Source organism: Leptidea sinapis, chromosome 2 (assembly GCF_905404315.1).
Source record: "Leptidea sinapis chromosome 2, ilLepSina1.1, whole genome shotgun sequence".
NCBI classification, from domain to species: domain Eukaryota; kingdom Metazoa; phylum Arthropoda; class Insecta; order Lepidoptera; family Pieridae; genus Leptidea; species Leptidea sinapis.
Genome location: NC_066266.1, coordinates 20,460,459 through 20,581,902, shown reverse-complemented (window position 1 = coordinate 20,581,902; position 121,444 = coordinate 20,460,459). Strand labels below are relative to the sequence as shown.

Below are 121,444 nucleotides of genomic sequence, written 5' to 3'. Positions count from 1 at the left end.
AAGTAAGGAATAAAGCGTATAATTAATCGAAAATAATAATAAAATATCATTCGTACCGAGCATTTGTTTATTTTTTATAGCCATGTACTTCATATGGAACTAATAATATTAACGATATTAAAATAGTTCTATTTTATTCTGTTCTTCCTACTGTGGCTTCTGCGGAAAGTATACCTAAAGTTTCCCAATGTCACGTTAAAGTAGATCACCAAGCTAAGAGTATTTGTTTTCTAATTTCAATGGTAGTGATCGGTGCTAAAAAATGAAACAAGTTTTAAGTTCTTATTTTATATAACTCAAAAAATATACATGCTGTTAGACTTTGGTTGGAACGCATTACAGCGGCGCTGCGCTGAGCGTAGCTTTACGTCGCTAGATGGTACCTATCGCACTAAAACTGCAGTAAGCGGCAGCTCGCGTCATTTCTGTAGCACTTCGCGTGCTAGCAACATTACAAGATGAGCGATAGTGATGAGAATTTGGTCTTTATTTCTTTATTGTGTGCAGAAGAAGAATTAATGAAAGACAAAAAAATGTTTAACGTCAAATAAACTTTATTCAATAAGGGCTAAGCGCTTTTGAAACGTCACTATAAATTGTTCTTTTAAATTAATTCCGGCCTCTATAGGACATATACAAATATAAGTACTTAGTGATATTTACAAGAAAATCTTATTTTTTTAAATCTATTTAAACAAAATATTTACAAAAGGAGTGAAAACTGGAGAGGAGACATTTTATGGAATTTGGGCGGGGCATTTCAGGATATATAAAATTGTATAAAGAAGGTTGCATTAAAGGGCAGTTGAATAATAAATGATCCACGTTTCCCTCACCTTGACCGCATTCACAAACGGAATTGTCTCTAATTCTTAGTCAAGCTAAAAAAACCTGGAGTTCAAGCATGATTAACACGTAATCGACAAATAATTGATATCACTGTTTTATTGGGAATTTTAAATTTGGAATACCAAACTTTTTGAGTTTTGATTACAGGTTGTAAACCTCCATAAAATTTGCCTTTTGGAAATTTGCCATAAGTTGGGCCAACTCTAATGCATCTTGGGTTTCAGGATGGTAGCACAAGTCATGAGAAAAATTTAAAATATTGCAGGGGACCTGTTAAAGTAGCTGACCTCGCACAGTCAGCCGCATTTTCATTACCAAGGACGGCTGAATGACCTGGAATCCATGCTAAAACTAAGTTAATATTGAAGTCGTAGCACTCTTTCAACAATTCTCTTATTTTGAGTAAAATTGGAAACTTACGTTTTCACCCAATTGGATTTGCTAGTATTGATTGAAGGGAGCTTTTAGAGTCTGAAAGAATAATAGAATTATTCATACCATGAGACTTAACAAATAAAATTTCTTCGAGTGTGGCAATCCATTCCCCAGTAAAAACAGTGACAGATGGGCAGCTATAACTCAGTACACAGAACTCTTGTTGAAGGAATCCATACTACAGCACCAACCAGACTCGTCTGTTTTTGAAACATCAGTATAGATCATATACCAATTTAGAAAATCTGAATCCATTATCTAAGAAAAAGTTAAATTGGCTTCTATTTTTTCCATCTTCTTATATTCTTCTTCTAACTTATCTATGCCCAAGTTTAAAATTACCGATGGTTGGCAAGTGAGTGCATTGAAAGGCTTTGTATTGATGCGATGTTGAATATTGGAAGAGGGGGTTAGAGAGGTGAGAAAATAATAAGTAACTGTGGTGAAAGCAAGATTTTTGTATTCTGAAATACTACTATTATTATACAAAGAAACTAGTTGGTCTAATTTTCGATAAATTATTTGCAAGAAATAGGCGGCGAAGTGGAACCTTCCCCACACACTACTTGCATGGCATTATGAGGGCTAGATTTCATGGCTCCCAACATTAAACTGAAAACTGAATTTTGTCCAATTTGTTCAGGCCTGCCTTATTTCCTGGGATCAAGAAAATAGTGCCTTAATCCATATGGCTGTGAACGATTTCATTATACAATAATTTTTGGGTGAAGGGGTGAGCTCCCCACCAGACACCAAATACAGAGCGCTTTTAGGTTTAAGGTTGGGTGTTAATTGCGTTCGGGTCTTTACAATGATACTACTGAGCAATATACAATATTATGTACCATAAGAATAACCACAAATAAAGTCAATCCATCTACTTATTAACTAAAGCCAAACAGTCAGACTTCCTAACAAATATAAATGTTTATAAAAATAATAATTATTAAGATTTTAGATTTAAACAGTATTGAGTTTGTTATAATATGTTTTAATTCTTTTTTCCTAATACGTTGTATGGGAAATATTTTTAAACCGTGCTGGAAATCTAATACTGAAAAAGATAAGATTCGCCATCTCATTAGAGTAAAAGTGTTCTGTGTTCGCCATTTTGTTCACACGCGCGTATACACAACGAATATGAGAGACGAGCGAAGGCGAGCGCTTGCAATATTTGTTTGTGGGCACTGGCCTATTTATTGTCATTTTGTAGATACCTGCCTAAATTTAAGTTTGCGCGCCAGTAGTTCTCATTTTTAAGATTTTAAAACTCTTATCCATTTTTTGCATGCGATTCAATTTATCATATACAAGAAAATGAAACCCGGGCAATATCCGTGGTCAACTGAGGAGACATTTAAGTTCCTAAATCTTTATCGCAACGAATCCGTTATATGGGACATCAATAAGATGGAGCATAAAGATAAAAGTCGAGTAAGTATTAGGTTCCTTTGTAAAACCTACTACAAAATGCTAACTCAGAACTGCTTAACTGTGGACATTAAATGATTCAAATACAATTTAAAGGTGTCATCAAAATACGTATTAATTCATGCGAAAACGGTTACCATACCATTATATTTTAAGCTTTATCTTGTGCTCATCATTGTTATATTAAGTTTCAAATGGATTTCAGTTTTCAGGCAGACACCACATTTTTTCTTACATATTTCAAACAATTTTTACAAATCTCACCTAATAATAATTATTTTTATGATTCAAAGAGAGAAAATTATTAAAAAAAAATCTTTTTCTTTTAGTATTTCTTATACATGTAATATATTTATTAATAATACACAAATTCAAAATTACATACAAATTTAACTATGATTCAAATGTTTGTTTTCAAAACTGAGCTATTTTAGTTTTGATGCCAATATATCCACAATAAGGTTTCTTACCTACTTGATGTTATAAATCTCCTTTAACTTAATTTTAAACATAGAACATTGGAAGTTTTTTTTTTTAATTAAGCAGTATTTGAGGTAGAGCTGTTATTTTTTTTTATTAGGAAAATAACTTAATGAAGCTTAAGATAATTATGGAGAGCAAATGATAAGTTTCCACAATTAATTGTTATGTATTTGTGTGTTGAAGCAATTATATCTGTTGAAAAAATATGCAATCTATATTATCCATTTTCAATTCAATAAGCTTATATCTATATATATAAAAATGAATTGCTGTTCGTTAGTCTCACTAAAACTCGAGAACGGCTGGACCGATTTGGCAAATTTAGGTCTTGAATTATTTGTGGAAGTCCAGAGAGGGTTTAAAAGGTGAATAAATAGGAAAATGCTGTTTTTACTTTGATGTGTCCATACATAATTTCTATGAGAGAATTTTTTGACGCACGGTTTGACTGTTCTGCTGTGAAACAATTTCATTACAGCAGCAGGGTGCATATTTTACGAAGTAATTTTTGATGTTATGATATATTATTGACAAATTCATATAAAAACATTATTTTATTTATTACATACAGAACAACATCTTTCGGGTCAGCTAGTTGCTAGATAATAATAAAAAAATCAAGACCAAAAAGTACACTCAGTGTAGTTATGATGATGTACAGTCTGGAATCACAATATTGTGTTGTAAATTCAGAGAGTAAATTTTGTTACCCAGTATTGGGGTGGTATGCATCTCCTTGTGCTGTAGTGTTTTCTCTAGGTCTCCAATCTCCATTCGGCAAAACGTTTATGCTTCAGTTAGAACTAGCGCACAGAACTACTAAAAACAATCTTTTTAGGTACCCAACCAAACAATTACATGAAGAGAGTAAACTTCTTAGTGTCGGTCAGCAATATATTTATGGAATAATTTCAAGATTTTATGTAAAAAGTAATATAAACTCTAATGATAATAACAGAATAACCACATTTAGTACCCCAATCACTAAAACACGCTTTGCTCAGTCACTTCAATAAATATAATAAATATATGAGAAAAATAAATAAATACTCTTTAACAAAATCTTTAAAATCATGGCTTGTAGTTTTAAAATACGACAATACAATTTATTTTTAATAATGTATAGCCTTTCGGAAGGACCTAGCCTTTGCAACTCAGGGTATCCTATCGCAGAGGGTAGGGCACAAAAAACATTTTGTACCACATATTATTAGTTGAATAAATGATTATTATTATTATTATTCATCAACTGGTCTGTGTTAACAACTGTAGTCCATTCTCATCTCATCTGTATCCACCAATGGACATCACTTTAAATGACAAATTTTCAATCACACATTTATAGATTAAAGAAGCATGGGATAGAATTGTTAAAGAAATGAACATCCCATTGGAAGAGTTAAAGCGTAAGAAGGAAGGTTTGATGGCAACATTCCGACAGCACTACAGAAAGAAGCAGAAGATTGGATACAAACCAATCTGGATGTACTATGACGTAATGGAGGAATTTCTAGAAACTATATACGAACCTAAAATAACTTATTATGAGGAAGAAAAAGACTCCGACCCACTGTCTGGTGTAAGTAGCATCTTTACGTGTCATTCCTCAACAGATAAGCATTTTTTTTTAATTTGTGGAACCCACAAAAAAGTTAAGTTTGTGATAAAAATACCAGAGTCGAAAACTCCCACCGGGTGTGAAACATTAGTATTATTAGGTACTTACCTATACTTATAAAAAAGGGTAAAGGTTTTTTCATTCATGTTCATAAATCGAAAACTATCTATATATTTATATATATATAAATGAAACCCTGTTTCCCTTGGTCACGTGTGAATAGCAGGGCCGATTGAAGTAAATTGGGGGGAAAATTTAAGAATACTTCATCTATATACTGGGTGGTCGAGAAGTTGATGTCCAAAGCTAAAATTTGAATTTGGCTCATTTTATTGGCCAATGTTCTGGGAAGTTTTTAAAAACAGTTAGAAGCCATAGGCTGCCGATTTTCTTTTTTCGAAAATTCGTAACAAAAATTGTTAACAGTCACTTTTATTTTGAATAAATGACATGTCACATGACAGTTGACATTCAAGCCATAACAAACAAGAGTCGAATATATGTTAGAGCGAGACAGCGTTTGCCGCCATTATTTTCAGCGCAATGCCATATTCGAGTTTACTAGAGAGTTGCGCCAGGCTGCTAAACATTTCTGATGGCTTTAGACTACATCATTCTCGAGTACATTATTATTTTTTTGTATTGACAGAACAGTGTCTATCGGGTCAGATAGTACATCATAAAAATAATTATCAAGGTTGTGACAATGAAGCCCTTTTCATACAATGGGGACATTACATAAGTTACTTAATTCAAAATTTGATCTGCCGTTCTTTGCATAATGACCCTGTATCTTATGATTTAATTACAAATGTATAGTTTTCAGACTTTCCCTATACCGTTAGTATAAGACGGAATTCAACGGAAAATAACCTTTAAATTTTGTTTCCCTTGAGAGTATCGAATTATAATTTTTTTGCGGCATAGACAATGTTTTTCACATCTTTTTTTTACGTTAACTTACAAGTTGATTTTTTCATAGCATCAACTGTTTGTAGGCTTGAGTATATCGTATTAATTTCAACTCGATTCCTCTTCGCATTCCTGAGATAAAAAGTCTTGACAGACAGACGGACGTACTAAACAGTGACCCTAAAAGTTATCCGTTTTTTCCTTTTGAGGTACGGAAACCTAGAAAATAAGTGAATTCTTGCAGAGTTCTATACACAGCCCACTAGAACTCGGGAAATCTGGGCTCAAGAAAGCTTGAAAATGCATTCTGTATTGCTTCTTGAAAAGATTTTTTTTATCTTTTATTATAAAGCTTTGTTCAAAGCCATTCAGAAACGTTGTGTTATAGAAACCCTGTTTAGATAAAACAGTTTAACGAGCCGTATTTCGCCATCATTTTTCGAAGTTCAGTACAGTAGACATAATAATAAAATAAAAATAATAATAGTAACTTTATTTTTTCTCACCAACAACCAAAATTACTGTACAGCGAAAGCTTAAAAAAAATACAGGGGATACAAAAGTTTGGTCGTGGATCACTATTGCCTCTCGGTCAAGAACTTCCCCCAGATATTTGATGGATGTTACTTACTGAACCTGCTGAGATTTGACCGTCATTTGGTAAAAAAGTGATTTGTAAGGAGTCTTCGTCTTTATAGTTGCGCATAGAGAAATGAATCATATTAGTTTTGGCTACGTTTAAGGTCAGGAGGTTTTCTTAAAGCATTTAGCAGCGTTAAATCCATCTTGAGCAACACCATACGTCCCAGACAGCGTTCCGGAAGAAAATACCAACGCTGTATCATATGCGTAAGAAAATATTTTTCCATTAAGTATATAAATTAAGATTGCATAGGTCGTTTTCGTATACTAAAACCAAGTTTGGGCCAAAAATGGTCCCCTGACGAACGCCATATTCGATGGTAGTTTCAGAACTTGTATAAGGGCCAAGCTTAACACACTGGGATCGACCGGTTAGATAGCTTTGAAACAGGGATAATTGGTTTCCTCTTATACCCAACGAGTCGAGCTTAGATAGCAATATAGAAATCGAAACCGTGTCGAACGCTTTCGCAAGGTCCACGAAAAGTGCCACACATTTCTGTTTATCGTCAAGCTTTCTGACTATGTGATCCTCTAAAATGTGTACAGCAATTCTTCCTAAAGCCATATTGGTTTGCAGAGAGGACATTATGTGACTCTAAACTGTGAGCGAGTGAGTCTAATATTAATTATTTTTTCCAGTACCTTAGACATCGCGGGAAATACAGATATTGGTCTATAATTTATAATTCATATCACCTGATTTGAAGATAGGGTGGATAATATTCCCGTTTTCAGGCTCATATTACGTAGTATATATGTAAGAGGTGAGATTATGATGCTATTGTGCTTCTTCGAGAACCCAGAAAAGATTCCGTCCCAGCCCGTAGTACATTTTCTTTTTAATGATATGACTACGCGCTCGACTTCGGATTCGTCGGTGCTGAACATGGCAAAAGAGTTCAGGCATAGAATGGACTTGTGGTTTCTTGCAGGATAAACACTATGGTGTATTTTATCTACCAGCTGCCAACCAATATTTGCATATTAAGAGATTACCTCTTCAACGCTAAGCTGTCTGTTCTCCTTTAGGCACAATAGGTCTTGAGCCGGGGACTTCGTTTTACCGGTAAATGTTAAAAGTTAACTGATTGTATGATCTTCCATACTCGCTTGGAATTGTTGCCAACAAGTTTTTCAAATGCAATTCTGGTTTTTCGTAATATTTCGTTTGCTGGTTCTTTCCTCACACGTTTGTATAGTTTGACTTTGTGACGCATACACCTCAGTAAACCTAGGGTAATCCAGGGTTTAATAAGGCCTTCGAGACAATCTGATAGTTTTACTGTTAGCAGAGATAGCATGGAGAATAGGGTTATATAAGTGCTTAAGCGCAATATTAGGATCATCTGAGATATAGACAGACCCAAAGTTTATGCCGATTAGATCCTCAGTCAGCTTATCTTCGTCAAACTTTATTACATCTAATATTATAACGACTAGATCTGAGGATGTTAAAGGAGTGATCTCGAATCGAAGGGATACGACAAAAGAAGAGTTTTAAGCGGTGAACGCACTAAAAGTTGTGTCTTCTTAGGGTTTAATTGGACTAAATTTTGTCTCCCCATTATATTACTATTATATAATTTATTTTTTGAAAAATTGTGAAGTTTTAATTTTTGGTTCTACACATAATTTAATCAAACTATTATTATTTTATATATTTAAGTTATAACTTCTTTCGGCAGTTAATTACTTTTTGTTTTTAAATTGCAATACTATTAGTATTGATCAGTTTAGACTCTAGTATATAGTTACCTATATATAGTAAAGTGCCTACTGTTAATTTCATTGTCATGCCCACGATTTATAGGGAAGACATTTATTTATTTATTGTCTACTTTTTTTTATATATGTATTGTGTTTGGCGATGTGTTTGGTTTGGTTTGTAATTGGTGGACAAAATAAACAGTCACCCCAAGCATTGCTCGTTTTTGATTATGACGCATGGACCAGCCACCACTTTCCATGTCACACCACGCCCACCACAGTTAAAAAAAATAATAAAAGGTAAAACAAAAAAAATCAAATGAATGTTTGTTTTGCAGTTTCCCGAAAAATTAGCTGATGATAATGACGAAGATGATGAAGGCGAAATTTATCTTTTAGAGGAGAAAACACCAAAAAAGCGAAGAATGTCACCAAATCATGAACTGCAACAGGCGACAAGCCAAATGTCTTACGCTTTCAATGTACTAAATGAAACACTTCAGGCCAAAGCAAGTTCCATCGTGAAAGAGTGTAAAGATGATGAGTCTGATTTGTATGGAAAATTGATTGCGAAGAAACTAAAACAGTTTCCTGATAGCGAACGGCAAGAAATAATGTATGAAATAGATGGACTTCTATTGAAGAGATTGAGGGAACGTCGAAATTTTGAGAGTTATATAGGAACACAGTGAAAAATAATGATCCTTAACAATCTGCAATAGCCGAACACTTGCTTAAAGCCGATACCAACCATTGGATCGAGCTGCACAACCCACGAGTGATTTCTGCTGAACACCGATACATCCCATGGCTTATTAGAGCAGCTATAGAAATTAAAAAGCATCCTAACAATTTTATAATGGGTGGTTTAAAGGCTAGCGCAAACATGGAATCCCGTGGTCTCTCTCTGCAGTACGAATGTAACAAAAAGATCCGAAAGTATGGACGTCATCAGTAGTGTGTGTCGTGAATTAGGGAATCAAAGACCAAAACAAACTAGGCGCCAAGTGGGCAGATTGATGTACTATTAGTGTCAAGTGTTTCTCGCCGTCTCCGCAGTTCCATCGTGACCACGATTCATGCAATTGGATCGAGATATCAGCACCAAATTAATAATATATATATAAAATTCTCGTGTCATGACATTGAACTCCTCCGAAACGGCTTGACCGATTTTCATCCCCCTAAATGTTAAGGGGTGGTCCAGACGATTTTTTTTTTAATTTTTTTTTAAATTTGTTTGATTATGAGTCGGCATTAAAAAATACATACAACTTCAAATTTTCACCCATCTACGTTCAACAGTTACTTTTGTATCGCGATTTTAATATCGGCAATACAACGTTTGCTGGGTCAGCTAGTTTTAATATAAGAATCAATGACATTGTATTGAATTATTATTAATTTCTTATGTAATATAATTTAAATAAAATACTTTTTTAACTGAATATTACATTAATTATTTGGTAACAATCTAAAAATTATGTTTCATTAACTTAGTGGTATGTTCGCGGCAGTTCCTTTTAAAACTTGTTCTAGGATTAGTAATATTACACGGATTTATTATTAATATAAGTTGGTAGTCACTGTTAATTTAATTGCTATTGTAAAAACGTTGTAAATTTAATTGTATATATTATACAAAATCTGTAGAATTTATTATGTTAAGTTTTTAAAGTATCAAATAAAATGTTGATTTATGAATTTGTTTTCAATGTACATCCTTTATGAAGGCTTGAAGTAGCTATATAAGTATAACCTACACTAAGGAAAATGCCTCTGACAATTCCGAGGACTGTTACATTAAACAAATCACAGAAGAGGTAATCTAGCTTTAATTACTATGTTTGTAAATATTATAACGATCGCAAAACAAATCAAAATATAGCTGCATTATTATAGCATTTGCTTACAAAAAATAAATGAAATTGGTTCATTAAATAAGTCAAAATGTAAACTTTCATTGAATCCTCGAACAATGAAAAGCGGCGTTGCCACTCAGTGCAAACGGCGTGACTCTTGTTTGCGACTCGCGACCAATCTTCAAATTAATTAGCCATTTAACTAAACGTACTCTGTGCCAATTAACTTGGTTAAAAGGAAAATATAACCGAAAAATAGTTGTTTCGTATGTACCAGGATATTACCACATTTGTATCCCAAATATTTGTCTCAACACGAGTCTTACCATAACTTCTACTACCGCAATAGCTTTTGATACTTGTTTAACTAATATATTAGAGCTAAGTTGACAACTATTATTTGTAGTGCACAAGGTAACAACGGTAAAAGGTAATAACGGATTTATGGAATAATATAGTTTTATAAGATAACTTTTCTCTAAGGTGGAGATCTGCCAAAAATTGTGCTAATTCTGAGCCCCCTGGATTAATGGGACTTATGTTTGAAGTTTGACACCAATTTTTCCATCGATTCCAGGTTTGTTTGTATTAAGAGTGGATTTCCACCATTCCTGCCTTCAATAAGGCCTTCTGTTGACTAGACCATGATTCTACTGCCTCACCCCCCCCCCCCGTTTTCAAAACTTCGAGCGTCAATTCTTCTACTTTCGGCGGGGGACGGGCCGTTGACAGATCTATCAATTTGGACTTTAGTTGGCTGGTTACAAATGGTGGTGCTATGGCACGAGTCTTTAAATCCGCTCTCCAAAATGCCTGGGGCCATCTCGGTGCTATTATTAGATATATGTCTACCGCTCGATTGAGATGCATAAGAACTGTAGGTATTAAGTTTGGAGGGAGAAATATACACGCTAGGCTGCACCTCCATTCCCAAGCAAACGCATTGTGTCTCCACGCTGCACGATCTGTTTGGTCTAGAGTGACATATTTTGGGTCGACATGAGCACGACAGGACGCAAAAAAATCCACCTCGGGCACACCCCAATTTCGGAAAATTACCTCTGTCAACGCAGGAAGAAGGTGCCACTCGGGAAGTATCGACTTTCGAGACACGCGATCGGTTACGCCATTGAGTTTCCCGGGAATGTAATGTGCAACTAAATGAATGTCAAAACGGTTTAGAATTATGAAAAATTTGTACGTTAGGCTCATTACTGGTACCGATCAACTTCTTTCTTCTTTTCTGAGATACGCCACAACTGACTTGTTGTCGCACTGAACCAGTAACGGTGAATGGCGTAGTAGGTGACAGAATTGGTAAAGACATTTCAGTATGCTCAATATTTCTTTTTGACTGGAATAAATAGAGTATTCGATTTTCGATCCACCGCCCCTCACTTGAACACCGTTCAGTTCTGCTCCCCACCCGGCATCGGTTGCCTCTCTTGTTAAGAAGTGAGTCAGAGGTGGAAGGTGAAGTCGAGACGAATTGTTGCAACTCAGCCTCGACCACTTGAGTTCTTTGAATACCTGTACTGGTAGTGGAATTTCTTCTCGACATTGTTTCGGAGCAGAGAGTTGCAATGTGCCAAGAGATAACGGAAGTGTAATCGACCCTGTGGAACACTCAGACGGGCAAAATTCAAGATCCCGACCAAACCTTGAATTTCTGGAAGTGTCGCTTTTTGTTGTGTCAGAAACTGCTATAAAGGTTTGTATGCCTTGAATTTTCTTCCTGGGCAAGCTTTTCTTAGTGTTCCACGTATCCCATATCAGACCTAGATACTCCAAAGACTTTTGGGGGACTAAGATTGACTTGGATGTGGTCACGATCCATCCTAACTCTCTTAGAGTCTTGAGAACCTGGGACTGCAACAATAAAATTTATACAATTTTAGAGTTGAACTTGAGGAAAATAGAATATTTTTTTAATTGGTAAGGTCATATTACGGTAATAATGTTTCATTGCTTTATTTAAATAATTATTAAATGATAAAAAAACGAAATATATAAAATTTACCACACCAAATATCATAAATGTAGATACAAATCATTTGTTAAACGGAGATGGGTAAAATCTGTGGAATCCTCTATATTTCTTAGCATTGCTCAGGACTACCCATATTCAATGATTTGCTAATTAGTTGTTTGATACTTAGGTCTGCAGAATTCGAGGTAAAAAGGATTCGACAATTAATTCACATGGATACGGCGTGACAAATAGTTTACTTTCAGAAATAGAAATATTTATTTACCATAGGAGGTGACAGTAATAAAATTTATTGCAACATCACTAGGTAAACCTCATGAAGCAGCATTAGTCCGTGGCAATTTTATATGTTTGTGTCAATTGGCACAAACATATAAAATAATATTAAAATATTTTATACGTCTGTAGTAAATGGGCTTTGACATGTGGAGAAGAATGATGAGAAAATCGTTGTTTAATTTTTTATTTTAATTTTTAACCAACTTCAAAAACCTCCTCCAGGTTCTCAATTCGTCGTTCTTTCATTTTTTTTTTATGTTTGTTACCTCAAAACTTTCGACTGGGTGAACCGATTTTGATAATTCTTTTTTTATTTGAAAGCTGGTGCTTCCTGAGTGGTTGTAATTGGTCATTGTAAATTGGTCCAGATCTGTGGAATCCATGAGAAAACAATAAAAGTCTTAAATTTTGCTATACATACGTATAGCAAAGTGGATGATAAATTTACGAATAGCTCAATATCGCGCCAACTGATTTCGGTGATTCTTTTTTATTGGAAAGCATATACTTCAAAGATAGTTTGGTGAGAGTTTGGTTAGGTTCTGATTACGGAATCCATGACAAAGTAACCGAGCACTGTCTGTAATCAAATTGCATAGTACTTACGTTCATTGCTGCATTGAAAAATTTAGTATATTTACATATATTTAGACAAATTGATAGTTAGTGTACTTCAAATTCACTAAAAATCATAAAATAAAAATAAATTTTAACACAAAAACACTATTCCAAAACAATAGATATGATGTGAACTAAAAGCATAAAAATAATTGCGTATTTTTATACAATATAATTAATTAATCTTGATTACTGTAAATTTTGCAGTCGGTGTCATCCAATATAGGTTTGTTACTACATACATAATTATAAGTGAGATGTGCTTGAGTCGTGAGGAGGTGAGAGGCGAGAGCTGGTTACGGCGGAAGGACTCCGATTCCAAAAATAACAATAATCGTAACTAGAATTAGATTAAATAATTAGATGGTATAAAAATACGCAATTATTTTTATACTTTTTAGTGCACATTATATCTATTGTTTTAGAATAGTGTTTTTGAAGGCGGTTGTTTTTTTGTTAAAAAAATTTACAACTATCAATTTCCTAAACAAGGCGTTAGGAGGAAATTGAAAATCAAGGAATACAAGTATTTTTGTATTATTCGGATGTTTTAATTTTTTGACAACTAATAAATTATTTTATTTAGACATTATGTAGTTAGTTTATTTGTATAGGATTGAACATACGAAACAACTATTTATCGGTTATATTCTCCTTTAAACGAAGTTATTTGGCACAGAGTACGTTTAGTTAAATGGCGTTTCGCTGACATACTGCCTTTGAAGGTTGGTCGCGAGTCGCAAACAAGAGTCACGCTGTTTGCGCTGAGTGGCATGATGAGTCTGATTTGTATGGAAAGTTGATTGCGATGGAACTAAAACAATTTCCTGATAGCGAACGGCAAGAAATAATGTATGAAATAGATGGACTCCTATTGAAGAGATTGAGGGAACGTCGAAATTTTGAGAGTTATATAGGAACAGAGTGTAAAATAATGATCCTTAAAAATCTGCAATAGCCGAACACTTGCTTAAAGCCAATACCAACCATTGGATCGAGCTGCACAATCCACGAGTGATTACTGCTGAACACCTATACATCCCATGGGTTAATAGAGAAGCTATAGAAATTAAAAGGCATCCTTACAATTTTATAATACGGGGGTGGTTTTAGGTTAGCGCAAACATGGAATCCCGTGGTCTCTCTCTGCAGTACGAATGCAACAAAAAGATCCGAAAGTATGGACGTCATCAGTAGTGTGTGTCGTGAATTAGGGAATCAAAGACCAAAACAAACTAGGCGCCAAGTGCTGTCCACTTTAATGTACAAGTACAGTGTCAAGTGTTTCTGCCGCCTCCGCAGAAATCTTTGATCTGATGTACCCCAATATCAGTTCTAACCATTAAATCGCATGGAGCGGAGAGCTGCTCGAATTGACGGAGATCCAGTACTCTCTCAAAATTTCTATCACTACTAAACAAAATAATACCTAATTACTTGACATAAGGTTTAGTAGAGTATGTACTGTTACCTATGCCGTTGCTATGGTAGCTAACATCAACAGTTTGTATTTGTTCTTGTAACTGCGAATATTTTGAAATATATCAATTATCATCACTAAAATGGACAAAAAAGGCACGATTCAGTCAAAAACAAAAAAAGCGAAGCGCTTCTCAGTTATGCCAGCTCCATCATCGTCAACCGCACGGACTATGAAAGAACCTCTACAACCCAAACCAAGATCGAAAACTGTGATGGAATTTGATTCGATGAGTAAATCTGAAACCACTGACTTCCACGCTACGTATCAACAGGTTGCTTTCGATCAGTTTCTAAGAACTATGCTAGAAGATTGTTTGATTGACGATAAGATTAAGCGGGAAGAGAATGAGATAGATATTCAGATGGCTCAATTGTCTGGCAGATTTATGGAGACTATACATCAGATGGAGAAAACTAATCGTCGCTTAAGGGATATATCATTTGTGGTGGAGCAACAGAGGTATTTATATTGATACTACAAGCATAAGATGTTTTTTTTTTGAAGCATAACATTTCATGTTTTTTATGACAATAAAAGACAAGACGAGCAGGACGCTCAGCTGATGGTATATCACTAGCTACGGCGCCCTTCAGACTGAAACAATAATGCTTACACATTACTGCTTCTCAACAGAAATAGGCGCTGTTGTGGTACCCATAATCTAGCCGGCATCCTGTGCAAAACAGCCTCCCACTGGTATGTATCACAATCTCTAGTTATTAATACCTTCTGTCTTGATATATTCAACTAAGTGTTCTGGTTTGCTGCTTCTTATATTTTGTGGTCACTCTACATAAGTGATAGTCGTACTCCTGACCAGAAGCACCATTAGTACCTCAGATTATATCTCAGAGGTCCCAAACTCAAATTGTCCTTATGCTGTCCTTGAAGGAAGAGTACTCTCTTAGCTTTTTCTTATGTAAGGGGAAAGTGTTCAAGAGGCTAATGGGATGGTGAGGTAACCACCCGTCAACATCCGCAACAGCAGGTGTAAAGAGATGGGTTGGCGGCCTTTAAGGTGAGAATAAGCTCATTTCTTGAAGATTCCTAAGTCATATCGATTATTGAATGAAGTATTGAATAATGATGATTCAGAGGGCTTGGTCTATTGATTCTGAAATTTTTGATTTTAGGCTATTGGATCTTAAAAGTCAAGATTGTTCAAAATTTTATGATCTAACTGAGCAATCCAATGTACAGAGTGTAATGAAGAACCTAGCTACCACAGAGCAAGCTTGCTCAGATAGAATAGAAACAAAAAATGTAGACTTTGGTTATAATAAGGAATCGGGTCACAAGCAGCTCCTGGATGCAGTTAATGATGCGATAGATGGATTGGAACAGATAAAAAAACACTCAGATCTGGACATGGACAAGTTTAAAGAATTTGAGAAGACACGAAAGTCTTTGGATGATCTAGGGAAAGATAGATTCGATTTATCAACGTTGAAAGATGAGTTTGATGAGAAATTTCCAGATTATAGTCAGAAGCTAATTAAAGAGGTGTCTGATAAAATTGAAGAGATGATGAACGATGATTTGTAACCTCAAAATTAACATCAAACATATCTACGACCGGAATTGTTTAATGTATCATATTACGAATTCTGACAACAACACATTTATGTTTTTTTTTTTATTATTTATCATTTTAAATATACCGATATAAAACTAGGTCAAATTAGCATCTAAAAAAACCACAAAGGTTACTAATGCTAATAACACTTAATAATACTTCACAACGCAACAACAACTTATGCTATAAATTAAATGAATATAATGAAAATGTTTTAAAAGACTTAAAAACGAATAAACATAACTTATAAATATGACTTAGCAGGTTCAAATTCTCTTAGCTGCTATAATTTATGTAATAGGTAATCCTTTATTCTATAATTAATGTTTTTAGTATTTAAATTTTGCAGCTCAATGAAGGACAGCTCATTTAGCAAGCGAGGTATTAGGTAATCGGCAGTTCGTTCGCCGTACACGTTGCAGGCCCGAAGAATCGACAACCGGTTCAGAGTTATGGCTCTTGTTTGTATAGGATGTTCTGCAATGATCTTTTGCAATCTTATTTTTTCATTAAAAAAGTATTGGCTCAATAGCATTTGCGTAACTTTATGATAAATGGGCAAGATATTGCAATGTTTAAATATTTCATTTTCGTGATTGTGAATTTAGGCCTATCATATTTAATATTGATTATCTAGCGAAGCGAAGCTGAGCGGAGCTCCCACCGGGTGACTCCAATTGATTACTGTGTTATATTGTTTCTCGGCCATTTCTGGACTGATTATAAAAAAAAATGAGTTCATAAAAACCCTTCGAAATGTTCTAGGTTATTGTCGAGACAGAATTTTGAATTTCGACTGGATTCAATTATTGTAATTAAAAACAAACATGATTTACAAATTTTTCACTGTGTAAAACTGCAGATTTGACTCGGGGTTAATACAAAATTTATCTCGTAAGTAGAACCTTACCAAACTATCACCAAACTACCTCTGAAGTATATCCTTTCCAATAAAAAAAGAATTATCTAAATCGGCTGGAGCGATATTCATTAATTTGTTGCGCACATACTTATAGCAAATTTAAGACTTTTATGGTTTTCTCATGGTTGCCATTGCCTCACCCAATTGCTATGGGACCACACGGGAAGCACCAGCTTTCAAAGAATTATCAACATCGGTTCACGCAGTCGAAAGTTCTGAGGTAACGAACAAAAAAAAACCGACGGGTTGAGAACCACCTCCGTTTGTGAAGTCGGTTAAAAATAGCGACTCTATTGTTTTCATTTCTGACCGTTTCCTTTCATCTGTCCCATTCTGACAAGCGGGACTTGTCGATAATATTGTACCATATTTTATGAAAAAATTTTGCTTTTTGCATATCAATCTTAAATAAATAAAATAATTTAAGTACTTTTTATAGCACACTTAGGCTTGTTGACTGACACACTGTTGACACACGACTAAGGAGAAAAGTGTGCTTACATTGTCTTATCTGTTATCAGATAGGATATGCCCTTATGTCATAACGTCATTTGTACACCACTAAAATGTCATCTTGTGCTGTGGGAAGATGCAGTAATTACGCAAGTAAAATAAAAATCATAGAATTACATACCACAGTTAAGAAATCATGAATTATAACAAGTTATTTGATTTCATTAATTCTCTAACAAAATAAATATGACGCCATGACATCGCCGATCGCCGCCAAGCCGAGCTAAGCTGAATGCCGCAACGTGACTCGAGTCTCTTACCGCACTCGAGACTTACAGATAGATTAACGTACAGAAATGACGAAATATTGATGCTGTTTGTTGCGGGATGATCGGGGTAGTATATTTTAGGAAATTATGTAAAAAAGGCGTTGATGCAGTGAAAATATAAATAGCGCGCGGTAATTTAGAATAATTTGTAAATCATGTTTGTTTTTAATTAAAATAATAATTGAATGCAGTCGAAATTCAAAATTCTGTCTCGACAATAACCTAGAACATTTCGAAAGATTTCTATGAACTCAATTTTTTTTATAATCAGTCCAGAAATGGCCGAGAAACAATATAACACAGTAATCAATTGGAGTCACCCGGTGGGAGCTCCGCTCAGCTTCGCTTCGCTAAATAATCAATATTAAATATGATAGGCCTAAATTCACAATCACGAAAAGACATAACTACAAATTTATTTACATCAATTTCGAACTTAATACGCTACTAATTAATTAATACGCATTACGCTAATCTCATATTCTTAGTGATAATGACAACCTCGGAACTTTTTCTTAAATTGCGAAAATAACATATAAAACCTTGAAGTTATTGGAACTTTGTAACCATCGATTTCACTTATGTTAAAATACCTAGTGTTGTACGAAAATTAATAAACATATCGATAAGTTAGTGAAAACTAGAAATGATGTAATCAGGGTTGATAAAGTATATTACTAATTCATGGTTTTTCGATCTATTTTTTACAATTCTATGACGCATTTCTACTCCATGATTTGATGAGGTTTTTCTTCTGATGTGGATTGGAAGACGACTCAGCCTTATCGGTGAAACCTCAATATATGCCAAATATTCAAATTTTGTTAAATAATAATTAGCTGTATTTACTAGACAATTAAAACTATACATTTGAATTTATCGTAGTGTCACTTGTACACAATTACCACAACCATATTATAACGAAAACGAAAAGAGCAATACTCGAATACAATTTATAAAGAAAAAAATTATTTCGATAAAATTATATCGATATGTACATGCATGCACTTTTTGAGTAGCAAGATATTTTTATTGATTACATTAATTATTCTATCATAAGTTACATCGATTAAACGTAACGGTAAATGATTCATACGTCGTAATATTATGGTTCATTTTTAATTGTATATTTTGCACTTCAAATAAAAAATATTTATTGCATTTAAATCGGAAAATAATGATTACCGATGATAGGAAATCCCTTCATTGGACACATTTTGCGGCTATGTTTTCTACAGTCCAATAAGGCATATTTGTTGTATTTTAGCATTAGCTTACAATTTAGCATTATTATTAGAAATGGCCGAAGTGAGTTCACAGAAGTGCAATGTTACAAGTGTGATTGCTATTCAAGACTTAACAAAGAATCAAACTTCAACAGCAGCAAATTCTTTAAAAAAGAAATGCTTTTTCTGTGAAGTACCTATTTATTTAAGGAAGATATGCCCAGCTTTCCACCCTATCTGCCAAATTTGTGCCAAAACTGGTGTCACTTCGCCAAAGTATGCCGTAGCAAGAAATATAGCACTTCTTTTTCTGCTGTTTTAAAGGTTGCAGACAGAAGCGACAATAGAACACCAATATTTTAGCAGTATCTCCAATTTATTTAAAGAAAGCTTCTGTAACAGCCTTTATTAAAGCAATTCGTGCTCAAGCATTGATTGATACCGGCAGCTCCATTAGTTTTATTGATGAAGATTTCTTCAATATGTGTCGTTTAAAGAAAATGCACTGCAGTCAAACTATTTCAATGGCGTCCACATCACTTACGTCTCAAGTAGAACGTCAAACTTATGTCTCTGCCAAAATCGGAGAACATTACTATGATAACATCAAATTGCTCATTGTGAAAAATCTATGTGCTGATCTTATTATTCGTCATGATATTCTTAACGAACATTATTCAGCTATCATTTGGTGGATCAAAGGATCCTATCAAAATATGCAGCGTCGCCGAAGCTTCTGTACCCGCTGTGACGTTATTTTCAAATGTCTCTCCTGATGGCAAGCCCATTGCAATAAAGTCTCGTTGATACAATGAAGACGATAAAAAATTTATAAAAGAAGTAATTAATAAACTTTTATTAGAAGGAATAATTGAATTGAGTGCTTCACCTTGGAGAGGTCAAGTTCTCATAACAAAGAATTCTAATCACAAGAAACGCATTTTAATCGATTATTCTCGGACAACGTCATTTTACAGCTTTTGAAGCCTCAGGATGTTTATATCAATTTCGAATCCCATTTGGCATCACCAATGGAGTCTCTAGTTTTCAAAGAACCATAGAATGGGTCATTCGAAAGGAGGAACTTAAAGGGGCATACGCGTATTTGGATGATGTCACTGTATGTGGAAAAACTGAGGAAGAACATGATGAAAATCTGCATAAATTTATGGCATCAGGTAAAAAATACGGTCTGACGTTAAAGAAACGAGTAAATTCTCTCAAAACTGAATAAACATTTTCGGATACAATGTGAAAGATCACATAATAAAGCCAGACTGTGATCGTCCATTATTGAACCTACGTGTGCGGGGACACATGTTTGCACACTACAGCAAATGGATACCAAAATTTTCAGAGAGGATCTATGACCTCGAACATACAATTTTTTTATATAACTAGGTATTTCCACTAAAACAAGAGTTACAACTTTTGAAAAACTTAAAGCTGACATCGCAAAAGCAGCTGTTCATGCCATTGATCACAACTCGCCATTCACTGTAGAAACTGACGCATCAGATCAATCCATTGCACCAACTTTGTCTCAAGCTGACAGACCTGTCGCATTTTTCACGAGAATGCTAAACAGTAGTGAACTCAACCACTCGGCTATAATAGAGAAAGAAGCTTACACCATAGTTGCGTCACTGCGACAAAATGGCGCCATTATCTCATTGGCAAAACATTTCGTATTACTACTGATCAGATATCAGTATCATTCATGTTCGATTATAAAATTACAAGCAAAATTAAGATCGAAAAAATACAACGTTGGCGTTTGGATTTAGCACCATTTAAATATGACATTGTGTATCGACCAGGAAAATAAAATGACACTGCCGACGCTCTATCACGAATTTGTGCATCCATACCAACGCGAGCTGATAAGCTCAAGTCTTTGCATAAAGCATTGTATCATCCTGGGATTATAAAAATGAACCACTGGGTAAAATCAAAGAATTTGCCTTATTCTACCTAAGAAATAAAAAATGTGACTAACTCATGTCGCATATGCTGTGAAATTAAACCAAGATTTTACAAGGCACAAGAAGACCGAACAATTATCAAAGCTACGTCGCCCATGGAAAGCATTAGTATCGATTACAATTTCAAAAAAATTCAATATTTCGGTCCAGTTCCTTCCAATACAAGAAATAAATATATTGTTACTGTAATCGATGAGTACTCTCGCTTTCCGTTTGCATTCCCTTGGGCTGATATGAGCTCTGCAACGGTCATAAGGCATTTAAATGAAATATTTATGCTATTCGGTGTACCATCTTACCTCCACTCATATCGCGGAACCTCTCATGTCAACTGAAGCCAAAAAAAAAATTGAACTCAAGAGGGATCGCTTTTAGTAGGAAAACGCCATATAATCCTAGAGAAAATGGCCAAGTAGAACGACTGAACGGCACTGTTTGGAAAACAATTCAGCTAGCACTTCGCTCGAGTAAATAAACCTATAGAAAATTGGGAGCAAGTACATCCTCAAGCGTTACACTCTTTTCGATCTTAGTTGTGCACGGCCACTTATTGCTCGCCGCACGAAAGGATGTTTACTCACACCAGAAGATCGACAATTGGAGTATCCATACCAACTTGGCTGTGAGAATCAGAACAAGTACTAATGCGTGAATTTAATCGCATCAATAAATATCAACCAATCGTTGATGAAGTGACAGTACTGCACGTGAATCCGGACTACTCCTACAATCGCCTTGCTGATGGACGAGAATCAACGGTCTCGAATCACCATTTAGCTGATGAGCTAAAAAACACCTGATGTATTAAATGAATCGACGCAGAAGCGTCGAAGCGAAGTAATGATAACTATCACGATACTATCGCTACAGAAGAGGCTAACCGTGAGACTGAACCACTCAATAGCCAGGAGAACGAGTCAAACGTAGCTTCTGATCAGCTGACTCGGCTTCGACAAGAACATCAAGAGTACGACGAATTCCGAGTCGGTTGCAGAACTACGTAATTGACTTATTATTATTAGATTGACTAGAATTCTCCAGCCCTGAATAATGATATATTAGTCTGAAACTCCTCGGAGTTTCATAATGTTTTAAACTAATTTGTCAATTATTGTCAATCAGTGTCTTAACAAATATCTTCATCATGTATTTTGCAATGATATTTAAAAGTATAGATAGGTTACGTAGACAACATTCGGTGTGTGAAAATGATAAACTAACCAATGATATTTAAAAGTATAGATAGGTTACGTAGACAACATTCGGTGTTTGAAAATGATACACTAACGCACACATGAATAATTTAACATTGCAATAGCACACTACATTATGATTACACGTCAAAGAAGGATAGTAAATACAATAATCGCAAGCGAAAAAGAGATAACTCTAATTTGCTAATTGCTTCGTATTTGTATGGAGAAAATACAGTTAATTCTTCAGATATGATTTTTTACCGTACACCATGATTTATGCCTAAATTACGATTCATTCCTGAGTTCATGTAGTAAAAGCTATTAAGCAGTAAAACAAAACAGTAAGGGTCCCATTTTTATAATTTTACTAACAACTGCTCCCAAAAAGTTTTAAGATTACAATTATTATTTTTTGTATCTTATATTATTTATGAATGTCTTTTTGTAGAGGGTTTATTACAATAAGGTAATGGGAGAAGAAGAAAATGATCCATTGATTCTTCTGCAGTTAGCAAGGGATATACTGAAAAAACTCCTACGTAAACAAATAGAACTCACTGTCTACATCCGCTACCTATCCTAAAACTTGTTTTAGTAGTTTGATAGTTCAGCTACCTATTTACGCACTTGTTTATTAAAAATTATTACATTCACTGCAACAATGACTTTTTTACAGCATCAACAGACAGCATCAATATTTTCTCATTTCTGTACGTTAATCTATGATCGGCATGGCAGCGATCGGCACACAAGACGGCATTTTAATGTTGTACCTATATCAAATTGTAAGCAATTCTGTCAACAACAAACGCGTGTGTACCGTTTTCGTATCGAGAGAGCGCCTACGACCAAATTAACCAATTGACTCAATATAGGCGATTTATTTTCGGCGCGCTACTGACATATCTACCTCTTTTAATACTATAATATCATTGGTATTTTGTTGTTTAAATGTTGTCTAAAAATCATAAAATAAAAATAAATTTTAACACAAAAACACTATTCCAAAACAATAGATATGATGTGAACTAAAAGCATAAAAATAATTGCGTATTTTTATACAATATAATTAATTAATCTTGATTACTGTAAATTTTGCAGTCGGTGTCATCCAATATAGGTTTGTTACTACATACATAATTATAAGTGAGATGTGCTTGAGTCGTGAGGAGGTGAGAGGCGAGAGCTGGTTACGGCGGAAGGACTCCGATTCCAAAAATAACAATAATCGTAACTAGAATTAGATTAAATAATTAGATGGTATAAAAATACGCAATTATTTTTATACTTTTTAGTGCACATTATATCTATTGTTTTAGAATAGTGTTTTTGAAGGCGGTTGTTTTTTTGTTAAAAAAATTTACAACTATCAATTTCCTAAACAAGGCGTTAGGAGGAAATTGAAAATCAAGGAATACAAGTATTTTTGTATTATTCGGATGTTTTAATTTTTTGACAACTAATAAATTATTTTATTTAGACATTATGTAGTTAGTTTATTTGTATAGGATTGAACATACGAAACAACTATTTATCGGTTATATTCTCCTTTAAACGAAGTTATTTGGCACAGAGTACGTTTAGTTAAATGGCGTTTCGCTGACATACTGCCTTTGAAGGTTGGTCGCGAGTCGCAAACAAGAGTCACGCTGTTTGCGCTGAGTGGCATGATGAGTCTGATTTGTATGGAAAGTTGATTGCGATGGAACTAAAACAATTTCCTGATAGCGAACGGCAAGAAATAATGTATGAAATAGATGGACTCCTATTGAAGAGATTGAGGGAACGTCGAAATTTTGAGAGTTATATAGGAACAGAGTGTAAAATAATGATCCTTAAAAATCTGCAATAGCCGAACACTTGCTTAAAGCCAATACCAACCATTGGATCGAGCTGCACAATCCACGAGTGATTACTGCTGAACACCTATACATCCCATGGGTTAATAGAGAAGCTATAGAAATTAAAAGGCATCCTTACAATTTTATAATACGGGGGTGGTTTTAGGTTAGCGCAAACATGGAATCCCGTGGTCTCTCTCTGCAGTACGAATGCAACAAAAAGATCCGAAAGTATGGACGTCATCAGTAGTGTGTGTCGTGAATTAGGGAATCAAAGACCAAAACAAACTAGGCGCCAAGTGCTGTCCACTTTAATGTACAAGTACAGTGTCAAGTGTTTCTGCCGCCTCCGCAGAAATCTTTGATCTGATGTACCCCAATATCAGTTCTAACCATTAAATCGCATGGAGCGGAGAGCTGCTCGAATTGACGGAGATCCAGTACTCTCTCAAAATTTCTATCACTACTAAACAAAATAATACCTAATTACTTGACATAAGGTTTAGTAGAGTATGTACTGTTACCTATGCCGTTGCTATGGTAGCTAACATCAACAGTTTGTATTTGTTCTTGTAACTGCGAATATTTTGAAATATATCAATTATCATCACTAAAATGGACAAAAAAGGCACGATTCAGTCAAAAACAAAAAAAGCGAAGCGCTTCTCAGTTATGCCAGCTCCATCATCGTCAACCGCACGGACTATGAAAGAACCTCTACAACCCAAACCAAGATCGAAAACTGTGATGGAATTTGATTCGATGAGTAAATCTGAAACCACTGACTTCCACGCTACGTATCAACAGGTTGCTTTCGATCAGTTTCTAAGAACTATGCTAGAAGATTGTTTGATTGACGATAAGATTAAGCGGGAAGAGAATGAGATAGATATTCAGATGGCTCAATTGTCTGGCAGATTTATGGAGACTATACATCAGATGGAGAAAACTAATCGTCGCTTAAGGGATATATCATTTGTGGTGGAGCAACAGAGGTATTTATATTGATACTACAAGCATAAGATGTTTTTTTTTTGAAGCATAACATTTCATGTTTTTTATGACAATAAAAGACAAGACGAGCAGGACGCTCAGCTGATGGTATATCACTAGCTACGGCGCCCTTCAGACTGAAACAATAATGCTTACACATTACTGCTTCTCAACAGAAATAGGCGCTGTTGTGGTACCCATAATCTAGCCGGCATCCTGTGCAAAACAGCCTCCCACTGGTATGTATCACAATCTCTAGTTATTAATACCTTCTGTCTTGATATATTCAACTAAGTGTTCTGGTTTGCTGCTTCTTATATTTTGTGGTCACTCTACATAAGTGATAGTCGTACTCCTGGCCAGAAGCACCATTAGTACCTCAGATTATATCTCAGAGGTCCCAAACTCAAATTGTCCTTATGCTGTCCTTGAAGGAAGAGTACTCTCTTAGCTTTTTCTTATGTAAGGGGAAAGTGTTCAAGAGGCTAATGGGATGGTGAGGTAACCACCCGTCAACATCCGCAACAGCAGGTGTAAAGAGATGGGTTGGCGGCCTTTAAGGTGAGAATAAGCTCATTTCTTGAAGATTCCTAAGTCATATCGATTATTGAATGAAGTATTGAATAATGATGATTCAGAGGGCTTGGTCTATTGATTCTGAAATTTTTGATTTTAGGCTATTGGATCTTAAAAGTCAAGATTGTTCAAAATTTTATGATCTAACTGAGCAATCCAATGTACAGAGTGTAATGAAGAACCTAGCTACCACAGAGCAAGCTTGCTCAGATAGAATAGAAACAAAAAATGTAGACTTTGGTTATAATAAGGAATCGGGTCACAAGCAGCTCCTGGATGCAGTTAATGATGCGATAGATGGATTGGAACAGATAAAAAAACACTCAGATCTGGACATGGACAAGTTTAAAGAATTTGAGAAGACACGAAAGTCTTTGGATGATCTAGGGAAAGATAGATTCGATTTATCAACGTTGAAAGATGAGTTTGATGAGAAATTTCCAGATTATAGTCAGAAGCTAATTAAAGAGGTGTCTGATAAAATTGAAGAGATGATGAACGATGATTTGTAACCTCAAAATTAACATCAAACATATCTACGACCGGAATTGTTTAATGTATCATATTACGAATTCTGACAACAACACATTTATGTTTTTTTTTTTATTATTTATCATTTTAAATATACCGATATAAAACTAGGTCAAATTAGCATCTAAAAAAACCACAAAGGTTACTAATGCTAATAACACTTAATAATACTTCACAACGCAACAACAACTTATGCTATAAATTAAATGAATATAATGAAAATGTTTTAAAAGACTTAAAAACGAATAAACATAACTTATAAATATGACTTAGCAGGTTCAAATTCTCTTAGCTGCTATAATTTATGTAATAGGTAATCCTTTATTCTATAATTAATGTTTTTAGTATTTAAATTTTGCAGCTCAATGAAGGACAGCTCATTTAGCAAGCGAGGTATTAGGTAATCGGCAGTTCGTTCGCCGTACACGTTGCAGGCCCGAAGAATCGACAACCGGTTCAGAGTTATGGCTCTTGTTTGTATAGGATGTTCTGCAATGATCTTTTGCAATCTTATTTTTTCATTAAAAAAGTATTGGCTCAATAGCATTTGCGTAACTTTATGATAAATGGGCAAGATATTGCAATGTTTAAATATTTCATTTTCGTGATTGTGAATTTAGGCCTATCATATTTAATATTGATTATCTAGCGAAGCGAAGCTGAGCGGAGCTCCCACCGGGTGACTCCAATTGATTACTGTGTTATATTGTTTCTCGGCCATTTCTGGACTGATTATAAAAAAAAATGAGTTCATAAAAACCCTTCGAAATGTTCTAGGTTATTGTCGAGACAGAATTTTGAATTTCGACTGGATTCAATTATTGTAATTAAAAACAAACATGATTTACAAATTTTTCACTGTGTAAAACTGCAGATTTGACTCGGGGTTAATACAAAATTTATCTCGTAAGTAGAACCTTACCAAACTATCACCAAACTACCTCTGAAGTATATCCTTTCCAATAAAAAAAGAATTATCTAAATCGGCTGGAGCGATATTCATTAATTTGTTGCGCACATACTTATAGCAAATTTAAGACTTTTATGGTTTTCTCATGGTTGCCATTGCCTCACCCAATTGCTATGGGACCACACGGGAAGCACCAGCTTTCAAAGAATTATCAACATCGGTTCACGCAGTCGAAAGTTCTGAGGTAACAAACAAAAAAAAACCGACGGGTTGAGAACCACCTCCGTTTGTGAAGTCGGTTAAAAATAGCGACTCTATTGTTTTCATTTCTGACCGTTTCCTTTCATCTGTCCCATTCTGACAAGCGGGACTTGTCGATAATATTGTACCATATTTTATGAAAAAATTTTGCTTTTTGCATATCAATCTTAAATAAATAAAATAATTTAAGTACTTTTTATAGCACACTTAGGCTTGTTGACTGACACACTGTTGACACACGACTAAGGAGAAAAGTGTGCTTACATTGTCTTATCTGTTATCAGATAGGATATGCCCTTATGTCATAACGTCATTTGTACACCACTAAAATGTCATCTTGTGCTGTGGGAAGATGCAGTAATTACGCAAGTAAAATAAAAATCATAGAATTACATACCACAGTTAAGAAATCATGAATTATAACAAGTTATTTGATTTCATTAATTCTCTAACAAAATAAATATGACGCCATGACATCGCCGATCGCCGCCAAGCCGAGCTAAGCTGAATGCCGCAACGTGACTCGAGTCTCTTACCGCACTCGAGACTTACAGATAGATTAACGTACAGAAATGACGAAATATTGATGCTGTTTGTTGCGGGATGATCGGGGTAGTATATTTTAGGAAATTATGTAAAAAAGGCGTTGATGCAGTGAAAATATAAATAGCGCGCGGTAATTTAGAATAATTTGTAAATCATGTTTGTTTTTAATTAAAATAATAATTGAATGCAGTCGAAATTCAAAATTCTGTCTCGACAATAACCTAGAACATTTCGAAAGATTTCTATGAACTCAATTTTTTTTATAATCAGTCCAGAAATGGCCGAGAAACAATATAACACAGTAATCAATTGGAGTCACCCGGTGGGAGCTCCGCTCAGCTTCGCTTCGCTAAATAATCAATATTAAATATGATAGGCCTAAATTCACAATCACGAAAAGACATAACTACAAATTTATTTACATCAATTTCGAACTTAATACGCTACTAATTAATTAATACGCATTACGCTAATCTCATATTCTTAGTGATAATGACAACCTCGGAACTTTTTCTTAAATTGCGAAAATAACATATAAAACCTTGAAGTTATTGGAACTTTGTAACCATCGATTTCACTTATGTTAAAATACCTAGTGTTGTACGAAAATTAATAAACATATCGATAAGTTAGTGAAAACTAGAAATGATGTAATCAGGGTTGATAAAGTATATTACTAATTCATGGTTTTTCGATCTATTTTTTACAATTCTATGACGCATTTCTACTCCATGATTTGATGAGGTTTTTCTTCTGATGTGGATTGGAAGACGACTCAGCCTTATCGGTGAAACCTCAATATATGCCAAATATTCAAATTTTGTTAAATAATAATTAGCTGTATTTACTAGACAATTAAAACTATACATTTGAATTTATCGTAGTGTCACTTGTACACAATTACCACAACCATATTATAACGAAAACGAAAAGAGCAATACTCGAATACAATTTATAAAGAAAAAAATTATTTCGATAAAATTATATCGATATGTACATGCATGCACTTTTTGAGTAGCAAGATATTTTTATTGATTACATTAATTATTCTATCATAAGTTACATCGATTAAACGTAACGGTAAATGATTCATACGTCGTAATATTATGGTTCATTTTTAATTGTATATTTTGCACTTCAAATAAAAAATATTTATTGCATTTAAATCGGAAAATAATGATTACCGATGATAGGAAATCCCTTCATTGGACACATTTTGCGGCTATGTTTTCTACAGTCCAATAAGGCATATTTGTTGTATTTTAGCATTAGCTTACAATTTAGCATTATTATTAGAAATGGCCGAAGTGAGTTCACAGAAGTGCAATGTTACAAGTGTGATTGCTATTCAAGACTTAACAAAGAATCAAACTTCAACAGCAGCAAATTCTTTAAAAAAGAAATGCTTTTTCTGTGAAGTACCTATTTATTTAAGGAAGATATGCCCAGCTTTCCACCCTATCTGCCAAATTTGTGCCAAAACTGGTGTCACTTCGCCAAAGTATGCCGTAGCAAGAAATATAGCACTTCTTTTTCTGCTGTTTTAAAGGTTGCAGACAGAAGCGACAATAGAACACCAATATTTTAGCAGTATCTCCAATTTATTTAAAGAAAGCTTCTGTAACAGCCTTTATTAAAGCAATTCGTGCTCAAGCATTGATTGATACCGGCAGCTCCATTAGTTTTATTGATGAAGATTTCTTCAATATGTGTCGTTTAAAGAAAATGCACTGCAGTCAAACTATTTCAATGGCGTCCACATCACTTACGTCTCAAGTAGAACGTCAAACTTATGTCTCTGCCAAAATCGGAGAACATTACTATGATAACATCAAATTGCTCATTGTGAAAAATCTATGTGCTGATCTTATTATTCGTCATGATATTCTTAACGAACATTATTCAGCTATCATTTGGTGGATCAAAGGATCCTATCAAAATATGCAGCGTCGCCGAAGCTTCTGTACCCGCTGTGACGTTATTTTCAAATGTCTCTCCTGATGGCAAGCCCATTGCAATAAAGTCTCGTTGATACAATGAAGACGATAAAAAATTTATAAAAGAAGTAATTAATAAACTTTTATTAGAAGGAATAATTGAATTGAGTGCTTCACCTTGGAGAGGTCAAGTTCTCATAACAAAGAATTCTAATCACAAGAAACGCATTTTAATCGATTATTCTCGGACAACGTCATTTTACAGCTTTTGAAGCCTCAGGATGTTTATATCAATTTCGAATCCCATTTGGCATCACCAATGGAGTCTCTAGTTTTCAAAGAACCATAGAATGGGTCATTCGAAAGGAGGAACTTAAAGGGGCATACGCGTATTTGGATGATGTCACTGTATGTGGAAAAACTGAGGAAGAACATGATGAAAATCTGCATAAATTTATGGCATCAGGTAAAAAATACGGTCTGACGTTAAAGAAACGAGTAAATTCTCTCAAAACTGAATAAACATTTTCGGATACAATGTGAAAGATCACATAATAAAGCCAGACTGTGATCGTCCATTATTGAACCTACGTGTGCGGGGACACATGTTTGCACACTACAGCAAATGGATACCAAAATTTTCAGAGAGGATCTATGACCTCGAACATACAATTTTTTTATATAACTAGGTATTTCCACTAAAACAAGAGTTACAACTTTTGAAAAACTTAAAGCTGACATCGCAAAAGCAGCTGTTCATGCCATTGATCACAACTCGCCATTCACTGTAGAAACTGACGCATCAGATCAATCCATTGCACCAACTTTGTCTCAAGCTGACAGACCTGTCGCATTTTTCACGAGAATGCTAAACAGTAGTGAACTCAACCACTCGGCTATAATAGAGAAAGAAGCTTACACCATAGTTGCGTCACTGCGACAAAATGGCGCCATTATCTCATTGGCAAAACATTTCGTATTACTACTGATCAGATATCAGTATCATTCATGTTCGATTATAAAATTACAAGCAAAATTAAGATCGAAAAAATACAACGTTGGCGTTTGGATTTAGCACCATTTAAATATGACATTGTGTATCGACCAGGAAAATAAAATGACACTGCCGACGCTCTATCACGAATTTGTGCATCCATACCAACGCGAGCTGATAAGCTCAAGTCTTTGCATAAAGCATTGTATCATCCTGGGATTATAAAAATGAACCACTGGGTAAAATCAAAGAATTTGCCTTATTCTACCTAAGAAATAAAAAATGTGACTAACTCATGTCGCATATGCTGTGAAATTAAACCAAGATTTTACAAGGCACAAGAAGACCGAACAATTATCAAAGCTACGTCGCCCATGGAAAGCATTAGTATCGATTACAATTTCAAAAAAATTCAATATTTCGGTCCAGTTCCTTCCAATACAAGAAATAAATATATTGTTACTGTAATCGATGAGTACTCTCGCTTTCCGTTTGCATTCCCTTGGGCTGATATGAGCTCTGCAACGGTCATAAGGCATTTAAATGAAATATTTATGCTATTCGGTGTACCATCTTACCTCCACTCATATCGCGGAACCTCTCATGTCAACTGAAGCCAAAAAAAAAATTGAACTCAAGAGGGATCGCTTTTAGTAGGAAAACGCCATATAATCCTAGAGAAAATGGCCAAGTAGAACGACTGAACGGCACTGTTTGGAAAACAATTCAGCTAGCACTTCGCTCGAGTAAATAAACCTATAGAAAATTGGGAGCAAGTACATCCTCAAGCGTTACACTCTTTTCGATCTTAGTTGTGCACGGCCACTTATTGCTCGCCGCACGAAAGGATGTTTACTCACACCAGAAGATCGACAATTGGAGTATCCATACCAACTTGGCTGTGAGAATCAGAACAAGTACTAATGCGTGAATTTAATCGCATCAATAAATATCAACCAATCGTTGATGAAGTGACAGTACTGCACGTGAATCCGGACTACTCCTACAATCGCCTTGCTGATGGACGAGAATCAACGGTCTCGAATCACCATTTAGCTGATGAGCTAAAAAACACCTGATGTATTAAATGAATCGACGCAGAAGCGTCGAAGCGAAGTAATGATAACTATCACGATACTATCGCTACAGAAGAGGCTAACCGTGAGACTGAACCACTCAATAGCCAGGAGAACGAGTCAAACGTAGCTTCTGATCAGCTGACTCGGCTTCGACAAGAACATCAAGAGTACGACGAATTCCGAGTCGGTTGCAGAACTACGTAATTGACTTATTATTATTAGATTGACTAGAATTCTCCAGCCCTGAATAATGATATATTAGTCTGAAACTCCTCGGAGTTTCATAATGTTTTAAACTAATTTGTCAATTATTGTCAATCAGTGTCTTAACAAATATCTTCATCATGTATTTTGCAATGATATTTAAAAGTATAGATAGGTTACGTAGACAACATTCGGTGTGTGAAAATGATAAACTAACCAATGATATTTAAAAGTATAGATAGGTTACGTAGACAACATTCGGTGTTTGAAAATGATACACTAACGCACACATGAATAATTTAACATTGCAATAGCACACTACATTATGATTACACGTCAAAGAAGGATAGTAAATACAATAATCGCAAGCGAAAAAGAGATAACTCTAATTTGCTAATTGCTTCGTATTTGTATGGAGAAAATACAGTTAATTCTTCAGATATGATTTTTTACCGTACACCATGATTTATGCCTAAATTACGATTCATTCCTGAGTTCATGTAGTAAAAGCTATTAAGCAGTAAAACAAAACAGTAAGGGTCCCATTTTTATAATTTTACTAACAACTGCTCCCAAAAAGTTTTAAGATTACAATTATTATTTTTTGTATCTTATATTATTTATGAATGTCTTTTTGTAGAGGGTTTATTACAATAAGGTAATGGGAGAAGAAGAAAATGATCCATTGATTCTTCTGCAGTTAGCAAGGGATATACTGAAAAAACTCCTACGTAAACAAATAGAACTCACTGTCTACATCCGCTACCTATCCTAAAACTTGTTTTAGTAGTTTGATAGTTCAGCTACCTATTTACGCACTTGTTTATTAAAAATTATTACATTCACTGCAACAATGACTTTTTTACAGCATCAACAGACAGCATCAATATTTTCTCATTTCTGTACGTTAATCTATGATCGGCATGGCAGCGATCGGCACACAAGACGGCATTTTAATGTTGTACCTATATCAAATTGTAAGCAATTCTGTCAACAACAAACGCGTGTGTACCGTTTTCGTATCGAGAGAGCGCCTACGACCAAATTAACCAATTGACTCAATATAGGCGATTTATTTTCGGCGCGCTACTGACATATCTACCTCTTTTAATACTATAATATCATTGGTATTTTGTTGTTTAAAACCATTATTTCAAAGGTTTATTAATATAAAATATACTATAGAAAATGGATGTACTAAAGGAAATATAGAAGATTCCACCGATTTTACCACGTCTCCATTTAACAAATGTTTTGTATCTACATTATTGACATGTGGTGTGGTAAATTTTATATATTTCGTTTTCTTATCATTTAACAATTATTTAAATAAAGCAAACAAACTCAAAGATTCTTCACGAATGAAACATTATTGACGTAATAGGATATCAGCGTATGTTACAAAATTAAAAAATAGCGGCATTCTGTTTTCCTCATAGCATGCCTAAACAAGTTCAACTCTAAAATAATGCCTTAGCTTAGTGAACAAAATATTATATTTCAGGAATGGTAAAGCAGACTGCTAATAGCAAAGTTATAGCCATACTACAGTACTGGTATTTGAGATGTGCATATAATGGAGGTCTTACCTTGGTTTAACTTTTCATTTCATCAATGTCTTTCTTTTTTCCCTAAAAACTAACGGTATTTTTTTGTAAGCGAGTGTATTGAAAAATAATTTAAATATTCTTCTTTTATGGTAATTTGGTTTTAGTTGATGATCTTGTTGTCAATGCCCTTAATAAATAAAGAGTACTAAGGTAAGTTGTCAATGTCATTTATTTACATTTGACATCTATATGAGAATTGAGTTTTAATTTTTTGTATTCTTGTAAATCGTAATAATAGATGCCTTTGTTAGCGTTTTCATAAATAATTAATTTTAAGGCTACTTGGTTGTTAATTAAAAAATATGTCTTGCCGCAACGCTTATCACGCCGGTAGCTGGTATACGGAAAATGGTAAGAATATATTGAATAAATAATTTTAAAAACATTATACGGAGTCATCAGTAAGTTTATAACAAACAAGTACATCACGAATTTCGCGATCATATCTCGTTCTTGCTATTTCCAAATATTCTAGATATATAAAAATATATTAGCTTTAATATAGATTTTATAGTCTTATTTTACGATCGAAATGGAAAGGTTAATGACCTTTTCATCTGACAAAAATTAGAATATTTTATGAGACTAGCTATTATTAAATTACAGAAAGGCGGTGTTTCATGATTATTCATAATTATAATTTCAACTTATAAATAATATTATCCTCATATACAGTGCAAATCCAAAAACGTAAATAAATAATGTAGTGAAATTTATACAAAATATTCAATCAATATCATTGACGTATCACCTATATTTCTGACATTGACAATTAGAATTTTTAAGACAGTGTCGGTACTCAGTAGGAGCTCACTGTTGACTGTTTATTCATTGCGTTTTTAGATTTTAAACAGTTTAGATACCTATATAATGTTATTTTAAAGTCATATAAGAAATTATTTTCAAAGGTTTAATAGGTATATACTCAATGTACTGCTATCTATATTCTATGCCGTTGTTACGATAGCTAAGCTAACATCAACAGACAACGGTAGTTTAAATTCTTGTCAATTGTATATTTTCTTGTAACTACGAATATTTTGAAATATATCATCACTAAAATGGACAAAAGACGCATGAATCTGCAAAGAACAAATAATGAGAAGAGCTTCTCAGTAATGTCTGCTCCATCATCGGCATCCGCACGGAATATGAAAATACCTCTACGTCCCATCAAGATCGACAACATTTATGAAATGTCATTCGGCGTCCAGTAAGTCTGAAACCAGTGTCTCCAACGCTAGTACTCCAGTAGAAACGCCTCAACAACAGGTTGTTTACGGTGGTGCGTCAAGTAAGTCTAAAACCAGTGTCTCCAATGCTAGTACTCTAGTAGAAACGCCTCAACAACAGGTTGTTTACGGTGGTGAGTCAAGTAAGTCTAAAACCAGTGTCTCCAACGCTAGTACTCCAGTAGAAACGCTTCAACAACAGGTTGTTTACAGTCAGTTTCTAAGAACTATGCTAGAAGATTGTTTGATAGACCAGAAGATTAAGCGGGAAGAGAACCAGTTGGATGTTCAGATGGCTCAATTGTCTAGTAGATTTATGGATCATATACAGCAGATAGAGAAAACTAATCGTCGTTTAAAGGATATATTATTTGTTGTGGAGCAACAGAGGTAAGTATTTATATTATATATTACTATAAGCACAACAAATATATCATGTTTTTTTATGACAATAAGGGACAAGACGAGCAATACATTGAGCTGATGGTAATTGATATGGCCTGCACATTACAATGTCGCTCAGGATTCTTGAAAAACTCCTCCTCGCTCGTCTCCTTGATACATATGTTAAGTATAGATGTTAAGTCTTGTTTGCCCAATAATTTCACTAGCATCTTTGCCCTACTTACTGAAACAATAATGCTTCACAGCAGAAATAGGCTCTGTTGTTGTACCCATAATCTAGCCGGCGTCCTGTGCAAAGGAGGCTCCCACTGCCCAGGCCTCCTCCAACCTTTTCCACTTCTTTATGTCCTTGGCAACCCGGCTCCATGTCACTCCTGCCAATTTTGCCAGGTCCTCCCATCTTTGGCGGGGTCTTACCCTGTTTCTTATGCCATTCCTAGGATAGCATTCTGAAACCTTTTTGTTTCACTTCTCCTTCCCTCTACTCATTTGCCGAGCTCATTCCATGATATTTGTTCCAGTGTCAAGACTCAGAATATCAGGAAACTGGAGGTTCAACAACCTTTGTTTTTTTTCTGATGTTTTCTAGCCTAACTCGATCTTTTTTTTCGATCCCCATCATGGTTTGCTCCATTGAGTGCTGGCATTTGTTTAATTTCTTAAAGTTCAATTTGGTAAGGGCCCATGATTGGCTTCCATACATAAATACAGGGAGAATGCATGTGTTGAACTCTTTAGATTTAATTGATATGTGCAGTTCTTTATCTTTCATTATATCTTTCATGCTCAAATATTTTTTTCTTCTCCTCTTTCCCATATAAAATAATTTGACCTAGACAGACATATTCATCCACATGATGTTGTAGAATCATCACTTTGGCCAACCCTCATGATTTCTTTCTTTGGTCAGTTGGTCGTAGCTTTCGTCTTCTCCACATTCATTTTTAATCCCATAGTGTGACTTTCTAATTCCAGTTCATTTGCCATGACATTCAGTTTGTGTGGGATTGGTTATTATAGCATAAACGATTTTCTTAATGACACCACCGACTGGGATTAAAGCGAACACCCTCAGGCTCTTTAATTATAAATGTTTATTGTACGATATTACATTGTAATCCATATTTTATATAAAAAAAAAGCCCGCTGATTTTCTTGCGCCCATTCTTCTCAGGTCTGAAGCAGTCTCTTTTGAATGAGTGGTAGATTTTGACGCTCAATAAGAGATTATAAATCCTATTTTGAATAAAAATATTTGAATTTAAATTTGTGGGATTTTTGCAACGAGAACTATGTCATCTGCAAAACTTAAATGTGTTAGCCATGTTCCATCAATGTCGATTCCATATCCGTCCCAATTTAGTCCCATTCTAAATATCATTTCAAGATCTGCTGGGAAGAGTGGGTCTCCTTGTCACACCTTTTTGTATGCTAAATGGTTCACCTGTCTTTTCTGACTGTATGCATGCTGTACTTTCGTTGTATATCTTCCTCAGTATTCTTATGTACTTGCTTTCAATACCTTTTTCTTTTAGGGCCTCCCATATCTTATTGTGACTTAACGAATTGAAAGCCTTGCTGTAGTAGTGTATATTAAATATAATTGGTTGTATTCATAGGATTTTTCTATAATCTGTTTCTATGATTCTTTTTTATGTAAGAGGGGGAAAATGGTCAAGAGGCTTATGGGATGGGGAGTGGTTAGGCAACCCCCCATCAACATCCGCAACAGGAGGTGTCAAGAGATGTGTTGGCAACCTTTAAGGTGGGAATGGGCTCATTTCTTGAAGGTTTCTAAGTCACATCTGTTCTTAAATTAAGTATTGAATAATGATGATACAGAAGGCTTGGACTATTGAATCAAATTTTTTCTATAAACGAAATCTATAGAAATTTTTGATTTTAGGCTATTGGATCTTAAGACTCAAGATTGTACAAAATTTCATGAACTAACCGAGCAATCCGATGTACAGAGTGTAATGAAGCACCTAGCTACCACAGAGCAAGCTTGCTTAGATAGATTAGAAGCAAAAAATGTAGACTTTGGTTATAATAAGGAATCGGGTCACAAGCAGCTCCTGGATGCAGTTAATGATGCGATAGATGGATTGGAACAGATAAAAAAACACTCAGATCTGGACATGGACAAGTTTAAAGAATTTGAAAAGACACTAAAGTGTTTGGATGATCTAGAGAAAGATAGATCAGATTTATCAATGTTGAAGAACGAGTTTGATGAGATGATGGATGGTGATGTTAATTTGTAGCCTCAAAATTGTCATAACATCAAACACACATAAAACTGCAGACTGGATTTGGTGTTAAAATACAAACTTTATGGAGTGCAACTAATATACTAAGACGGATGCTTTATCTCAGTGAGTGAGTCAGAAATCAAGGTGTGTCGGAGAATCAGCCTTTTTTTTAATATCTGCAAGCAGTCCACAATTTATTATTTCATTTAAAAATTATCGCTATGTAGATAATATCACCTTATTTTCTTTGATAACAATGAAACAGATATTGAGTGTCATATATTTTGTTTATGTGTGTTTAATGAATTTGTATTAATATAATATAATATTGACACACTTTTTACACAAATTATCTTGCCCCTAGTTAAGCATATATAGCCTGTGTTATGGGTTACAAGACAATGATATATTTAATACAATATACTTACTTAAACATACATAAATACATTTAAACATGCATAAATCGGAAACAAACTAAATAAATAATAAGTAAAGGGTTATTAATATATTCTGTGTCTCATTTAAATTCATATTTTCCTATTCATTCATTTGCCAATAAATAAAATGTGGTACAGATTTGGTGTTACAATAGGTTACAGTATCTTCTATTTAGCTATTACAAATAGCGCGTTACAACAAGTATGTAAGTCAAAAATGTAAATGAAAACGTAAAAAGTAAACAATTTGTTATGTTTTTAAAGTGATAACCCTCACTTCTAGGATTAATACACAAATAAAATTTAATGAAAGATCCGGGCTCGCACCCACTACCTTTGGCGTTCCGCGCCAGTGCTATGCCAACTGAGCTAACCGTTTGAGTGACGTATCTATATATATAAAAATGAATTGATGTTCGTTAGTCACGCTAAAACTCGAGAACAGCTGGACCGATTTGGCTAATTTTGGTCTTGAATTATTTGTGGAAGTCCAGAGAAGGTTTAAAAGGTGAATAAATAGGAAAATGCTGCTAAATTAAATAAAAACAACAAATTTGTTTTTCCTTTGATGTGTCCATACATAATTCCTATGAGAGAATTTATTGACGCACGGTTTGACAGTTCTGCTGTGAAACAATTTCATTACGACAGCAGGGTGCATATTTTACGAAGTAATTTTTAATGTTATGATATATTATTGACAAATTCATATAAAAACATTATTTTATTTATTATATACAGAACAACGTCTGTCGGGTCAGCTAGTCGTTGATAAAATATGATATATTTGAAAATATATAATATGATGTCACAAAATTTTGGACCCCTTGTCACAATGTCACACTTCGTTCATCCCCTCTCTCCCCCCTTAATGTGTGACGTAATTTATGGATGGCCCCTAATATAAGAAATCTCTGTGTTTTACCTAAAAATATTAGAAGCGAAACATCTCCGAGATCGTGTATTTATTTAAGGTAGCCCAAAATACCGTTGATATTCGTGAGCTATTTACCGAAATTAAACTTAATGTTCCTACTCGTTTTTTTTTTATGATAATAAGGGACGATACGAGCAGGACGTTCAGCTGATGCTAATTGATACGCCCTGCCCATTACAATGCAGTGCCGCTCAGGATTCTTGAAAAACTCAAAAATTCTGAGCGGCCCTACAATTGCGCTCGTCACCTTGAGACATAAGATGTTCAGTCTTATTTGCCCAGTAATTTCACTAGCTACGGTGCCCTTCAGACCGAAACACAGTAATGCTTACACATTACTGCTTCACGGCAGAAATAGGCGCCGTTGTGGTACCCATAATCTAGCCGGCATCCTGTGCAAAGGAATCTCCCACTGAGTCTTAAGGAACCGGCTTTAGTACACCAATGAAATTTGAAAACAAAATTTTATAATCGATGCGGCACTCGAATCCGCGACCTCTCGCGTTCCGTGCGAGCGCTCTTTCCAACTGAGCTGATAAATTTTTTGTATGCTTTGTTCAACTGTCAGGTTGTGGCTTCATCTACAGGATCTACTTTACAGTTGATAACCTGCTCTTGAGATGTCGCTCTGGTAAACATACTTTACAAAACGTAAAAACTAGTTGTTGACTACAGTAGATGCATCAATCCAGACACATCATAAATAAATAATAGTCAAAGTCAAAAAAAAAACTTTATTCACTGTAAAACAATAGCATTCAAATGAATATAACAATATTCATTAATAAAATTTAGAATATTAATTCCAACTATGTTTATCATTCAAATAATCTTTCACATTATAATAGGCCTTAGATGTTAATTTATTTTTTACGATATATTTAAATTTTTTAATAGTTTATATTTTATTATAATTTGGGAGTTTATTATAAAATATAACACAATCCACTTTAAAAGATTTAGCAATTTTACGGAGCTTAGTAGATGGAATTAAGTTTAATATTAAAAACATGAAGCAACCACAACAATAAAATCGCCCTTTCACGGGCTTGACACATGGATCAACCATGGGCCATCCTCGACTATATTTCAGGGAAGGGAACGACTCGTCCCATGTTTAATCTGCAGTGCTCTGCTAGGGCCCTGGTAAGAATGTGTAAGTTTCTCTACTTAGCCCTAGTGGCGCAAGCGCAGCCTTTTTGTTAAACGCCTAGATTAGTGTTTCAGAATTGGCTTAACCCGGAGTACACTCCGGAGATTACCACAATCTTGCAAACATGAGGTGTGAAGAGTTGATTTAACAAAACTCCTTAAGACAACACAGAAGGGTTTTCTTTGGCACATTTTTTTTAATGGAAATAAGGGACGAGACGAGCAGGACGTTCAGCTGATAGTTGATACGACCTGCCCGTTACAATGCAGTGCCGCTCAGGATTCTTGAGAAACGCATAAAATCTGAGAGGCACTACAATTGCGCTCATCACCTTGACATGTAAGATGTTAAGTCTCATTTGGCCAGTAATTTCACTAGCTATGGCGCCCTTCAGACCGACACACAGTAATGTTTACAAGTTACTGCTTCACGGCAGAAATAGGCGCCGTTGTGGTACACATAATCTAGTCGGCATCCTGTGCAAAGGAGCCTCCCACTGGTGGTAATTGCTAATTCGTCAGTGCATTCATTGCCTTCGCCCCCTGCATGTCCTAGAATCTAACTCTATTTCGGATTATATTATAATGCCCGTCGATAAACTACCCTAGTTTTAATAATTTATTTATTTAGTACCAACCTTACCAACCAATCAACCAATACCAACATTTGTTTACATTGATGCGTTATATATTTATATAAAAGACTAAATATAATGTACTTAATGTAACAAACAAATACAGGTATCTACCACATGTTTTAATAATTTTCACAAAGTAAATATTAGTTTAAGAGATAAAAAAATCTAATATGTTAACAAGTAATAATGATTAAATGATTTTTTATTAAATTATTATTATAAATGACAAAGAAATATAATTATTATGACTACATTTTATTCACTAAACTTGCATACAAATAATTTAGGAACTGTATGGACACAAGACAGATGTGAAATTAATATCGATGTAATCACTATATATGTTTACCATCTTGCACAGCCTAGGAATAGGAGAGTTCGCTCCAAACATACACCTTCGAACCGGTCCTAATAATAGGGTCCTCAGTTTCCTCGGATAGGGAACCTTGGAAATACACGCTGTATTACTTAAGGTCCGTTCTGAAGCATGGTTTGTAGATCGTCGGCGGCGAAATTGGTTGAACCGTTGACTGCCACTACGGCGCACGGTGCTAACCTCGCCTGCCAGGTATCTATGTGTTTTGAGGTGTCAGATTCGTATGTACAAGAGAGTTTACAGATAGAGATAAATTACTACCTTCTACTGTCATTAATTAGCTGTAAATAACCTGAGGCTGTCCCAATCAGTAATTCTTATCGCCTTATATTGGGACGCGTGAATTGCAATTTCATACAAACTTTATATCGCTGGTAAGCTATACGTCGTCCCATTGACAAACAGCGTGCACGGATAAGGTGAGTTACCGTCGATAAGTTTATTGGGACGGAAAAGTCAACGATAGTTACGATTTTTATTTCAAGTAAGAGATAGACTGAATACGGAATAACTGATACTAAACAGATAACGGGTATGAATAGTCGATTATTCTGACGTGATCACAACTGTCCACATTCTCTGGCAACGACAGAGGTACCACAGAAGCGTCGCCGGTCTTTTAAAAAGCTGTACCTGTACGTTTTTTTGAAGGTACCCGTGTCGTATCATCTCGGAAACACCGCACAAGGAAGCTCATTCTACAGATTTGTAGCACGTGGAAGAAAGTTTCTTGAAAACCGCACTGTGGAGCCACAAACAAAGGCCACACATCCAGATGGTGTAAATGATATCTTAAGTAATCTGTGTGTCGTGCTAAGGTGGAATTCGGTGGCAGGAATCAGGTAAATCAGTTCTTCGGGACACTACCTGTGATAAATGCCGTAGAAGACACAATGAAGCGACATCTCTACGCAACAATTGAGTGATTTAAAAATACAAAATTAAATAGATTTAATGTTGTTTCAGGTACGGAGTTGTCACGACAGCTAGACCTCTGGCTTTCAAAGGCGGACCTTACACACGGGCCAGCCAGAGCTATAATAGCTCCGTAAGTATAAGAGGAAACAGAGAGAATAAGAGCTATATTTCACCGGTACACGTTGGCGCAACCAGTCGCCGCTACCACTAGTTACTATACAACTGTATGGTGTCTCAGTAACTTGACCGCAAGTCCGACCTGCAGTGACACTCCCACTTCATTGCGATCAACACGTACACACTGGTTTTCATCAGATTATTCCGAAAGATTTACATTAGATTATTTTCCTACTTACATACAGCATCATACTAGCATTTGTGTGGTTAAATAGTGGGTGTCCCAATAAGAGTGCCCGATTTAAATTTGACGCCATTTTTTTTTCTGTGCAAGTGATCTTTCAAGAGTTCTGACGCACCAAGTAACGCGAGCCGCTTTTTGCTCTTCACAGAGCAAATGCGGTATCCATCGGGAAAACAACTTTTTTACACCTAATTGTTCATGCAAGATTATTTGTATTTGACTCATGTCAATGTCTGAAGTTGCCTGAATTTCGCGGTATGTCACATGTCGATCTTCCTCAATTAGCTTACGCACAGCATCAACGTTTTCTTTGGTGACTGCAGTTTTTGGACGACCTTGACGGGGATCATCACTGAGCTTGACGCATCCACGTTGAAATTCAGCAAACCAGCGATAAATTTTGGATGGGTCTTCATGACCAAATGCAGAAATCATCCGGTCAACACACTGTTTTTGTGTTAAACCACTTCGAAAGTCATAATAAATCATCGCTCTAGAATTTTCTCGAGTCAATTCCATTTTCTCAACGACTAAACAAGTTTGAAAAGACCTCGTGACAAGACCGAGAATCATTTTTTAAATAAATAATTGGTATTCGATTTTTAAAACCAAAGAGTTTTCAATTAAAAAGATTTTAATATGACAGGAACAGTGGAAATATTCCATTCCCGATACTTTTAGTGCAGCCCCCGTAATATATATGAGGGAGAAGTTTTTTTTTTTTTTTTATGGAATAGGAGGACAAACGAGCATACGGGTCACCTGGTGTTAAGTGATCACCGCCGCCCACACTCTCCTGCAACACCAGAGGAATCACAAGAGCGTTGCCGGCCTTTAAGGAAGGTGTACGCGCTTTTCTTGAAGGTACCCATGTCGTATCGTCCCGGAAACACTGCACAAGGAAGCTCATTCCACAGCTTCGTGGTACGAGGAAGAAAGCTCCTTGAAAACCGCACTGTGGAGGACCGCCACACATCCAGATGGTGGGGATGATATCGTAACTTGTGGCGTGTCGTGCGAAGGTGAAATTCGGCGGCAGGAATCAGGTTGAACAGCTCTTCGGAACACTCCCCGTGATAAATGCGGTAGAAGACACACAATGAAGCGACGTCTCTACGCAACGCCAAGTGATCCAGCCGTTCACAGAGTACTGGGTCCCCGACAATTCGAGCTGCTCTGCGTTGCACGCGGTCAAATGGATCGAGCTGATACTGGGGTGCGCCAGACCAGAGATGACAGCAATACTCCATGTGAGGCCGGACCTGCGCTTTGTAGAGCGCTAGAATGTGGGCTGGCTTGAAGTATTGCCGTGCTCTATTTATGATTGAAAAAAGATAGTAACAATTCGTATATTACTGTAGGGGCAAGAGAGAGGTGCGAGCACACATTTTCTTTTTCTCATGGGCTCGGTAAATAGTTATGTTTCGGTTAAATATTTTTTATGACAATAAGGGATGGTAATGCTGCCCATTACAATGCAGTGCAGCTCAGGATTCTTGAAAACTCCAAAAATTTCGGAGCGGTACTACAGTTGCGCTGGTCACCTTGAGACATCAGATGTTAAGTCTCATTTGCCCAGTAATTCCACTAGCTACGGCGCCCTTTAGACCGAAACATAGTAATGCTTACAGATTACTGAATTCTGCTTCACGGCAGACAAAGGTGCCGTTGTGTAGTAAAAGTAGTCTCCCACTGACAATGCCCCTATAGTCGCCCCTTACGACACCCTTGGGCCTGGAACTTCCTTATTCTTTTATGCCAAGGGCAAGCACAGGGCAAGACACAGTGCAGGCCTATTGTATTTATCACACTGTGGGAGCTAGAGAGAGAAATGCGCGCACATTTTCTTTCTCTCTTCCTCCTTTAACCAGTGCACGAAAAAATATATTTCAGTCAGTAGTTCGTTTGCGTGTTTAGCTAGCGTTACGCGAACGGTGATTTCTTTGATTATTTCGTAATTTGGTTGAATGGCGGTGCGGTCCTCCACAGTGCAGTTTTCAAGGAGCTTTCTTCCACGTACTAGAAATCTGTGGAATGAGCTTCCTTTTGCGGTGTTTCCGGGACGATACGACATGGGTACCTTCAAAAAAAGCGCGTACACCTTCCTAAGGCTGTCAACGCTCCTGTTTCCTATTCCTCTGGTGTTGCAATAGAATGTGGGCGGCGGTGATCAGTTAACACCAGGCGACCCGTACACTCGTTTGTCCTCCTTTTACATAAAATAAAATAATTCCGTTCTCTAACAATTTTATAAAATAATATTTTGTTTTACTTCAGACTCTTCTGGTCTAAAGCACACTCGTTTTTTTTTTTAATTTCAGCCATGCCGGTTATTCGTACTGCGGGGCTTGTGCCGCCTTTGCTTACAGACAAATCAGTCCCATTGTAGTGTAAGTACTAAGAATTATTAACATTAAAACGGCGCTATAAAGCTCTGTTCACAATGAGGCTATTATCGCACGGGACGGGGGACGGAAGTCGCTCGCGCGGGTCTTTGAAAAATTCTCAAAAATGCCTCACGTAGTTAACTCATATACATTTATTCAGATGTGTTAATGTCTGATTGTGGCTATGATGGGAGAATGAGAGAAGAACATATTATCATGCTTTATGAACTGAGTCACTCGAACGGTTGGCTCAGTGGAAGAGGTCGCGGGTTCGAGTCCCGAATCCTTCATAAATTTTTGGATTCCAATTTAATTTGTTTTTTCAACCTGTTGACAAAAAACAGTTAAATTAAATTAATTTAAAAACCTTCAATGACACCTCTAATTGTACGTTTACAGGAAGCGCATATTCATCCTCGGTCCCTCCCATCACGTGAGGCTTAGCGGCTGCGCGCTGTCATCCCTAGACAAGTATTCTACACCTCTATACGACCTCATCATAGACAAACAGAGTAAGCGAATAATAAATAACGGCCATTCCCAATATACTATCTACAGATAGAGATAAATTACTACCTTCTACTGTCAGTAATTAGCTGTCAATAATCTGAAGCTGTCAGAATATACCCGATAAGTCATTCTTATCGCGTTATATTGGGACGCGTGAATTGAAATTTCCATACAAACTTCTATCGCTGGTAAGCTATACGTCGTCCCATTGACAGACAGCGTGTACGGATAGGAAGAGTAACCGTCGATAATTTTGTTGGGACAGAAACGTCAACTATAGTTACGATTTTTATCTCAAGTAAGAGATAGACTGAATATTGGGAACGGCCGTAAATTTTTTACGAATTTAAAATGAAGGTTATCAATTACTGTAAAGTAGATCCTGTAGATGAAGCCACAACCTGAGAGTTGAACAAGACATACCAACGATTTATCAACGATACGTCCCTCGAACGGTTGGCTCAGTGGAAGAGCGCTCGCGGGTTCGAGTCCCGCGTCGTTCCTAAATTTTGTTTTCAAATTTAATTTGTGTAATTAATCCCATTAGTTAGGTTATCACTTAAAAAATAACAAATTCAATAACTATATGTTATAATGTAACTAATCATACCATAATACATAATAAAATGTTTCGGTTTGAAGGGCGACGTAGCTAGTGAACTTACTGGGCAAAAGAGACTTAACACCTTATATCTCAAGGTGACGAGCGCAGTTGTAGTGCCGCTCATAATTTTTGAGATTTTCAGAATCCTGAGCGGTACTAGATTGTAACGGGCAGGGCGTATCAATTACCACCAGATCAACGTCCTGCTCGTCTCGTCTCTTATTGTCATAAAAAAATCTAAATACATGAATATTTTGTTTTTCTTTCAGTTTACGCAGAGTTGGAAGCGACGCGACAGTTTGAGTGGATGGATGTAAAAACGGATGAAGAGGAGCATTCTATAGAGATGCATTTACCTTACATAGCTAAAGTTATGGAGGAGTAAGTTGTATTTACAGTTATATTACATTACACCATATTTACATGAAATTTATAGAGGAGTAAGTTACACTTATCTTACATTACACCATATTTACATTAAAGTTTTGGAGGAGTAAGTTACATTTACACTTTTCTTACATTACACCATATTTACATTACATTCAGGTGTCAGGAAAAAATTAAAAAGTAAATTTACGTTAGTAAAAATATTTACATTTATGTGACCTTAGATTAAGGACTGGTCTCCGCTGCGCTCCAACTGAATACCGCCCTACCTAAGAACAATAGCTTTTTTATTACGGCAACTATTAGATGCTTGTGTGCGTGGCATCTTGACACTCAATGGCATCTTTCAAATATTGTAACACACGCTTCGTGTTATTTTACATTGAAATTAATAAAATACAAAATACTTACTGATGATATGTGATCAAAGTGTCTTCCTTATTTCTTGTAGTATTATTTTTACAAAGTTTCACTCCGCAACCCGGAATTTTAGTTTCAATTATTAGTAAAGTTTAACAGAACATGTGGCACTTCAACGTCACACATTGTTCGAGACTGGCTGGAGTACGCCCACTTGGTCGTAGTATTAGTTGCCGTACTTTGCGACTACGCTTGCGGTATCTAGTTGGAGCGCAGCGGAGACCAATCATTAATCTAAGTATGTGACATTACATCGTAAAATATTTAAATCACATTTAACACTTTTTAAATTTCACTTCACGCACTATGAGTATTAGTGTTAGATCTGAAAAAATTAAATAAATTTATGGTCAGAGAATATGACGTCACAACAGGGCATTTTCACAAATGTGACCACTTGTTACAAGGGGCCATCCATAAATTAATTAGGTACGTCTCACGAATTTCATGATTTTGTGACCGCTCCCCCGTCCTTGTCACAGCTGGTCACATTCCGTCCCCTGCCTAGTGTGATATCACATATTTCGCAATTTAAAATTTCGAAATTTATGAAATTAAAACAGCAGTGTTCCGAAATTCTTTGAAGCTATTGCATTGCTTCTATCGCGGGCCTTGAGCGTGGGGACCGAATCCAGAAATTCCGTAACGAAAATAACCTAACACTTACTTACTAGATTGCTGTGGAACAGCGGTTATCACGTATGCTTTTTGTGCAGAAGGTCCCAGGTTCGAGCCACGTTTTTTTAATTTTTATTGTTATGCCAAGCATTTTTATTTAGTTTCACCTGTCCCGTTGTCTGTTTGTAATCAAATCTTGCAAGTTAAATTTTACTCACTACCCGTTTGCTTTTTTTTAAATTAATTTTATCAAAAAAATAAATACTGCATAAATAAAATAAATAATTATAACTTCATAAGTTGATAAAAAATGCTATGCAATAGCTTTACCGCGGCAGTTCTCGAGTGCCACATGTCTTTTTTTAAGGTTTTCTGTTTTTTTTTTTTATTTCCATTTGATTTCATTATCAATAAAATCAACATTAAATCACACAAAGGTATGACAATCAACAAACATAACTAAATTGTATTATATTTGCAAGTTTAGTAGGTATGTAGTTTAAAATTTGTGTTGTTATACTTAGATATAAAATATTATATTTTAATAGAATATCATGTCACAAAATTTGTGACCCCTCCCCCCTTGTCACACTATGTCACACTCCCTCCTCCGTAACATGTAAAGTGATGATGCATAATGTGAACCTGTTCATCCAGAAATAACGTCTCCGACGCTTTACCTACCCTGACAGGTCTTACCCTGAGCCAACCATCCGATTTCGTACCGTTCATAAATATTTTTTTAAATCTCCATGTGATGTTGTTTTTTTTTATGAATGAGGAGGATAAAGTGGGTCATCTGATGTTAAGTGATCACCGTTTCTAGCCACCCCGAAAGGTGTCCGCGCTTTATTTGAAGGTACCCATGTCGTATCGTCCCGGAAATACCGTACAAGGAAGCTAATTCCATAACTTTATAGTACGTGGAAGAGAGCTCCTTGAAAACCGCATTGTGGAGGACCGCCACACATCCAGATGGTGGGGATGATATCCTAATTTGACATGATTTGAATACGTTTTTTTCAGATATAAGACTGGATTCACTATTATACCTATACTGGTCGGTTCTTTGACCCCTGAGAAGGAAGCAAAGTAAGTATTCAAACACATAATAAAACCAGTACATTGCGAATTGAACTCGCTTACAACAATATGATAATTTTATGATCAAATCTATATTTCAATACTAGATGTAAAAAATTTAGATCTCTCGGAACAATATTTATAAATAAGCCTTTTATTCAGATACATTCAAATTTTCTGGTAAATAATACGACAGAGTAACGCCCTAACTCGTCAACGATTGAAGCGTAGGTGAGCCGACATTCTCATCCGACCAGTGAGACATCGCCTTTTATAAATATCTCCACCCTCTCATCCTTTCAGTTATAGTATTGTATATATTCAATCACATAAAATAGATTGTATTTTGTGCATTGTCGTACAATAAATGATGAGTCACACTAAACTCTGCCTACGCGTCTATTAGGCAGAGTATTCGTTCAGTTGTGTTTAGACCGCGCTTTGAATATAACGCCACGCAATCACAAAGAGTTCAGTGACAACTGTACAAATAACAGGATATCCAAACTTGAAAAAGATGGAGTGTCGTATTTTAGGTAAGTTCCCCTTTAAATTAACAAAATTGTAGAAGTAACTTGATGTTTTTGATCATTTTGCTAAATAATAACATTTAAATTTCTAAAACAAATAACATCGCTGACGAAATTTCGTACCATAATTATTAATGTGCTTTTTGTAAGCATACACAATAGACTTTGAACATTACTGCCACGAAATAAGGTGTTAATTTGAATGAATGTTTTAATGTTATCTGTATAAGTCAATATATACGTATATACAATGCCGCTCGAACATTTTTTAATGACCTTTTAATTATAGGCGATAGTACGTCATTTGATTTTGTGTTATAACTGTACGATGTGGTTAGTTTTAATATAATGATTCTACTCCCGTATTCAGATATGGCGCCATCCTCGCCCCATACTTGGCTGATCCTCAGAATCTGGTTGTGATCTCATCCGACTTCTGTCACTGGGGCTCTCGCTTCCGGTACACGTGGCGTGATAACTCCCGCGGCCACATCCACCAAAGCATCGAGTGGCTCGACAAGCAGGTGAGCGTTCGTGAACACGCGGGGTTCCGTGGAAGTAGAAGATTGGCTGTTTAATAGGTAAAGATTCTGCTCAAGACAGTGTTGCTTAAAATACTACAATATTTGGATTACTTGTGCGAGAATCTCTTTATTGTCTACCGGATATTTATCGCATCAGTGTTCTGAGATATTCTTCAGATATTGTTTTGTACCAGCAGCCGAATTTTACCACACATCACGTGGAAATGCGAAATGTTACATCTATGGCTAAAGGTAATATTTACGCCACAAATGTTACAACTACTCCTCGTAGTTCCTAACTGTCACAATTAAACCACAAATGTTGCATCTATGGCCTCAAAGTTATATTTACGCCATAGATGCGACAACTATTCCTCAAAGGTCATACCTGTCACAACCAAACAACAAGTTTACATTGGCTAATTTGTGGTATAATAATAATAAATAAATAATAAACTTTATTTCACAAAAACAGAGGTTCACAACACTTAAATAGTTCTACGTCTTAAAAATTAACTTCATATCAAAACTTCTTCTTATCTTAAATAAAATACTGTGTTGAATTGAAATTCTGATACCCATGATAAGATCTAACTTGTGTTATGGGTACCAGTGTTTGTGTAAATCAATTTATATTGGTTTAAGATAATAATAACATTAAAATGAAGAAGCACGCATACATCTCATCTAAACAACATTTTATATTATTATATTGTATACCTTCCGCAGAAGCCACAGTTAAAGAATAGAATAAATTTTTAAATGCGTAAAAGTTATACTTACGCGACAAATGTTACAACTACTCCTCAAAGATCATAACTTTCACAACCATACTGCAAATGTTACATCTATGCCTAAGAGTCATATTCAAGCCACAAATGTGACAACTGCTCCTCAAAGGTCAATGTCACGACTGTCACAACTAAACACAAATAAAATTGGCATAAAGTTATAACCAAGCATAAACCAAGAATATGTAAAATTACAAATAGACATTTTGCTTACGAATGGTTTGTTCGGACGTATAACGTTTCCCGCGTTTATTTGCAAGGCGGCTTGTCGTTCGGGAAACTTCAGAATTATCATTGTATTGACAGTGTTGTCAACGATATTGTAAACATTTTGCATTTTCTTTGTTTATCATTAGTTATAAATTTATACCAAGTTTATTTGTAAGGCCGAAATGTTCCATCTATGCCTAAAAGTAATATATTTACGCCACAAATGTAACATCTACCCCACAAAGGTCACAATTGCGCTATAAATGTCATAATGATGCCACACTGGTCCAACTATGCACCAGAAGTCATAATTACTTCGAAATATTTCCTAATCTGTTTATTATTTTATAGGGTATGGATATAATTGAGAAAATGGATCCCCGTTCCTTCACGGAGTATCTTAGCAAATACGGGAACACAATTTGTGGAAGACATCCCATAGGAGTCCTATTACAGGTATTATTTAATAACTTATCTAGCTATAGAAATAACTCATTTTGTATAGGATTGAACATACGAAACAACTATTTCTCGGTTATATTTTCCTTTAAACAAAGTTAATTGGCACAGACTACGTTTAGTTAAATGGCTAATTAATTTATTAAAGCTACGCCCGCTCGCTGACAGACTGCCTTTGAAGATTGGTCGCGAGTCGCAAACAAGGGTCACGCCGTTTGCACTGAGTGGCAACGCCGCTTTTCATTGTTCAAGGATTCAATGAAAGTTTACATTTTGACTTATTTAATGAACCAATTTCATTTATTTTTTGTAAGCAAATGCGATAATGATGCAGCTATATTTTGATTTGTTTTGCGATAATTATAATATTTACAAACATAGTAATTAAAGCTAGATTACCTCTTCTGTGATTTATTTAATGTAACAGTCCTCGGAATTGTCAGAAGCATTTTCCTTAGTGTAGGTTCTACTTTTGTAACTACTTCAAGCCTTCATAAAGGATGTACATTGAGAACAAATTCAAAAATCAACATTTTATTTGATACTTTAAAAACTTAACATAATAAATTCTACAGATTTTATCTATATATAAATATAAGAGATTTCCACGTATATAGTCACTCATCAGGATATCTCTGGAACCATTTGGTAGGAATATTCCTTTCGCCGAGTAGAGATCAGCTAAGAACGGATTTTTACGAAATTCCACCCGCGTTTTTTTTAATATGAACAGAACAACGTCTGTCGGGTCAGCTAGTAGTTTATAAGAGCTGCTTTACATATTAAAACAATCGTCAGTACAAATAGTTGTTAAAAAATTACTGATTTTACCATATCATCGTAAAAAGTTGAGCTCGTGTGAAGAACATACAAGAAACTCAACGGCCACTCTTTTCAATCAAATAGGGTATTTTACAATGGGTGTAATATACAAAAAAAGTTAGGTTGTAAGGTGCTGCATCTAATATATGATTCGTGTTTGAATAATATAAATTATCGTATATTGCATGCTTCAACCTTAAGAGCTTGAATTCAAGTCAAGATTTACTTTTTAATTGTTTTACAAATCATTTCAATTACAATATATGCAAAGTGACGCAACAAAAATACTCAAATGTCAAAAACTGAAAGGCGTACATGAGTCAAAAAATAAGAAAAAAAAAAGTAAATTAATACTTATAAACACAAGAGTTATTGAGTATAGTAGATGCATCAATCCACACATACCTTAAATAAATAGAGGCATTATGTGAGCATTTCATAAAATAAAATGTATAATAATAATAATAATAAAAAAACACATCAAGCAGACCTCGCGGTAACAAGATCATCCAGCCACCACGTAAACGTCTTCGTAAACGTGATGGTCGTGATTACTGTCACAATTTGTAATCGCATCCAACAAATACAATGATTTATATAACAGGTTGATCTGGCACCATAAACACCACCCGTTCACGAGTTGCTTGTGGCGGCGACGTGGAGCGGGTCGTTCCCTTCTCTAAAATATGGTCGAGATAGGAGATGGCTGGTCCATGCGTATTTCTCGTGAATGTATTGTGGCTCCTGGATGATCCTGTTACCGGGAAATCTGATTGTTTTTTTTTTAATTAAAGTTATAATATTTTTTTTAATTAAAGTTATAATATATCTTCTAATATATAAAATTCTCATGTCGCGGTGTTTGTAGTTAAACTCCTTCGAAACGGCTTGACCGATTCTCATGAAATATTCAGTGCATATTGGGTAGTTCTGAGAATCGGACAACATCTATTTTTCATCCCCCTAAAAAAGGGTGGTCCACGCCAAATTTTTTTTTTACTTTTTTGACATTTTTTTTTTAAATTTGTTTGATTATGAGTCAGCATTAAAAAATACATACAACTTCAAATTTACACCCATCTACGATCAACAGTTACTTTTGTATCGCGATTTTAATATCGGCAATACAACGTTTGCTGGGACAGCTAGTATTTTATTATCTTCTGTATTGTACTTTAAGTATGTACTCAATAACTTCTATGTTTTTAATTATTAATTTACATTTTTTTTTGACTTACTCGTGTAAGGCATTTAGTAATTGACGTTTGTGTATTTGATTGCATCACTTTGCATATACTGTAATTGAAATGATTTGTAAAATTAATTTAAAATAAGAACCCGTAATACTATTCTGTTTTGAAAAGAGAAACCTTAGAGTTTTTTGCTCGTTAAGGAAATCTGCATTCCGAACGAACTGTATGAAAAAATGACATATTTAAGGTATAATGCAACTTTCAAATGAAATTTCCCTTTCACTTGTGCTGTGCGCTTTAAGCACACACTCTGCTTTTTAACCGACTTCAAAAAGGAGGAGGATCTTAATTCGATCCTTTTTTTTTATGTATGATTACTCGGAGATTTATGATACGATTAACGTAATTCTTCTTAAGGTCGATGCAGAGTTGATGCCATTTGCTCCCATAAATTTCTTATATAGATTGGCCCATTAGTTTTCATGTTATGAAAATTTTATTATGATATAAGTAGTAGGGATTCGCCGGTTCTGGCTCACAGTAGTAGGGATTCGCCGGTTCTGGCTCCTCGATTCTGGCTCACTTGCTCGTGATGCCTACTAAAAAAAAAAAAAAAGAAGTTTGGTGTCAAACTGGGGGTTTTGATGTATTTCCGAGCGATTGCGCTGATCCGTTTTTCGATATCTCTTATAGTTTCAAAGTTAGCTTTTTAAATTAAACAGATCCATAATCATTAATAATCACTGGTCATTTAGCTAATGATTGGTGAGCGACTCAATGTCTAAATTTCCATGAACGTGATACAGGTAATTTACTAATTACCTCTATCACATTCGTTACTACGATTAAAAAGACAGTTTCTGTATTTATTATTTATTTTTAAAACATGATTTAAATAAAGTATATAATAAAACATCATTGCAGATTGTATCATTTTCAAAATATTTGATGAAATCATTCAAACTCTTCTTATTAAACTTAAAGTATAGATACATTATGCAGTACTCGCCACACACTGCGGTATATTCATTCTGTACTCTTGCAGTATTGTAGTTATACATTCTGCAATTCCTTTGTAAAAACATCAGCTGGAATCCCTGAGGTGGACGACCATATGAATCGAAGTATTGTCCAATACCCTGCTCATCAATGTGTATTGCAACCCAGTGAGTGCCTGGCTTATTATCACTATCTAAATTGCTGACAATATAACAGGGCGTTACAACATATATCGGCAATCGGTTTGCCGCGTAAACATTATTTTTAATACTGGGATCGATTTTGTTCAAATAATTCTGTATCTCGATTGTGTTCATATTAGTTGAGAACAGGGTCTTGTCAGTTGCGATGATTGAATAGTTATGTGGATCATAATAACATAAGCACTCAATAAATAAGGCTTTAATGTATCTTATTCATGTATTTAAAACTTATATGGTTACAATAAAACAAAATATCATTACAAGCGATTCAAATATAAATCTATGAACATTTGATGAAATTATATTTTCATCAATTTTATTATAATATAAAAGCTGATTGAAAACGAACTTTGTACCTACATACTTACGTAGTCATTAGTACAATCTGGAAATGTTGACTCCATTAAACTATCAATAATTGAACTTATCATTTAAGTGCCATTATGTTTCATCACAATATTTAAAAACCAGTACTAATCATAAACAAATTTACTTTTACGATATTTTAGTATAAAATGCTAGAACTGTTCAGAAAAATAATCATTGAAGTGGCGTATTCAGTCAAATTATTATATATTTTGTGTCTTGTGTAATTGTTGAGTGATTTGCTGCAATGGAGGTAAGTTTTATCTATTATTCACTTTGAAATTAAAAAGTTATATCATTTGTTATATTAAGATATGTATGTATAATACTATTCTAAAGCAGTCTTATTGTTGTTGTAGAATGCATTCAACCCAACAATGGAAGAAAATACATATAAAACATTTTACTATCCCTTGTCTGAAGATAGTCAGGATTCATTAAAAGTTCCTCAACTTAAATCCTTGAAGAGGGCCAGCTCAAATGAAAATATAGATGCATTATTCGAAGTGAAAAAAACAAAACAAAAGAAAATATCATCATCAATATCCAGAGCACAGGATAATGGAAGTATTTACATTACAACTAATGCAGATGACGGAAGAAATGCATCACATTTGGTTAAAATAGAAATCTATGATCTCAATAAAATAAAAAACACGCCTGCACAAGAACAATGGAAATACGCTGATTATAGATTAAAATATTATACAATCGACAATAATGAAAGTTATAAGGACATTAAAAAGATTTTATACAATGTTACGAAGAAAATTTTAGAAACAGAAAATTATAAGAAATATAATTTTAACAATAAGTAGGTAGCTATGAAGAAATACATAAATATTAGTTCAGTTTAGTTATTAGTTTATTTATTCTCTTATACAAATAATATTATTATATTCTCATCATTTGGAAAATTAAACATAACGATATGGAACTCTGCTTTGTATGTAATGAGGTTGAAAAAATGATCAAGTGAGTTATTTTCTTTGTAAATTATTTAGTATTATATTATTGATGAAATGTGGCTAATATCATTCACTTATGTTGTAGTCAACCTGTTCTACAAAGTGGAGGAGGTTTTAAGAGAAGAAGTGCAGTATTACAAGACAGTGAAGACAATGATACAAGTACAAAGAGAGGAAGACAAGGGGAACCATCCACATCATCGGGGCTCACCAGTGTGAACGATGAAATGGTGAACTGTTCTTTATGTCAAATCTTAATACGGAAAAGATATTATGCAAATCATCTTAGAAGTAACCTCCATAAGAATAACGTAATGCAATTACATAGTACTTTAAAAAATGTCACAGTACACGAATCGGCTTTTGGTAATAGAATAATCTCATATAAAATAAAGAGTAAATCCAACCAATTACAAACATTCGAAACACCAGAAATGTTTTTGAATTCTATTAAAAATGAAATTATTTCACTATTTGAGGAATCTGTTCGATTGCTTACAATTTTTAAAGTTAATTTTATTCTGCACGCTAATTTTGTTCAAGAAACAAAAAATATTTCTAATGAATTTGAATTTCAAACATGTAGTTATACTATAATGCAGGGTGAGGATTTAAATTTTTTCTTTTCGTCCTTATGTGATATGTTGATGACTAAAATTAGCACATTTGAGAAAAAAGATAGTGGTTGGAGTCTTAAGAAAATAAATGCATTAGACATGAATATAAACAAATTCAATCCATTACGTGGAAAATCATACATTGAATTACCTAAAGAAATCAAATTAAAAAAAAGTGTTATAAATGTACAAAACTCGGATGATTTATGCTTTAAATGGGCTTTGCTTTCTGCATTATATCCAGTTACTAAGAACTCTCAGAGAGTTTCATCTTACAGTAAATATTCAAATAAATTAAATTTTGACGGAGTTACGTTTCCTGTTAAAATGACAGATATACAAAAAGTAGAAAGGTTAAATAATTTAAGTGTAAATGTTTTTGGTCTTGAATACAATTGTAAAAAGAAAGTACATGAATTAGTTGGTCCATTGTATTTAACAAAATCACGGAAAATTGTTCATATCAATTTATTATTTATTTCGCACGGAACAATTAATCATTTTTGCTACATTAAAAACCTATCGCGTTTAGTAAGTGGTCAAATTTCAAACCATGAACATGCAATCTACATCTGTGACGGTTGTCTTTTACACTTCTCAACAAATGATAAGTTATCAGCCCATCAATTGAATGATTGTTGTCATATTAAAGTGGAATTGCCTAGTACAGAAAAAACTTTAAAAGATTGGTTTGGACAACCAATTTCAAACAATGTCTTAAAATTTGATAAATTTAATAAGATGTTACAAATACCATTTGTTATATACGCGGATTTTGAAGCTTTCCTTAATCCAATTCAGACATGCTTTAACGATCCATCAAAACCTTATACAACTAATGTTCACAAACACGAAGTTTATAGTTTTGGGTACTATATTAAATGTTCATATGATGATAGTTTATCAAAATATGAAACATATAGTGGTCCTCATTGTACTCATGTCTTTATGAATCAGTTGTATAAAGATTTAGAAGTGATTTGCACAAAGAATTCTTTTGTCATAAGTCCAAAGCCTTTGACTTCCAATGATAATGAAATTATTTCGCAATGTAAAGACTGCTTTATATGTCAATTTAATTTAAATGGTGAATGTGCATTATACTTTGACTCGCATACAGGACATTTTAGAGGAGTTGCACACGAAGTATGTAAGACAAAGTTTAGAATCCCCTATCACATCCCAGTTTTTTTACACAATCTTAGTCAATATGACTCTCATTTTATTGTTCATGCATTAAATTCTATTGAAGGGGAAATTGATATTATTCCACAAACGAAAGAAAAGTACATTTCTTTCACAAAAACGATAAAATTTAATAATCATAAAATTCAATTGAGATTCGTTGATTCGTTTAAATTTTTGCCTTGTAGTTTAGACAAACTTGTTCAAAATTTGATGGAGGAACAATTTCAAACATTAAAATATAATTTTCCAAATAATAATGATTTTTTACGTCTTAGAAAAAAAGGAATTTATCCATATGAATTTATGTCATCACATGATTCCTTAAAACTTTCAGCACTCCCTAGTCGCGATAAATTTTACAATACATTAACCGACACACATATTTCCGATGAAGATTATGAACATGCCAAGGATGTTTGGCAACACTTTCATTGTCAAAATATGTCAGATTATTCTGATTTATATCTTAAAACCGATGTTTTACTTTTAACAGATGTGTTTGAAAATTTCCGAGCCTTATGTTTGCAAACATATGGTCTAGATCCAGCTCATTATTATACAGCACCTGGGTTAAGTTGGGATGCTATGTTAAAATGCACAAAAATTAAATTAGAATTACTTCAAGACTTTGAACAAATAGCTTTTATTAGATCGGGCATTCGAGGAGGTGTATCTCAATGTAGCAATCGTTATGCCAAAGCTAATAACAAATATATGCGAGAATATGATAAAGACACACCAAACTCATTTTTAACTTATCTTGATGCTAATAACCTTTACGGATGGGCCATGTCTCAATTCCTTCCTACAGGAGGTTTTGAGTGGGTAGATGTCACAACTAATTTTGATGTCCCTGATGATTATGAATATGGTTTTATTTTGGAAGTAGATCTAGAATATCCTATTGAACTGCATGATTTACATTCTGACCTACCCTTATGTCCCGAGAATATATGTATTGGTAATACAAAAGACATAAAATTAGTTCCAAACCTTCGTAATAAAATTAAATATGTGATTCACTACAGAAATTTAAAGCAATGTCTGACAATGGGTTTAAAATTACAAAAAATTCATAGAATTTTAAAATTCAAACAATGCGCATGGTTACAATATTATATAGATTTAAATACAAACATGCGTAAACTAGCCACATCTGAATTCGAAAAAGATTTTTATAAATTAATGAATAACTCAGTGTTTGGAAAAACAATGGAAAATATCGAAAAAAGAGTAAATGTAAAATTATTGAGTCATTGGGAAAATCAGGGTAAAATTCTAGGCGCACAAGATTTAATTGCTAAGCCAGAATTCCATAGTTTATCTATTTTTAATGAAAATTTGGTTGCAGTTCAATTACGAAAGACGAAATTGTTCCATAATAAACCTATTTATTTGGGATTTTGTATATTGGATATTTCTAAAACTCTAATGTACGACTTTCACTATAACTATATGTTTAAAAAGTTTCAAAACAAATTAAAATTATTGTACACAGATACTGATAGTTTAATATATCAAATTTTTACAGATGATTTTTACAGAGATATAAAACCTGATTTACATTTGCGTTTCGATACCTCTGACTATACAGAAAAAAATATATTTGGCTATCCAAAACTCAATAAAAAGAAGTTAGGCTACTTTAAAGATGAAAACAATGGTAATATATTTAATGAATTTGTAGGACTTAGATCTAAAATGTATGCATTAGATGTTGAGGGAAAATTCACAGCTAAAGCTAAGGGGGTTAATAAAAGTGTTACTAAGAATATGAAAATGGAAAATTATAAGACTTGCTTATTTGAAAATAAGAACGAATATTGTTCAATGCTTAGATTTAAGTCAATAAAGCATAATATTTTTACTCAAAGAATAAATAAATCTAGTCTGTCATTTAATGATACCAAACGGTACATTTTACCGAATAATATTGAGACATTAGCTTGGGGTCATCATAAAATAGAATAAATATTATATTAAATTTTAAGAATAAATTATTATAGTTTTAAAAAACCAAATGAGAGATTATTGTATTTAGATGTATAAGTTGCGGAGTAAAACATGATGTACTGTATATTGTTTCAATTATCGATTTTTCTGTTTAAATAAATGGTTGTTTAATAACAGATTGTTTCATTACTATACTAAACCTTAACACACATAGACGTAGTAAATAATGCATCATTTCAATCATCCATTCACTGCAATAGTTGCTGGTCCAAGTGGATGTGGAAAATCAGTTTTCGTAAATAATTTTATAAAATTTTTGAATGATATCTGTGATACAAATTTTACCCAAATCACCTGGTGCTTTGATGAAATGCAGCCTTTATATAATCTCAACCACATTAATTATCTTCAAGGTTTACCTGATTTATCTATGTTTGACGGAAAAAATCCTCAACTTGTAATAATTGATGACCTGATGAGGGAATCAGATGGTCGTATTGTTGATATATTCACGAAAGGAAGTCATCATAGAAACTTAAGTGTGTTTTATTTATCTCAAAATTTGTTTCATCAAGGTAAAGGACAAAGAGATATATCACTCAACTCAAGTTATATAATATATTTCAAAAATCCTCGAGATAAAACCCAAATTCGATACTTATCTCGTCAAGTATTCCCTGAAAATCCGAAATATTTGGAAGATTCTTACAGAGATGCTACCAATGAAGCTCATGGTTATTTAATGATTGATTTGAAACAAGAAAAAAATGAATTGTGTCGCGTTAAGACAAAGATATTTCCATCCGATGGATATTGCACTGTTTATGTACCCACAAAAGGGTTTAAATATGGTAAGAATCAAGAAATTTCGATCATTTATAAATGATGCATAGACGTTTAAAGACGCATAAAGATTTGTTAATTGCTCTACATAAACTGAAGCCAAAATATCAAAAAGCTTTATTAAAATCATGTAACAAAACAGAAATAAATTACATTTGTGAATGTATTCATAACGTACTGCGGGGTAACGTTGAATTGGCCGAGAAAGAAAAATCTAAATTAAAGAAATATAAAAATATTCTTCGAAAATTGGTAAGAAAAGGTACGAATAAAATTAGAAAAAATATAATTGTACAAAAAGGAGGTTCATTTCTACCGATAATATTGGGTTCTATTCTAAGTGGGTTGATTAATTCATTTATTTAAGAAAATGGATAATGCTAAAAAAATGTTACTTATTGAACCATCATTATTGGAGAAGTTAAAACAACCCAAAGAAAATGATACGCCAAGATCTCGATTAGATACTGATATGCAAAATATCTTAAGCAGTGACATAGAAGATCGAAAGAAATGTATTTTATATTTGCAAACCCTTCAAAGATATCTAAACTTCGTCAAAGAGGATCGACAACCATACCACATACCACTTATAAATGATAATGATTCATATATTGGTTTTAATCAAAGTCATAATGAAATCGATACTGATTATATAAATCATGATGTGAATAAAATAAATGTAGTTCCTTCTCAAACATCAGTGGAGGTTAACAAAAATATTGGAGAAATATACACGAGCTCTGAAATACTGAAACTAATACCGAAAACATATGCTAAAAAAGGTGAACTTTTACTAAATTTGATTTCCTTGAATAAAAATAAAATAAGCTGGGATGAATCTGGTACCGTGATTATAGATAATGAAAAAATACCTGGGAGTAATATTGTGGACTTGGTGAGTGATTCCTTGAGAGCTCTTCAGAAAAGTGAACCTATAGGTTGGGAAAAATTCGCAACAACTTTAAAGGAAATAAAAGTACCACTCACTTATATCGGGAACCCAAAGCGATTGGATTTTATAAACCATTTGCAATTAAAAGAGGTTGAAGCTAAATCAGTACCTGACGAAGAATTTTCTACACCAACAAGTAATAAGTACACAGGGAAACTAAAAAAAAGATCGGACTGGGAAAAATGGACCCCATATTAGAAATAAATAAAATTTATTATGATGCATCACATCCTGCTGGCTACAGCACTATTGATAAATTGTCAAAAGCAATGAAGGGTAAAATGGACAGAAATAGTGTCTTAAAGTGGTTACAATCACAAGAAACATATACATTACATAAACCTGTTCAAAGAAAATTTCCTCGTAACAGATATATTTTGTCTAATATTAATGAGTTATGGCAGGCCGATTTAAGTGATATGAGATCTTATTCTGAATATAATGATGGTTTCAAATACATACTTTGTGTTATTGATGTCTTTAGTAAATATGCGTATGTTCGAGCAATGAAAAAGAAAAACTCTGAAACAGTTAAGGAATGCTTTGAAAGTATTTTTGCTGAAGCTAATACTACACCTACACATATACAGTCTGACAAAGGAACTGAATTTGTTTCCAAATATGTACAAAAATATTTTAAATTAAAAAACATAAATTATTATACAACCAATAATCCAGATATTAAAGCAAGTATTGTCGAAAGATTTCAGAGAACTCTTAAAATGAAAATGTGGCGCTATTTTACACACAAAAATACTCATAAATACATTGATGTTTTACAAGATCTAGTGCATTCATATAATCATAGTTTTCATTCTAGTATAAAAATGTGTCCATGTGATGTTAATAATACAAATATAATGAGTGTATGGCGAAATTTATATGATAGAGAAAGTAAGATAAAAACATCAATTAGTATGGTGAATCCAAGAATTCACGTTGGAGATTATGTTAGAATAACAAAACATAAACATATTTTCCAAAAAGGATATGAATCAAATTGGAGTGACGAAATATTCATCGTATCTACTATAATACACCGATCTCCGTTTGTAGTATTTACTTTAAAGGATTTAGAAGGCGAAGAGATAGTTGGTACTTTTTATGAAAAAGAGTTACAAAAAATCATATTCGACCCCACTACTAAATACAAAATAGATAAAATAATACGCTCTCGATATACCGGTAACAGAAAAGAATTGTTGGTGAAGTGGAGAGGTTATCCAAATAAATTTAATAGCTGGATATTAGCTTCTACTTTGAAAAAAATATGAATAAAGATAGTTTTTATTTAACTTTACTAAGCAATAGTTCTATGGATTATTTTCCTGATAATACAACAACATTATTTTCTACGAAACTGCCAAAACCAACAATACTAGAAGGTGAATGGAGGGTTGGAGTAGTAGAATTTCAGTACCCATGCACTATGTTCACCGTTCAAGAACATGAAAACATTATTTATATAACAAAGTTGATGCAAGTACCCAATGAAAGTAAACCGTCATATGTTTATTACAAGACACATATTCCAGCCACAAATTACGATAACATAAATCATATTTTGATGGCACTGAATAACACTCGAGAAAAAATTAAATTTAAGTGCGATGAGGTTTCAAGGATTGTAGTTGCTACAATAACGGATGAATCCATAAAATCTGTAACTCTATCACCTAAATTATGTCTTCAACTAGGGTTCGAACCAAACAGGAACCTCGTTGAAAAAAATTTTGGAAAGTGTCCAGCTAATTTGCATTTGGGTTTACCGTCTCAATTATTTGTTTATTGTGACATAGTGGAGCCTCAAATCGTTGGAGATGTTATGACACCCCTTTTACGAATAATACCATTGGATCCCTCAAAATACATATATGGAGCGTACAAAATGCACGTTTTCTCTCCTCCCCATTACCTACCTGTGATGCGTAGAGAATTTGATACAATCGAAATAGATATAAGAACAAGCACCGGTCAAAAGATACCATTCCAATTTGGAACAGTGTGCATTAAACTCCACTTTCAAAAATTATAATGTACGGCAAACGTGATAATATTTCATGTCCATATGAACACTATTATACTCACCAGGCCGGATCGGGTATCGGAGTTATTTATAAAGGAGCACCGTATCAAAGAGGTCATGGAATCGGAAGTTTTCTTGGGGGGCTGTTTAGATCTATTTTACCACTACTGTCTAGTGGTGTTCGAACTATTGGTAAAGAAGCATTAAGTACCGGTGTAGGTATATTATCAGATATGGTTAATGCACGCCCCATGGAAGATTCAATAAAAACTCGTCTAAAAGAAGTCAGCTCAAATTTGAAACGAAAAGCCGATGCTAAAATAGATAATATCAACATGTTTGGATCTGGGTATATAACAAAACGAAAACGTCGTTCTGCGATCATTCCATCATTGACTGCGAAAGCGAAAGCTATTAAGAAATTAAAATTGAATCAAAAACAAATCAAAGATATATTTACTGATTAAATATGTCATTTTTACATAGTCAGTCTTGTGAATGCATTAAGTCCGAATTGGATTTATTTGCATTACCATCAACTCAAACTAGCATTGAAAGTGGACTATGGATTCATTATAAGCCCATTTCATCACTTGCTGATGATGGACCAATAGAATTTCAAGTACCTGGGGCAGGTGATGACTATGTGGATTTATCCCATACTTTACTCCATATAAAAGCTAAAGTTTTGAATCAAGATTATACAAAACTGGCAGTACCGACAGTTGTGGCCCCAGTTAATAATTGGTTACATACACTTTTCAGTCAACTTGATGTATATTTAAATCAAAAACTTGTATCGCCACCGAATAATACATATGCATATCGAGCTTATATTGAAACTCTATTGAATTATGCACCTGCTGCAAAAGAATCTCATCTCACTTGTGGTCTATGGTATGAAGATTCAGCTGGAAAAATGGATGCAACTGATGAACAAAATAAAGGATTTATTAAAAGACAAGAATTGGCTAGTGAAAGCAAAGAAATAGAAATGATAGGACATTTACATGGAGATTTATTCAATCAAGAAAAATTTTTGATTAATGGCGTTGACATGTGCGTAAAGTTAGTTCGTTCTAGAGAAAATTTCAATCTCATGGCTTCATCAACTGACCATAAATTTAAAGTGTCTATTACAGATGCAACTCTTATTATTCGAAGAGCACGAATCAACCCAACTGTGCTACTTGCACATCAAAAAGTTTTATCATCTACTACAGCAAAATATCCAATCACGCGAGCAGAAGTCAAAGTTTTAACTATACCATCAGGCATTCAGGGGAAAACCCTTGATAACATATTCCTTGGTCAAATACCCAAAAGGTGTATAGTCGGTTTTGTGAATAATGCATCCTTTAATGGTAGTCTCACAAAAAACCCATTCAATTTCGAAAATTATGATATTAATACATTTTGTTTATACATAGATGGACAACAGATACCTTCAAAAGCCTTACAGCCATCGTTTGACAATAATATTTTTACTACGGTCTATCATACGTTATTCTCAGGAACAGGTATACATTTCCTAAATGAAGGCAATGGAGTATCAAGAGAGCAATATGCCAAAGGGTTTTGCTTGCTAGCCTTCGACTTAACACCCGATTTATCAGCAAATTCTTCAAGTCATTGGAATCTTATAAAACATGGTAGTGTAAGATTAGAAGTTCGTTTTGAATCAGCTCTTACACAAACAATTAACTGTATTGTTTATGCGGAATTCGATAATGTTATTGAAATTGATAAAAATCGTAATATTTCTGTAGATTACAGCAGTTAGAATATAATAATTAATGTTTGAATCGTTTGTATCCTTGTGTATTTTTTATGTTGATTAAATACTAGATTACCTTATAAATTTATATAATAAAAATATGTATATAAAATGATATTTTGTTTTATTATGGTGAAACATAATGGCACTTAAATGATAAGTTCAATTATTGATAGTTTAATGGAGTCAACATTTCCAGATTGTACTAATGACTACGTAAGTATGTAGGTACAAAGTTCGTTTTCAATCAGCTTTTATATTATAATAAAATTGATGAAAATATAATTTCATCAAATGTTCATAGATTTATATTTGAATCGCTTGTAATGATATTTTGTTTTATTGTAACCATATAAGTTTTAAATACATGAATAAGATACATTAAAGCCTTATTTATTGAGTGCTTATGTTATTATGATCCACATAACTATTCAATCATCGCAACTGACAAGACCCTGTTCTCAACTAATATGAACACAATCGAGATACAGAATTATTTGAACAAAATCGATCCCAGTATTAAAAATAATGTTTACGCGGCAAACCGATTGCCGATATATGTTGTAACGCCCTGTTATATTGTCAGCAATTTAGATAGTGATAATAAGCCAGGCACTCACTGGGTTGCAATACACATTGATGAGCAGGGTATTGGACAATACTTCGATTCATATGGTCGTCCACCTCAGGGATTCCAGCTGATGTTTTTACAAAGGAATTGCAGAATGTATAACTACAATACTGCAAGAGTACAGAATGAATATACCGCAGTGTGTGGCGAGTACTGCATAATGTATCTATACTTTAAGTTTAATAAGAAGAGTTTGAATGATTTCATCAAATATTTTGAAAATGATACAATCTGCAATGATGTTTTATTATATACTTTATTTAAATCATGTTTTAAAAATAAATAATAAATACAGAAACTGTCTTTTTAATCGTAGTAACGAATGTGATAGAGGTAATTAGTAAATTACCTGTATCACGTTCATGGAAATTTAGACATTGAGTCGCTCACCAATCATTAGCTAAATGACCAGTGATTATTAATGATTATGGATCTGTTTAATTTAAAAAGCTAACTTTGAAACTATAAGAGATATCGAAAAACGGATCAGCGCAATCGCTCGGAAATACATCAAAACCCCCAGTTTGACACCAAACTTCTTTTTTTTTTTTTTTAGTAGGCATCACGAGCAAGTGAGCCAGAATCGAGGAGCCAGAACCGGCGAATCCCTACTACTGTGAGCCAGAACCGGCGAATCCCTACTACTGATATAATTGTTTTTTGTGTACTTATGGATTTTTTAGGAGTTTTCTTTCGGGTTGACGATATATTATTATTATTAACTGATGCTAAAATGTAAAAAATAAAAAAAAAACTGAAAAGTATCAAATAACTTAAAATTTAATTTAATACACCTCTTATGCAAACCTTTACCTTTAATATTAATAAAATACTTTAATTTGTATGTGCTACATTTTTTTATCATAATAAGGGACGAGACGAGCACGGCGTTCAGCTGATGGTAATCGATACGCCCTGCCCATTACAATGCAGTGCCGCTCAGGATTCTTGAAAAACTCAAAAATCCTGAGCGGCACTACAATTGCGCTCGTCACCTTGATACATAAGATGTTAAGTCTCATTTGCCCAGTAATTTCACTAGCTACGGCGCAATTCAGACCGAAACACAATAATTCTTATACGTTACCGCTTCACGGCAGAAATAGGCGCCGTTGTATCCATAATCTAGCCGGCATCCTGTGTAAAGGAGTCTCCCACTGGATGCATAAAAGCAAAAATCGAAGACTTTGGAAAAAACTGGAGGAGACCTTTACTCTAACGAGATCCATAACTCAACACCAAACATTGAGAGTTTTATACCTACCTTTTACCTACTAATACTATTAATAATTCGCTTTGTGTAAAAAGAGTTTTGGAATAAATGAGGCTTTATAATTATTTAAAATCTAAACAATTTGTTATGTTTTTAAAGTGATAACCCTCACTTCTAGGATTAATACACAAATAAAATTTGAAAAACAAAATTTTATGAACCTGAGAGTTGAACAAAGCATACAAGATTTTATAACGATACGTCACTCGAACTGTTAGCTCAGTTGGTTAGAGCACTATCACGGAAGGCCGTCGTGGGTTCGAGTCCCGCACCGTTCATAAAATTTTATTTGTGTATTAAAGGTAAAGGTTTGCATAAGAGGTGTATTTTTTTTTATTGGATACTTTTCAGTTTTTGACGTCGGTTTTTTTAAGCGTAGTTTTTTTATATTTTACTAGCTGACCCGACAGACGTTGTTCTGTATATAATAAATAAAATAATGTTTTTATATGAATTTATCAATAATATATCATAACATCAAAAATTACTTTGTAAAATATGCACCCTGCTGTCGTAATGAAATTGTTTCACAGCAGAACTGTCAAACCGTGCGTCAATAAAATCTCTCATAGAAATTATGTATGGACACATCAAAGGAAAAACAAATTTGTTGTTTTTATTTAATTTAGCAGCATTTTCCTATTTATTCACCTTTTAAACAGTCCCTGGACTTCCACAAATAATTCAAGACCAAAATTGTCCAAATCGGTCAAGCCGTTCTCGAGTTTTAGCGAGACTAACGAACAGCAATTCATTTTTGTATATATAGATTTTGAACTTTCAGGCAATATCGAAACTTCAAAGTCAAGCCAATTGTCCCAGGATGGCGCTGAAGTTCTTGAAGTACGCCCAATCCTCGCAGTGTATGTCCACCCACGACTCCTCGGTATCATATGCGAGTGCTTCCCTGGTTGTCGAATAGTGGGCCCGGTTTCACAAATAAACAATATGTGTTAGATTTAAGTTTATTTGCACTTATATGGTCTGAAATTTGTTTTTTTTTATTACAATTACGGATAAGACGAGCAGGACGTTCAGCTGATGGTAATTGATACGCACTGCCCGTTACAATGCAGTGCCGCTCAGGATTCCTGAAAAACCCGCCGAGGTTTCGTTTCATTGCGTGTCTTCTACCGCATTTATCACGGGGAGTGTTCCGAAGAGCTGTTTCACCTGATTCCTGCCGCCGAATTTCAACTTCGCACGACACGTCACAAGTTAGGATATCATCCCCACCATCTGGATGTGTGGCGGTCCTCCACAGTGCGGTTTTTTTCAATGAGCTTTCTTCCACGTGCTACAAAGCTGTGAAATGAACTTCCTTGTGCGGTGTTTCCGGGACGATACGACATGGGTACCTTCAAAAAAAGCGCATACACCTTCCTTTAAGGCCGGCAACGCTCTTGTGATTCCTCTGGTGTTGCAAGAGAATGTGGGCGGCGGTGATCACTTAACAAAAGGTGACGAGTACGCTCGTTTATGGAGGATTTCCAAAATAAAATCCCAAAAACTCTGAGCGGCACTACAATTGCGCTCATCACCTTGAGACGCAAGATGTTAAGTCTAATTTGCCCAGTAATTTCACTAGTTACGGCGCCCTTCAGACCGAAACACAGTAATGCATACACATTACTGCTTCAGAAAAAGGCGCCGTGTTACGAGTGCATAGAATATACGAACACGTACACAATCTGACAGCCTAATAATGCATGACCATATTAAAAAATATCAAAATATTAAGGAGTTAATTTGTTGCGTGGCTGACTGTTGACGACTTGTCAATCAAAATCAGTTACATCACAATAGATTCGCTTTTTTTTCCATCTTGCTGTATTTGCCGTTAGAGATATACTTCTGTATTGCACGCTTAATTTTTTGTCTATGAGCTATTATATAGTATGTATGTCGGTGCATTATATAATTGTTATGATAATATGTAGGCGATTTACTCGCACGTTTCAAATATCAAAGCGGAATCGACAGTTACAGTGCGTCACTACAAGATCGGTAAATGGATCGACTTTGTGAGATGTAGGGATATGTAATAAAAAAATATAAGTTAAGTCTTTTACTTTTGTTATCGCTTAGTACTTATGTTTAAGTATTGGTCTCTAGATACCGCAGGCGTAGGCGCAATTTGCGGCAAGTAATACTACGCCCAAGTGGGCGTGTTCGAGCCAGTCTCGAACAATGTGTGACGTTGACGTGCCACATGTTCTGTTAAACTTTGCTAATAATTGAAACTAAAATGCCGGGTTGCGTAGTAAGAATTTGTAAAAATAATGAAAGAAATATATCATATATCATCAGTAAGTATTTTGTATTTTATTAATTTCAATGTAAAATAACACGAAGCGTATGTTACAAAATATGAAAGATGTCATTGAGTGCTAAGATGCCACGCACACAAGCATCTAATAGTTGCCGTAATAAAAAGCTATTGTTCTTAGGTAATGCGGTATCCAGAAGGAGCGCATCGGAGACCAATCCTTAATTTTAGTTATTTCTAAAATAAGTACTTACATATATTTCATAATAATAATAACCTAAGCATAGTCTGAATTTGTCACAAAATAAAACGTTAACTCTTAAGTATAATAGTTTTATAATCGATGAAATTTGTTTCGATTGAAAAATAAAAAAATATTTACAAAAAATGTTTTTTAATAAAAAAACAGTCCTTGCACGAAGACACCCTTTTATCTTATAATTCCGTTTCTCCATAACATACATTTGGGGTTTTTCAAGAATCCTGAGCGGCACTGCGTTGTAATTGGCAGTGCGTATTAATTACCATCAGCTGTACCTGCTGCTCGTATCGTCCCTTATTTTCATAAAAAAAGGTATCTTCTTCACCGAGTGCAGTGGAGAATACCTTCTGAACGTCTAGCAATACCATACCATATCATCGAATTCCTTTTTTGCGATTTGAAATACGAAGTAGGTCGAGTGAAAACCGCACTGTTGAGGACCGCCACACATCCAGATGGTGGGGATGATATCCTAACTTGTGGCGTGTCGTGCGAAGGTGGAATTCGGCGGCAGGAATCAGGTGAAACAGCTCTTCGGAAGACTCCCAGTGATATATGCGGTAGAAGACACATAATGAAGCGACGTTTTTAGGCAACGCCATCTGATTCAGCCGTTCACAGAGCACTCGGTCACCGACATTTCAAACTGCATGGCCTTTCAGGCCAATCAATTTAAGAAACTTAATCCAAGAGATTTAACATTCCAAAAACCAATAACATCTATGGCACAAAAATGCTAAGTAATATAATACCTTCTAATATTCTAAACGATTTTGTAGATTATCTGGCTAATGCCAGATAATCTACAAAATCTGTATGAAATGAATGGAAAATACACAAGCGTACAATAAATATACAGTGCCGCTCAGGATTCTTGAAAAACCCAAAAGTTCTGAACGGAACTACATCTGCGCTCGTCACCTTAAGACAAGATGTTAAGTCTCATTTGCCCAGTAATTTCACTAGCTACGGCGCCATTCAGACCGAAACACAGCAATGTTCACACATTACTGCTTCACGGTAGAAATAGGCGCTATAATATGAACTAATCGGCATCCTGTGCAATGGAGGCCCACTGGTACCTTGTGGAGACTCATCATTCATGAGTTTTCACAACAACTGTCTAGATGTTCTGTATTCTGAATATAATCAATTAAATAAAAAACAAATTGTTTAGATTAGCAAGAGCGACATCTCAAGTCAATTTCCTAATATCCAAATATTGGGGCTGAGCAGGTTATCAACTGTAATGTAGATGAAGCCACAACATGAGAGTTGAACAAAGCATACAAGATCTTATGACGATACGTCACTCGAACGGTTAGCTCAGTTGGGAGAGCATTGGCACGGAACGCGAGAGGACGCGGGTACGAGTCCCGCATCGTTCATAAAATTTTGTTTTCTAATTTAATTTGTATATAATCAATTAACTGTAAATCCTGATCATATCCCAAAAACTGCGACAACTACACCTTTCTGATTATGACGTTTGGCCTAAGGAATGCAGCTCAAACCCTTCAAAGATTCATCGTTGAAGTTCTCCAGGGACTCGATTTTTGCTATGGATTCTTGGATGACATTTTGCGCTTTTCTTATTTGTTATCCTAGCATAAAAGCCACCTTCACCAGTTATTTAGACGTCTAAAAGACCACTCTCTTCCACGTATAACCAAGCTGTGGAATGAGCTTTCTTGAGCGGTTTTTCCAGTACGATACGACATGGGTATCTTCAAAAAAAGCGCGTACACCTTCCTTAAAAGCCGGAAACGCTCCTGTGATTCCTGTTGATGATTGATTAACACCAGGTGATGCGTACGCTCGTTTGTCCTCCTTTTCCATAAAAAAAAACGTGGTCGGTGTGATTCGAGAGATTCCACTGAGCCAACCGTTCGAGTGACGTATCGTTGATAAATCTTGGTATGTCTTGTTCAACTCTCAGGTTGTGGGTTCATCTACAGGATCTACTTTACAATTATTGATAACAAATTGAATAGGTATTACACTAAATTTAATGACCGCAGTTCTCTTTGTTTGACTTAAGGACAGGAACTCTTTATTTTACAGAAAAAATGTTTTCGTGTGCTTGCAAATATTAAACAAAGAGAAAGCTGCAAGCCTCATTTTCAAAAACTAAATATTCTTACATTACCGTGCACATATATATTCGAAATATGTAAGTTTGTAAGAAGACACCCAAATCGATACACTAAAATCATAGACGTGCCCCGGGCACAACACACCTCGCTATAAAAATAATCTTATGCAAATTAACTCTAAATTAACATTACACAGTTCCGGTCCCTACCCAATGTCAGTTAAAATATATAATAAGTTACCAGAACACTTAAAAGCCGAAACCAATATTAAAAAATTCATAACCTCTTTGAAAAAGTTACTTTTGGAAAAATGTTACTATTCCATTAATGAATACCTAGAGGAAAAATATATTTGAATGTCTGCCCCTCTGTCGTTCATTGCTATGCCTTATTACGAGGTGTATGTGATAATTATTTAGTACTACAATTTTGTTTAGTTACTAAGTCGCATGTAACGCAATTTAATTAATTAAATAAATTAATAATTGCTCTATTAAAAGAAAACAGTATTTGCCAAATCACTCTCCAAAGTTATATATTAGCGTTAATTTTTAGAAAAGTAGTATTAAATAAATCAACTTCGTAATCTCCTGGTACGCCGATGATTCTTCTTTCGGGAATAAAAAAAGCGACAATGAAATAAACTGCCAGGAGAAATACCAGGACACCACAAGAATGTGTAACGAGTTGTTTTATTAAACCATGAGGATATAGAAAATGGTCAGGTTTCTCCACAAATTGTATCACTCTTTGGTTTTTCTTTGCACCCCGCATTACTGATGCCTTGATCGCAGAACTTCTCCGGGTCACACAATAATTATTTTTCGTAATAAAATCTCCTTCCAAATCAATTTTGTACCAGGATTTGTGTTTATCATAAATAACTTTTGAATTTTCATGAAGATCCATTAATTTTTAAATTTGCATTATTTTCGTTTGATATGTTTTGAAATTTTTTTATTTATTCAATTTGATGGATGACGTGGTATTAAGAATATAAAGTAATGATTGTTCTTAGCAAAGAGGAATAAAGATAAATGAAGAATAACAATAATTAATATAATAATAATTTATATGTAACAATATTTATTTTTTATAAATAGTATAAAATAACATAATAAATATTTAATTTAATACACCTCTTATGCAAAACCAATACCTTTAATGTTAATAAAATATTATTGTTTGTATGTGCTACCTATTGATAGGTTTGAAGCAGTGTTGTTATGGATAGGTATATCATTTCGGATCCGGATAAGGATATTGATATTGGTAAAATATAATATCGGTTTCGGTTACGGTTATGGATATTAAATTATTTCGGATTATCCGATAGTTTCGGTAACGGATATTATTTTTTTAAGGAACTGTAAAATGAAATACAAATAAGATTATATTCGACTTTAATTGTACCTTGTAGGTTTCGCAATCTGTCATACAAGTAATTGTTTCTTACAGCTACACGTTTTGAAGTGTTATGTACTATATACCTATATAATATAGATATAGGTAAATAATTAAATGCAAAATCAAAATTAACGTTCGTAATTTGTTATATATACAGGGTGTCCCAAAACTCAACGATAACCTGGTACCGGGCGAGAGGCCAAGGTATACCAGTTATGAAAAAAATAAGAAAAAAAATCTATGTCACTTAGTCAAGCGATGACAGACATTTTTCGAAAATGTTAAAAATTTGACACCCTTTGTCGCATTTTTAGGTACTGTGATCGCAATTTTCACAATTTTACAGTGATTTTTTTAATAATGTTATCTCAAATAACAGTGCTATTAATGGTAACCACAAATGAAAGTAATAATCATTGTTAACTAAGTAAAATAAATTAATTTTTGACGAGTTATTGTTTATAAAATTTATGTCAGTCAACTTTGACACTCTACGTTGGAAAAAAAATGTACTACACTACCTATAGCAAGTTTTTTTAAAAGGTGGCCCATTTAGTCTAGATTTCAAAATAGTACAATACTTGCCACTTTTCTTGCCAATAAAATTGCTATTTCGTATTTTTTGCGAAAGGAACTCATGGAAAATTTAATCAAAATAAAACGGTAAATTATCGTAACACTTTATTATCCTCCTAAAATTAAAGCAGATGCTCAAATTGTTTCCCTCCAGCACGAATACAAGCTCTGCATCGCCTCAGAAATGACCTGTTCACCAGTCTTGCAAATCTCCTCGCATTGATTTCTTCTGATGCTGCATCAATTTTTTGGCGCAATTCTGTTACATTTTGAATTGGTTTTGAGTAGACCTTTTCTTTTATGCAGTAAAAAAAATCTACTGGATTCAGGTCTGGGGACCGAGGGGTCATGAAATTGGTCCAAGGCGTCCGATCCATTTACCGGGATATAATTCGTTTAAATATTCTCTTACAGGCCGGGCATAATGTGCTGGGCAGCCATCTTGTTGATACCACATTTCTCTGTAGATATTGAGTGGTACATCTTCTAGCAATATCGGCAAATCATTTTGAAGAAAATGCAAGTAGGTGGCGCCATCTAAATTTTCAGTGAATTCAAATGGTCCAATTATTTGACCATTTAATATTCCTGTCCACATGTTGACTTTAAATTGGTATTGGGATCGATCCTCACGCATCAAATGCGGGTTTTCCGTATGCCAACTATGAAGGTTATGTAAGTTTAAATAACCATCTCTTTTAAATGTCGATTCGTCAGTCCACAAAATTTTATTTAGAAAATCCGGATCTTCACGAATTTTCGCTAACATGGTTCTGCAGAAATCAACTCTGGGTGCGTGATCACGTGGTAACAAGCTCTGCACACGTTGTACATGGAAAGGATGAAAATCGTATCGTTTTAAAATTCGATGTGCGGTACACCCGTTGCAATTTCAATCGCACGTACTGAGGTACTGGGGTCATTTTCAACTTCATTCAAAACTTCAGCGTCGTAGTTTCCTTGAGGTCTCCCACCAGATGTACGAGCACTGGGTAATCGTCCTTCCGAGTATGATGCGTGCACATTTTGGAAGACACGATAATCTGGGTGCCGCTCCACATTCGGGTACCTCTCCCGATACAGTCGAGCTGCCGCAGAGGCATTACAATGGCACTCACCGTAGATAAGATGCATATTTGCATATTCTTGCGGTGTGTACAAATGCGGCATGTTGTTCACACACAGTTTGCACAGCACAAAGTCCAAAAAACAAAGCCAGAGTCGTCAAGTACGGATAGAGTATCAAGTCCAGGGTAACACAAGCCAAAGTCGATAGTACGAAAGTACACGATTACGAGAGATGAAGAAGAAACGATGCGTACTAAATGTTATTGTTTAAATTTTATTATGAACGACTGATGAGTCGTTGTGAGTGACACGGATAGTGACGTCTCGTTTTGACAAATACCATAACTATTATCCATTTCTTTTTATCACTTTTGTTCATTACAAACAATGGAGACTTCGAACTTTTCAAACAAAAGAATATCAGGTATTTTTTTTACTGAGGGATCCCTACGCATAGCATACGAAAAAGCAGTTTTATTGGCAAGAAAAGTGGCAAGTGTTGTACTATTTTGAAATCTAGACTAAATGGGCCATCTTTTAAAAAAACTTGCCATAGGTAGTGTAGTACATTTTTTTTCCAACGTAGAGTGTCAAAGTTGACTGACATAAATTTTATAAACCATAACTCGTCAAAATTTAATTTATTTTACTTAGTTAACAATGATTATAACTTTCATTTGTGGTTACCATTAATAGCACTGTTATTTGAGATAACATTATTAAAAAAATCACTGTAAAATTGTGAAAATTGCGATCACAGTACCTAAAAATGCGACAAAGGGTGTCAAATTTTTAACATTTTCGAAAAATGTCTGTCATCGCTTGACTAAGTGGCATAGATTTTTTTTCTTATTTTTTTCATAACTGGTATACCTTGGCCTCTCGCCCGGTACCAGGTTATCGTTGAGTTTTGGGACACCCTGTTTATGAATCAACATCATTGATAACTGTTTTTTACACTCCTGTAAAGGTGTCAGCTGTTGGGGATTTGTCAGTTATTGTGGCTTATCTTTTTCTAGCAAGAACAATTCTTCATACTTATCACTGTGTTGAGTAGTGATGTAAACAGTAGTGCCACCTCCTTTGCGTGAAAATTGTTTCCCGCACTGTTTACATTTTGCAAAATTTACATTCACTTCATCAAAAAATTACCAAATTAAACTAGATTTAGGACGCATTTTTCCAGTCACTGACAATTTATTTACTAATTTACAATAAACCAGACCTTAATAAGTAATCGTAAAATGAATTATATCGTACGTAACGTAATCCCACAATAACCTCTAAACTCTAGATTTTAGACTCTAAAATTACGACTAAACGGGCGTTGTGACGTCATTAGGTAGCGGGAGAGGTGTCGCATTCCAGCGGAGTGCACAGTTAATTTGTACGAGTGTAGTATTTAGTTAGACTCCGCCCTATCCGAAACTATCCAAAACTTTTATTTCGGATTCGGTTACAGTTACGGATAGCCGATAGTTTCGGTTACGGATATGGATATCCATAACAACACTAGTTTGAAGTCGGTGCCAAATCCTAAATAGAATAAATTTTATTTTCCATTCTCGATAATTCATTCTAAAAGTATATAGTACCATCTCTATAGCCAAACGTCAAAATCTTATGTTGTTATCTGTGAAAGTTTGCCTTGTCATTTTTTCAATTTTAGCATAAATAATTCATTAAAACCATGAATAATAGCTTTTATTAGTGTAATTCATTGCGTGTGTCCCTGAAATAGTTATAAATGATGAAGACAAATCTAACATGTGTGATTGTCCGAAAATAAGTGAATTTCATTCAAGGTCGTCTTTGTTTACGTTTTAGGACAAGTAAGAAAAAATATACTTAATATGTAACAGTCTCAAAACGAGACAACTTCATAGTAAAAAGTTGAATAGTAGAAATTGACTGTTATACATTTTCCCCAAACACACTTTAAATAAAATCCAAAACTTTCAGCCTTTCATCATCATCATCAGTCGGAAGACGTTCACTGCTGGACAAAGGCCTCCACGATGATCGGTCCTGCGCTGCCCTCATCCAACGTATTCCGGTGATCTTGATCAGATCATCAATCCGTATGGGGGCCCACCAACGCTACGACTTCCGGTACGTGGTCGCCATTCGAGGACTTTACTGCCCCAACGGCTATCTGTCCGTCGAACTATGTATGTGCAACCATCTGCGCTGTGTCGGTGACTTTGGTTCTCCTACGGATCTCCTCATTTCTGATTCGATCTCGCAGGAGAACTGCAAGCATAGCCCTCTCCATTGCCCTCTGAGCGACCATGAGCTTCTTCATAAGGCCCATAGTTAGCGACCACGTCTGCGTATCGTAAGTCATCACTGGCAGCACACACTTGTTAAAAACCTTCGTCTTATTAGAGTCGAGACGTATTATTTTATTACAAAAATAATATCGTAAGGGCTAGTAGTTACCTATACAACAGTACAAAAATTGTCTGAAGCAAACTGTAGGCGTCTTGCAGAGTTTTCGTTATAAATAAATTCTGTTTCGACCGCGCTTTGAATACAATACCACGCAATGACAGTGAAAATCATTCCAAATAACAGCACTAACTTAAAAATGATGTAGTGTCGTATTTCAGGTAAGTGCTCCTTTAAATTAACAAAACTGTGTAACAAACTTGACGTTTTTAATCATTTTGCTAAATAATTACATTTCAATTGATCAAACTAAGGGTATGTTCCGATATGCACTGCGACCACTGTACAGTGTGACGTCAATTTAGTATACTGTGAAGACATTCCTTTATAGCCAGATAAACTGGTTACTATTTAAAACAGAACGCAATCCCGTATAATGTCAGCCGCATTTTTTAACGCAGTATTCAAATGAGTGTATTAAAGTTTTCTAGTTCATAAAAAGAATGATGTTGTTGGAGTACTGTCAAATTAAAAATATTTGGGATTAAACTTTAGGTTTTGTTTATAAAACGTTAGGCACTCGAGTGGTTTTGACTGATCACGTGATCAAAGTACTGCGAGTACCTTACCTCGAAAACGCCAGTGCTCACAGTAGAATATGGCGGCGATTTATGACGTCATATATTACCCTAGGGTACTGCGGCAGTATTCAGGCAGTCCAGAACGAATTTTTCTACAGTGATAGCACGATGCAGTGCTCGTAGTGCATATCGGAACATACCCTAGTATAATCAAGCTTCTTATGAGCGTATTACAATAAAAACTTTGAACATAACTGCCACGAAATAAGGTGCTAATTTGAATGAATGTTTTAATGTTATCTGTATATCAGCTGTTAATGTTAAAAGTTAAACACAACGACATTTTTGATAACCTTTTACTTTTATTAGACGATTGTAAGTCAAGTTATTTATAATCGTCGATAATTTTGAAACACTTATATGCTTCTTGATACTGAAGACATGTATAGGTACTTAAAATATTCGTGTACGATAAATATATAAATAAAACTACGAAATGTAATAAAATATAAACTTTATTGTTAGTTCTCATATATTTCGCTAGTAAATTAAATAACAGAAAACGTTTTATCATAATAAGCAAATTTTAAACATTATTATTCAAAAATTAAAAAGAATTTAGAAATAATTTAAAAATTAAATGGAATCCGTTTTAGCTCGCATCCCGAACATTAATTATTATTATATATAATATATATAGAATATTTAATATGGCTCCTCAGCTATATAATAAACTACCAGCATCATTAGCGGACCAAAACTTAAATATTAACTCTTTTAAAAATAAAATTAAGGAATTTTTAATGACGAAGAAATATTATTCAGTTAAAGAATATTTAACAGATATGAATGTTTAGTCATTAGAATAAGTTAATTCAGATATTTCAAATTTTTATTTTTCACATTTTTATAATATTATGGTGGATAGACTTTTATGAATAATTTGGTTCTTATGTTGTATGTTTTTCACGGTAATCTTAGAGTAAGAATTGTAAAATATTATTTTTGCATGCCTACCCGGCAGATTGTTAGCACCTATGATTATAATGTAACACCAATGTACCCACTCAATCTATGCAATTAAATGATTTGATTTGATATTTATAATCGCTCAGTAAAATCGATCTCCATAATATTTTGATAGACTATATTGCTGGTTTTTAATCAATCAATTTGTTATGATTTAAAGGGATAACCCTCATTTCTGGGATTAATTACACAAATAAATAAACACAATAATAAAACTGAAAACAAAATTCTATGAACGTTGCGGGACTCGAACGCGCGACGCGCGGCGATAATGGAGCATACAAGATTTTACAAACGATACATCACTCGAACTGAGAGAGAGGTCGCATGTTCGAGTCCCGCAACGTTCATAGAATTTTGTTTTCAGTTTTATTAATGTATTATTAATAGTATGTATGTGTTTATTATTAATAATTATATTATATAACCTCACCATTTGAGTAAATACCTTCACTGTAGTGTGTTTTCACCATACTATATTACCACGCAATCATTTTTTTATGAAAATAAGGGACGAGACGAGCAGGATGTTCAACTGATGATGATTATACGCCCTGCCCATTACAATGCAGTGCCGCTCAGGATTCTTGAAAAAACCAAAATTTCTGAGAGGCACTACAATTGCGCTCGTCACCTTGAGACATAAGGTGTTAAGTCTCATTTGCCCAGTAATTTCACTAGCTTCACACCGAACCACAGTAATGTACACATAACTGCTTCACGGCACAAATAGGCGCCGTTGTGGTGCCCATAATCTAGCCGGCATCCTGTGCAAAGGAGCCTCCCACTTTTTGCAAAATTTCAAATTTTAATGAGCTCCGTAGATTTGTTTCGGTGGTTTTGAGAGTAAACAACATCTTCTATGACACTAAGATAATTTATACGTTTACATAGAGCTTCTTGCTGTTAGGCAACGCATTACAACAGGCCAAGTTTATACTTTAGCTTGCATGACAGCTACGTTTTACTCGCGAGACGTCAGTCCGTCACAGTATACCTACATGTATAAATTAACAAATAAAATTCATCAAGTGCCAGTTCGGAATGTAGCTCTTAAAAGTATTGAAAACTAAAGTTTTTGAGTTCATTTTATATAATGTTAATAAATTTTGATTCGAGCTTAAAAATAATTATTTTATTCTGGGAACAAAATGTAATAGACATATTTATTGAAGTAGGCGTTACTTTGCGGAAATTCATAATTATCCAAATGATTTGAGTTTTCTTTAGTGTTAATTCCGCCAATATTTGTTTTTAAACAATTCGACACGTGTTTCGCCTCTCCACGAGGCATCCACGCCAAAAGTGAGTCTCGTTCCAGATTTTGGCGAGACAACACGTCCTGAGGATGCCTCGTCTAGAGGCGAAACACGTGTCGAATTGTTTAAAAGGAGGCTTTGGCGTCAATACTAAGGAGTCTTTTTGCACATGACGCCAAAGCCTCACAGATGCCCGGCAGCCATTTTGTTTATATCACGCGAAACATCACCATAGATAATTAATACGTCTAGATTTATGATACGCCACCTAGCGAAACTCTCTAACGGCCGTTTCCAATAATGTGTCTATTGCTGTGAAATCCTGCGTGCCATGTGAAAAAACAAAATCGTAAATTTTAATGTTTTTCTAATGCCTATACTTAGATAAGGGTTTTTCATTTTGGTTTAAAGTTACAAATGTTTTCGAATGCTCATAGACTAACGATTTATTAATATATGTTTGGTACAAATGATTTTTATGTATTTGATTCTTGATTAGATTCTGGATTAGTTAAAAATTGGGAGGCTGTTTCAACTTTCATCGATCTCCCCTACTACTCGGCTAGTGGCCGTTCCCAATATTTAGTGTATCTCTTACTTGAGATAAAAATCGTAACTATCGTTGACTTTTCTGTCCGAATAAACTTATCGACGTACACACTGTCTGTCAATGGGAGGACGTATATATATACTTAACTAGATAGTTAGCAGGTGCTAATGACTATCGATAAATCCCTTCTATGTTGCACACAACACTAGCTGTGTGAGAGCGAGAGATCTGATAAAAATGATTTAAGACTCAGTTCGCACGTTTGTAAAGGCCCAACTATAATAATAATTGATGACGTGTGAGTGTATTATAAAATAGTAAAAAAATAAAAAAATAAAAAAAATAAAAAAACTAAATAAATAAATATTATTATAAATTAATTAATCATTAGCGGAAATCTGAACTATCGTTTAAATTGATGGTACGGAGGACACAGCTGTAGTTAAGCGCAGGGTGCTGGCATCGATTGACTTGGGTTCGATTTTTATTAATCAATTTAAAGACATACATCGCAAAGTTATCTTAAAATATAGCTTTATAAAATAGTATATTTAATTTAAAAAGCAAACGCACGTGAATTAGAAACTTAATACAAATATTATTTAGTCCAATTTTATATTTATTTTATTTATATATTACATATTATTTCATTTTATCTACCCTCGCCCATACAAAAATTTATATTTATATCAAGTGTTGAATGTTCTTATTAAAAGTAGTTTCAATATCATTATTCGCCTATCTATACATACAATAAATATACAACATACAGCTGCCATATTTTATTTAACATTATTTTCTTCATTGAACTACAACAATTTATATTTAAACGCCGCCGCGACTAGTTGAAGGCGATGCTGAAAAAGAAATTAATTAATTTTATTATTTGAACAAAACAAATCTTATAACTATATTTACAATACTATGATTATGTTAAATTTAAAACTATCATTACGTGGAAGCGTACCAAGAGTACTGGCAGCATTACCGCGTTGGATAGCTAGGCTATTTAGTCTCTTATTAAGACGTGTAGTTAAGCGCTTAATACACTTCACTGAATTTAGTCGTCTAAATTCAGAAGCAACTTAAAATTGGAAGCTTCGGATCACACTGTCCTAAATTAAGTTTCTGAATCAGTTACCACTCAAAGGCATAAAAGGCATTTATTTTCTCAAAACTGATTCCTTTTGAATTCTTTTTGATGTCATTTCTAATATACTAGATACTACTACCGCTTCGGAAACAAATGGCGCTCAGAGAGAGATGAAGCGGCGCAAGAATCTCTCCCAGCATTCTTTTTTTGCGCTCTTTTCAATGAAAATATACAATATTGTACAGTCATTTCTATCGCTATAAAATAATCACAATCTAGTCCCAGGCTGTCCGATCATTTAGATATTCAGCAGTGGAGTAATAGGATTTAAGACAGAGCCATTTTTTTGTATAAAATATTTAAATTTATTTATAGATAATGCCTGAACAGTGGCTGGGACTTTATTATAGAAGTGTATACATTTACCCTTAAAGCTATTATATATCTTATGAAGCCTACTAGAATTAGTTACAAGCAATCCCTTATTTCTAGTGTTATGATAATGAAAATCACTATTAAGAGCAAAAAGGTTAAATATTAAATTTTCATAAATATACTGACAATGAACAGTCATAATATTTATTTCTTTAAATTTTTCTTTGAGAGACTGTCTATAACCTAGCTGATATATAGCACGAACAGCTCTCTTTTGCAGATCAAACACTATATCAATGTCAGCAGCATGACCTCATAGTAATATACCGTACGTCATGATGCTGTGAAAATAACTGAAGTACACTAATCTAGCGGTCGCCACATTCGTATACTCTCTAATCTTTCCTACGGCATATGCCGCAGAGCTGAGTCTCTAGCTGCAAGATGGGCAATATGTGGACCCGTGAAAGCGTGACGAAGTCGGATGTGTCGTATACTAGGATGACTCCAGACACCAAAAAATTGGCCATTTCTTAGCCCTGGCCGTTGGCTCAATTAAAAAAGAAGAACACAGGTGAGACATGGAGTAGTAAAAAAACAAGGACTCCGCGCCGTGATATTAGCAAGTGAAACACCTTTATGCTAGTGTGTGTGCGTTTACGAGGGATACTAGTTACACAATTTTTTCTCCCTTAAATAATCATATATGGCCACAAATACTTTTATAGTATCGTTTTTACACTTTTACACAACGCACGACGGCATTTTTAAAAAATTTTATTGCGGCGCAAACTGATCTGTCACAGCGATGGCAAATCTCATAATGGCGGCCGATCGTCTTGTATTAGTGTAAGTGTATGCGTGGGGCTATGTATTTACACGTTTACCGGCTTGTTTTGGTGCCTCATTGTTATGAAAGGTGATACGGAGTCCTTATTTTTTTACTCATCCACGAGGTGAGAGAATATTTATTACTGCGCGGAAAGCGAGAAAACATGGACATTATGGGCGTTTTAGAACCAGCGGACTTCTGAAATTATCAACGCGTGGATTCGAGATCGTTTAAAATACTATTCAATTTTAGGTAATGTTTCAATTTATTCAAAACCAAGATAGTATCCTACGAGACAGTTTTAGTTCAAAAGAAAGATTGGTAAAACACTAAGAATTATTGCAACAGAAAATTAATATCAAGGTTTAAAATTCAGTTTTGTAATATCCCAACCCCTGCTGACAAAACTAATCTCTGAAACTTATTGGGCTATTACTATTATTAGGGTAAATAAAATAAAACTTAGAGACGTCGTCCACGCACGAAGACCTACGAGCGACTGAAATCAGTAACTTAATGCGATTACACCTGTCTAAATGCGTTTCTAATTAGGCTTCTAAATGATTCAGTTAGTCATAAACCATACTTATTTCTAAATTCAGGATGCTAGCTTGCTGATTACATTTATACTTCTCTAAATTCACTAACCACTAAATTCAGACGACTTCAGTGCTATAGTACTTTTGCGGTTATAACACTTGACTGAAAATAGTCGTCTTAATTCAGTCATTACTGAATTTAGAAAAGTATAATGGCATTCAGCAAGCTAGCACCCTAAATTCAGAACCAAGTGTGGTTTCTGACTGACTAAATCGTTTAGGAAGGTTTAGTCGCATTTAGTTTGAACTGATTTCAGTCGCACGTTAGTCATCGTGGGTGCAGGACGTATTTAAGTTTTGTTTTGTGTTCCCGCAATTTTTTTAAAATAATCCTGTTCTGTCTCTCCAAATGTCTCGACACCAAACGGCACAAAGATGTATGACTCACTGAGACCGACATATTTGCGACGCTTGCTGTCTTCGGCAGTCGAAGCAGCAGCCCCAGCACCAACTGACGTAACTTGGACATGAGAAGGAGACAGAGTGTCGACGCAAGTCGCGTCCCACACTTAATCCGGGATAGCTTCTTAAATACTGGCTTGATTTTAATGAATTCGGTATCAGTTTAAAGTTAAGAGTTGAACCTTTAAAATGATGTCATTTTTATGATAATTAGAAATGTATTTAGTAGGTAAGCAAGATCGCGCGGAACCAATTTCAAGTAAGTGATTCCAAACTTTTGCTCCGACTGTATACAAACCTACGATAGTATTTAATCTAATATTGTCTTACCTCCGGCGTTCTCAAGAGTCACACCGTCCTGAAAGAAAGATAAATTTAATTTTATCAGACATTTTTACACGGACATCATTTCGATGAACCATACCTAGGGGAGACAGAGGGTATTTGAAAGAAATGAGGTTTTCCTTTGATGCGTCCCCCGTCGAATTTACTGACGCAACGGTTCGACAGTTATGCCGCTATTATGTGTCGAACAAATATCGAATCCAACAACCACTTTATCAGTGGGAGATTTTTTTATGGGTCATCAACCTATCTTGGGTAGCACAGTACCACCTTTTTCTGCCGTGAAAGTGTGCCAGCAATATTTGTATTATTGTTTGAAAGGCACCATAGCTAGTGTTGAATAAAAATATCAGAAATAATCGCTTCTGGCAACGGAGATTGAAACGCTTCCATACATTCCTGGGCCCAGTGATAACAAGATGAAAGTAATAATAATAATAAAATATTTTATTTGCAGCTAAAAAATGTGTAATTAACAAAAGTAAACTTACCAAAACAAAATATATTACAGCTTAAAATTAAAATGAAACTTAAACATAATAGAAATAAAAAACATCAGCTGCAAATAGGCACAAGCTCGGCATATGCTGACACACATCATGTATGTCCAGCGCCGATCTTCCGCTTGAGCCATTCTGTGACCTTGAAGCTGTCCCAATACGAATGTACGCTATGATTTTTATAATTTTTAATTTTGTTGTGAATTACACGTTTTCATTTGCGACTTTCTCGGTGTAACCAGTATCGAACCGATGGTTGCTTGCTCTGTGGTCTTCAAGCGTCAACCAACTGTCTAGGTGACAGATGACACTGTCAACTGTCAAAATAATTGCAGGACTTCTAGAGCCACATTATATCAACAAACAATTATTGTCAACTAATATGTTATTCATTTTATATTGTGCATTAGGCTTACAATTATTTTGAACTAAAAAATACCTACGACATTATTTTGCAGTGTAATACAATCAAAACCAAAATGATAATAAAAATACTAGCACCATACAAAGAATAAGTACCTACTAGATAAATATATTATTAAAATGAACTATGATTAGAGAACGAAAATAGATAATTAGTTCGGTTGCCAATCGAAACACTTATTAATTTAAGAGGGAAGATCCTATAGTACTAAAGAGACAAGAGCAATCTGAATCTAACCTATATTACACTCATATCTTGAGCCAAGTTCTCTTGTGCTCTTTGCTCCTGTAAAAGAAATTGTCTTAATTTCGTTTTAAATAAGGATAGACTTTTTAAATTTCTAATAGGCGGTGGGATGTTATTCCAACATTTGGATGCCGAGTAACGAAAGCTCCCTCTAAATGACGCCGATCGATGCTTCTCAATAACCATCTGAACAGAACTGTGCCGTGACCCACACGACCTAAGACTAGCCGTTCTAGATAGTTTGTCATAAAGGTATTTTGGCTTTTCGAACTTCAATACACCAAAAAGGATACAAGCTAAATGAAGTTTTCGCCGATGTTTCATTTTTAACATTGAATGCTTATTCAAGAAAGGGGTGACATGGTCTCTATGTTTTATATTGAAACAAAAACGGGCACATGCATTCTGGACTCTCTGAATAAATTTTTTAGTTACAGAAACTAAACGTGGGCCAAAGACAACATCTGTATAATTCAGCTTTGAGAGAACTAGACTTTCAACAAGACGGATACACATCTCCTTTGACAGATAAGGTCTCATCCTATATAATACTTTCAGCCTGTAAAAAGAGTTACTGACTAGGCTAGTGATGTGATCATGGAATCTCAGTTTGCTGTCGAGAAGAAGACCAAGATTACGTGCTACATATGTACGTTCAATGGGTTCACCCATCAAGATAATGTCATGTGAAGACTTTAAACTGCTCAGCTGTTTGTTGGTGCCACAAATTATGTATTTTGATTTCACCGGATTAAGACATAGACTGTTTGTGTAGAAAGTAACACCATAAATGAAAATTTAGCAACATTTGTCAATCTAGGAACTGAGTAATCGAAGATATAAAAATGAGGTTATGTCTTGCACTATATGTTGACAGCTCATCTATTCTAGGTTTATTAAATACCTAGGTGCTAAGGATAGGTCACATACTTATATTAGATGGGTACCAACCTTGTTTTTTGTTTTAGATAAAAAATACCTACCTATCTACTACTGTAACGACATTTTTTTGCATTATAATATAAGACAATTCGTAATTAGATAATATAATATAGTATACCTAAATTAAAAGATAGTTTTATTTGCTCAGATTAGAATAATATGTACTCATTAGCTCATACATGAACTGTAAAACAGACTGCTAGAGACAATTACTTTCTTTGGAATTCAATTGGGTAGGTAGTTAACAAGTTGGTAACTTAACGAATACAACAAGAAACTGAGTGACAATGACGAAGAAACGAAATGATCTGTCCGACTGTCATTGTCAAAGTGAAGTTAGCGTTGAGGAACAAGGATTTCACTAGTATCAATGATTAACATTATCAAGAATATATTGAGAGGAAACAGTTAAGATATTTATTTCTTTAAATTTTGATCTCAATTATTCTTTAGGACCTAGGTTATATAAGCGCGAATAGCCCTCTTCTGCAGAATGAAGGTGGGTACTTACAATATTCCTGGTCCTCTGAACAGTCATGGAGTGTTGGGGCACGCTGCTGTCAGGCTGGATGTGGAGGGCGTCGTATACTTCCCGCAGGATCAGTAGCATCGTGTCTTCAGACTCCCTGCCAAAGTACCACCAACACATTAATTACACAAGAAGAGGTGCTAGAAACGACTACGGACGTGTAGCTTACCAGCGATAGAAGTTTGAATGGAAATTGCAATTCACGCGTCACAACATAAGGCGATAAGAATGACTTATCGGGTATATTGGGACAGCTTCAGATTATTGACAGCTAATTACTGACAGTAGAAGGTATCGAATAGTAATTTATATCTGTCTGTAGATAGTATATTGGAAACGGCCGTTAAAGAGAAACATAGAACCCAACTTATAAGCCTGCAACACATATCTTGAACCCTCGATGCGGATGTCCATGGGCGGTTAACTCACCACATTCCATTACGTGAGACTCTTGCCATTTTTTTAAATGAAAATTAGGTACCAGACGAGCAGGACGTTCAGCTGATGGTAATTGATACGCCCTGCCCATTACGATGCAGTGTCGCTCAGGATTCTTGTGGTTCTACAAATACAGTTAAGTCCCATTTGCCCAGTAATTTCACCAACTACGGCACCCTTCAGACCGAAACACAATAATCCTTGCTGCTTCACGTCAGAAATAGGCGCCGTTGTGGTACCCACAATCTGACCTCCCACTGGTAAACCTGTAAATACCTTTAGAGGTAGACTCACCAGTAACACACGTGGCTGGTCACGGCTGAGAGATACTCGTTGATCATCTCGTAAGGTGCCTCCTGGAGAACAAAGTCCACGCGGCGCCCATCGTTCAGGCGACCCAGCATTTCTTGAGTTATCTATACAAAAATCACATAACTTGTAATATTTAATGTAATCATATTACAATCTATATATATAAAAATGAATTGCTGTTCGTTAGTCTCGCTTTAACTCGAGAACGGCTGGACCGATTTGGCTGATTTTGGTCTTGAATTATTTGTAGAAGTCCAGGGAAGGTTTCAAAGGTAAAATAAATAGGAAAATGTTGCTAAATTAAATAAAAACAACAAATTTGTTTTTCCTTTGATGTGTCCATACATAATTTCTATGAGAGAATTTATTGACGCACGGTTTGACAGTTATGCTGTGAAATAATTTCATTACGACAGCAGGGTGCATATTTTACGAAGTAATTTTTGATGTTATGATATATTATTGACAAATTCATATAAAAACATTATTTTATTTACAGAACAACGTCTGTCGGGTCAGCTAGTTTAAAATAATACTTCCTTTCCAATCGAATCAATTTTCGCCGGACATTACGTAAAAGTACTAATAACTACCCGCATTACGTTAACGTCTGGCATGCCACAACCGTGCGTTTTGCAAGATATTTCTTGCCTCGTACAGCCACTTTGTGGATTCAAGTACCGGCTACTGTCTTTCCGTACCGATACGACTTAGGGACCTTCAAGAAAAGAGCAATCTCCCGACTTAAAGGCCGGCAATTAATCTCTCGACACCTGTTATTGCGGATGTCCATGGGCGGTTGCTTCTGCTCTCCCCATTCCGTGAGCCTCTTGCCCGTTTGCCCCCTTCTAAATAAAACCAGTGGGAGGCCCCTTTGCACAGGATGCCGGCTAGATTATGGGTACCACAACGGCGCCCATTTCTGCCGTAAAGCAGTAATGTGTAAGCATTACTGTGTTTAGATCTGATGGGCGCCGTAGCTAGTAAAATTACTGCGCAAATGAGAATTATGTGTCGTGGTGACAAGCGCAATTGTATTGCCGCTCAGAATTTTTCGGTTTCTCAAGATTCTCCTGAGTGGCACTTTATTGTAATGGGCAGGGCGTATCAATTACCATCAGCTGAATATCCTGCTCGTCTCGTCCCTTATTATCATATAAGTGGGTTCCGTGTATCGAATCCCGTTAGGTGTAAGCTTTTGTACAATGAATATAAAAGATCTTTCCCTAATCATGGAGTTAATACAATATATGACAGGGCGAAGCCGGTCACATTGTCAGGATCCTCGTGGTCGTCCATTTATGTGGTCGTCGAACACGTTAGTAACTAAAACACAGTCCTACAAACACACGGTATGATAATTAGCAGAGACCGGATTATATGCAAAAGCATCTGCAATATATTTAGTACCTCTTCAGCGGTTGCATATTTTAGAAAAAAGAAAATATGCATATTTACGCTCGATCTCGCTCATCGTTCGATGCTTTTCATAGTACGCCCAAACATTGCATTCAAATTTAAATACTGCCGAATAACCTCAGTAGACGTAGAACGCTCCTTTTCCGCTTACAAAAAAGTTATCAAGCGATCGTAGACACAATTTGTCTGCAGAACATTTATAACAGTACTTAGTAGTACATATTTTTAAAGGTAAATCTTAAATTTCATTGTTATCTAAGTAGGTATATCTTGTTATAGTTTCTTTCACAAATACGATTGTCAGTACAAACCTTTATAAAATAAAATAAAATAAAAATATTTAAATATGACTTATTTCCTGTATAAGTAAGCATATTTTTGACCTTTTTATGGATTTTCGTGCATATTTCAGCTATTTTACTTGCATATTTGCATGCATTGTTTTGGCATTTTTTGTAGCATATAATCTGGCATATAACTACCAAGTACAATAGTAATTACTTCTAATAAATACTTAATAAGAGGTTTTGCGAGTATGTCTTTATTATTATATATATTAGATAATTTTGTTCATTGAAAAAAAAGAAAATAATAGGTACACTTCACATCGACTGCCTTTAGTCCATTGAAATGTTCCATGAGCTTTAACATTTTTAGAGAACGCAATTTTATTTTTGGGACATGTGTGGGGGGTGAATAGAAGCTTAACAACAAGTTTGTGGGGTTACAGCAATTGTCCCCCGGCCGCTATCTTGGAAAAAGGGGTGCAAACACCGTCCTACAAAAAAATCGTTAAGGAATAATTTACATACATACATACATAAAATCACGCCTCTTTCCCGTAGGGGTAGGCAGAGACCAATTCTTTCCACTTGCTACGATCCTTACATACTTGTTTCGCTTCGTCCACTTTCATTATTCCTTTCATACATGCTCTCCGGTTTAGGGTACTCTTGACCTGGCCTTTTTTCAAGACGTCCCTGCGGCCCGATTCACGTAATTTTACATGAGCGATATCGCAGCGACATCTGTCGTTCACCTACGATTCGTATTCACGTGATTTAAATCGCACGTTCGAGAAACGATCCTATCCAAAAATCGCTAAAGCGTATTCACGTCAGCTAGACGGACTTCAATCGTTGTGTCAGTGGTATTCTGTTATCTTTTTACAATCAGTTACCAACGATTTAATGTCAAATCGAACGTCTGAGAAGTCGCTGAACTGCAGTTAGTAATTTGCAGTTGTTGGCTGTTGAAAGTTTTTTCATAAACATGAATATCAGCTTGTTTTGGATATGTTTGGATCTTTCTGAAAGGGAAGACCGGCGAAGAGAACATCGACACCGAAATAATATAAGGATCAACAAATATTTTGCTTTCGAAATGACTGATACGGAGTTCGTGAAAACATTTCGCTTTACCAAGGATTTAGTCCTTGGTCTTATTGAAGACCTCGTTCTATACTAAATTTCCTTTTTAGGTTGGTAGTTACCAAGAAAGATCTTAGTAGATAGGTACCTATTTATCTGACTAGATATTTACTATATTTAAGACTTTAATTAAATAAATTATAAAATCATGTACAATCATGTACATTATAGATATTAATAGCACTAGCATTTTATGCTACAGGATCTTACCAAACCATTGTTGGTCAGAGTAATTTCAACTCAGTAGGTAGGTATCTTGACCTACAGTGTCTAAAGCAGTGCGACAGGTGACTTAAGTTACCTTTACCTACGTTATTGGACTTATTAAATACCTACTTAATTATTTATTCAATATTAAAAAACTAAAATAGCTCAGTTAGTAATTCAAGCTGACGCACGGTTACAATCTTCTTCGAGCTCATTTTGTTTAAATGAACAAAACGAGACGCGAAAGAGCTACCTACACTTGAGCGATAATCCAGTTTGACTCAATGGTATAATATTATAATATCATTGGTTTAACTTTGATGTACGGCGTTTTTTTTTTATTACAACCATTTGGGTACAAATTTTCATTTTCAGCCTATTAATTTCTATATAAAAATAATTAAACGTTACCTTTTTACTATTCTACAGCTTCAAATATTGTTAGGTTGAGTACTAGTAACTGAGCAAAAGACCCTGATATCATAATAAACATATTTAAAACAATAAGGTAGAAAATAAATTATTAGTAGAATTAGACTGGCAATGTCCTATCGCAAGTCGTCGATAAGTCGCTGAGTTTCAGTCCTATTGAGTTGTCGTCCTATCGAATCAGTACGTGAATACCAATTTTGGACCATTTCATTCACACTGGCCTTATACAATTTCTTCATCAATCGTTCTTCATTCATTCTCTCGACATGTCCAAACCATCTCAGCATAGGCAGCAGCAAGGCATAATTTGTAGCTCCCGTAACTCGAATGAAAGTATGCCAACAAATTTACTTTTAACAAAATTTCATAAAAATCTGCTGCACAGATTTTGTTTCGTCTTCTGTTTCAAGAGACCTTCTGTTCCACTTGTAATGATCAGTTCATGTTAAATAATTATGCAACAATATAATTTCTTACCTCTTTTTCTTGGTCCATATCGTGTTTGCTTTCTTCTTTGAGCGCTTCCTTCTCCATTTCTTCTTCAACAACCTGTTAATCATGAATCATTAGAGACGTCTTAATTTTAATATGTTTTTTTTCAAATTGTATTTAAAATAATATTATATCAAATACTAGCCGACCCGACAGACGTTGTTTTGTACATAATAAATAAAATACTGTTTTTTTTAAGAATTTGACAATAACATTACATTCATAACATCAAGAATTATTTCGTAAAATATGCACGCTGTTGTTACAATAAAATTGTTTCACAGCAGAACCGTCAAATTGTGCGTCAATAAATTCTCTGACAGAAAATATGTCCATACAAAACAAATATTGGAAATAAAAACAAATTTTTAAACCATCAAATTATAATGGTTAAAAATTGTTTCAATTGACTTTTTTCTGCCGGAAGTAGTAACGTTACTTCCGTCAGTAAAATATTCTGAGTTACCCCCAAGTCTCGCCTTAAGAAGTTTTACATCAGAAAGACCTACAATTATGTTATAATGTATATGTTAATCTAGCTAGCCTTTTGCCCTGTCCTTTCCCGGGACATAAAAGGAATAGGGAAGTCCCAGGCCCAACGATGTCGTAAGACGCGACTACGGGAATTTACCAATGGAAGGTTTCTTTGCACAGGATGCCGCATAGATTATTGGTACATCTTATTTGCCAATTATTAACATAAACAACGCAATATTTTAAACTTAAAATTAACAGGAGAATATTTACTTAATTGATTGACTACTAAGTACTAACGTTACTTCCGTTAGAAAAATATTCCGAGTTACCCTCAAAAAACGTCTGAGCAAAGTCTAAATACGGTCTACAGATCAGTCACCTGCTCCAGCTGATCATTGGTCGGCGGTGGAGTCTTCCACATGCTGTCCCACGTACTCTTAATAGACTCCACCAGCTTCTGTTTGATGTCGGCACCCACGCGAGCCATTGTATCCTTTAACTCTGCAACAATAAGGTACATTTTAGCCCCACAAGTGTCGCGGACCGTGGAACGGACAGTCCACCTGTAGAATATTGCTTTGAAATCCATACACCTATGGGAGGCTCCTTTGCACAGGATGCCGGCTAGATTATGGGTACCACAACGGCGCCTTTTTCTGCCGTGAAATAGTAATGTTTAAGCATTACTGTGTTTCGGTCTGAAGGGCGCCGTAGCAAGTGAAATTACTGGTCAAATGAGACTTAACATCTTACGTCTCAAGGTGACGAGTAGAACTCTTGAAAAACCTAAAAATTTAAACTGAGCGGCACTGCATTGTAATGGGCAGGTCGTATCAATTACCATCAGCTGAACGTCCTGCTCGTCTCGTCGTAAAGATACAACTAGATACCGCACACATAAAGACAAATATATAAAGTGTTTGTTTGAAAATATCAAAAATTAAAATTATTTACATTAACTTACAGTTTTTTTTTATTCAATTTGATGGTGTAATATCCAATTTTTTTAGGGCAGTAAAGTCCTCGAATGGCGACCACGTACCGGAAGACGCAGTGTTGGTAGGCCACAAGATGGATCGACGATCTGGTCAAGATCGCCGGAATACGTTGGATGAGGGCAGCGCAGGACCGATCTTCGTGGAGATCTTTGGGGGAGGCCTTTGTCCAGCAGTGTACGTCTTCCGGCTAATGATAAAATAACTATAAACAACAAGACAGAGAGGCAGAGTTTTCGTTCAGTTGTGTTTCGACCGCGCTTTGAATACAACGCCACGCAATGACAAAGTGTTCAGTGAAAACTATCCAAATAACAATAATTTTTTAAACGTACCTAAATGCATTCGCTTCCGACCCTTGTGATGAGGAATCAGAAAGGGCTTGACATCTTTAAGGGCCATGTTGATCATTGGTTCCATCCTGAAATTAACAATTTATTTAAATTAATACAAATTTGTACTATTAAAAACAATTTATACACGCATACTTATGTAAGCGAGGCCACTGAATTAGTATTTTTTATGAAAGTAAGGGACGAGACTAGCAGGACGTTCAGCTAATGGTGATTGATACAATGCAGTGCCGCTCAGGATTCTTGAAAAACCCGAAATTTCTGAGCGACACTACAACTGCGCTCGTCAGCTTGAGACATAAGATGTTAAGTCTCATTTGCCCAGTAATTTCACTAGCTACGGCGCCCTTCAGACCGAAACACAGTAATGTTTACACTAATATTACTGCTTCACGCTTGAAATAGGCGCCGTCTTCACCCTGTCCACCTGTCACTGTCAACAATAGTTTTTAGGTTTTTTTCTGTTTGCGTCTTTGTCTTCGTAAATCTTAGAAACGACTACAATGATTCAAGTGCGGTTAGACTTATGTATTGTGGTGAGCACCATGACTGGTCCATGCGTCATGCTCGTGAAAGGGCACTACTGAGGGAGGATGATCCTGTTACAAGAAACTCTGTTTCATGTTTTTATAAAATAATATAGTAATTATATTTTTTACAATCGCTAATGAAATTCTCGCAAAGTACCTTTATTTATATATACTGTGTGTGTGGATTGATGCATCTACTGTACTCAATAACTCTTGTTTTTACGTATTAATTTACATTACATCTATACTAATATTATAAAGCTGCAGTGTTTGTTTGTTTGTTTGAACGCGCTAATCTCTGGTACTACTGGTCCGATTTGGATGATTCTTTCAGTGTTGGGTAGTCCATTTATCGAGGAAGGCTATAGGCTATGTTTTTTTTTCAAAATTAGGGATCCGTAATAAAATTGCTATTTTGTAACACAAGGTGTAAAATCGAAAACCTATTTTTGCGTGCGCTTCAAAAACTATGTTCTATGACAATAGAACAAAATGATGTACAGGCTATAATATAGGCAATATTTTATTACTTATAAAACTATCGCGTGAATTATACTTTATATGGCAAAACAACGTTTGCCGGGTCAGCTAGTAATATATAGTAACTGAAATGATTTGTAAATCGATGAACCTGCTAATATTGATTTAAAATAGTGGCAATGAGTTTCTTGTTACTTCTTCTCATTAGAAAAAAAAATTGGCATTCACAAGTGTCATTTCCTTGACCTACATGAATAGTGATTTTGATTTGATTTGAGTACAATGTTAAATCAGCGTACGATCATGGCCATAATCATGATTTTAAATGTATGAACTATGTCATATTTGGGCATAGTAACTACTGAAATATATTTCACGATAGTTCTAGTAAGGTAAACATATTTCAACATATTCCAAAATAAAATTAAAAAACAGAAAAAGAAAACGACGCCTCCATATTAAATTTGAATGGATTTGATTCAAGTGGAATTTATATCAAGAAAAACTATAAGTATCATACTATTATAATTATTCTAATGTCTTGGAAACATAGTCTATATGTAATACTAAAATAGCAACTCACCATGTGTTGGTTATTTTACTTCAATAAAAAAATCTACGCATTATTGGCCACGATTTGCCTCATTGGCCTCGATTTGCCTTATTGGCCACGATTTGCCTTATTGGCCACAATGTGCCTTATTGGGCCTTTCATGAAGTAGGCTGGGCGCACGGTCTACAAAGTACTCCTACATCTACCTGTGTCCACTTCTTCGTACTTTCAGACTAGGAGCTGAAGAGGCAGATACTCACCGATACGCAATAGGATCGTAGGGGTGGAAGATATTGAAGAAATTCTTGCAGGTCGGCAGACAAAACTCTTGCCCAAGCATTTCCACGCCGCGAATACACTCGAATATCGCTGCAGACAGACATATTAATAATAAGTATGTTTATTCAATACTATGGATTTTAATAATATGTTAGTTACACAAATTAAATTTGAAAACAAAATTTGGCAACTTCATAAATTTTGTTTTCAAATTTGATTTGGGTAATTAAATCCCAGAAGTGAGGGTTGTTAATTACACAAATTAAATTTGAAATAAAAAATTGGGAACTTATTAATTTTGTTTTCAAATTTGATTTGTGTAATTAATCCCAGAAGTGAGTGTTGTTACTTACACAAATTGAATTTGAAAACAAAATTTGGGAACATCATAAATTTTGTTTTCTAATTTGAATTGTGTAATTAAACCCAGAAGTGAGGGTTATCACTTTAAAAAAAAAATAAGAAATTGTTTAAATTCGAAAGAGCGACATCTCAAATCAATTTCCTAATATACAAATATTGGGGTTGAGCAGGTTATCAACTGTATAGTAGATCCTGTAGATGAAACAATCGTTGAACAAAGACATATCATGATTAATGAACGAGAGGACGCGGGTTCGAGTCCCGCGTCGTTCATAAATTTTGTTTTCAAGTTTAATTTGTGTAATTATGTTAGTTACCAAATTTAATTTGTGTAATTATGTTAGTTACCAAATTTAATTTGTGTAATTATGTTAGTTACTTAAAAATTAATCCTTAAATTAATGTAATTTATTATATCTTGATTTGATTTGTAATTTATTAAATCTTGATTCCATCCGGGTATATGCCTCCTTCCAAATCTCTCATCTAAATCTCATCAACCACTCCATCTTTTAGTGGCTTTTAAAGTCCATCTTTGGTTTGGGACCTTAGCCCCGCCCAGACAGATATATATTTGGATTAATTATGAAGTCGTTTGTTGCTGGGATTTCACTTGGGTAGTGAGATCTAACGTGTATTTAGTATTCTCTTTGATTAACGAAAGTGTTGCACATTCATTAAAACATTTTTTAATGGATTGAAACGCGTTAGTTGCATCTGTGTTTTATATGAGATTTTGCGTAATTTCAGATTTCACATTGATATCATTATTTTAAAAATGTAAAAATGTTATAGACAATTTTAAAACACATGTAGTGGACGAGCTCGCAAAAAAATATAAGGTGGAAGTATTGAGACTCCCGCCATATCATTGTGAGCTTAACCCAACTGAGCTAATTTGGACCAACGTAAAAGGATATGTTGCTCGCGAAAATACAAATTTTAAATTTGACGAGATAAAACAATTATTACAAGAGGGACTGCAGCAGATTACTTCGGAAAATTGGAAGCGTTGTGTGGAGCATGTTATCAAGGGAGAAGATAATTTTTATTCCAAAATCGATGAGATGATTGATAAAACTGTAGACAGCTTCGTGATACATGTCACCGATTCTGACACAGAAATGGAAACATCTGAATCTGACGAATAATTATTCTTAAATAATATATGTTAATATTTGTTACTTAATAATTTATTAAATCTTAAACAAATTCATTTTTTTTGTCCAAATGTTGTGAACTCCTGAACACTTGTTTGCAAAATTTATAGCTTCTCATGACGGTACTTCAGTTAACATGACGGTGACGAGACCTTTCCAGATCTCGTTTTCAGGGTGATTGCGGTTGAAATGAGATGACTCATTGAAGTAATTAATGAAGTAAGAATTAATGACAAGTATGAACTTGTCATTATGAAATTTAGCATCATTTGTTGCCTCGGAGGTGGTATTTACTGTAGACAGATGGTTTTTGACAATATTTACTGTCAGTGTCCTCTTCTTTTTGGTATGTGTAGTTTTGGGTTTTAATTGTCTGACTGTCTTCTCTATTGAAATTTGGATATTTTTTTAATTTCAATAGCTTCACGTACCAAGTTTGGGAAAAATCTATTCTCACATGTATTAACGACAAAAGTAGCTTACCCAAAGGGCTTCCCAACGCGTAGCAGGCGTCAGGGTGAAAGTTCAGCTTGGGGTAGATTATACAGGGCTCGCTAGCCGTACTCCCCTTCACGTACGTCTTCTGGGCGGAACAAGGTAGGGTCGGGTTCTGTCAAAATAAACATAAATTGGTCATCTGTTGGTAAAAGCAAAAAGCAAAATCTTTTTTGTGTGATTGGTCGGCTGTTGTGACGTATTGCCCCGCAAGAGATACCTAACAATGGTGAAGGGACCAAAATTGTTTGTTCATTCAACAATTTTCAATAAAAATTTCCTTTTTTTCATATCGATTTGAAAACACTGCAACCACAGATTGTTTGTACGTGGAAGAAAGTGTATTGAAAATATAGGTGCAAATACATTTTCAACCAGAAAGCAGCTACTAATTGGTCTAATGGTCTTCTAGCACCAGAAGAAGCAAAACCTTATTTTTAAGATACACATAGCATATCGATTTGAAAACACTGCAACAACAGATTGGTTGTGCGTGGGATAAAGTGTATTGAAAATATAGGTGCAAATATATTTTCAGTCAGAAAGCAGCTACTCAAGACCTTGCCATTCTACTGGAGTGTAAGGCCATTGCTAGGACATGAATGGAATGCCTGTAATTGCATCAACTGAAAGAAGGGGGAGGATATGGGTGGAGGATTCTACACCTCTTAAAAGGTATCTCCAGGTTGTAATTTGAAACTCCAGCAAAGACCACCAAATTAAAGCCTTGATTCCCACACCTTCTATAGTCTTTAGGGTATCTAAGGGGTTCAATCCAATTAAGGCCTTCGACCTCAAATACATACAATAATACATAAAATAACATAATTCCAACCAGTTTCCAGAAACTTAAGTTGGCAAAAGATGCAGATATTCCCGCAACAGCTAAGCTTAGAACATATATCCCCATTGATCATCGCCCACTGAGCCTTTAGACATTATTGTGATGTGAAGTTGCTGAAATGCTGCTATGTTCACGATTTGAGAAAACTCTTCTACACTGGCATAGCCCGTATCCGCATCATTAGCGTCGATGTATAAAGCTATATTCAGTTCCGTGGAGGGCCAGATAGCCCCTCTGAAAAGGGCAAAAAAAAATCTTTACATTTGCCCAGCAAGGGGAAGTACGGTATTTCATTCCAGTCCAACGCCTGCAACTATACAAGGCACAAATCCGGCCTCACGTGGAGTACTGTTCTCACCTATGAGCGGGCGCTCTCATTACAAGCTTCATCCATGTGACTGCATAGTCATATCCGATGGGCTTGATTGACGTTGAAATGTGGGTTCTCTCTGCAACTATCACGCATTTATCACGAGGAGTGCTTAGAGGAGCTGTTCGGGTTGATTACAGCGGCCGAAGTCCACCGGACATTACGTGCAAAGTACCATCCGCAACACGATGACGTCTGGCATTCCACAACCGCGCGTTTTGCAATAAAATTCTTGGCTCGCATAGCCACTTTGTGGAATCAATTGCAGGCAGCGGTTTTCCCGAACAGATATGACTTAGGGACCTTCAAGAAAAAAGCATACTCCCACCTTAAAGGCCGGCAACACATTTCTTGACACCTGTTGTTGCGGATGTCCATGGGCTGTTGCCTCACCTCTAACCATCCCGTGAGCCTTTTGCCCGTTTGCCCCCTCTTATATATATACAATATATCTTAATATATATATTTCTTTTGTGCGTCTGTTGTAACTGAACTCCTCCTAAACGGCTTAACCGATTTTAATGAAACTTTCTGTGTCTTCAGGTGGATTCGATCATGGTTTAGATTCACAATTGAACTACCTCCTAAACGGCTGGACCGATTTTGATGATTTTTTTGTGTGTTCCAGTGAATATGAAATTGGTTTAGAGTCTCAATTCCGTCCATATAATATAATTCTCCTGCTCATGTGTATGTGAGTGAACTCCTCCTAACGGCTGGACCGATTTTTCAAATTTAATACGTGTGTACAGGACGTGTGTCGGGTCCATTTGTATACATATATAAAAAACTAGCTGACCCAGCAAACTTTGTATTGCCGATATTAAAATCGCGATACAAAAGTAACTGTTTATCGTAGATGGGTGAAAATTTGAAGTTGCATGTATTTTTTAATGCTGACTCATAATCAAACAAATTTAAAAAATAAAAAGTAAAAAAAAAAACAAAAAAAAAATTTCGTGTGGACCTTAAAAATTTAGGGGGATGAAAAATAGATGTTGTCCGATTCTCAGACCTACCCAATATGCACTCACAATTTCATCAGAATCGGTCAAGCCGTTTCGGAGGAGTTCAATGTTTAACACCATGACACGAGAATTTTATGTATTAGATATAACAAAATAATTCTTGATGTTATGAAATATTGTTGACAAATTCATAATAAACAGCATTTTATTTATTATTTTCAGAACAACGCTGTCGTGCCAGCTAGCATAGTATAACATAGTCCGGTATGATCATGACACACTCACCTCAGGAATCTGGTGTGACAGCAGGTCATATAATATAACACTGCCCAGGGAATGTCCGCCAACGGAAACGCCCCCTTTGAAATTGGGGTTTCGTGCTTTGAACAGACTGTATATTCTGTTCATCTCGCTGCAAACTGTGTCGATTATATTCTGAAATGAATATATATATACACTCTTATATTTATAGGCACGTGATATATTCTATATTAAGATTTATATTGAGAAGTGTTTCATAAAAAGACTTTCGCATGTATGAAGTAATACAGGGTGGTTTTTGAGAAGGGCGGTGATGGCGAAGTCGGAAACTATAAGACTTAGACAAAAGTCGTGAAAGGAGTCATGCCCTCGATATATAAGAAACCAATAACTGCATATTTAGTTTTTAAAATTACGGGTACGGGTCACCTGTTGTTAAGTGATCACCGCCGCCCACAATCTCTTGCAACACCAGAGTAATCACAGGAGCGTTGCCAGCCTTTAAGGAAGGTGTACGCGCTTTTTTTGAAGGTACCCATGTAGTATCGTCCCGGAAACACCGCACAAGGAAGCTCATTCCACAGCTTTGTAGAACGTGGAAGAAAGCTCCTTGAAAGCCGCACTGTAGAGGACCGCCACACATCCAGATCGTGGGGATGATATCCTAACATATGGCGCGTCGTGCGAAGGTGAAATTCGGCGATAGGAATTAGGTTAAACAGCTCTTCAGAACACTCCCCGTGATAAATGCGGTAGAAGACACACAATGAAGCGACGTCTCTACGCAACGCCAAGTGATCCAGCCGTTCACAGAGCATTTTTGTTGTGCCTACTACTCGGTTGGGTCGAGTTAGTAAGTCTTTTGTTGGGCGATGTATATGCTTCTACAATATGATCCCAGAAAATGTACAAAACAAATGTGTTACAAAATTTAAAAGAATTGTTAAAAAACGTGTTTGTGTGTGTGTGTGTGAAAGGTTATTATAGCATAAACGATTTTCTTAATGACACCACGGACTGGGAATAAAGCGAACACCCTCAGGCTCTTTAATTATAAATGTTTATTGTACGATATTACATTGTAATCCATATTTTATATTAAAAAAAAAAAGCCCGCTGAGTTTCTTGCGCCCATTCTTCTCAGGTCTGAGGCAGTCTCTTTTGAATGGGTGGGTAGATTTTGACGTTCAATAAGTGATTTTAAATCCTATTTTGAATAAAAATATTTGAATTTGAATTGGGTCCCCGACAATTTGAATTTAAATAAATATAAAAGCATATACATCGCCCAATAAAAGACTTACTAACTCGACTTAGCCGATTAGTAGGTAGTACCTCATGTTCACGAATTATCCTTACACAATGAATTCAAGCTGTAAAGGTTGATGCATCCAATATACGATCATTTATATTTATACAATTTACAAATATTTGGATGTTATTTAAACACGAATCATATATTAGATGCAGCACCTTACAAACTAATTTGTTATGTATATTACAGCCATTGTAAAATACCCTATTTGATTGAAAAGAGTGGCCGTTGAGTTTCTTGTATGTTCTTCACACGAGCTCAACTTTTTCCAAACACATGGTAGATTCAGTAATTTAAAAGCAATATTTGTAGTGACGATTCCAAAGCGGTTAATGTAAGCCTAATTGAATTAACTTTATTTGACTTTTACTTTGAGCAAGTTAATGTTTGTTCCTGATGTCAGTTACCAGTGGGAGGCATTATGGGTACCACAACGGCGCCTATTTCTGGCGTGAAGCAGAAATGTTTTATCATTATTGAGTTTTGGTCTGAAGGGCGTCGTAGCTAATGAAATTACTGGGCAAATGAGACTTAACATCTTATGTCTCAAGGTGACGAGCGCAATTGTCATGCCGCACAGAATTTTTGGGACTTTCAAGAATCCTGAGCGGCACTGCATTCTAATGGGCAGGGCGTATCAATTACCATCAGCTGAACGTTCTGCTCGCCTCGTCCCTTATTTTCATAGAAAAAAATGTCAGCTCATACAAGTCGGCTCACACACCTGGAAGAACATGGGGCTGGTGTAGAACAGCACATCAATGATGGTGTCATTGAAGAAGTTCCTCATCTTGGGTATGCTCTCGAGGGTCACGTTGTTCAGGCGCCTGTCGATGCCCGACTCCTGGCTGTGAAGGCTGAAGTGCCACGATATTGGTAGGACCTGTGCGTGAAGTCATAACACATAAAAATACATTCGCAGTCTTTTTATACGGAAAAAGGAGAACAAACGAGCGTACGGGTCACATGGTGTTTTGGAATTTAAAAAAAACGCGGTTTTTTGAAGGCACCCATGTCGGGTCGTCCCAGAAACACCGCACAAGGAAGCTCATTTCACAGCTTTGTAGTACGTGGAAGAAAGTTATTGAAAACCGCACTGTGGAGGAACGCCACACTTCCAGATGGTGGGGATGATATCCGAAAACGTGTGGGCAGCAGAAAACAGGTCAAGCAGCTCTTCGGAACACTCCCCGTGATAAATGCGGTAGAAGACACACAATGTAGACAGTTCACAGAGCATTGGATCTCTTAAATAGCTTCAACTAAAATGAGGGTAGAATAAGAAAACTCACCTCAACCCTTCCGACCAGACCGCTATCATACGAGCTCTTGTAGTGCGACTTTACCAACTGGAAGCTTATCGTCCTGAAGTCCTCGACTGCAAAAATAAACATGATTCATTAACGGGCGCTTACCCAAAACCACTAGAATCCTTGAGAAGGAAGCAGAGAAGGTGGGACTCAAGATTAATCAGAATAAGACCGAGTAACTCCATATGAAGCGATACAAGAACAATCGCGTTGTGTACCAGGATTTAGTGGGGGAGCTACAAGCTACAAAGAGGTATCCAAATTTAAATACCCAGGTTGCACATGAACTGACAAAAACACCCGTGAGGTGGAAATTGATTTACGGATCCATAATGCGGTAGCGATCTATGGTGTAACGCAGCCTTACACAAAGTCCAGGCCCCTCAGTAGAAGGAAAATAAATTTAAAAACCATCATAAGACCAACATTAATCTATGGTTGTGAAGCCTGGACACTTACACAAAAGGAGAAGACCAAACCACTTGTAGCAGAGCTAAAGATCCTGTCTTAAAGGGAAATGGAGGGATCGCAAGAATGCCGAGGGAGAAGATATAAAAAAAAAACTGGCATTGCTGATGAGGGAAAAAAAACGGGATCGGCATGTATGTCGGATGAACATAGACCAATGGGCACTCGTCACGCATTGGGTGCCAAGACGTCGAGAGACCCCGAAAACGATGATGTGACAATCTGTATGATAAGATAATAAATAGAGTAAAACAGATGAGGCCTTTGCCCAGCAATGTTATCCAATTGGCTACTAATAAAAGAAAACTCACTGAAAAGGGGTGCACTTAGGGGTAGATATATATAAATTGGTTTAATGGTAAAAGTATTTATTTACTTAAGGTACTAAACTTACCTATGACACTTGGTAAATAACTATAATTAATGGTTCTATTTGTGAGTACGCGGATCTCTATTATTAATTGGTTAAAATGGTTACTCGGACCAGTCCTGTAATGGTTATAGACAAATGGTTAATGGTAACTAGGACCGGCCCGTTCAATGGTCACCTGCGTACTGCCTTACTAAAGGCAACACATGGTTTTATTACAATTAATATTATCTACTAAGCAATATTTGTAATATAATGCTGTTCGATGGATTTCCTTCGAACACTCACCCACAGCTTCGACAGACCGGAACCGCATATCGCACGTGGAGCCCACACCATGACACAGCAGCAACAGATGATCCACGTTCTGTGGCTCGGGTTCATCCAATTCAGACTCCACGACTCCTCGTCGCACCACGCGGGGTCGCATCGCCGTTTGCTGCAGAATCATTTAATCGACGATAAACTATACATGAATACTCAACTTTGAACTTAAATCTGTCTTTGGCTAGAAAAAAATATCAGGTTATTTAGGCGGGAAAGTTTAATCTACTTCCTCTATACGCGACGCATCATAAGCATCGGCTTCTAGTGGGGGTACTTTACTGCAATTTACTCAGCCTGAATAGGTTCATCCTAGGACTTCCAATCCCGCGGCCTGTATTCAATCTCGGCATTTGCGGGACTACAAATTTTCAACTACGCGGGATCTCGGTATTTGCGGGATCCCGCATATTGAAAATATGCACATTGTAAAACAATGAATTTATCAACTCAAAGATTCATTATTCAGGATGTATTAATAAACTTCGCGAAAATACGAAACAGTTAAAAACTTGTGTTATTAAGAATAATATTTCACGCAGATTATCCTATTTTGCATCGCATGCACGCTTTTTTTCAGTCCCGCAATTCCCGAGGATCCCGCGCCCGTAATCCCCCATCTCGCGGGATTGGAAAATGGCGCGGGATTGGAAGCCCTGGTTCATCCTCGTCAGTTGTTTTTATGGCAAAGGAGGAAAAACTAGAATACGGGTCACCTGGTGTTAAGTGATCATCTCCGCCCACACTCTTTTGCAACGCCAGAGAAATCACAGGAGCGTTGCCAGCCTATAAGGAAGGTGTACGCGCTTTTTTTGAAGGTACCCATGTCGTATCGCTCCGGAAACAACGCACAAGGAAGCTCATTTTAAAGAATTGTAGTACGTGAAAGAAAGTTCCTTGAAAACCGCATTGTGGAGGACCAGAAGCATAGACCTGAGTCTGATCAAGTGTGAAAACAGAAGACTACCAATACAGTCTCATTAAGTTAAATTACCAAATCTTTAGCATCATTATAATTCTTGTCAACTTCAGTCTTCTGCCTTAATGTCTCAATAATATATTGATCTGGATTGATTTCAAGGTGTTTTTTTGCAGCCAATAATAAATGAGCTCACGGGTGAACTAGTTCACCGTTATCAAAAAAAAAAGTAAAGTAAATAATTGAAATTTGAAACGAGTCTTGAACGGCTACGGACCGGCTTGGGACAAGTAGGTCTACGTTAGCTCGCGGCTACTAGATTACATACAGGCTGTTCCGAAATGGCAAATTATGAAAAATTAATTTATTTGGATAAATTATGTATTTTTTTTAAGATAAAGGTTAAAAAGGCTTAAAAGAAACCAAAAAAAAAATAATAAGTTATATTTTCCGATTAACATATTATGCAATACACATTTTAAAATATATACTGAAATAATGTAGTTTTAGCGTAAGTTGGGCTGTCTTAAGAGGTGAGACAATACAGAAACTCAGAAAGTAGAAGTTCCGAATGTAACAACCCTAGCAGATTTCCCTACTCTCCCCTATCTCAAGGGACACTAGCCTTATAACCCCAATGAGGGGATGAGTAGGAATCGCGCACTTTTTTGTGTTTATTGCTTAATAGATCGACACAAATGACCTATGAAGTTAAATTATAATCAGATAATAACACAAAAGAGTTATTGTAAGAGCAAACTCGTACAGATCGATCCATGGCACAGTGATTCGCCGCGTATCAATCAAGCAATATATCAAATTGTAAATCTGCTTCATAGTTCATTATATATATTTTACTCTATCAGTTTATCATAAATTATCATACAAAACCGTACATGTTTATGGTCCTTCGAGCCGGATAAATTTGTTTAGAAGTTTCTAATCATCCCTGCTCACCCTGTTTTACCCAGTAAAATGTAAACAGTGTTTATCTACATCCATGCATTAAATCCTCTATAAGATTCTATATTCTATTATCCATTACATCATCCAAACGAGTGTTGTAATGTTGTACTGAATTTCATAACAACACTCATATGTTTTTTTTTTCGATCCCCTCATGCGCAAAGAGTTTAAACAGACAGCCACATTCTTTTTGCTCGATGCGTGGTATCTGTATGAATTTCAAAAAAAGAACATTTTCGTTTACGCGCGTTCCACACTACCGGAAATCGCGTAAGAAGAAGTAGGTTATTCGAATCCCCGCCATTTTTATTTTTTGTTTACAAAAAATGAGCGATTCATTTTAAACGCTGCAAAAGAACATTATATTCGAGTGAATTTTAATTATTGCACTATACAAAATGTAAATTAATACTAAAATAAATAATTGTTTCATTAATACTTAGTTTATTATAATATAAGTTAGTATATTTAGTAATAAGACGGTAGGAGAAAAATTAACTTCGCCAACACTAACATTCATTGCCTTCTTGTGTCGAAACTCTCCAACACCATGCACGAGGAAAACCAAGTGATCGATTTTTCTCGGTTGATCGGTGGCCATGGAAATATTGGGCGGGTTGCGATACACTGACTTACCGATGTTGAACAGCTGGGAAAGGAAAGGATAGGTTTGGTTAGGAAAATGGGTGATGCAATGGGAAAATAGGTCACCAGCTTAGATTAGGTATCACCAGTGGGAGGCACCTTTGCCCAGGATGCCGGCTAGATTATGAGTCCCACAACAGCGCCTATTTCTGCCGTGAAGCAGTAATATGTAAGCATTATTGTGTTTCGGTCTGAAGAGCGCCGTGGCTAGTGAAACTACGGGCACATGAGACTTAACATCTTATGTCTCAAGGTGATGTGCGCAATTGTAGTGCAGTTCAGTATTTTTGGGTCTTTCAAGAATCCTGAGCGGAACTGCATTGTAATGGGCAAGCCGTAACTATTACCATCAGCTGAACGCCCTGCTCGTTCGCTTTGTGTCCGTTAAAAATCTGGTTTACCAGTTTAGACACACACGAAGGCAGCAGTGTAGCTGAAGGATAAGTAGTAAGGAAGTAGTAAGCAAAGTACTCACTGGACTAGAGCTAAAGGCATCCACGGAGGTCTGCAGGAAGTGTACCATAACTGAGGGTCCATGCATCACCACCATCTCGTCATTCGGGAGTATAAGTCGTCTGTGCCACTCCCCCGTAGTCATGCCGTGGCGGTACTCCTCCTGAAAGGAAAATATATTTTTTTATGGAGGAGAAGGACAAACGAGCGTACAGGCTACCTGATAATAAGTGATCACCGCCGTCCACATTCTCTTGCAACACCAGAGGAATCACAAGAGAGTTGCCGGCGCTTTAAAAAAGTGTACGCGCTTCTTTGAAGGTACCCATGTCGCCATACAGGAAACACCGCACAAGGAAGCTTGGTTAAAACCTTACCGTGGAGAAACGCCAGACATCCAGATCATTCTTACCTCTAACTTCTCTGCAATGTGCTCGGTGTATGGAATGTATCTGGCATCCGTGTTGCCTTTGTAGAACCAGCAACATCTGTGGAGTTAAACACATATTTAGTGTTATTGAGAACTAGGCACGAAATAAATTAATGAAGAACCATTGGAATTCGAAAAATAGCCATAAACCATCTAGAATGAATTTCGCATCGAATGGTGGTAGTTTCATGTCGATACGATCAGTAGTTTAGGCGTGATTGAGCCTCAAACAAAGACCATAATAATAATAATAATCTTTATTTGCATTCGAATAAGGTCAGTTTTACAATCGGTCTTATTTTATTTAGATTATGTTTCTCTTATTCTACCTACAAGGCATGCAAATATAAGTAGTATAAACTTTTATTATACACGAAATTGAACCTAACCATTAAGTATTATAAAATAAGCAATAGAATTATAATTCTAATAAAACAGTAATATTCATATCAAATTTTATATGTCAATTTTCGTTAAATTTAAATAGTCATTATTTGAATAAAAACAATTTTTTGTTAGCCATGTTGTTAATCTATTCTTAAGAATATTACATGTCATGTCTTTTAAATGGTCAGGTAACTTATTATATATTTTTATCGCCATGTAATGAACATTTTCTTGGCAGAGTGTCAATTCACATTTGGGTACAAGTAATTTGTTTGGGTATCGAGTGTTCCTAGAAGAGTGATCTTTCATTTTGGTGAAATATTCCCGGTGTTTATGTACAAATACACACATATCTATACTATAATATTATAAAGCTGCAGTGTTTGTTTGTTTGTTTCTTTGAACGCGCTAATCTCTGGTACTACTGGTCCGATTTGAATGATTCTTATTTTCTATGTTTAGGCTATGTTTTTTTTTTCAAAATTAGGGATCCGTAATAAAATTGCTATTTTGTAACACAAGGTGTAAAATCGAAAACCTATTTTTGCGTGCGCTGCAAAAACTATTGACAATAGAACAAAATGATGTACAGGCTATAATATAGGCAATATTTTATTACTTATAAAACTATCGCGTGAATTATACTTTATATGGCAAAACAACGTTTGCCGGGTCAACTAGTCCCGAATATACAGAGAGGGTAGTGTTAATATTTTCTTTTTGATAAAAAGTGGCTTGCAGCTATCCATCCAGTGTGTATTGCATATTGCACGAATACATTTTTTTTGAACTCTGAAAGCGCGAATTTCGTCCGAAGAATTTCCCCAAATGATGAGTCCGTAGCACAGAATGGATGACACATATCCGTGGTATGCACACCACGCGGCTTGTTTTGATACGGTCTGTCTTATTCTCCTAATGGCAAAACTAAACCTATCCAATTTATTACAAATGTCTTCAATATGTTCTCTCCATTTAAGATTTTTATTAATTATTACGCCAAGAAATTTAATATTATTTATGTGTTCAATCATTGTACCATTATATTTTATGTTCAAATTATTATTTAAATTTCTGTTAGTATTAAAATGGATTATTTAAGTTTTTAATATGTTTAAGTTTAAGTTATGATTATTAAGCCATTAAGTGAATTAATAATTGTATTTTTCAGTGTAATTATATCTTTTTCTTTAATAATTAATGTGGTGTCATCGGCAAATAGCACACATTGATTAATTGTAGAGTCTGGGAGGTCATTGATATATGATAGAAATAGCAAAGGGCCGATAATGCTACCTTGTGGAATGGCGCAACTCTGATTTTCTCTAAATTCCGAAGTGTAAACAATTTTTGTGGATATATTATGACACTTAACTATTCTTGATATTTCGGTACGTTGTTGCCGACTTCTTAGGTAACTTTTAATCAAGTTATTGGCATTGCCTCTTATACCGTATTTTTCAAGTTTATCCTATAAATTTTGATGTAATACCAAATCATAGGCCTTCGACATATCTAGAAATATCGTTGTTACGGGTATTCTATTATTAAAGCTTTCGCAAATACTTTTAATAACGTTAAATGAAGCTAACGTTGTGGAACTATTTTTTCGAAAGCCAAATTGTTCTCGTAATATATTGTTTTCATTGAAGAAAGATAACATTCGACTGTTCATCGCTTTCTCTATTACTTTTGAAAATATTGGGATGAGTGTAATGGGCCTGTAATTATTTACATCGCATTTATCACCTTTCTTAAATAAAGGCTTAACTAACGATTTTTTAAGTTTTTCCGGAAAACATCCTTCTTCAAAGGCTAAATTAATTATATAAGATAATGGCTTACATAAAAACTTTGCACAAAATTTTATAGATTGTGTGTCGATGTCATCATATCCCACAGATTTGCTATTTTTCACTCCCATTATTATTCTAGATACCTCGTTGGTGTAAGGAATATGTTTTTTGGGTTCGTTTAAATATGTTTAATATTACATTTATTTCCATTCCGCTGATCAGCCGTTATGTCTATAAAATAATTATTAAAAATACCCGCTATTTTTATTGGATCTATGTACTTGTCATTTTTATAGTTAATCGTCATAATGATGCTGTAAGGAGGTTTCGGGTTTGTTTCTTCTTTAATGGTCGCCCATGTAGCTTTACATTTATTTTTACTGTTTTGTATATATTTGGTATTTTTGATTTGTCGTGCCTTGGATAAACATTTTTTAAATATTGCATTATAGTTTTTATAGTGATATTTATTTTTGTTTTCCTTACTAAATTTCAGTTTTAGGTACAAACGTCGTTTATTGACGCTTTTGAGCCCTTTAGTAAACCATTTTTGTTTTTTTGTTTGTGTAATTTTAATTTTTATACGAGGAAAGCACAGATCATAAAAAAGCTTTATTGTGTCATGAAATAAGTCAAATGTTTTATTTGTATCTACTAGGCTATATATTTCAGAAAATGTCAATGCTGATATACATTCCATGAATTTTTCCCTATTTTCTACACTAAAGTCACGTTTGAAATTCTACCAATAGTCAGTACTTTCACATTTCTCTACTGATATCTCGATTGATTGAGCTGTTTCATGATCAGACAATCCTAGGTAGTGAATATGTGAACCTATGTTATTAGATATATTACTCGCTATTTGATCAAGACAAGATTTTTGTCTAATAGGACGGTTGATGCGGAACAATAAATTATTGTTTTTAATTATGCTTATTAACTCTTTGGAATGTTTATTATGTTTTAATGTGTCAATATTCCAGTCTCCACAGATAATGATTTTACTTTTTGTTTTTTTGGTCAACGTAAAAAGCAACGTGTTTAGATTGTATAAAAATTGGTATATATTACTATTTGGCGTCCTATAAATACAAATTATCATTATTTTGTAATTGGTAAGTTCAATATCGCAGCACTCAAAATCATACGGCCGTGACTAAGTTTTTGTAATGTCAATGGATTTAATATTTAAATATTTTTTCACCAAAATACAGGGAACCACCACGTCTTTCTTTGTCCCTTGAAAAATAATTCGCGAGTTTATAGTTGTGTAAAATTATATTCAATTCTGTTCCTCCTTTTATTAATGTAAAAAGTAAAACATAAGACGTCTAGATTTATATTATAATTTTGTTGAAGCTGTAATAAAGTTAATTCTATAGTGTCAAGTTTATTTAACAGACCCGCTATGTTTTGATGTGGTATACTTAGTTTACTTTTACTATGTTTTTTCGCGAAAAAATTGTTTGTCACTTGTTATCTTGAAATAGTAAGGGATTGTCCCCTTTTTTGGCGTATTTCCCTTATTGTATAATGTGTTTTGTGGTGATGAAGCTATCCTGTCATTAATTAATTTTGAATCGATTTTGTCAAATTGTTTTTTGAAAAAATATGGAATTGTACCTTTACCATTCTTTGGTTTGGTTTGGTTCTTTGGTTTAATTTTTTGCTTTTTTCATTTCATTTCTTATTTAGACAAACTGATAGTCATAGGCAAGGTGGAGGGCAAAAGACCACGCCGACGACCCAGCCGGTGGTCAGACCAGATCGGCCACTCACTGGCCTACCACTTACGATCGCAATAAGGAAAGCCTAGGACCGATAGGAGTGGAAGGCGTTAATGACCAACTTACAAAAATTTTTAAATACGAACACGAACTTCAGAAATGAAGAATGCGACCAAGAAGAAGCAAGTGATGGGAGGCTGATAAGATTAGGATGCCGGAAGTATGCAAAAGTGAGAGTTTCGGCCGACAAGCAGTGCAGGGACTACCTTGGTTTTTTTTCATGGAAAAGGAAGACAAACGAGCGTACGGGTCACCTGGTGTTAAATCATCAATGCCGCCCACATTCTCTTGCAACACCACAGGAGCATTGCCGGTCTTTTAGAAAGGTGTACGCCCTTAAGGTACCCATGTCGTATCGTTCCGAAACACCGCACAAGGAAGCTCAGTTGCTCATTCCATAGCTTAGTTGTACGTGGAAGAATGTTCCTTGAAAATCGCACTGTGAAGAAATGATGGTGGGGATGATATCCTAATTTGCCGCAAATTTGGGGCGTGCGAAGGTGGGATTCGGCGGCAGGAATCATGTCAAACAGTTGTGTTGCTGTTTGACCTGACGTTGTAGTTACTGTAATTACTGGTCGCATGAGACTTAACAATTTTCTTCCACAAAACAGACAAAGAACAGACGGCACCCACTATGCAATCATAAGCCGGCCCGCCCTAGACTATGCTCAGCCTCTCAACCAGTCCGCAGAAACTACACGTCCTGCTATGTGGAGGTCACGGCTAAGCACCTCAAACCCTAACATCAGCATGAAGGAGACACTAGCCGAAGGATACAACCTCAGCTGGCCTATCTGGAAGTCGCTCAACCGCCTCAGAGCAGGAGTGGGGCAATCTAGGGTAAACTAAGCGAGGTGGGGTTTCATCTCTGGACATGATACGGAGTGCATCTGCGGTCATCTGAAAGGGACCGTTGCGCATATGACTGGGTGCCCTGCTTGACCGACAACCTTCACGAACGAGGAGCTACACGAGGCTACCGACCGAGCTATCACGGTTGCGGCTTTTTGGGCTGCCCGTATTTGAGGTGACCGTCGATTCGATAAGAAGAAGAAGAATGATATCACAGATTGGAGCGACAATGGAGCAACGACCCATAGGCTATTTAATAATATTTTGTTTTAGAATAGTTAGAGTCCGCTGAGTTCTTCTCAGGTCTGAAGTATACATTTTTAAATTTGAAATAACAATATTTGAATTTATTTGATCGCTAACTATTTAGTGTTTCCAATAATCTTATTCATTGTAATCCATTATAGAGACTAGAAGGTAACCAGTGTATTAAACCGACAGTATAGCTTCTGCCATGGTCCATTGCCGCGATATACTGCGTCTTCTATCGAGTCCTCTCTTAAGTGTCAGTCGGTTTGAAGTATACGGCTGATTTGCATGAAGCATTGATTGCTGTTAAGGTTTATGTCAAATTTAACGTTAACAGTAACGCTGATATTTATATAGACTGCGGAATGTGTTGCACAATTTAAGCTTTAACCGGCGAAGATTGGACGGTTACGGTTAACAGTTAAATTATGACGTCATCTTAAAATTCTCAAATGGAGAAACTCGTTTTTTGCTTAACCGGTACATTAACATTTAACAAAATTTTTCGAGTAACCTCACCTTCTCACACTTGAAGTGTTCTCCTTCCAGTAAACGGCATCTCTCGTCCTATTCATTATATTTACATCGTATCTCCCGCCGTCTGTCTGTACCAATGTGTGCTCGTTCAGATCAGCTGAAAGATTAAATAAAATACCACTAAGGTAATACATTCAAATTAGATTGAAACGGTTAATCCATTTCACGCTAGCACCAGGTAGCAGATATACCAGGATTTATAGAAATAATAATCATAATATATGTAAGTAATGAGAAGACCAGAATTAAAATGTATAAATAATTTTGTATTTACTTTAACAACACATGTACTTTAATACATGTGTTGGTAACGTGCTCAAACAAATTGAATAAGATTTTGCTATTCCCATTCAAAAGGCAAAGGCATAAAAACTTACTCAATACCAATCCTCAAACCATAACACAAAACTTTTCCCACGGGACAAAAATAAAACCACGAGATTTCTTTAGCCGATTATATTTGCTTTGATTTTAAAATCACTCTGTGCAAAATATTATCTGTCTAATTCATATGGTACTATATTCGATGCTTTATAATCATCAAAATGGCGATCATGGGATCATGGAGACTATTAATGCTACATATACCGACTTCAGCAAAGCTTTCGACGTAGTACATCACGAGTCACTTCTGAACAAGTTCCCTTCTTGTGGAGTGTCCGGTATTCTGTTAAAATGGTTCAGATCTAACCTAACGGATCGAAAATCGAAGGTAGAAATAGCCGCTCATTGTTCGAAATTTTTACAGCCGTATCGGGGATACCGCAGGGCTATCATTTTGGGCCTATGCTGCGTGTTATTGGTTCTTATGCTTGTGGTGGTGATTTTGAATATAAATAATAATACATTACGGACCTATTGAATTATACCTTTAATATGCTTTCGACCAGCGATAGTAAAGAAACCATCTTGAACGATGCTGTAATGATGTGCCACAACACTAGTGACGTGGCATACTCATAACAATTGATATAACAATAAGATAAATAAATAAATAAGGTAGGCCCCGCTCTTGTCATTCCTTTAGTGTTACACGATTGATCACATACCATGGTTGTTCGTTTATCCTTATATTTCATTAAAAGAGTGTTTTATCTGGATGGCGGCCATTTCGGAAAAGTAAATAACAAAAAGCAAGATGGCAATTAATTACAACACTGAACTCAATATGCCGTCTATCTTGAACTATTAAACAACACACACTTGTCATTATTATTAACGTTTTTAACATTGATATTAATCTGAAAATATCTTTATTGTTATAGCAGGAACGCGGCAAGACGATTTTAGTTGAGACGGTTGGTGCTCAAGCGCTCTAATAAATACTTTGTCAAAGTTTCAGCTGTCTAATTATTATAGTTTATGAGATACAATCCGCTGACAGATAGAGGAACGAAGAGCAGAGTCTTCGTAAATAGGTTTTGGGTACAGAGCCACACGAAACCCATAAATAGAACCAGGAAACTTGCTTCCAGTTTCCTATACATTTGAATTAGGTAACCAATTTTAACCTTCTGTCCAAACCTAACATCAAAAGATACTATAATTTCGCACTTACGGCTATTGAAGGCGTTCTCCAGGGCTTTCGAATCGAGCATTGAAAACCCCTTCCATACAGACTTTTCTTCGCTCTCCACGCCATAGAACCAATGGTGTTTTATCGGCGCGTATTCTGCTGTGGTTCGGTTCTGCAACATAAAAGGCAATCGAAATTAGTCCAGGCAAAACCAAATTTCCTTCTGAGTTTTTTGCACCCGTTCTTCTCAGGTCTGCGGCATTTTTTTTGGAATGGTTCGTAGTTGACCTTCAATATGTAATGTCACATCCTTTTTTTATAGTTAAAATATTTGAATTTCAAATGGTAAAGGGCATTTTTTTTCTCAAAATTGATTCCTTTAGAAATATTTTGGATGTTAGTTCAGACAATGCCACCGCCTCGGAAACAAATGGCGCTCTGAGAAAAAACAAACGGCACAAGAAACCATCCCAGCATTGCTTTTTGAGCTCTTTTCAATAAAATGCACAATATTGTACTGTCATTGTTATTGCTATAAAATAATCATAATCTAGCCCCAGGCTGTCCAATTACTTAGATATTCAGCTGTGGAGCAGTTAGATTTACGATAGAGACATTTCTTAATAAAACATTTAAATTTATTAATAGACCATTGATGTGCATACGATATATTCGAGAATATAATGAATAAAAAATGGAGGATACGATTTAAAAACTTGACATAGGATCCAATAACCTCTTAATTAATACCCCAAATTATGATGAAGGATTTGGTATCGGTATAGAACGAAATCTCTATATAAAAAAACGAGTTTCACTTCACTAAGATGGCCGCCATTCCTACTATAAATATGCGCGGTTTATCCTGCGTCTCAATAGAAAAATTATAATAATAATTTGATTTGATTTTGCGGAACTACGTTCCAATTTAAAACGTTATATATGATAATATTTTGTGGAAATTTTGTAAAGTTTCATAAAATGATACTCTCGTTACAGCGTTTGACGGGTCAACAGCTGCAGAAGATGAGGCATATTTTAGAGAAGGTTATGGTAAATTATATGCTGGTGATTACTTATATTCTTTTGACTTAGAAATCCCTTTATATTCGCAGTACAAATAATTCAGACAATGAGCGGGCGCGTGGTACTTTAATTGGACGTGATTCCCGAAAAACGTTCCAAACCACAATCACGTCGAAATTGAGTTAAGAACACAAAACTGGTCACGCGATTCATATTAACGGACTAACAAAAAATGGGAGCCCTACTGTCACTCTTTATATGACTTCACATATATTCAATACACTAATATTTATTAAACTTTAAACACGAATTCCTTAAAATGTGATGTTTGTGGCTGGGAACGTTTTTCAGGAACTATACCAATTTATATAGCAAAACAGTGTTTGCCGCGTCACCAATATATTATTTACCTTAAAGTATTCAAGAATTTCTTAGAATTTATTTCAGTCAGGCCGAAGACAATAAGAAAATAAAAGGTTATAATTCTAAAATAAATATTTGAAGATTTTTTTTTTTTATGAAAATAAGGGACGAGACGAGCAAGACGTTCAGCTGATGGTAATTGATACAATGCAGTGCCGCATAGGATTCTTGGAAAAGCCAAAAATTCTGAGCGGCACTACATTTGCGCTCGTCACCTTGAGACATAACATGTTAAGTCTCATTTGCCCAGTTTTTTCAGTAGTTACGACGCCCTTCAGATCGTAACAGTAATGTTTACACATTATTGCTTCACGGCAGAAATAGGTGCCGTAGAATAAACAAGGATTATAAAAATTATTATAATGAACAGTTGCGTCGCATAATACCTATGTACCTGCGCTTTCAATAAGGTTGTCAACTATTTCTAAAAGAAATTGAGTGTCTAACGACCGTTCCCAATATTCAGTCTATCTCTTACTTGAGATAGAAATCGTAACTATCGTCGACTTTTCTGTCCCAATAAACTTATCGACGGTAACTCGCCTTATCCGTACACGCTGTCTGTCAATGGGACGACGTATAGCTTACTAGCGATAGAAGTTTGTATGGAAATTGTAACTCACGCGTCCCAATATAAGGCGATAAGAATGACTTATCGGGTATATTGGGACAGCTTCAGATTATTGACAGCTAATTCCTGGCAGTAAAAGGTAGTAATTTATCTCTATCTGTATATAGTATATTGGGAACGGCCGTTAGAGAAGGTCACTGACCTCTACTATATACCACTGGACTGGCGTCTGTCAAAATGCTATTGTGACTGTTTGATATTCGCCATTTTGGCGCTGTTGGCTATGTAGCGAGAGTCTGCGGTACTAAAACTAATGATTACAACCTCAGCAAACACCGATAGATGTTGGGAAACTATTTACAAAAAAATGTGTACTTTATTACGTTGATTTTTGAAGTATAAATAACACTGAAAACGAGTGAAATAAATTCAAAATGTTTAAATACTTAAGAGTGTTGTACGCTACATCGTAGCCATTTGTATTATACGTCAATACTTGTCTCTGGACGCTCGCGAGTGGCGCTTCAAATAGGCACCAAAAATTTGCTGTCAAACATATGGCACAGGATGTCCAGTGGTATTTATACAGGTCAGTGGTGAGAGTACAGAGAGTAGTAAAGAAAGAGTGTTAGCTCAAAGGTATCTATGATCCACTTATATGGCGATAATGGCTCACACATAAAAGATAGATATATGTTTTTGCAGCGCTCGCATGAATAGCTCGCAGATGGCAGATGTTTTTCTACTTCACATTTTTAGTATTATTTTGGATAATTCGCACTATATCTTTATAAATTATAGCCTATGTGTTATTCTGATGTGTAAGCTATATAATTGTATAGTTCCATTAAAATTCATTCAGTAGTTTTTTTCATGAAAGAGTAACAAACATACATCCATAGATTCTTCTAAACTTTCGCATTTATAATATTAGTAGGATGATAAACTAAATACCTCTGGTAATATCGACACGCCATCGTCACCATCTTCGCGCAATGATGATTCCATAAAATTGACGGTAACCTGCTGTCTAGCACCAACATTTTTTTCACCCATGTTTATTTCCGCTATACGTTGACCATCAGAACTGTTCATACACTTCCTAACCTTAGAATCCAACTCGATATTCTTAACAAAACCAACTGTAAAGTTGCAGCAATTTTTACAGCTATTTATAGCATCCTCATAAGTGCAATGTTGGCTTTTAAATTCATGGTTTCCTAAATTTTCTAATATATCCACTTTTTTATCTGTTAATTTTTTAGAAGCGCCCAATTGGTCTAAAATGTTGCCTTTACTATATTCAACCGTAAAATAATGTGTCTTAATTACTTCCTCTTTTGGAGTTATATTTTTATAATTTGCCAAATCTCGGATTAAGTTCATATTTTCTGTGTACCTAACGTGTTGGCGCGAATCTTTGCCTGCTTGTCCGGTTTCGAAAAAGTTTTTTACGTTTTTTGTAATTTTATCTAAATTCGATTGATCATGTCTGTAGTGATTTTGGGACTCACTCAACTCAAAAAAAGACTTTGCGCAATCAGATTTTGGTGGTGACGTGAAATAACTTGATAGTCTACTAAAGTCTGTATATGCATCAGGGTTTCCAGCTTCTTGTTTCGATGATTCTGATTCCGATTCAAAGAAATCAGCTGGATCTGGTAACGAGGATACTTCAATTTGTAATGGTTCAGCTTTAATTTGAGTAATTTCTTTGCTAATATTTGAACTTTCTTGCCAATGACCGGCTAGATTTGAGAATGCCGATAAACGATCGGTATCCGAACCTAAGCCTGATGCTGTTTCTATTTGCATTGATTCGCTTGCAGTAGTTTTCACTTCAGTTGTAATTGATTGAGCAAAGGTAATTTTTGGCGATAAGCGAGTTTGAGTTTGTGTGTCAGGAATATACGTAATAGGATCGCTAAAATTATTAACTGCGTCGTGTGAAGTGGAAATGCCACTACATCTGCTTCGGTACTCCTTTTCAAACCCAGGTGGTATACAAATATCTAAGGGTACTTTAGTATTAGACTCTCTTCTTTGTTCAGGTGAAGTTAGGGTCTTTCTGTAGTGATTTTCAACTGCATAATTGCCAGTGTCAAAATACGAAGCCATTGTTGCTGGAGAGCTTACTGGAACAGGAATAGTATCTTCATTTAATACGAAAGCATCTTCCATTTGTTTAAATCTCTCCACCCTATTTGTGAACGAATCTTCTTCTTTAACAGCTTCGTCTGAACTCTTTTCTCTTTCCATCGATTCTATCTTATCATCGTCTGTACCGGAAGGTTCAATAACAAATTCATCATATAAAAGAGGGAAATCTTTCTTTGCGTCTTGTTCAATGGAGTGTACATCCAACCCACTTTTATCAGATTTTGTATCTTCTTCCGAAGGTGCTGTTGGTATGCTCATTTGACGCGTCAAAACAAGAGGTTCATCTTGGGTTATTTTAAATTCAGCTTTAATTTCGTCACTTGCATTTGTGGGAATGTCATCAAATAATAAGGATTTACCAGGTAAGGATTCTATAGCAATTGGGTCTTGTAGGATATTGTAACTATGATCACCAAGAACATTTGAATTCAATAAATTGGTTACATCGGTATCCCAACCGTATGAAGGTAAGGAATTATTAATTATTGCTTCTGAATCTAACAATGTTGATCTCAGCGGTATAGTTTCCATGATTTCTTCTGTTATTTGGGAAATATCGGGTAAGGAATCTGATTTTGAGGGAAGGGGCGCCTGTTCACAGTCATTGTTAGTAGCAACAGGATTTAATAACTGTATTGGAGATATAATATTTTCAATGAGCTGCGTAGTTAAGTCTTCCATTTCATTTTCTTCCGGTTCATTGTTTACTTCTCGACATGTCTCGCATATATTTAATTCATTATCATCTGTAGACGTTATAATTTGTTGTTCTGTTTGTTTTACATGACTGTCTGAATTTGTTTTAAAATCCAGTTTACTCAATTTTTCGCGGATCACTTCACCTGTCAATGGTATGCCATCAGTTGTCATTTCAAATGAACAGTTCGATTGATCAAAAATATCGACAGAGGAACTTGTTTCTTTTTCGAAATACTGTGAACAGGTTCCATCATCGTGTTTAGCTTGTGGCAGCTCACTTCTGTCGCTCTTTTCAAACTGAATATCTTGCAAGTTATTTTGTCTGTCAAGGTTTATATTAAACTCAGTTTCAGTTTTAATCTTTCCTTGATCATTTAGCCAGGGGTCATCTTTAATTATATCTACTGGATTTTCAGACACTATTGTATCATTTAGAGGTAAAAGTGGATGCGAATCAAAAAGTTTGAAAGTGTTGTCATCGTGTTGATCTTGGCTTGCAGTAGCTCGGAAAAACAAAGCACATTGTTCATTTGATTCAATTGTCTTTCCGTCCAGATTTTCTGTAGATTTATCGTAATCTTTGGATGTAAGACTCTTAGGAGGAGAACTGAAAAAGGACAGAGAGTTGTCTATCGCGTTTGCATTGTTGTTATCTGGTAAAAATTTTTCTTGGGCTATTCGCTGAATATTATCTTGATGAAAACCATAAATATTACTGTCTTTATTAACATCTTCGGCTTCGAAATTATATTGTTGTTGTAATGGGAGTTGGCTATCTAAACTTCTATTATAAAGTTGATTATTCTGATTCCATTGGACGTAAGGCATGCCTGCATTTTCTGCAGTTTCATTAAATTGAAAAGTGCAGGTATTTATTGGCGCTTGATTATAGCCTAGATTAAAATTATTATCATAAACCTGTTGTTGTTGAGAGTCTGGCAGAAATATGTTAAAGCTTGCATCTTGAACATAGCCATTGGATGTAGCTGGAGTATTGATATTTTTAGGTTGTTCTTGTTCTGTATCTTTATAAGCTGGATCAAAGAAGGTTGTTACTGTGTTTTGTATCTTATTTATATCAATAGAGCTGAGTTTTGACTTCAATGAGCCAAATAAATCGAAACTTTTAAATCCGCTTTCTTCTTGAGCATACTTATCTGTTGTAGATCTGCTTAAATCGAATGGAGTAGCATAATCCGGTTGATATACCCCTGAATTATCCACTGTTTGGTCGTATGTCGTAGACTGTGTATAATTAATATCAAAATGAGTCAACTGATTTATGTTAGATGTCGTGTGACATACTGTTTCCTGGCTTGTTTCAATGCTTTCTTGACATTGCGTTAACAAAGGTCTATGAAAACTTCCAACTTCAACCGGGTTTATAATCGGTTTAATATTATTACTAATATTTCCTATACCTTCAATAGGACCAGAATAATACTGTGGTCTCTTTTTATTCATTCTATAACTAAAATTTCCGGTTAATTTTGGTGGCTCAAGAACAGCCTTAGGGGGCTCTGGTACAGCTTTATGTGACTCTATAATTGGATTACTCTGAGTAAAATAGTTAATTTGCGCAACATCCGGTGTTTGAAGTGGAATATTTATCAGAGAAGGGTTGAAAAAAGTAGGCGGTTGATCTATTGTTGATTTATGAACATTTTCCATATTCTGCAAAGTGTTTTGAGAGTAGGAGAATGATTGACTAGATGTCACAGGTTCCAAATTCATAGTTGAAAAGAGTGTTGAAGCTTTAGAAACATTATTTAGAGAAAACGAATCATTTAGTGATGCGTTATCATTTTTATCTATTTGTAAATTAGTAAATGATTCCACAACAAAGTCTTGGGCATTGTGTGTTTTAGACAATTGATTATGTTTACTAGTAGAAATATTACTTTCTGGTAGCATTTTGTGTAAAGGATTGGTTGAAGATTCAATAACTTCTCCGTCATTCCGACAGCTTTTTTGTAAATTATGAATCAAATGATCTTGCTCTACATTCCCATAGGCGGTCGTTGGATTAAAGACTTTTACCTCACTTGAAAAAGTATTAATAATAGATTTATCACTCGTATCTACTGGGAATGTGGGAATGAAGATATTATCGTGAATAAGCGGTGGAATTTGGGGTTTATTCATGTGATCTCCTGTAATTTTCCGAGCGACAGAGGGTGGTAAAATAGCTTGTCCTACTGTAGTCTGACTGTCTCTGCGTTGCAAATTTGAAAACATCGGCGGCGGCGGAATAATTGGATTGGATTGCACGTAATCTGTTTTAGCTAATGATGGTGCAATATGCTCTTTTTGCGACTGTGATAAAGTTACGTTCCCTATGCTGGGTTCACATTGGTCGTTTGAAGTGTTATCTAGATCGATTTGAGACTGTGGCACGTAATTATCTGACGAGTTTGATTGGAATTCTGAACTAATCGGAAATGTTTCTGGCACGAGAATTGGGGTTATTTTCGGAGGTTCATGGTGTGTTCTTGGATCTCTCGATTCTCCACTGAGACCTGGTATTTGAGCGTAAACTTTCTTCTTGCTCGCGATACGGTAGCTGGTCCCACCTGAAAACAAAAACATTTCTTCATTAGTTTTCAATGTAGTGCTAGGTGACAGGTACAATCTATACGCCTGTTGCTTATTAATTATTATTAATAATATACTACCGGAACAGATTGAGTATCCCTTAGTCGAGCAAGGGTTATAGGTTCTAAACTCGGGTGAAAATACTATTCAACGAACTACCCTTAACAATTGTAAAGATGTAAAGTCCTTAGATAAAATATGATCCCGGTGGGCTTCGACAGGTCCTAGCCTATTTAGGGCACGCGTAGAGGGCACAAAAGATGCACGGGTACAAGTTCTACAACCAAGCCATTCATATCATATACCATATCATATTACCAAAGAAAGCTATAGCCTCTATTTATCCCTATCTTATGCCAATCCGAGCCAGTGTTTGCCTGCGATCTCGCGTATGTCATCTGACCAGCGTTTGAGCGGACGACCTTGTTAGCGCTTTCCACTTCCTGGTCCTTTCCACTCTGTGACCACTTTCGTCCAA

General features: G+C 35.3%; 3 protein-coding genes across 3 annotated transcripts; 2 read left to right on the top strand and 1 right to left on the bottom strand.

Annotated features, from left to right (window-relative positions):
• The first annotated feature begins 34,351 nt into the window (after positions 1–34,351).
• On the top strand, positions 34,352–37,881 carry LOC126975350 (uncharacterized). Its single transcript, XM_050823203.1, has 2 exons — positions 34,352–35,103; positions 37,025–37,881. Exons 1-2 carry the CDS (start codon positions 34,673–34,675, stop codon positions 37,383–37,385), a joined length of 792 nt encoding a protein of 263 aa, XP_050679160.1. The 5' UTR covers positions 34,352–34,672; the 3' UTR covers positions 37,386–37,881.
• A 2,143-nt stretch (positions 37,882–40,024) lies between these two features.
• On the top strand, positions 40,025–67,519 carry LOC126973509 (protein MEMO1). The gene is made up of 7 exons (XM_050820844.1): positions 40,025–40,029; positions 44,979–45,091; positions 45,963–46,074; positions 48,145–48,210; positions 49,102–49,255; positions 50,608–50,712; positions 67,314–67,519. The coding sequence occupies exons 1-7, from the start codon at positions 40,025–40,027 to the stop codon at positions 67,449–67,451; spliced, it is 693 nt and encodes a 230-aa protein (XP_050676801.1). The 3' UTR covers positions 67,452–67,519.
• Positions 67,520–85,358: 17,839 nt separating this feature from the next.
• On the bottom strand, positions 85,359–113,988 carry LOC126974801 (SEC23-interacting protein). The gene is made up of 16 exons (XM_050822484.1): positions 113,535–113,988; positions 111,959–112,073; positions 106,345–106,420; positions 105,955–106,095; positions 102,914–103,064; positions 101,770–101,855; positions 101,202–101,360; positions 99,173–99,336; positions 97,293–97,296; positions 96,708–96,807; positions 94,683–94,791; positions 92,842–92,927; positions 91,891–92,012; positions 91,005–91,091; positions 87,037–87,158; positions 85,359–86,401 (listed from the first exon to the last, which is right to left on the bottom strand). The coding sequence occupies exons 1-16, from the start codon at positions 113,671–113,673 to the stop codon at positions 86,218–86,220; spliced, it is 1,845 nt and encodes a 614-aa protein (XP_050678441.1). The 5' UTR covers positions 113,674–113,988; the 3' UTR covers positions 85,359–86,217.
• Positions 113,989–121,444: the final 7,456 nt, after the last annotated feature.

What these genes read in the sequence shown, in the direction of transcription:
- LOC126975350 (XM_050823203.1), top strand. Translation starts at nt 34,673, where the DNA reads ATGAAATGTCATTCGGCGTCCAGTAAGTCTGAAACCAGTGTCTCCAAC. An exon ending in TTTGTTGTGGAGCAACAGAG is followed by an intron (nt 35,104 to 37,024) that starts GTAAGTATTTAT and finishes TTTTGATTTTAG; the next exon opens with GCTATTGGATCTTAAGACTC.
- LOC126973509 (XM_050820844.1), top strand. An exon ending in ACCCCTGAGAAGGAAGCAAA is followed by an intron (nt 48,211 to 49,101) that starts GTAAGTATTCAA and finishes TCCCGTATTCAG; the next exon opens with ATATGGCGCCATCCTCGCCC. An exon ending in TCGAGTGGCTCGACAAGCAG is followed by an intron (nt 49,256 to 50,607) that starts GTGAGCGTTCGT and finishes ATTATTTTATAG; the next exon opens with GGTATGGATATAATTGAGAA.
- LOC126974801 (XM_050822484.1), bottom strand. Translation starts at nt 113,673, where the DNA reads ATGTTGCAGAACCGAACCACAGCAGAATACGCGCCGATAAAACACCAT. An exon ending in GGAGAACGCCTTCAATAGCC is followed by an intron (nt 112,074 to 113,534) that starts GTAAGTGCGAAA and finishes TTAATCTTTCAG; the next exon opens with CTGATCTGAACGAGCACACA. An exon ending in CCGGTCTGTCGAAGCTGTGG is followed by an intron (nt 101,856 to 102,913) that starts GTGAGTGTTCGA and finishes TTATTTTTGCAG; the next exon opens with TCGAGGACTTCAGGACGATA.